At 50.8% G+C, this 143,648-nt stretch overlaps 1 protein-coding gene across 1 annotated transcript; it reads left to right on the plus strand.

Annotated features, from left to right (window-relative positions):
- Positions 1–6,531: 6,531 nt before the first annotated feature.
- LOC133282709 (HAUS augmin-like complex subunit 5) lies at positions 6,532–91,047 on the plus strand. The gene is made up of 15 exons (XM_061478897.1): positions 6,532–6,653; positions 7,071–7,088; positions 7,432–7,456; positions 87,683–87,803; positions 87,897–88,035; positions 88,120–88,159; positions 88,269–88,330; positions 88,434–88,473; positions 88,580–88,635; positions 88,884–88,959; positions 89,050–89,195; positions 90,080–90,224; positions 90,622–90,702; positions 90,785–90,888; positions 90,966–91,047. The coding sequence occupies exons 1-15, from the start codon at positions 6,532–6,534 to the stop codon at positions 91,039–91,041; spliced, it is 1,251 nt and encodes a 416-aa protein (XP_061334881.1). The 3' UTR covers positions 91,042–91,047.
- Positions 91,048–143,648: the final 52,601 nt, after the last annotated feature.

A 143,648-nucleotide genomic window follows, 5' to 3' on the forward strand; every position in this document is an offset into this window, starting at 1 on the left:
CCATAGAGCCCCATTATTGCCTCATTGAGCCCCATTATTGCCTTTTAGACCCCATTGTAGCCTCTTAGAGCCCCATTATTGTCTCATAGAGCCCCATTATTGCCTCACAGAGCCCCATTATTGCCTCATAGAGATCCATTATTGCCTCATAGACCCCATTATAGCCCCTAGAGCCCCATTACTGCATCATACAGCCTATTATAGCCCCATAGAACCTCATTATTCCCTCATAGATCCCCATTATTGCCTCACAGAGCCCATTATAGCCTCATAGAGCCTTACTGTTACTTCATAGACCCCAGTATAGCCTCATAGAGCCCCATTATTATTATTTGATGAGAAAATGAACATGGGCCGGCAGTGTGCGCTCGCAGCCCAGAAAGCAACGATGTCCTGGGCTGCATCAAAAGGAGGATGACCAGCAGGTCGAAGGAGGTGATCCTGCCCCTCTACTCTGCTCTTGTGAGACCTCACCTGGAGCATTGTGTGCAGTTCTGGTGTCCTCAACATGAAAAGGACATGGAACTGCTGGAACAAGTCCAGAGGAGGCCACGAGGATGATCAGGGACTGGAGCACCTCCCGTATGAAGACAGGATGAGAAACTTGGGTCCGTTCAGCCTGGAGAAGGCTGCGTGGAGGCCTCATAGCAGCTTCCAGTATCTGAAGGGGGCCTATAGGGATGCTGGAGAGGGACTCTTCACTGGGGACTGTAGTGATAGGACAAGGGGTAACGGGTTAAAACTGAAACACGGGAAGTTTAGATTGGATATGAGGAGGAAATTCTTTCCTGTGAGGGTGGTGAGGCCCTGGAATGGGTTGTCCAGGGAGGTTGTGAATGCTCCATCCCTGGCAGTGTTCAAGACCAGGTTGGACGAGGCCTTGGGTGATATGGTTTAATGTGAGGTGTCCCTGCCCATGGCAGGGGGTTTGGAACTGGATGATCTTCAGGTCCTTTCCAACCCTAATTATTCTATGATTCTATGATTGATTGAATGATGTCGTTGATTGAAGGATACGGTTGATCGAAGAATGGGGTTGATTGGTGATGGTGGTTGATTGAAGGATGGGGTTGATTAAACAATGGGGTTGATTGAAGATGTTTTGATTGAACAATGGTGTTGATTTGCGACTGGGGTTGATTTAAGGATGGAGTTGATTGAAGAACGGGGTTGACTGAAGGGTGGGGTTGCCTGAAGGATAATGTTGACTGAAGAATGGGTTTGATTGAAGGATGGGGTTGATTTGTGACTGGGGTTGAGTGATGTATGGGGTTGTAAATGATTAACTTCAAGGACGTTAGGCTTTGTTAGCAACTATTATGATGATGGCTTGACTTCATTTGGGAGGGGCTTTACCCACGCTTACTACAAGCGCGCTGATGACTAAAAAGCCAAGGAGCAGTGGGTTTTTTAGGTGAGGCAAAGCATGCGCAGAACTGGCCCCGTCCTTTACGCCTGATGTTTGTCTGCCAGGGCCTAGCGAGCTTGGACGGTGACAGCAAAGTCCTCCGGTCGCAGGCTTGGTTAGAGTGTCCTTTTCTGAGATGGATGGCCTTACAGGGCCCAACGAGCTCCGCCTGCCCGGTTTGAAGTTAGAGCTGTCCTTCTCCTAGGATGGTTGCCCAAGGCTGGTGAGCCCATCCTGCCCATGGACATACTTTGTCTGCCCCTTCAGTTGAGACCGGTCTGGAACGGGAGACCCTACCGGAGGCATGAGCCACCACCAGCATAGCTCCCAACCTCACTGGGGCATGCAGGCTCTTCCTCCACCACAGGGGGGTGTCCATGAAAGAGATAACCCCAGTATACCCCATTATACCCCATGATAACCACATTATAATCCATTATAACCACATCATAACTCCATTATACCCCATTATACCTCGTTATCCCCCAATATACCCCATTATACTCTATCATAACCACATTATAACCGCATTGTAACCCCTTTATACGCCATTATAACACATTATGCCCAATTATAACTTTATTACAACACATTTTAATCTATTATACCCTATTATACAGCCATTATACCCCGTTGTACCCTATTATAACCACATTATACCCCTTTATAACCCCATTATTACCCATTATACCCCATTATAACCCCATTATTACCCATTATACCCCATTGTAACCCCATTATAACCCATTATACCCCATTGTAACCCCATTATACCCTATTATAGGCCATTATAACCCAATATAACCCCATTATACCCCATTGTAACCCCATTATAACACATTATACCCAATTATAACCTTATTACAACCCATCATACCCTCTTATACGGCCATTATACCCCATTATAACCCAATTATAACCCATTATAACCCAGTATATGACCCTAAAAGTGCTGGTTTCACCCCAAAATGATGTTGAAAGCAAAGGAGCCTTTAATGGTGGTGGGGTGGGCTCTCAGCCCCAGCGCCAGCAGCAGCCCCAGGGTGCCGGGTCAGGGCAGGAGCAGCGGAGTTGGGGTGGGTCTGGATGGAGCTGGATTGGGGCTGGATGGAGCCGGGACGGGTCCAGATGGAACCGGATTGGATCCGGATGGAGCCGGATTGGGTCTAAATGGAGCGAGACTGGATCTGGATGGGGCCGGGATGGGTCCGGATGGAGCCATGTTGAACTCCGATGGAGCTGGATTGGGTCTGGGTGGAGGCGGACCGGACCCAGACGGGGCCGAATGGGATCGGGATGGAGCTGAATTGGGTTGGGATAGGGATGAATCATATTGGGATGGAGACGAATGGGATTGGAATTGGACTGCACTGGGTCCAAATGGAGCTGAATGGGGTCAGGATAGGGATGAATGGGATTGGGATGGGACCGAATTGGATCTGAATGGAAACGAATGGGATTGGGATGTGGCTGAACTGGGTCCAAAAGGAGCGGAACTGAATCAGGATGGGACCGAATGGGATCGGGATGCAGCTGAATAGGATTGGGATGGGACTGAACTGGGTCTAAATGGAGGGGAACTGAATTGGGATGGAGCCGAACTGGGTCTGGATGGAGCCGAACTGGGTCTGAATGGAGCCGAATGGGATTAGGATGGGACTGAGCCAGATCAGGATGGAGCCGAATTGGGTCTGAATGGAGCTGAATGGGATTGGGATGGAGCTGAATTGGGTCCAAATGGAGCCGAACAGGATCAGAATGGGACTGAATTGGATCTGAATGGAGCCGAGTGGGATTGGGATGGGACCGAACTGGGTCATTCCGGAGCTGTGGATCATGCCAGAACACTGGATCCTGTTGGAACACGAACGGATCCTGATGGAGCCGAACCGGATCATGCCGGGATATTGGATCATTCCGGAGCATTGCATCACGATGGAGCCAAACTGGATCATCCTGGATTCCTGGATCATTCTGGAGCCATGGATCATTCCAGACCTCTGGATCATTCTGGATCCCTGGATCATTCTGGATCCCTGGATCATTCCGGATCCCTGGATCATCCCAGATCCCCGGATCATGCCGGAGCCGCACCAGGCTCTCTGGGAGCATGGAATCGTTCCGAAGCACCGGCTCATGCTGCAGCTCCCCCTCATTCCAGAGCCCTGGATCATCTGGGAGCACTGGATCCCATTGGTATCGCAGCTCCTGGTGCTTGGGAGCAGATCCTATGGGATCTGGATCCGGATGCTCCACACATGGACACGGATCCAGGTCCGGGTCCAGTTGCGGGGGAGAGCGCTGACACAGACACGAAATTCCATGGGGCTGGAAGAGTGGAACCAGGCTCCAGGAGAGAGGGCTCTGGGGTGGGGGGGAGAGTCACCATTGCCCACCATTGCCCCTCATTGTCTCCATTGACCTTATTACCCATTACCCCCCTTTACCCCCATTGCCTCCCATTACCCCCATTGCCCATTACCCCTAATTACCCCCATTGACCCTGTTACCCCATTACCCCCCATTACGCCATTGCCCCCCATTGCCACCCGTTACCCTCATTCCCAACTCACTTCCCACTGCTCCGCACTGGATCCAAAGATCTGGCTGGGGATGTCCTGGTCCTGCTGCGCATCTGGTTGCGGCTCCCATTGAGGCTCCAGGGGCAGCCGGTTCGAGCCCCGAGCTCTCGGGTTCAGGTCCCTGTGCGCCCGGAGCAGCGGCGAGAGCCGGGGAGGGAAGCCCCGGTGCCCCCCCCCACGGAGCAGCGCCCCCAGCACCGAGCGGCGCCGCTCCCGTAGCAGCACCGGGGCCCGGTGCAACAGCGCCCCCAAGCGGGCGGCCAGGACCCGAGCTATGGGGTGTTGGGGGACGGGCATTGGGACCCCCAAGTTAGGGGGGAACCCCTTTGTGGCCCCCAAGTCATGGGGCGGGGTCTGGGGGTCCCCGCTTGTGCCCTCCCCCAAGTTATGGGGCGCCCCCTTCGTGCCCCCCAAGGTATGGGGCAGGCTCAGGAAGTCCCCTATGAAGCCCCCCAAGTTATGGGGTGCCCCCTTTGTCCCCCCCAAGTTATGGGGCGGGGCCTGCGTCCCCCCTATGGAGCCCCCCATTGTGCCCCCCAAGGTATGGGGCGGGGTGTGGGGGTCCCCCTTTGTGCCCGCCCCCAAGTTATGAGGTGCCCCCTTTGTGCCCCCCAAGCTATGGGGTGGGGTCTGGGTCCCCAGTATGGAGCTCCCGTTTGTGCTCCCCAAGTTATGGGGCGGGGTCTGAGGGTCCCCCTTTGTGCCCTCCCCCAAGTTAGGGGGCTCCTCACCTGTGGAGCCCCCCAAGTTATGGGGCGGGGTCTGGGTCCTCCCTATGGAGCCCCGCCCCACGTGACCCGAGGTGACCTCGCGGGCGAAGAGCCCGCGGGGGTGGAGCAGGAGGCGGTGCTGGGTGATGACCACGTGACGTGGGGGGGGAAGGGGCTGCGGGGGGGCGCGCAGGGGCCAGGATCGGGCCCGGGCCCCCTTCCCCCACCTTGCGCGCCCCAATTTGGTCCCGTCCAGTTCCCGCCGTGTGCGGCGGTGGCGGCGGCGCGGGGGGGGAGGGGAGCGGTGGCGGCTCATGGGAACAGCCTGGGGGGGGGGGGGGGGGGAATGGGGGAGGAAATAGGTGGGAAATGGGGGGAAAAGGAGGGGAAATGGGGAGGAAATGGGAAAAGGGGGGAAATGGTGGGAAATGAGAAATGGGAGGGAAATGGGGGAAATAGGGGTAGGGGGAAATTGGGAGAAAATGGGAGGGAAATGGAGAGGAAATGGAGGGGAAATGAGGGAAAAAGGAGGGGAATTTGGGAGGAAATGGAAGAAATGGTGGGAAAGGGGGGAAATGGAGGGAAAGTGGGGGAAAATAGGGGAGAAATGGGGGAATGGCAGGAAATAGGGAGGAAAGGGTGGGAAATGGGAGGGAAATGGGAAGGAATAGCAGGAATGGGGGGAAATGGCAGGAAATGGGGGAAATGCAGAGGGAATGGGGGAAATGAGGAGAAAAAAGGGAGGAAATGAAGGTGAGGAAATGAAGTTCTGAAGTTTGATCCCCCAAAGGGCCGCAGCTCGCCCCATGGAGACCCCAGGATCCCCATTGCCCCTCCACTTACCCCCCATTGCCCCCCATGCCCCCATTGCCCCCCATTACCCCCACATTGGCCCCATTGCCTCCATTACCCCCACTGCCCCCATAAACCCCACACTGGCCCCACTGCACACCATAGCCCCCGATTGCCCCCATTGCCCCCCATTACTCCCACATAGGCCCCATTGCCCCCCGCCCCACCTCTCCTCGCACCTGCGGCCGTTACAGGGGGCGGAGTCAGCTGAGGGGAGCGGGGAGGCTACTCTCCCGCCCTGCGTTCTGATTGGCTCTGCGGTGCAGTGGGCGGAGCCAGGAGCTGATTGGCTGCTGTGGAAGTAGGCGGGGCGACAGGAACAGAGCGCGCTTTGGCCGGTGGGGGGGGAGAAAGGAGGGAGATGGGGGGCGATGGGATCCCTATGGACCCCTATAGAACCCTATGGGGCAGGGACAGGATCACACCCACTGCTGGCTCCATGGCTTTATATGGAGGCAATGGCAGTAATGGGGCAATGGGAGCAATTTGGGGTAATGGGGGCAATGGGGGTAGAGGGGGGTCTCGGGGTCTCGAGCTCTGCCCCCTGCAGCCCCCCGTGTCCTGGTATTGGCGCAGCTGCTGCTCCCCCCTCCAAGGGACTCGTAAAGAGACCCCCCCCCCTCCATGGTTAGACCCTGCAGGGACCCATAGAGACCATAGAGAGACCCATAGAGACCATGTAGACCCATAGAGGCCCATAAAGACTATAGGGAGACACAGAGACTCATAGAGACCTGTAGAGCCCCTTAGAGACCATAGAGACCCATAGATACCTACAGAGACCCTATAGAGATCCATAGATACCCCATAGACACCCCAGAGAGCCCGAAAGCAACCCAAAGTGAACCATAGAGACCCACAGAGACCCATAGAGACCCATAGCCTACAGGGACTACAACCCTGATCATGCAACGCTGCCCCCATAGAGCCCCATTATGACGATGCTCAGCCAGGACTACAATTCCCATCATGCCCCACGATGGCCATAGAGACCCGTTATGGCTTTGCCCAGGAGAGGACTACAACTCCCATCATGCAACGCGGCACCCAGAGAGCCCTGTCATGGCGTCGCCCAGCCTGGACCACAACTCCCATGATGCAGTGCGACACCCCTACAACACCATTAAGGCGCCGCCCGGCTTGGACTACAACTCCCGTCGTGCCGCGCGGCGCTCCCAGCGCGCCAATTTCGCCCATCATGGCGGAGCTGGAGCTCCCCTCCGATCCCGACCTGCGCAGGTTGGAGCCCGCGGGACCCCCCAGTGGGGGCTTTTGGGGTCCTGGGGGGGTTGGGGTGCTCCTGACCCCCTCTCTTTGTCTTCCCCCCACCTCCAGGCTGTGCACGGGGCCCTGTGCCCCCATCCGGGAGTACATCATGGGCCACGTGCGGCACCCGCGGTGAGGGGGGCACCCCAACATCTGGGGGGGAGGAACTGCAACATCTGGAGGGACCCCAAACCTCGGATCGGTCCCTAAAATACATGGGGGGGGGGGGTGTTCCTGTAGGAATGTGAAGATCAAAGGGAACCTGCTGTGGTATCCGCTGCACCCCAAAGTGGGGGGGGGGGGACGACACCCAAGCTCATTGGGGAGCCTCCAAAACCCCTCAGGACCCCCCGAAACCCCTTTGCGTGTTAGGACCCCCCAAAGTTCCATTGGGATCCCAACAACCCCCCAGCACCCCCCAATTCCCCCTTGAGACCCCCCTCCCCCAACCCCTTCTCCCAGATCCATGCACAGGAGCCCAAATTCCTTTAGGACCCCTCCAAATCCCATTGGGATCCCCAGGAACCCCCAGTTCCCTCCCATGATCCTCCCCAATCTCCCCCAACCCCTCCTTTAACTTCCCCCCAGGTTTCCTCCTTAACTCGGGGCTCAGGTACCAGCACCTCAAGGAGATTCAGGTTTGGGGGGCGGGGTGGGGAGCGTTAGAGGGTTTTGGGGGGGTTCCCACAGGGACCAAAACACCCCCCTGCACCCCAAAACCATCCCCCCTGCATCCGAAAACACCCCCTCTGCATTCCAAAACCATCCCCCCTGCACCCCAAATCTACCCCCACTGCACCCGAAAACAACCCCTCTGCACCCCAAAACCACCCTATGGATTCCCCCATGCACCCAAAACCCTCTCAAGGAACCCCCCCGAATGCATCCTGCAGCCTGGTTTCCCCCCTTGCACCCCAAAACTGCCCTGGGCCCTCCCCCATGATCTTTTCCTCCCCACTCCTGAACCCCAGAACCCTTTAGGGACCCCCTCTATACTTTAAACCCCCCTGGGTTTTCTTCTGAAGTGGGGGCTGGGCTCATAGGGGTCCTTAAAGCCCCCCCAGCTTCTCCCTAAACCCCCGTTTTTGGTTACATGAAGCCCCGAGGGAGGGGAGGGCTCTCCTCTGCACCGGTTACTGCAGGGCTCTCCCTCCTTAAAGAGCCCACGCTCACCGTGGGGGCCCCGTCACAATGGGCAAATCCCCAGCGACCGCCACGGCTTTGGGATGGCGGCAGCATCGTACCCATGGCCACTGGGCACCCAGGGGTGCTCCGGGAGTGGCTGCGGGGGGACCAGCCTCTGCCCAGCCGGCTCGGGGAGGTCCCTCACGGGCTGCTCTTCCTCAGTGCCTTTGGTCCGGAGGTGGAGCATGCGAGGGGTCACAGCTCAACGTGGGCCATGGAACAGGGCGTCACGGCCACCTACGAGGAGTGGAGAGGGACCGACGTTGGCACAGCAGAGAATCATGGAATCCCAGAGTGGGCTGGAAGGGACCTTAAAGCTCACCCAGCTCCAACCCCCAAAGGCACAGGCAGGGACACCTTCCACTAGAGCAGCTTGCTCCACGGCCCTGTGTCTCTGTGCACTCCCAGGGCATCCTGGGGATACCCCTAGAGAATCCCAGAGAATGCCTGCAGCACCTCCAGAGCACCCCATGGACCCAGTCAGAGCTCATGCATCACAATGACCTTGGGGACATGGAGACCACAGGGGTGGCTGATTCTGGAACTCCCCGTGTTCAGGTGTGTGAGGTCACAGAACCCCACAGAACCCTCCAGCAGAGGCACCGGGAGACGACAGCTGCCCCACGGAACACAAGCTACCGGTGGAGGAGGCAAGAGCAGCTCCTCTGGTGGTTCCCGTCTTGGTGTCTCGGAGCCGGTGCCGCCTGTGGACAGAGGAGCGTGGAAGGAGGTGGGTGGCGATGGCGATCTTGGGGTGCTGTAGGAGTTGCCAGAACACCTCAAGAGACTTCCCCAGAGTGGCTGCTTTGGACTCGGTGTGTGAGTTGGGCTGGCTGAGCCGGCAGCGGAGCGCTGCGGCTGCCGAGGGATGATCCTGGGATCTGCCCTCATTTCTTGTGGGGAGAGCAAGGGCCTGTGGGGATGGGCCAAGGGGGAACGATTTTAACGTGACAGAGAGGGGAGATTGAGATGAGATCTTAGAAGTTGTTCCCTGTGAGGGTGGTGGGACAGTGGCACAGGGTGCCCAGAGAAGCTGTGGCTGCCCCATGGCTGGCAGTGTTCAAGACAGAGCTGAAAATACCCTGACTCTTTCCTTGGTACATGATTGAGTTGCAGGTTTTATTCCATTGTTGGCTAAATCTGAACTATTTATGGAAGTTTCTAGCCTATTTTAAGCTTTTCCTAGCTATTTCTTAACTGGTTCAAGCTGTTTTGAACCCTTTTTTCCCCCAATTCTAAAACTTTTTGAACCATTTTGACCTTTTCCAAATGTTTTTTGTCCATTTCTTACTAATTTCTTGCCATTTCTAACCCATTTTTGCTCTTTCCTGACTCGGTTTGAGCCATTTTTGGCCATTCCTAACCCAGTGTTGCCAATTTCTAACCCATTTTAAGTCTGGCTATTTCTAAAAGAATTATGGCCATTTGTATCCTAATTTTGGTCATTTCTTACCAGTTTTAAGCTTTTTTTTTGGCTATTCCTAGTCTATTCTTGCCTGCTTGTCCCATGTTTGAAGCATTTTTCACCACTTCTAAACAATTGATGACCATTTCTACCTTATTTTTGCCCATGTCTTACCAGTTTTAAGCCATTTTTGGCAATTCCTAAAGAATTCATGGCCATTTCTAGCCTGGCTTCAGCTTTTCTTAGCTATTTCTTAACTGGCTTGAGCTATTTCTTGGCCCAATTCTAACTCTTTTTAAGCCATTATGGCCATTTCCAAACTGTTCTTGTCCTGTACTTACCAATTTCTTTCTACCCCTTTTTTTGGCCTTCCCTTACTTGGTTTAACCCATTTTTGGACCTTTCTGACCCACTTTAACTTTTTTTTTGGCTATTTCTAAACAATGGGTGGTCATTCTCACCTTATTTTTGCCCATTTCTTACCTGGTTTATGCCATTTTTGGCTAATGCTTCACTTCTTTATGGAAGTTTCTAGCCTGGTTTAAGCTTTTCTCACCTATTTCTAAACTGGCTTGAGCTATTTCTAACCCTTTTTTGCACAATACTGACTCTTTAACGTCATTTTGGCCATTCCCAAACCATTTCTGTGCAGTTCTTAGCAATTTTTTTTCTGTTCCTAACACAGCTTTTGCCCTTTCCTGACTTGGTTTAAACCATTTTTGGCTTTTTCTAACACATTTTAGGTCTTTTTTGGCTATTTCTAAACAATTGCTGGTCATTCTTATCTTATTTTTGCCCATTTCTTGCCAGTTTTAAGCCATTTTATGGCAATTTCTGAACTATTTATGGAAGTTTCTAGCCTGGCTTAAGCTTTTCTTACCTATTTCTAAACCGGCTTGAGCTATATCTAACCCGTTTTTGCGCAATACTGACTCTTTTTAAGTCATTTGGGCCATTCCCAAACCATTTCTCAACATTTCTTACCAATTTATTTCTATTTCTAACCTGGTTTTGCCCTTTCCTGACTTGGTTTAAACCATTTTTGGCCCTTTCTAACCCATTTTAAGTCTTTTTTGGCTATTTCTAAACAATTGCTGGTCGTTCTTACCTTATTTTTTGCCCATTTTTTGTAGGTTTTGTTCCTTTTTTGGCTAAATCTGAACTATTTATGGAAGTTTCGAGCCTGGTTTAAGTCTTTTTTGGCTATTTCTAAGCTGGCTTGAGCTATATCTAACCATTTTCTTGCGCAATACTGACTCTTTTTAAGCCCTTTTGGCCATTCCCGAACCCTTTCTGTCCAGGTCTTACCAATGTCTTTCTATTTCTAACCTGGTTTTGCCCTTTCCTGACTTGGTTTAAACCATTTTTGGGCCTTTCTAACCCATTTTAAGTCTTTTTTGGCTATTTCTAAGCAATTGCTGATCATTCTTATTTTTGCCAATTTCTTACCAGTTTTATGCCATTTTTGACTAAGTCTGAACAGTTTCTTGCCATTTCTAGTTTGGTTTAAGCTTTTCGTAGCTATTTCTAAACTGGTTTAGACTATTTCTAACCCTTTTTTGCCCACTTCTATCTCTTTTTAAGTCGTTTTGGCCATTTCCAAACCATTTCTGTCCATTTCTTACTAATTTCCTGTCATTTCTAACCCATTTTTGCCCTTTCCTCACTTGGTTTAAACCATTTTTGGCTTTTTCTAACCCATTTTAAATCTTTTTTTTTGGCTATTTCTAAGCAACTGCTGGTCATTCTTATCTTATTTTTCCCCATTTCTTGCAGGTTTTATTCCATTTTTGGCTAAATCTGAACTATTTATGGAAGTTTCTAGCCTTGTTTAAGTCTTCTTTGGCTATTTCTAAACAATTGCTATTCATTCTTACCTTATTTTTGCCCATTTTTTGTAGGTTTTATTCCTTTTTTGGCTAAATGTCAACTATTTATGGAAGTTTCTAGTCTGGTTTAAGCTTTTCTTACCTATTTCTAAACTGGCTTGAGGTATTTCTAACCCTCTTTTTGCACAATACTGCCTCTTTTTAAGCCGTTTTGGCCATTCCCAAACCCTTTCTGTCCAGTTCTTACCAATTTCTATTTCTAACCTGGTTTTGCCCTTTCCTGACTTGGTTTAAACCATTTTTGGCCCTTTCTAACTCCTTTTAATTCTTTTTTGGCTATTTCTAAACAATTGCTGGACATTCTTATCTATTTTTCCTATTTCTTAGTAATTTTATGCATTGTTGACTAAGTCTGAACTGTTTTTTGCCATTTCCAGCCTGGTTTAACCTTTTCCAAGCTATTTCTAAACTAGCTTGAGCTATTTGTAACACTTTTTTGCCCAATTCTAACTCTTCTTAAGTCATTTTGGCCATTTCCAAGCCATTTTTTTCCTGTTCTTACCAATTTCTTTCTGTTTCTATACCATTTTTGCCTATTTCTAACCAGGTTTAAACCATTTTTGGCTCTTTCTGACTCTTTTTAAGTTTTTTTTGGCTATTTCTAAACAATTGCTGGTCATTCTTGTCTTATTTTTGCCCATTTTTTCTTGCAGGTTTTATTCCATTTTTGGCTAAATGTCAACTATTTATGGAAGTTTCTAGTCTGGTTTAAGCTTTTCTTACCTTTTTCTAAACTGGCTTGAGCTATTTCTAACCCTTTTTTGCGCAATACTGCCTCTTTTTAAGCCATTTTGGCCATTTTCAAAGGATTTTTCTCCATTTCTTACAAATTTCTTTCTATTTCTAACCCGTTTTGGCCCTTTCCTGACTTGATTTAACCCATTTTTGCTTCTTTATACCCATTTTAAATCTTTTTTTGGCTGTTTCTAAGCAATTGCTGGTCATTCTTATCTTATTTTTGCTCATTTCTTGCAGGTTTTATTCCATTTTTGGAATTAAATTATTTAATTATTTACACTTTCATGCTTCTTTGTGCAGATGTGAAAGAATAAATACCCATAAAGTCTCAGAAGTGACAATTATCCTGGGCTGAGTCGTGGTAGCGATGTGGTTTTCTCCCCTGACCTGTCCCAGATAACTGGAACTATAGATGCTTGTCACTCCAGGCAATGCATTGTCCCCTCTGGTTTGTGCTCTGTGGAGAGATGAGGTTATCGTGCAGCCATGAAACTCTTGGGCTTCAACCTTTGGGGTCCCACTCAACCTCACATGAGATTCAAACAGCTTGTTTCCTAACATGCCCTGGAGAATGTTACTAAATCACAGAATCACTCAGTGCTTTGGGTTAGAAGGGGCTTTAAAGCTCACCTAGTTCCACCCCACCTACCTTCCACTAGCCCAGGCTGCTTGAAGCTGGTTGCAGTGTTAGTAGAACAAGTCCACCTGGTTCCTGGTGTGGTGTTTTATTTATTTATTTCAGTATATTTTCTGTCTTAAATCTCAAACTGAAAGGTCAGAGTCCGATGGGAAGAGGGGTAAAAAGCAGAATTACGGGAATGCAAGAATTAACGTGTGGACACTTGTGTCAGTTTTAAGCTCAGCAGGTCTGTGGCTGAACTGTGCCACAGCGTTTAAACTGTGATGCTTGGATCTAAATGGTTGTAATTCCTTGTCTTGAAACAGAGAGAATGTGAGGTCGAGGAAGGAGGTGTTGGAATGAGCTTGACTCAAGAGAACGCTGGGAGGAAGGAGGAGGGTGGGAAGTGAGAGATGATAACCCCAGCTCTGAGAGAAGCGCTCACAAATCAAGGTGAGGTTCTGCAAAGAGCAGATGGTGGCCCAGGCTTTGAAGTCTTAGCGGTGGACTTTTAGCAAGCCAAGTGAGAGACGGTGTTCTTTGTTAGAGGTACTGCTGTGGACCCTCAGTCATGGCAGGCTCTGAGCAGGGGCAGGAGAGGGCTTAGGCAGGGGCCGTTGGTAGCTGCTCATTTCAGGGAGGAACCTGCAGCTGGGTAATACACCCGAGTGTGATGCACTCTGAGTGTGGTGAGTGTATCAGAGTTCAAAGGGTTTCATGTAGCTGCTAAGCAGCTTGGGAGAGAAGATGATAGTCCCACATGCCTTTAGCTCCCTTAGGGTGTGTGTTCCTCTAAGACTACTTGAAGATCAGCTTTTCCCCTGCTTTTACTGTTTCAATCTCTGATTTTGTTACTGAAACTTTATTTGCAGAGAAGAAGGTAGTTCAAATGAACTTTACCAATCCACTGCTGATCAGATGAGGGCCTTCCAACAAGCTGTAGAGAACTTAATGGCCTTTTCAAACCAAAGGAGGACAAGCTTGAGAAGAGCTGGACTGAGGGCCCTGCAGTTCAGAAGCCTCAGTTGTGAGTGGCAGAGCCAGGAGAAGGGTGATGGGAGCTTCTGTTCAGTTGGAGACTGAAGGCAGTTTAGTTTAATTGCTTTTATTTCTTAGGATGAGAATGTGTTGAATGGGTGTTTTTGCACTGGCATTAGTAGAGCTATAAAATAAAGAGCCATTCATTACATTCGTAGTGCGAAGGAGCAAAGTGAAGGCTTGGCAAGGAGTGGCAGTGACTTTGGTCTCCTCTTTGTGTGCATCATGGTGCTGCTGGGACCAGTGGAGAGGTTATAGGGGGCTGGTTCAAAACATCTTTTCAGTTTCAACTCTGAAGGCTGCAGTGTGGCAGGGAGCCTGCAGTGTGCTGCAGAGCAGCCGCAGCACTGTGACAACCTTAGATTTCTTGTTTATTCATTTATTTAGTTACTAGTGTCTGTGTTTGATCCAGAAGTCTCATTGTTCTGCCTGCCTGCAGGCCATTGAGGGGACTGGTGGTTCTGGCAGGCGTGGAGTGGGCTGCTGGAGACAGGGCTGTCTAGAAGTGGTCAGTGGGGAGGGAAGTGCTCTTGTCTGCAGCAAGTCCACTGCTTCTTAGGTTGGAGGGGCTGCTGCCTCTATGGAAGGGTGCACCAAGTCCCCCCAGGCAGCTCAGGTGTTGCTTTGCCACAGAGGGGCCTGAGATGGGCTGGTGAGACTGCCCTGGCTGTTCTGTGGTGCAGGGCCTGTGCTGGCTCTGCGTTGTGCTGTGGCAGTCACAGGGGTGTTTCACACTGGTTCACTTTCTGACTGCATCTGTATTGGTTTGGTTTTGGGCGGTGAATGAAACTGTGCTTTTCTTATGGTCTTATTACTTATGGTAATAATTACTTATGGTTTATTACTTTTTCAAGTTCCCTTAGGTGGTTTCATCAGGAAATGTCATCTTTTGTCATGTGGACGCCAGATTTAATTGCTGAAGGGCCAAGTCTCCATTGTGCTTGTATTATTTAGTATTTTCCTTGTGTTAATCTGATGATACATTCTGAAATTGAGTTTCCCCTTTTCCCTCCCCTCCCCCCCCCAATATTTGTCATCCTCTCTGTGTAGTAAGTAACATTTGGGTTAGTTGGCTTTAACTGGGGAGTAAGAAGGAGGCAGGGTTGGAATTGTTTTGAAAGCTATAGATGAGTTTTTGTCTGCCCTATACAAGGGCATCACCTGCTTACTGCTGTAGTGCAGTACTGGATAATTTCAATCAATGAAGCTACAGCATTTCGCAAAGTGATGGATACAGGTATTTTCAAGTCCTCATTTCAGGAGGCCACTTAGTTTTACCAAAGTCATTTGGACATATTCATAGATGTGAGGTTTTCTCCACTTCACCGATTCAGAATGAAATTAATTGTGCTGAAACACTTGACTGAATTTAAATTTTAGAGTAATTCTTGTGCCTCTTCCTTCATTGATGCATCTGTTAAAACTGTGTGGTTTTGTTCTCTTGAATTTGTTTGGGGTTTTGTGTTGGGGTTTTTTTCCCTCCCAGAAAGAGGCATAAGGTCACGGTCACTCACTATTTCATTAGAATTAGCTTATTTTAGGGACTGTGACCTTACCTTGTTGAAGCCACTTTGGCAGCTTTTTACCCGTATGGAAAACAACTTGTGTCATGACATGGCCAAGCCTGGGATTCTTCTTCCTCTTCGTCGTGCGCTTGCAGAACTCTTCCTTGTTACAGAAAACAGAGTTAGTGTAAGCAGTTCCTGTACTTGCACCCCTCCTCTCCCCAGTGCCCAGAATGACACATAGTTCAGTGTTAAATTAAAAGCAGTTTTCCTTTACCTTGGCAAAGTTCATCAGAGCTTTAGAACCATTAAATGTTTCAGAAACATGACAAACTTTCTCTTACGGAGTCTGGCAGCAAATTCTACTAGAGGGGCCATGCTGTTGCCATATCCATTGTGGAGCCTTATATAATAGTCATGACTCCTCCTTATGCACTTCAGGCAGCGAGCCCTACAGCCACTCTTTATTCAGAGAGGAATGCTGCTTTAATAATTAATTTAAAGGTATTTAAATGTGCTTTTCCTTGAGTTGGTTTTGCACACTACGTAGGAACAGTCTGTAAGGAACTGATTTCTGTGTTCACAAACTGTGTTCTAGTCAGAGAGAGTCTTCTGTGTAGTTCAGATACCTTTGGTTCATGGGGACTACTGTAATGATCAGCATTTTAATGCTAATGAGTAGGATGATATCTTTACTAGAAGTGTTGGTGTTCACTGAAGGCTTTGTTGCAGGAGCTTGGATCTCTACAAGAGTATTTGCTTGCCTTAAATACTGAAGATCAACTTCATCGCTGCACAGCACAGGTAATAAGATTGCACAACCTGAGTGATGTGTGGGTTTGCAATATCTTTCTGACAGGCAGAGATAATGAATGGTTTCTGACTGCCCAGTGCAGTTGTATAAAGTAGAGATAAATGTACTTTGACTTCCCAATACCCTGAAAGGCTTCTGAAATACGTGAATGAGCTACGCACAAATGTTCTCCTTTCCTAGACAGCTGATGTGCCACAAAGTGGCTGTTGGGTGTCATCTGGTTTACCAAAGTGACCTCTCAAGTGCCAAAACGTGGGAATGGGGATGGGGGCTGGTCTTTCAGTAGCTGGAAATGCAGTTGACTTGCTGGAACTGCCTGGATACATGACAATTGTTGCACTACTAACTTCTTAGGTTGGAGGGGCTGCTGCCCCTATCGAAGGGTGCACCAAGTCCCCCCAGGCAGCTCAGGTGTTGCTTTGCCACACAGTGGCCCGAGATGTGCTCGTGAGACTGCCCTGGCTGTTCTGTGGTGCAGGGCCTGTGCTGGCTCTGCGTTGTGCCGTGGCAGTCACAGGGGTGTTTCACACTGGTTCACTTTCTGACTGCGTCTGTATTGGTTTGGTTTTGGGCAGTGAATGAAACTGTGCTTTTCTTATGGTCTGTAGAAGTGGCCACTTGGAGAAGGAAAGCAATGCTGGAGGGATGGTCACCTTCCTACCCTATTTTTTTTTGACACAAAGGGCAGCTCCCCAGAGAAGTTGTGATGTTCCAGGGACAGAATTCATTATCCTAAAATCATAGAATCCCAGCCTGCTTTGCCTTGCAAGGGACCATAAAGCTCATCCAGTTCCAGCCCCCTGCCACGGGCAGGGACACCTTCCTCTAGAGGAGCTTACTCCAAGCCCCAACCAACGTGGCCTTGAGCCCTGCCAGGGATGGGGCAGCCGCAGCTTCTCTGGGCACCCTGTGCCAGTGCCTCAGCAGCCTCACAGGGAAGAACTTGTGGCTAAGAGCTCATCTCAGTCTCCTCTCTGGCAGGTTAAAATGGATATTAAAAAAACTTCTAGAATGTCCCTCTGAAAATTCTGGGGGAAAAAACCACCTCACCACAGAAGCTAAATTGAAGCCTGTTTCTAGTTTTCCTAATCTATTGATTTCTCAAGGAAAATATTCATCACCTTGGTCATTGAACAGAATGAGTAGCTGGAAATTTGATAAAAAAAAGCATTTCTGGGCTTTGATCTCCTTAAGAGAAATGGTGCAAAGTGTCTGAAGTCAATGAGCAGCAAAATGAAAAGGAATCCGCATGAATGTGTACGTGAGGCATCATCAGAGCTACTTTTGCATGAGCACAACTTTCACTGTGTGGTGAGCAGCCGGCAGTGCTTAGAGGGCTAAATAATCCTTATTGAGGACGAGCAGTTCTGAAGAGCACGGTTCATGTCTGCCTCAGCTCTCTCTTATCATATAGATAAATCAGTTCTGATGTGATCGCAATTGGAAAGAATCGTGTGCGTTATTTTCAAAATGATGATTCTTGTTTTACATCAACCTCATCTTTATCCAAAATGCTCTGTAAACGGTTGTTTGGGGCTCTTCTCTTCTGCAAGAAACCTTGCAATATAATCTTTTCGGAAAATTGAGGGATAATCTGCTTCATTCAAGAGCTAGGTTTGCTTCAGCGCTCTGTTTTTCTACTTTGCCAGAACCCATGTGTGAATGATTATCGCATGATACTCTAAAGCCTTCTAATGTTGCATGTACACATATATGCTATTAGCTGCAGCAATGACATTTTTATGACCTTTAGGTGAGGTAGTTCATATCTTCACAGATTTGGGAAAACAGTAATGGTGCTTTTCTTTCACTTGGCTTAACTACCTTTTTAACTGTGAGCCGTCAGCACATTCACTGAATTATGGCAGTAGAAAAGTATGCAGAACTTTGATCCTGGACTAGACAGTAATTGAGAAAAGCTAAAAGAGCTCTTCTGCAGTCACAGGGTATTTTTAAGAAAGGATGCATTCATGCCTGTCTTTCCTAGAACCAAGTATGAAGATGAAATAGAGCACTGTGGGCTTTCGGGAAAATAAGCAAGCCTGATGTTTTATCATCTTTCTTGGGTTTAATACATATCTCTACAAAGTCTGAGTCAAACGTTTATTCTGACCTGGGTTTTAAATTCTCTGTTAGTGTAGAAATAGCAGATAGTACACACTAAAGTTCAAGACCTGCTGTTAAGCAGGTTTGATGCTTGAATGCTTCACGTAACCTTCAGGACATAAGTAATGTTTTAACACAAAAGTACTTTTGGGGAATACAAAAGGAAAGAGAAAAAAAAGCTTATGAGTGTTATTTTTGAAGGGTGTTATTTTTTTATCAGTAGACTGTTTTCACTTAAAGGGTTATTTTTCAAAACGCCCAAATAGAAGATGCCTTTTTGTTTGTATCCTGCATTTTTTTGAGTAAGGCTCTAATTACCTTACAATCCAAGGTTTTGAATTTAGTTTCACGTAGCTGAATTTCCATATGTCCCAGATGAATCACAATTTTTATTGTTGAATTTGGTTACTACTCCTATATTTTCCCTTCTAAAGTGTAAGAGATCCTTCTATTCTGAGACGTGTACAAACAATTGAGCTCTTTTTGTTTTAAATAATAATGAACAAATATTTTCTTAATTTTGGTAACATTTATGTTTCATTGTCAGTTGTGTTTAAAGTTAATTCCATTTCCTTTTTTAATGCCATCTCTTATCCGGGCTTCATAAAAAGAAGTGTGGCCAGCAGGTAGGGGTGATTCTTCCTCTACTCTGCTCATGCAAGATCCCATCCAGAGTACTGTGTTCAGCTCTGGAGTCCTCAGTACAGGTCCAGAGCAGAGGGCCACAAAAGTAATCACAGGGATGGAGCACCTCTGTTACGAGAAAAGGCTGCGAGAGTTGGGCTTGCTCAGCCTGGAGAAGAGAAGGCTCTGGGAACACTTTATTGCCCTTTTTCAGTACTTAAAGGGGGCTTATACAAAAGACAGAGGCTTTTTGATGAGCCTGAAGTGACAGGACAAGGGGCAATTTGTTTTTATCTGAAAGAGGGTAGGTTTAGATTGCATATAATGAAGATGGTTTTTACAAGGACCTACGCACACCTTTTCACAAGGTGTTACAAGGTTTTTCCACAAGGTTTTTTTTTACAAGGTTTTACACACACACACCTTTTTACAAGGGTGGTAAAAAACTTGAAAAGTTTTCCCGAAAATCTGTTGATGCCCCATCTTTGGAAGTGTTCAAGGTCAGGTTGGATGAGCTTTGCACAACCTGACCTAGTGAAATGGTAAGCTCGTGGTAAGAAGGTTGGACTAGATGATCTTTAAAAGCCCCTTCAAACACAAATCGTTCTTTGAGTCTACAATTTTGGTTGTTTTTTTTTTTTTAGGTATCTAAATAAGAAAGTGGGCAAAAAAGAACGATTGCACTGCCATGGAGTCTGGTGGAATCCCAGAATCACACAGTGGCTGAGGTCGGACGGGAGCTCTGAAGGAAGTCTTGTCCAATCATAGACTTTGTTTTTATTAATTTTATCTGATTTCACTGAACCATACCCAGCCAGCTTTAGAGGATCCGAGGATGGTTTCCACAACGCCTCTGGGCAACCTGCAGCAGTCCTCAGTCACCCTCACGTTACAGAAGTGTTTCCTTCAAATGGAACCGGTGAGATTATTACCTTGTAAAAATACTCACTTTAAGTAGATCCTGACTAGTGATTGCCTATTTAACACATGAATGTATTCTAGAGTCTTTCATTGTTACAGCAAATATATTGTAATAATTTCTGAAAGATTAAATAACATGCAGAGTTAAAAGCTGAAGTATCACCTTGGCAAAACATTTAAGAAAACTTCAAACGTTACCTGCAGGTTGTTACTTGTTTGGAATTGCATTGGGTTTGTGAAGAATTTGATCAAAATTTAAATATAAAAGCAAGATCACAAAGGTTTACTTTTTAAAGGTTACGTGCACTGGAAATTCATTAGCTTTTTTTTTTTTTAAATCCGGAGTTAAAATAGGTAAGGATGTATTTAAAGTACAGTGTGTGGCTGAAGTTAAACACATACTTCAGGGATCTGCTGGACTTTCACCTAAATCTGTAATCAGATTTGTGAAAAAGAATAGTTAAAAACCAGCTAGTTACAAGTGTCAATTTCAGGGGGCTTTTTTATTACTGTTGTGTAATCTCTTCCTCATACTATTCTCACTATTCTCTTTGCTTAATAAAAACCACGTGTTCATGTTATTAACATTCAAAGCCCTCTTCTGCAGAACTTTTCCCAAACACAACAGCAGACAAATCCTTCTCGACAAAGATATGGACAGCTCTGTAAGAAGCTGAAAAAGTATCCTTATGTCAAATGAGAAATTGTCTGAGAAAAGAGGCTGACAATATTAGTAGTGCCTGTATCTACGTCATCTGGTTCTAGCAATATCGCTTGGTACTCAAGGAACGGAGAGGGAGACAGCCAGTGCCCCCCTTTGTTCCAGCAGCGCAGATATGGGATGTGATACCAGGACGGTCATCTTTTGTCCCATGGTATATCTTTGAGCTTCCTGGATATTTAGGACTATGGCTGCTACGGCCCGTAAGCATCCAGGCCATCCTTTGCTTACTTCATCTAGTTGCTTTGAGAAGTAAGCTAGAGCCCTTTTCTGGGGTCCTGCATTTTGAGCTAGGACTGCGAGGGCTACGCCTTGTCTCTCATGTGAAAATAACCCAAAAAGGGTTTGGTGACATGTGGCAGTCCGAGGGCTGGGGCCCCCTAGTAATTCCTTCTTTAATTCCTTAAATGCCTGTTTTGCTTCCCCAGTCCACTGTAATTCCCTTGTTTGTGCTTGCCGCAATTGGTATAGGGGTTTTCCTACTGTACCCTAATTCTAGATCCAGAGTCGACACAAACGTGTCATGCCGAGAAATGTCCCAAGTTCCTTAGGTGTCTTGGGCTGAGGGGTTTGGCAGATCGTTTCTTTGCGTTCTTGTCCTAATCTCTGCTGCCCCCTGAGACCTCATAGCCCAGGTAGGTGACTTCTTGCTTCATTATTCGTGCCTTCTGCTGAGATACCTTATATCCTTTAAGTCCCAGAACATTTAACAGGCATACTGTCCATTCCTCACAGCTGTTTGAGGTTTCGGTGGCTATCACAGGTCGTCCACATATTGGAGCAAAAGTCCTTCTGCAGTGGGTGCCGTCCAGTCCTCAAGGTCTTTTGCCCATTCATTTCCAAATAAGGTTGGGCTATTTTTGAAGCCTTGGGGTAACACAGTGCAGGTGAGTTGGGGTTTCCGACCTGACTCTGCATTTTCCCATTCAATAGCAAACAATTTTTGGCTCTCTGGCTCCAAGGGCAGGCAGAAGAAGGTATCTTTTAAGTCTAAAACAGTAAACCAAACAAGATTCTCTCTTAGTTTTGTTAACAAAGTATAAGGGTTGGCCACTGCAGGATAAAGGTCTTCTGTTATCTTATTGGTAGCTCTTAGGTCCTGTACTAATCCCTAACTTTTCCCATCCGGTTTGTGGATTGGCAAAACGGGGGTGTTATATTCAGGTTCCCATTCTACTAAAAGGCCAAATTTGAGAAAGGAATCTATTACAGGTTTAATTCCTTTCCGGTCCCCTAGTTTGAGGGGGTATTGTTTGATTCTTACCAGTTGTGCCTGGGGCTTCAGCCTGACTTGGATCGGTTTGGCGTGCTTTGTCTTACCCGGTATTCCGTCGGCCCGCACTCCTGGGTAGACGTGATCCAGGATGTCCAAGGGGACCTGTTTTGTTACCTGTGGCTGGATTAGAGCTAAATATTTCGATGAAGTGATCGTCTCTACTTTGTATTTCACCATTTTTAAACTTGATCTCTGCTTCCAATTTTTCTAATAGATCCCTTCCTAAGAATGATTTTGGGGCATTTGGCATATATAAAAATGCATGCGTTCCTATCATTTTACCCATTTTATACCGGCGAGGTTGCATGTATGGTACCTTCTGTGGCTGGCCTGTCGCCCCAATCCCATTTAAAGATTCGTTATCAATCAAAGCTAATTGTTGATTTAACACAGCAAACGTAGCTCCGGTGTCTACTAGAAATGCTGCTAAGTTTGTGTCTTCTTTCCCCAGCTTCATTATAAGCAGGGGGTTGGCCGGGGTTCGACCCTCTGGTCCCCCCTGTTCTATTTCTGATTCAGCAGGGCGTGGGAGGTGTCCCTCTCCCTTCTCAGTCTGGGACACTGGCTTTTCCAGTGCCCTGCCTGTTTACAAAAAGCAGACTGATTAGGCCGTACCCTATTATTAGGGGCCCTCATTCTACGACCCCAAAAGCAATCTTCCCATGTGCCTTGAGTTTTCCCATTTCCCTGATAGTTTCTTTACCTTAAGGCTGCAGTGGTGGCATGAGTAATTGCTTGACTTAGCTTTTTCCTTTCATTACCGTCTCAGTTGTGGTACACCCTCCGTGCTTCCTCAGTAAGCCTTTCAATATCTTTCTGGTGCTCTGCTCTAAGGTTTTCTAGTTTCTTTCTAATATCATCTGAGGATTGTCCTCGAAAGACGGGTATCAGCTGCTGCCTTGCCAGGGCTCCGGAGGGGTCCAGGGTAGCTCATTTTTGCATTGCCTCCCGTAATCTATCCAGAAATTCCGTAGGAGTTTCACCTGTGTTTTGTTTGACAGCATATAAAGCTCCCCAATTCACGGACGGACTTAGGAATTGCTTGTTCCAATCTAAATGCAATCCGTGTTCGATACCTTGTGAGAAGTTGATAATGGTTGGGGTTATTCTAATCCCACTGTGGTTTAACTGCAGGGTCAGAATCGTCTGCCTTTCCTTGCAATGCCTGTGCAGCGATTAATGCCTGAACATGAGTTCTGGCGGCTTTAAGTATTAGTTCCTTTTCAGTGTCTGTGAGTGCCCTCATGTCATAGGTGTTGGGGATGGTGTCCTCATTGTCTGCCAGCCCTGCCACCGCTGCTGGCTCCTTGGGGCAGCTGCCTTCCACCATGTTCTCTGACACATCAGGGGGAGCACTGAACAAGGCACTCATACCATGGGTGTTGGGGATGATGTCCTTGTTCCCCATCCCTGCCACGGCTGCTGGCCCCTTGGAGCTGTTGCCCTTCACCACTTTCTCAAACCCATCTGGGAGAGCACTGAGCAAGGCGTTCATCCTATGGGTGCTGAGGATGCTGTTCTGACTATTCCCCAGCCCTGCCATGGCCGCTGGCTCCTTGGGGCAGCTGCTCTCCACCGCGTTCTCAGGTCAGGGAGAGCATAGAACAAGGCAGACAAATCGTAGACCGCAGGGACGATGTCCCCATTGTCTGCCAGCCCTGCCACCGCTGCTGGCTCCTTGCGGCAGCCGCCCTCCGCCGCATTCTCAGTCGGGTCAGGGAGTGCACTGAGTAAGTCAGTCAAATCGTAGACATCAGGGACATTGTCCTCGCTGTTCTCCAGCGCCGCCGCCGCTGCTGCTGGCTCCTTGGGGAGCTGCTGGACTTGGGCAGGCTCGGCAGAGACTGGCAGCCCCGGGACAGAGGGCAGCACACAGGCACGCACAGGAGGCGGCATGGCCGGAGCGGTGAAGCTCACGCCGGGTACCTCCGATGCCGTGGGCAGCTGGAGAGGGAGCCTCTCTGTTGGGAGAAGCAGAGAGGTGCTGGGGTGAGAGTTTGGCAGGCAGAGCCGGCTGGGGTTTACCTGTAGGGCAGGAGCACCAGGAGGAGCGGGAGCTGCTGCTGTACCTGCCCCGGCAGTTGGTCAGTGCCGGTTGGGCGGGGGCCAACTGCCCCCTCCCTCGGGTTCCGCCCCAGTTCCACGAGTCCTGGCTGCTTCAGCAGCCTCGCGGGGCTTTGCTTTGTCAGCCCCAGCAGCTGCCCCTCGCAATGCTTTCCTGCCCTGCTGGTGATCTCCTGGCCTAAACGAGGCTTTCCCGTGCCGGCTGTGGTTTGGGGGGAGGTGAATTTCATGTGCGAGGGGAAGGGATGGGGCCGGCACCGCCGGCCCTGGGATGCTGATGTGCGTGTTTCCCAATCTTCCCCAGTGGTGGAAGTGGGAAGGGGGCTTGTGGCACTTCTGGCTTGTTTTTTCCTGCCCGCTCTCAGGAGACTGATCCCCCTGGGATGGCATCTTTGCTGCCTCTCGCCACCCTGTCACTGGCGTTTGGGACCGTGGTTGGTGGGACCCACAAGGCATGTTATGAAAATTCTCTTCCCCCTATCTACTAGATCAACCAGTCTTTAAAGTATTAATCAATAGCTCTTTTATTTATATATGTCTCCATATAGTTCTATGTGCACTGTAATGTGATGAGGTAGTGGATTTTCCCTGGAAGCCTCAGCCCATCCCTGGAACTAGGACTTTTCTTAAGGGTATCTTAGAGCTGTTTGTGAAGGAGAAGAGGTATTGCAGCACAGCAGGAATAATGTCAGAATCCCAGCCCCTCCAGCATGTCTTTGAAACCCTCCCACTGTCCCGCACACCATTCATCAGTATCTCTTGCAAGACTGGCTCCAGGGGCATCTGCATCAATAGACAAGAGCAGGACTGTAGCAGAAGTAGCGTGAGCGCCTGGCAGAGTTGGACTAGGACTGGTCATTGGCAGTGAAGGTGCTAGTGCTTGGTCCAAATGTGTGGTACATGACTGTTTGAAGGGTGTGAGAACCCTGTGTAAAACCACATTTGGGGTTCCCCGTGTGACTGGGACACCCTTGTAATTCTGTGCTTTGCATCCCAGGCTCTGGGCGCAGTGGGCACGGGCCACTTGTGGATTGTGGTGGCAGTTTGTCAAGGCAGATGGGACACAGCCAACTGCCTGAGCCAGCGTCTTCCCAGATCTCTTCTGATCTCATTGCATCTCATCTCATCGCATCTCATTGTATCTCATGGCCGCATCTCATTGCATCTAATCTCATCGCATCCCATTCCATCCCGTCCAATCCCACGCCATCTCCTCTCCTCTCCTCCCCTCATCATATGCTGTAGAATATGATATTGAATCATATAGCATATTATAGCATATCATACCATGTCAAAGCATAGCATATCTTGTATCATATCATATGTTTTATTATGTTATATCATGTTACATCATATCATCATATCATTTCATTTTGTTTCCATTACATTGCAATTAATTTCATTTCATCCTCACCATTTTCTCTCCTCTCCAAAAATATTATGTCATGTTATATCGTATCAGATCATATCGTATCATATCATATTTTATCATACTGTATTTTATCATAGCATAATCTATCATATCATATCTGATCATGTCATGCAGTTGTATACCATACCATCATATCACATATAATACAATAGTATATCATAGCATATCATACCTTATCAAAGCATATCATAGCTTATCTTTGCTATCATAGCGTATCATACATACCATGCTGTACCATACTGTATCATACCATACCATAGAATTTTATTATATTTAATTTCCTTCCATTTTCATTTCCGTTTCCATTTCACGTCCATTTGATGTCATGTCATTTAAATTCGTTTCACGTCCATTTGATGTCATGTCATTTAAATTCGTTTCACCCACATAGCATATATTGTATCATAGTATATACCATATTATGTTTTATCATGTTATGTCATGTTATAGTGTTATATCATATCATATAATTTCATTTCCATTTCATTGCATTTGGTTTCTTTTCACCTCCTCGTCATTTTCTCTCCTCTTCTTCTCTCCAAAAATATACCATTTCCTATCATATCATTTCATTTCATTTTGTTTTTTCACTTTATTTTGTTTCATTTAATTTCATGTCCATTTGATATAATTTCATTGAGTTTCATTTCATCGTCCTCATCCCTTTCTCTTCTCTTCTCTTCTCTTCTCTTCTCTTCTCTTCTCTTCTCTTCTCTTCTCTTCTCTTCTCTTCTCTTCTCTTCTCTTCTCTTCTCTTCTCATTTATCTCTATCTCCTATCCCCTATCTCTTGCCATCCCATGGCATCTCATTGCATCTCAAAGCATCCCATTGCATTGCATCTCATCTCGTCTCATCTTTGCATCCCACCCCACCCAGGCCCACTCCATTCCATCCCACCTCAACCCATCCTAATCCCATTCGATCCCACCCCTTCCCATCCCATGTCAATCCCACCCCATCCCCTTGTGAGTGACTGAACTGGACTGAGCCTGAACTGTCCATGGTTTGACTGATTGCTGTGAGGAGCTGCCCTGGGACTCTGAACTATTAAATTGGACATGATTAAAGAATTTGTGTGTAATAGACTGATTTGTGTTTGGACCCTACAAGGGTTTCATTGGTTCAGTGCTGCTCTTCACGATGGGCTTTCAGCATTACAGATGGGAAAGTAATAGGAGATGAGGCTTACGGAATCTATGTGTATTCATTCATCCATTCATCCGTTATCCATCATCCATCCGTCATCCACCCATCATCCATCTTTCATCATCCATCATCCTTCCACTCATCCGTTCATCCGTTCATCCATCCATCCATCCATCTATCCGTCCATCTGATACAGGGTTAACTAGTGTACAGGGGGGTTGTACAATGGGGTTGTACAAGGGGGTTAGAGGAATTCACTTGCTAAAACAAAAGTATGGTCTGTACCTATCATGCCTACTAAGCAGAACAAAGGCACTAACCATTGATAAGGAGAAGCAGACACCTGGTTTAGGGTGTTTTGGGTCTGTTTTGAATGATTTTGGGTTGCTTTTATCCTGTTTTGCAGCTGTTTTGGGGTTCTGACCATGTATCCCACAGGAGAAGCAGGACAAGGTGGGCTTGGGGTGGTTTTTGGGTTGTTTTTGGCCTGTTTTGGGTCTGTTTTGGGGTTCTGACCCTGTATCCCACAGGATAAGCAGGACAAGGTGGGCTTGGGGGTGGTTTTTGGGTTGTTTTGGGTCTGTTTTGGGGCGCTGACCCTGTATCCCACAGCAGAAGCAGGACAAGGTGGTTTTGGGCTGGTTTTAGGTTGGTTTTGTCCTGTTTTGGGGCTCTGACCTGTGTCCCATAGGAGAAGCAGGACAAGGTGATTTTGGGGTGGTTTTGGGGATTGTTTTGGATGTTTTGGCCTGGTTTTGTCCTGTTTTGGGTCTGGTTTGGGGTTGTTTGGGGGCTGTGAATGTGTACCCCGGAGTAGAAGCAGGACAAGGTAGTTTTGGGGTTGTTTTGCCATATTTTGGTCATGTTTTGTGTCTTTTTGGGGGGCTCTGACCCTGTATCCCATAGGAGAAGCAGGACAAGGTGGTTTTGGGGTGTTCTGGGTCATCTGTGGCCTGTTTTGGGGCTCTGACACTGTATCCCATAGCAGAAGGAGGACAGGGTGGTTTTGTCCTGGTTTTGGGGGTGTTTTGGAGTGTTTCTGGCCTCTTTTCGGTCTGTTTTGAGGCTCTGACCCTGTGTCTCATATGAGAAGCAGGACAAGTTGGTTTTGGGGTGGTTGGGCCTGGTTTTGGCCTGTTTTGGGGCTCTGACCCTGTGTTCCATAGGAGAAGCAGGACAAGGTGGTTTTGGGGTGGTTTGGGGGTTTTGGAGCTGGTTTTGGGGTGATTTGGGTTGTACTTGGCCTGTTTTGGGTCTGTTTCAGGGCTCTGACTGTGTATCCCACAGGAGAAGCAGGACAAGGTGTTTTTGGGGTGGTTTTGTCCTGCTTTGGTGGTTTTTTGGGTCTGTTTCGGGGCTCTGACACTGTATCCCATAGGAGAAGAAGAAGAAGGTGGTTTTGAGGTGTTTTGGGGCTTTTGGGGGGGGTTTGGAATGTTTATGTCCTGTTTTGGGGCTGTTTTGAGGCTCTGACCCTGTATCCTGTAGGAGAAGCAGGACAAGGTGGTTTTGGGGTAGTTTTGTCCTGTTTTGCGGTTTGCTTTGGGTGTTTTGTCCTGGTTTTTGCATGGTTTTGTCTTATTTTGGGGCTGTTTTGGGGTCTGACCCTGTATCCCACAGCAGAAGCAGGACAAGGTGGTTTTGGGCTGGTTTTTGGGGTGTTTTGAGGCTGTTATGGGGCTCTGACCCTGTATCCCGTAGGAGAAGCAGGACAAGGTGGTTTTGGGGTAGTTTTGTCTTGGATCTTGGGGTGTTTAGGGCCTCTGACCCTGTATGCCATAGGAGAAGCAGGGCAAGGTGGTTTTGGGGTGTTTTGGGGGTGTTTTGGGTTGGTTTTGTCCTGTTTTGGGTCTGTTTTGGGCCTCTGACCCTGTATCCCATAGGAGAAGCAGGACGAGGAGGTTTTCACGTGTTGTGGGGCTGTTTTGGGGGTTTTGGAGTGTTTCTGTCTTCTTGTGTGTCTGTTTTGGAGCTCTGACCCTGTATCCCATAGGAGAAGCAGATCAAGGTGGTTTTGGGCTGGTTTTAGGTTGGTTTTGTCCTGTTTTGGGGCACTGACCTATGTCCCATAGGAGAAGCAGGACAAGGTGATTTTGGGGTAGTTTTGGCCTGTTTTAGGGGTTGTTTTGGGTGTTTTGTCCTGTTTTTGTCCTGTTTTTGTCCTGTTTTTTTCTTATTTGGAGGCTCTGACCGTGTACCCCAGTGTAAAAGCAGGACAAGATGCTTTTGGGGGGTTTTTGTCCTATTTTTGTCATCTTTTACGTCTTTTTTGGGGCTCTGCCCCTGTATCCCACAGGAGAAGCAGGACAAGGTGATTCTGGGGGGGGGGTGGCCTGTTTTGTGGTTTGCTTTGGGGTTTTTGGCCTGGTTTTCGCCTTTTTTTGTCCTGTTTTGGGGCTCTGACCCTGTACCTCATAGGAGAAGCAGGACAAGGTGCTTTTGGGGTGGTTTTGTCCTATTTTGCGTTTCTTTTGGGTCTGTTTTGGCGTTGCGTCCCTGTATTCCGTAGCAGAAGCCGGTCAAGGTGGTTTTGGGCTGAGTTTTTGGGTGTTTTGTTTTTTTTTTTGGCCTGTTTTGGGTCTGTTTTGGAGCTCTGACCCTGTATCCCATAGCAGAAGCAGGACAAGGTGGTTTTGGGCTGGGATTTGGAGTGTTTTGGGTTGTTTTTGGCCTGTTTGGGTCTTTTTGGTGCTCTGACACTGTATCCTATAGGAGAAGCAGGGCAAGGTGGTTTTGGGGTGTTTTGGGGGTGTTTTGGTGTTTTTTGACTGTTTTTGGCATGTTTTGGGGCTGTTTGGAGGCTCTGACCCTGTATCCCATAGGAGAAGAGGACAAGGTGATTTTGGGCTGTTTTTTTGTGTTTTGGGTTGTTTTTGTCCTGTTTTGGGTCTGTTTTGGGGCCCTGACGCTGTATTCCATAGCAGAAGCAGGACATGGTGGTTTTGGGCTGGGTTTATGGGTGTTTTGGGTTGTTTTTGTCCTGTTTTGGGTCTGTTTGGGAGCTCTGACCCTGTATCCCATAGCAGAAGCAGGACAAGGTAGTTTTGGGGTGTTTTGGGGCTGTTTTGGTGGTTTTTGACTTTTTTTGGCATATTTTGGGGCTGTTTGGAGGCTCTGATCCTGTATCACATAGGAGAAGCAGGACAAGGTGGTTTTGGGGTGGTGGTTTTTGAGGTGTTTTAGGTTGTTTTTGTCCTGTTTTAGGGCTGTTTTGGGGTTCTGACCATGTGTCCCATAGCAGAAGCAGGACAACGTGGTTTTGAGCTGAGTTTTGGAGTGTTTTGGGTTGGTTTTGGCCTGTTTTGGGTCTTTTTGGGGCTCTGACACTGTATCCTATAGGATAAGCAGGGCAGGGTGGTTTTGGGGTGTTTTGGGGCTGTTTTGGTGTTTTTTGACTGTTTTTGGCATGTTTTGGGGCTGTTTGGAGGCTCTGATCCTGTATCCCATAGGGAGAAGCAGGACAAGATATTTTTTGGGTCTCTTTTGGGCCTGTTTTGGGGGGTTTTGAGTGATTTTGGCCTGTTTTGGAGCTGGTTTTGGGCTCTGTCCCTGTATCCCACAGCAGAAGCAGGTCAAGGTGATTTTGGGGTCGTTTTCGGATTTTTTTGGGGTTGGTTCTGGGCTTTTTTGGGTCTGTTTTGGGGCTCTGACCCTGTATCCCACAGGAGAACCAGGACAAGGTGTTTTTTGAGTGCTTTTGCCGTGGTTTGGGGTGTTATGTGTGTGGTTTTGTGTGTTTTGGGGTGGTTTTGTCCTGTTTTGGGGCTGTGACCCTTTATCTCTTAGGTGAAGCAGGGCAAGGTGGTTTTTGGGTGGTTTGGGCTGTTTTTGTCCTGTTTTGTGGCTCTGACCCTGTATCTCATAGGACAAGCAGAACAAGGTGGTTTTTGGATGGTTTTTGTGGTGGTGTGAGGGTATTTTGGTGTGGTTTTGTCCTGTTTTGGGGCTGTTTTGGGGCTTTGACCCTGTAGCACATAGGAGAAGCAGGACAAGGTGGTTTTGGGATGGTTTTGGGGTGTTTTGGGGCTGTTTTGGGGTGGTTTTTTCCTGTTTTTTTTTTATGGTTTGGGGCTTTAACCCCGTATCCCATAGGAGAATCAAAATAAAGTGGTTATGGGCTGGTTTTGGGGCGATTTTGGGGCTGTTTTGGGTCTGTTTTGGGACTCTGAGCCTGTATCCTACAGAAGAAGCAGGACAAGGTGGTTCTCCAGGTGGAAGTGGCCAAGCTGCACCACAACAACCAGCGCCTGCAGCAGGAATTGCACTCGGCCTCGCGCCATCTCTGCCGCTTCGCCTGCTTCTTCTCCGGTACGGTGGACAAGGAAGAGCTGTGACACCCCCCCCCCCCCCCCCCCCCCCCGGACAATGGCATTCCATAGGGAACACTGTCAATCCATAGAGAATGCTGCCATTCCATAAGGAATCCTGGGATTCCATAGGGAGATGCAGTTCCATAAGGGACACTGAGGATCTCACATCTTCTTCAGCACCATGGACAAGGAGGAGCTGTGACCCTCCCCCAGAACAATGGCATTCCATAGTGAGACAAAGGGGGGGGGGGGACAAAATCACAAAATGGAATATAGAAATCTTTATAATTAGCTTTAAGTAATGTTAAGTTTGATGTCTTTGTAACAGTAGCAATGGAAAATTACTGAGGTGCGTGACACAGGGAGAAAAAGATTTCATAGAGCAGCTAGAGAACATAGAGAACATACTGAGAATTCTCACAAGATAAATTGCTATAGTTGACATAGTTTTAAGGAAAAAACAGTCTAGAAGAACAGGACACAGGTTTAAGGAGTATCTGGGAACCGCAGGTGTCCAGGATGGGCTACAGTTAAACTAACTGATAAGTAGGAGGATAGGAGGATTGTTATGTCTCTGGTGCTAACGAACCAATTAAACTGGTATGAGCATCTACTGTGCGTGCTTCAAAGGCTGCCAGAAGTGATGAAGATCGTTGGAGGAAGTAAACTACCCTCAGAGACCACCCCCACAATTCTGTATGCATGCAGGGAACTCTCTGGAAAAGGATGTAATCCATCCGTAGCCTCATGAATATGTATGTATGCCCAGTGGCTATAAAAGGACGGCTTGTGTGGCAACTGGGGTGATACACGCTACCCGTAGCTATCCCCCGTGTCTCCCGGCGCCGCAGTAAAGAATACCTGCTTGTCAGCTTGAAAACTTTGGTGGTGAGTTTGTTCCTGGAGTTTTCTCCGTATCAGCAGGGAGGTTGTAACTAGATGATCTTGAAGTCCTTTCTTGCCCTAACTATTCTATGACTATTTGCCCACCATTTGCTCTAGACACCTTAGTGATAATAAGTACTACCTTAAAAAATGAGTTTGCATTCCCACCAGCTTCTCCCTTTGTTCTGACAGCAGCAACCACTGCGTCTGTCAGCCTCTAGCATCCTCAGCAGTTGGAGCTGGTAATTTTTCAGTCACTACAGTAAGTCATCAGTGATTATTTTCAGACAACACTCAAATATGCATATTAGGTAATTAAATTTGCAGTAAGTGTCACTCCTCTATGCTAATATTAAACATGCAACTCTTTCCCTGTCCTTCTGTATTAAGCCTTTTCTAAAGTATATGTGAATAACTAATTTTTTCCAGCTGTTCTAGATCAACACTTTCTACATCACAGCTCAGTAAGTAAAAAGCACTTGCCTTATTTATACTCTATACAAAAGAAATGTACCAGCATCTTCAGAAGTCAATTATATTCGGGTGTAGTAGTCCAGTTTCTAAAATCACTTTTCTCCTTTAGTGAGGGGATTTAAGGCACGGAGTCCGATTGCTGGTCGAAGACCTTTTTACTTTAGATTACATGGTTTATGTATCTTTTTGATCATATCCACGCACTTAAAGCTACAATACACTTGGTTAGTTGCTGCTGTCCACGAGCATAATCTAAAATTATAATTGATTAGTCTGCTTTTTTGACACTATCCTTTCGACCTTCTCCTCACTTCTCAGTTCCTTCTTCTACTTCTCATTTTCATCCCCTTTTATTCTGCTTCTTTTGTTCCACTTTTCTTGCTTGATGTTAGTTCCCCACAGAGCTGAAATTGCAGAGTCTGGCTCAAAGTTAATTCCCCAAAGAATTAAGGTCGCTCAGCATCCTCTGACCACGTTCAAATGCCTCTTCTCCTACATCTCCCCTTTTTGTTTTTCTAAAAACATCACTTTCTTTACCATGTTTTCTGACGTTCGCTGTAGGCAACTCAATAAACATGGAACAATCAGTAAGATACAAATAACAATGAATAGCATTATAAGACCTCCTTTGATCAATGAAACAAACCATGTCCCAAGTCCTAGAGAGTTAAGACAATTTCCTAATCCAAAAAATCCATCATTTACCTGTAACTTTGTTACTCCTTTTTTCAGTTCCTGAATAGTTTTATGAATAGATTCCGAAAAGTCTGACAAATTCCTGCAGCACATACCCTCAAAATCTTTACAGCCATGGCCTTGTGCTAATAATAAGAAGTCTATGGCAGCCCTGTTTTGCAAAGAGGCAACTTAGCAAACGTTTCAGGTCTGGTTACAATGTTTTTTGATGGTTGATGTGACAAAAATTGGCACTCGAGAATTTTCAATTTCTCCTTATCAGATTCAACCAATTGCATGATTAATCCTACTGGCTGGAAATCATTACTGACAACCAAAAACTCAATAGGAACTCCGTTCATCACACAATGTGCCTGTCTCTCACTTAATGCAGCTTCTACCATTGCTATTGCTCGTTTTGCTGCTGGTGTTAATTGTCTGGGTGCATTGAAGTCTGTGTCACCCTTCAACAATTCAACAATGGTTCTAAAGTTTTGCTGTCAATTCCCAATAATGTTTGAATCCAACTGATATTCCCTAACAAGACTTGCACATCATTAAGTGTACGGATGTTGACCTTGATGGCTAATTTCCTGAGGTTCAGTGGTATGATCTAAGATTTTCCAACCCAAATATTTCCATGGTGTGGTATCCTGAACCTTTTCAGGGGAAATTTGCAATTTATGTTGTTGCAACACTGAACACAATTCTTGTCTAACAGCTTCTAGGTTACTTTCCCAGCCACCAGTATATCATCCATATAACGATATACAAATAATTGGGGGTGTCTTTCCCGAAATGGACGCAGCTACATCAACATAACCTTGACATATCGTTGGTGAATTTTTCATGCCTAGTGGCAATACCACCCATTGATATCTCTGCATGTGTCCTTGTTTGTTTGTTACAACGTGCTTCCAACTCTTCAAATACCAAAGACGACCGAGAGAATTTCCTCAGACGTATTGACACGAACTGGAGACACGTGGCTGACTTTAAAATTCATCACTGATTGTGAATTATCTAAGTAATTTTAAACTTTCCTTATTTGACAGACTTTAAAAGTAAGAAGATATATTCTTATTTTGAGTCATAAATAAAAAACCGAGTATGGTTTTCACTGTAGGTCAGTTTTTAATTTCATTCATTTTGACAATTCTGGCAGTAGCTGTTCAGAAACATTCCAAACCACAATAAGCAGTGCTGGAGGTCAGGACTGCGGTGCGTTTGCAGAGCTGTGTGTGAAGAGGAGCATCCTGACTGTGCTGTGCGTGACCATGCGCACCGAACGGCATGCTCTCTGCTGGCACTGGGCATTTGGGTAAGTTCATTTGGGAAACTGTTAGCAGGGCATCTGCACTGTAATGCTGATGTTTCGGGATCTTACTTCCTAGCTTTGATTACCCATACCAGTACCATCTAGTTCTCTGGGTTTTCTGCAGAAGCAGAGAAGAGAAGGCTGCGTGGAGACCTCATAGCAGCCTTCCAGTATCTGAAGGGGGCCTATAGGGATGCTGGGGAGGGACTCTTCATTAGGGACTATAGTGACAGGACAAGGGGTGATGGGTTGAAAGTTAAACAGGGGAAGTTTAGATTGGATCTAAGGAGGAAATTCTTTCCTGTGAGGGTGGTGAGGCACTGGAATGGGTTGCCCAGGGAGGTTGTGAATGCGCCATCCCTGGCAGTGTTCAAGACCAGGTTGGACGAAGACTTGGGTGAGATGGTTTAGTGTGAGGTGTCCCTGCCCATGGCAGGGGGGTTGGAACTGGATGATATTAAGGGCCTTTCCAATGATAATGATTCTATGATTCTATGACTATTGCCTCATGGAGCCCCATTATTGCCCCCCAGAGCCCAATTATAACCACATAGAGCGCCATTACTGCCTCATGCACCCCATTGTAGCCTCATAGAGCCCCATTAATGCCTCATAGAGCCCCATTATTGCCCCCCAGACCCCAATTATAACCACATAGAGCCCCATTACTGCCTCATACACCCCATTACTGCCTCATACACCCCATTATAGCCTCATAGAGCCCCATTATTGCCTCATAGAGAGCCATTTTTACCTTATAGAGCCCCATTATTGCCTCATAGACCCCATTATAGCCTCATAGAGCCCCATTAATGCCTCATAGAGCCCCATTATTGTGTCATAGAGCCCCTTTATAACCACATAGAGCCCCAGTATTGCCTCATAGAGCCTGATTATTTCCTCATAGAACCCCATTATTGCCTAATAGAGCCCCATTATTACCTCGTAGAGCCCCGTTATTGCGTTGTAGAGCCCCAGTATTGGCTCATAGAGCCCCATTATTGCATCATAGAGCCTCATTATTGCATCATAGAGCCCCATTATTACCTCATAGACTTCATTATAGCATCATAGAGCCCCATTATAACCACATAGAGCCCCATTATAGCCTCATAGAGCCCCATTATTGCCTCATAGAGCCCCATGATTGCATCATAGAGCCCAATTCTTACCTCATAGAGCACCATGATTGCAACATAGAGCCCCATTATTTACTCGTAGACTCCCATTATTGCTCCATAGAGCCCCAGAATAGCCTCATAGACCCCATTATAGCCTCATAGAGTCCCATTGTTGCTATATAGAGCCCCATTATTCCCTCATAGAGCCCTATTACTGCCTCATAGAGGCCCATTATAACCCCATAGAGCCCCATTATAGCCTCGTAGACCTCATTATAGCCATCATTGAGCCCCAGTATTGCGTCATCTAGCCCCGTTATTGCCTCATAGACCCCCATCATTACCTCGTAGAGCCCCATTATTGCATTATAGAGCCCCATTATTGCTTCATAGTGTTCCATTATTGCATCACAGAGCCCCATTATTGCCTCATAAATCCTATTATAGCGTCATAGAGCCCCGTTATAGCCTCATAGAGCCCCATTATTGCATCTTAGAGCCCCATTATTGCCTCATAGTGCCCCATTATTGCATTATAGCGCCTCATTATTACCTCATAGAGCCCCATTATTGCTTCATAGTGTTCCATTATGGCATCACAGAGCCACATTATTGCCTCATAAATCCTATTATAGCCTCATAGACGCCATTATAACCTCAGAGAGCCCCATTATAGCCTCATAGAGCGCCATTATAGCCTCATAGAGCCCCATTATTGCCTCATAGAGCCCCATTATTGCATTATAGAGCCCTATTATTGCATCATAGCACCCCCATTAGTGCATCATAGAGCCCAACTTATTTCCCCATAGAGCCTATTATTGCCTCATAGAGCCCCATTATTACCTCATAGAGCCCCATTATTGCCTAATAAAGCCCCATTATTACCTCGTAGAGCCCCATTATTGCGTTTTTGAGCTCCATTATTGGCTCAGAGAGCCCCATTATTGCATCATAGAGACCCTTTATAACCACAGAGAACCCCATTATTGCCTCATAGACTTCATTATAGCCTCCTAGAGCTCCATTGTTGCGACATAGAGCTCCATTGTTGCGACATAGAGCCCCATTATTGCCTCATAGAGCCCCATTATTGCCTCATAGAGCCCCATTATTGCGTCATAGAGCCCCTTTATAACGACATAGAGCCCCATTATTGCCTCATAGAGCCCCATTATTTCCTCATAGACTTCATTATAGCATCATAGAGCCCCATTATAACCACATAGAGCCCCATTATAGCCTCATAGAGCCCCATTATTGCCTCATAGAGTCCCATTATTGCATCATAGCGCCCCATTATTGCCTCATAGAGCCCCATTATTACATCATAGAGCCCCAGTATTGCTCACAGAGCCCCATTATTACCTCGTAGAGTCCTCTTATAGCCTCACAGAGCCCCATTATAACCCCATAGACGCCATTATAGCCTCGTAAACCTCATTATAGCCTCTTAGAGCCCCATTATTGCTAATAGAGCGCCGTTATTGCCTCAGAGCCCCATTATTGCCTCATATACCCCTTTATAGCCTCATAGAGCCCCATTATTGCGTCATAGAGCCCTATTAAAACCTCATAGAGCCCCATTATTGCCTCATAGAGCCCCATTATTACCTCATAGAGCCCCATTATGCATCATAGAGCCCCTTTATAACGACATAGAGCCCCATTATTGCCTCATAGAGCCCCATTATTTCTTCATAGACTTCATTATAGCATCATAGAGCCCCATTATAACTACATAGAGCCCCATTATAGCCTCATAGACCCCCATTATTGCCTCATAGAGCCCCATTATTGCATCATAGCGCCCCATTATTGCCTCATAGAGCCCCATTATTACATCATAGAGACCCAGTATTGCTCACAGAGCCCCATTATTACCTCGTAGAGTCCTCTTATAGCCTCACAGAGCCCCATTATAACACCATAGACACCATTATAGCCTCGTAAACCTCATTATAGCCTTTTAGAGCCCCATTATTGCTAATAGAGCGCCGTTATTGCCTCAGAGCCCCATTATTGCCTCATATACCCCATTATAGCCTCATAGAGCCCCATTATTGCGTCATAGAGCCCTATTAAAACCTCATAGAGCCCCATTATTGCCTCATAGAGCCCCATTATTGCATCATAGAGCCCAATTCTTTCTTCATAGAGCACCATGATTGCAACATAGAGCCCCATTATTGCATCATAGAGCCCCATTATTGCATCATAGAACCCCCATTAGTGCATCATAGAGCCCAACTTATTTCGCCATAGAGCCTATTATTGCCTCATAGAGCCCCATTATTACCTCATAGATCCCCATTATTGCCTAATAAAGCCCCGTTATTGCCTCATAGAGCCCCATTATTGCCTCATAAACCCTATTATAGCCTAACACATCCCCATTATGACCTCATAGAGGCCCATTATGGCCTCAAAAACATCATTACAGCCTCATAGAGCCGCTTTATTGTCTCATAGAGCCCCATTATTGCATAATAGAGCCCCAGTACTGACTCACAGAGCTCCATTATTGCCTCATAGAGCCCCATTATTGCCTCATAGACTTCATTATAGCCTCATAGAGCACCATTATAACCTCATAGAGTTCCATTATTGCATCATAGAGCCCCAGTATTGATCACAGAGCCCCATTATTATCTCATAGACTTCATTATAGCATCATAGAGCCCCATTATAACCACATAGAGCCCCATTATAGCCTCATAGAGCCCCATTATAACCTCATAGAGTCCCATTATAGCCTCATAGAACCCCACTATTGCCTCATAGAGCCCCATTATTGCATCATAGCGCCCCGTTATTACCTCATAGAGCCCCATTATAGCCTCATAGAGCCCCATTATTGCCTCATAGAGCCCCATTATTGCATCATAGAACCCCCATTAGTGCATCATCGAGCCCCATGATTGCTTCATAAACCCCATTATAGCCTAGCAGAACCCCATTATAACCCCATTATAACCTCATAGAGCCAAATTATTTCCCCATAGAGCCTATTATTGCCTCATAGAGCCCTATTATTGCCTCATAGAGCCCCATTATTGCCTCATAAACCCCATTATAGCCTAGCAGAACCCCATTATAACCCCATAGAGGCCCATTATAGCCTCAAAGACCTCATTATAGCCTCATAGAGCCGCATTATTGCCTCATTAATCCCCATTATTGCCTCATAGAGCCCCATTATTGCATCATAGAGCCCCAGTATTGCCTCATAAATCCTATTATAGCGTCGTAGACCCCATTATAACCTCATAGAGCCCCATTATAGCCTCATGGAGCCCCATTATTGCATCATAGAGCCCCATTATTGCGTCAGAGAAACCCCATTAGTGCATCATAGAGCCCAACTTATTTCCCCATAGAGCCTATTATTGCCTCATAGAGCCCCATTATTACCTCGTAGAGCCCCATTATTGCGTTTTAGAGCCCTATTATTGGCTCAGAGAGCCCCATTATTGCATCATAGAGACCCTTTATAACCACACAGAGCCCCATTATTGCCTCATAGACTTCATTATAGCATCACAGATCCCCATTATAACCTCATAGAGCCCCATTATAGCCTCGTAGACCTCATTATAGCCATCATTGAGCCCCAGTATTGCGTCATCTAGCCCCGTTATTGCCTCATAGACCCCCATTATTACCTCGTAGAGCCCCATTATTGCATTATAGAGCCCCATTATTGCTTCATAGTGTTCCATTATTGCATCACAGAGCCCCATTATTGCCTCATAAATCCTATTATAGCCTCATAGACCCCATTATAGCCTCATAGATCCCCATTATTGCATCATAGAGCCCCATTATTGCCTCATAGAGCCCCATTATTGCATTATAGCGCGTCATTATTACCTCATAGAGCCCCATTATTGCTTCATAGTGTTCCATTATGGCATCACAGAGCAACATTATTGCCTTATAAATCCTATTATAGCCTCATAGACCCCATTATAACCTCATAGAGCCCCATTATTGCCTCATAGAGCCCCATTAGTGCATCATAGAGCCCAACTTATTTCCCCATAGAGCCTATTATTGCCTCATAGAGCCCCATTATTACCTCATAGAGACCCATTATTGCCTAATAAAGACCCATTATTACTTCGTAGAGCCCCATTATTGCGTTTTAGAGCTCCATTATTGGCTCAGAGAGCCCCATTATTGCATCATAACCCTTTATAACCACAGAGAACACCATTATTGCCTCATAGACTTCATTACAGCCTCCTAGAGCTCCATTGTTGCGACATAGAGCCCCATTATTGCCTCATAGAGCCCCATTATTGCGTCATAGAGCCCCTTTATAACGACATAGAGCCCCATTATTGCCTCATAGAGCCCCATTATTGCATCATAGCGCCCCATTATTGCCTCATAGAGCCCCATTATTACATCATAGAGCCCCAGTATTGCTCACAGAGCCCAATTATTACCTCGTAGAGTCCGCTTATAGCCTCACAGAGCCCCATTATAACACCATAGAAGCCATTATAGCCTCGTAAACCTCATTATAGCCTAGTAGAGCCCCATTATTGCCTAATAGAGCGCCGTTATTGCCTCAGAGCCCCATTATTGCCTCCTATACCCCATTATAGCCTCATAGAGCCCCATTATTGCGTCATAGAGCCCTATTAAAACCTCATAGAGCCCCATTATTGCCTCATAGAGCACCAGTATTGCATCATAGAGCTCCATTATTGCCTCATAAACCCTATTATAGCCTAACACATCCCCATTATAACCTCATAGAGGCCCATTATAGCCTCAAAGACATCATTATAGCCTCACAGAGTCGCATTATTTCCTCATAGAACCCCATTATGCAACATAGAGGCCCATTATAACCTCATAGAGCCTCATTATTGCATCAGAGCCCCATTATTGCCTTATAGAGCCCCATTATTGCATCATAGAGCCCAATTCTTTCTTCATAGAGCACCATGATTGCAACATAGAGCCCTATTATTTACTCGTAGAGTCCTATTATTGCTCCATAGAGCCCCAGAATAGCCTCATAGACCCCATTATAACCTCATAGAGTCCCATTGTTGCTATATAGAGCCTCATTATTCCCTCATAGAGCCCTATTACTGCCTCATCGAGGCCAATTATAAACCCATAGAGCCCCATGATAGCCTCATAGACCTCATTATAGCCATCATTGAGCCCCAGTATTGCATCATCTAGCCCCGTTATTGCCTCATAGACCCCCATTATTACCTCGTAGAGCCCCATTATTGCATCATAGAGCCCCATTATTGCTTTATAATGTTCCATTATTGCATCACAGAGCCCCATTATTGCCTCATAAATCCTATTATAGCCTCATAGAGCCCCGTTATAGCCTCATAGAGCCCCATTATAGCCTTATAGAGCCCCATTATTGCCTCATAGAGCCCCATTATTGAATCATAGCGCCTCATTATTACCTCATAGAGCCCCATTACTGCTTCATAGTGTTCCATTATTGCATCACAGAGCCCCCTTATTGCCTCATAGAGCCCCATTATTGCATCATAGAGCCCCATTATTGCGTCATAGAACCCCCATTAGTGCATCATAGAGCCCAACTTATTTCGCCATAGAGCCTATTATTGCCTCATAGAGCCCCATTATTACCTCATAGATCCCCATTATTGCCTCATAGAGCCCCCTTATTGCCTCATAGAGCCCCATTATTGCCTCATAGACTTCATTATAGCCTCATAGAGCCCCATTATAACCTCATAGAGTTCCATTATTGCATCATAGAGCCCCAGTACTGACTCACAGAGCAGAATTATTGCCTCATAGAGCCCCATTAGTGCGTCATAGAACCCCCATTAGTGCATCATAGAGCCCAAATTATTTCCCCATAAAGCCTATTATTGCCTCCTAGAGCCCGATAATTACCTCGTAGAGCCCCATTATTGTATTTTAGAGCCCCATTATTGGCTCAGAGAGCCTTATTATTGCATCATAGAGACCCTTTATAACCACAGAGAACCCCATTATTGCCAAATAGACTTCATTATAGCCTCCTAGAGACCCGTTGTTGCGACATAGAGCCCCATTATTGCCTCATAGAGCCCCATTATTGCCTCATAGAGCCCCAGTATTGCCTCATAGAGCCCCATTATTGCGTCATAGAGCCCCTTTATAACGACATAGAGCCCCATTATTGCCTTATAGAGCCCCATTATTGCCTCATAGAGCTCCATTATTGCGACTTAGGGCTCCGTTATTGCATCATAGACCCCATTATTGCCTCATAAACCCTATTATAGCCTAACACATTCCCATTATAACCTCATAGAGGCCCATTATAGCCTCAAACACATCATTACAGCCGCATAGAGCCCCATTATTGCATCATAGAGCCCCAGGATTGCTCACAGAGCCCCATTATTACCTCGTAGAGCCACATTATAACCCCATAGACGCCATTATAGCCTCGTAGACCTCATTATAGCCTCATAGAGCCCCATTATTGCCTAATAGAGCCCCGTTATTGCCTCATAGAGCCCCATTATTGCCTCATATACCCCATTATAGCCTCATAGAGCCCCATTATTGCATAATAGAGCCCCAGTACTGACTCACAGAGCCCCATTATTGCCTCATAGAGCCCCATTATTGCCTCATAGACTTCATTATAGCCTCATAGAGCCCCATTAAAACCTCATAGAGCCCCATTATTGCATCATAGAGCCCCATTATTGCCTCATAAACCCTATTATAGCCTAACACATCCCCATTATAACCTCATAGAGGCCCATTATTGCCTCAAGCACATCATTATAGTCTCGTAGAGCCTCATGATTGCCTCATAGAGCCCCATTATTGCATCATAGAGGCCCATTATAACCTCATAGAGCCCCCTTATTGCATCCTAGAGCCCCATTATTGCATCCTAGAGCCCCATTATTGCATCCTAGACCCCATTGTAGCCTCATAGAGTCCCATTGTTGCTATATAGAGCCCCATTATAGCCTCATAGACTTCATTATAGCCATCATTGAGCCCCTGAATTGTGTCATAGGGCCCCGTTATTGCCTCATAGAGCCCCATTATTGCCTCATAGAGCCCCTTTATAACGACATAGAGCCCCATTATTGCATCATAGCGCCCCGTTATTACCTCGTAGAGCGCCATTATTGCGTTTCAGAGCCTGATTATTGGCTCATAGAGCCACATTATTGCATCATAGAGACCCTTTATAACCACATATAGCCCTATTATTGCCTCATAGACTTCATTATAGCCTCCTAGAGCCCCATTGTTGCGACATAGAGCCCCATTATTGCCTCATAGAGCCCCATTATTGCCCCATAGAGCCCCATTACTGCGTCATAGAACCCCCATTATTGCATCATAGAGCCCCATGATTGCTTCATAGAGCCCCATTATAACCTCATAGACCCAAATTATTTCCCCATAGAGCCCCATTATTGCCTCATAGAGCCCCATTATTGCGTCATAGAGCCCCCATTATTGCCTCATAGAGCCCCATGATTGTTTCATAGAGCCCCATTGTAACCTCATAGAGCCAAATTATTTCCCCATAGAGCCTATTATTGCCTCATAGAGCCCCATTATTGCCTCATAAACCCTATTATAGCCTAACAGCGCCCCATTATAACCTCATAGAGCCCCATTATTGCTTCATAAACCCTATTATAGCGTAACAGAGCCCCATTATAACCTCATAGAGCCCCATTATTGCATCAAAGAGTCCCAGTATTGCTCACAGAGCCCATTGTTACCTCGTAGAGCCCCATTATAGCCTCTTAGAGCCACATTGTAACCCCATAGACGCCATTATAGCCTCCTCGACCTCATTATAGCCTCATATACCCCATTATTGCCTAATAGAGCCCCGTTATTGCCCCATAGAGCCCCATTATTGCCTCATATACCCCATTAAAACCTCATAGAGCCCCATTATTGCATCATAGAGCCCCATTGTTGCCTCATAGAACCCGATTATTACCGCATAGAGCCCCATTATTGCCTAATAGAGGCACATTATTGCCTCATAGACACCCATTGTTGCCTCATTGAGCCCCATTATTGCCTCATAGAGCCCCTTTATAACGACATAGAGCCCCAATATTGCCTCCTAGAGCCCCATTGTTGTGACATAGAGTCCCTTTGTAACCACGTAGAGCCCCAGTACTGTCTCATAGAGCCCCATTATTACCTCCTAGAGCCCCATTATTGCCTAATAGAGCCCCATTATTGCCTCATAGACCCCCATTGTTGCCTCATAGATCCCCATTATTGCCTCATAGAGCCCGTTTATACCGACATAGAGCCCCAATGTTGCCTCATAGACCCCCATTTTTGCGACATAGAGCCCCATTATTGCCTCATAGAGCCCCATTATTGTGTCATAGAGCCCCATTATTGCGTCATAGAACCCCCATTAGTGCATCATAGAGCCCCATGATTGCTTCATAGAGCTCCATTATAACCTAATAGAGCCCCATTATATCCTCATAGAGCTCCATTATTGCCTCATAGAGCCCCATTATTGCATCATAGAGCCCCAGTATTGCTCACAGAGCCCCATTATTACCTCGTAGAGGCCCGTTATCGCCTCATAGAGCCACATTATAACCCTGAAGACGCCATTATAGCCTCGTAGACCTCATTATAGCCTCATAGAGCCCCATTATTGCCTAATAGAGCCCCGTTATTGCCTCATAGAGCCCCATTATTGCCTCATATACCCCATTATAGCCTCAGAGAGCCCCATTATTGCGTCATAGAGCCCCATTATTGTCTCATAGAGCCCCATTATTGCCTCATAGAGCCCCAGTATTGCCTCACAGAGACCGATTATTGCTGCATAGAGCCCCATTATTGCCTAATAGAGGCCCATTATTGCGTGATAGAGCCCCATTGTTGCAACTTAGAGCCCCATTATTACCTCATAGAGGCCCATTATTGTCTCATAGAGCCCCATTATTGTCTCATAGAGCCCCATTGTTGCCTCATAGAGCCCCATTATTGCCTCATAGAGCCCCTTTATAACGACATAGAGCCCCAATATTGCCTCATAGACCCCCATTGTTGCGACATAGAGCCCCAGTATTGCTCACAGAGCCCCATTATTACCTCGTAGATCCCCGTTATAGCCTCATAGAGCCCCATTATAACCCCATAGACGCCATTATAGCCTCGTAGACCTCATTATAGCCTCATAGAGCCCCATTATTGCCTAATAGAGCCCCGTTATTGCCTCGTAGAGCCCCATTATTGCCTCATATACCCCCTTATAGCCTCATAGAGCCCCATTATTGTGTCATAGAGCTCCATTAAAACCTCATAGTGCCCAATTATTGCATCATAGAGCCCCAGTATTGCCTCATAGAGGCCGATTATTACCGCATAGAGCCCCATTATTGCCTAATACAGGCCCATTATTGCCTCATGGAGCCCCATTGTTGCGACATAGAGCCCCGCTATTGCCTCTTAGAGCCCCATTATTGTGTCATAGAGCCCCTTTGTAACCACATAGAGCCCCACTATTGCCTCATAGAGCCCCATTATTGCCTAATAGAGCCCCATTATTGCCTCATAGACCCCCATTGTTGCCTCATAGAGCCCCATTATTGCCTCATAGAGCCCCTTTATAACGACATAGAGCCCCAATATTGCCTCATAGACCCCCATTGTTGCGACATAGAGCCCCATTATTGCCTGATAGAGCCCCATTATTGCCTGATAGAACTCCATTATTGCGTAATAGAACCCTTTATAGCTTCATAGAGCTTTATTATAACATCATAGAGCCCTATAATAGCCTCATAGAGCCCCATTATTGCCTCATAGAGCCCCATTATTGCATCATAGAGCTTCAGTATTTACTCATAGAGCCCCATTATTACCTCGTAGAGCCCTATTATTGCATCGTAGAGCCCCATTATTGCCTCATAGAGCCCCATTATTGCCTCATAGAGACCCTTTATAATTACATAGAGCCCCATTATTGCCTCATAGACCTCATTATTGCCTCCTAGAGCCCCATTGTTGCGACATAGAGCCCCATTATTGCCTCATAGAGCTCCATTATTGCGTCATAGAACCCCCATTTGTGCGTCATAGAGCCCCATGATTGCTTCATAGAGCCCCATTAAAACCTCATAGAGCCAAATTATTTCCCCATAGAGGCCATTATTGCCTCATAGAGCCCGATTCTTACGTCATAGAGCCCCATTATTGCCTCATAAACCCTATTATAGCCTAACAGAGCCCCATTATAACCTCGTAGAGCCCCATTATATCCTCATACAGCCCCATTATGGCCTCATAGAGCCCCATTATTGCATCATAGAGCCCCAGTATTGCTCACAGAGCCCCATTATTACCTCGTAGAGCCCCATTATTGCCTCATAGAGCCCCATTATTGCCTCATAGAGCCCCATTATTACCTCGTAGAGCCCTAGTATTGCTTTTTAGAGCCCCATTTTTGCCTCATAGAGCCCCATTAAAGCCTCATAGACCCCATTATTTCCTCATTGAGCCCCATTATTGCCTCATAGGGCCCCATTGTTACGACATAGAGCCCCGTTATTCCTTGTAGATCCCCGTTATAGCCTCATAGAGCCCCATTATGAACCCATAGACACCATTATAGCCTCGTAGACCTTATTTAACCTCATAGAGCCCCATTATTTCCTAATAGAGCCCTGTTATTGCCTCATAGAGTCTCATTATTGCCCCATACAGCTGCATTATAGCCCATAGAGACCCATTACTGCCTCATATACCCCATTATTCTGTCATAGAGCCCCATTAAAACCTCATAGAGCCCGGTTATTCTATTATAGAGCTCCAGTATTGCCTCATAGAGCCCCATTATAACGACATAGAGCCCCATTATTGCCTAATAGAGCCCAATTATTGCTTCATAGAGCCCCATTGTTGCCTCATTGAGCCCCATTATTGCCTCATAGAGCCCCTTTATAACGACATAGAGCCCCATTATTGCCTCATAGACTCCCATTGTTGCGACATAGAGCCCTATTATTGCCTCATAGATCCCCATTATTACCTCATATAGCTCCATTATTGCATCATAGAGCTCGATTGTTGCCTCATAGAGTCCCAGTATTGACTCACAGAGCCCCATTATTACCTCGTAGAGCCCCATTATTGCCACATAGAGCCCCATTATTACCTCGTAGAGCCCCAGTATTGCGTTTTAGAGCCCCATTATTGGCTCATAGAGCCCCATTATTGCATCGTAGAGACCCTTTATAACCGCATAGAGCCCCATTATTGCCTCATAGAGCCCCATTATTGCCTCATAGAGCTCCATTATTGCGTCAAGGTGCTCAATTATTACGTCATAGAACCGCCATAATTGCCTTATAGAGCCCCATTATTGCATCATAGAGCCTTATTATTGTATTATAGAGCCCCGTTATTGCCCATAGAGGCCCATAATAGCCTCATTGACCCCCTTTATAGCCTCATAGAGCCCCATTATTGCCCCATAGAGCTGCATTATAACCCCATAGAGCCCCATTACTTCCTCATATACCCCAATATATCCTCATAGATCCCCATTTTTGCATTATAGAGCCCCATTATTGCCTCAGAGAACCACATTTTTACCTTATAGAGCTCAATTATTGCCGCATTGAGCCTCAGTATTGCCGCATAGAGCCTCAGTATTGCCTCATAGAGTCCCATTATAACCTCATAGAACCGCATTATTGCATCACAGGGCCCCATTATTGTCTAATAGAGCCCCTTTATTGCATCATGGAGCCCCATTATTTCCGCATAGAGCCCCATTATTACCTCATAGAGCCCCATTATTGCCTCATAGAGCCCCATTATTACCTCATAGAGTCCCAATATGGCGTCATAGAGCCGCATTATTACCACGTATAGCCCCATTATTGCGTTATCCAGCACCATTATTGCCTCATAGAGCCCCATTTTTGAGACATAAAGCCCCATTATTGCCTCATAGAGCCCTATTATTGTGTTATAGAGCTCCATTATTGTGTCATAGAACCCCCATAAATGCCTCATAGAGCCCCATTATTGCATCATAGAGCCCCATTATAACCTCATCGAGCACCATTATTGCATCATAGAGCCCCAATATTGCCTCATACAGCCCCATTATTGCGTCATAGAGCTCCATTATTGCCTCATAGAGCCGCCTTATTACATCATACAGCCCCATTATTACCTCATAGATCACCATTATTGCAACATAGAGCCCCATGATTGCCTCACAGAGCCCCGTTATTGCTCCATAGAGCCCCATAGTAGCCTCATAGACCCTATTATTGTCTCATAGAGCCCCAGTATGGCTTCATAGAGCCGCATTATTACCTCGTAGAGCCCCATTATTGCGTTATAGAGCACCATTATTGCCTCATAGAGCCCTATTATTGCAGCATAGAGCCCCATTATTGCCTCATAGAGCCCCATTTTTGCCTCATAGAGCCTTATTATTGCCTCAGAGAGCCCCATTATTGCGTCGTAGAGCCCCATTATTGCCTCATAGGGCCACATTATTACCTTATAGAGCTCAATTATTGCCTCATAGAGCCCCATTATTGCCTCATAGAGCCCCATTATTGCCTCATAGAGTCCCATTATAACCTCATAGAGCTGCATTATTGCATCACAGAGCCCCATTATTGCCTAATAGAGCCCCATTATTGCATCATTGAGCCCCATTATTTCCTCATAGAGCCCCATTATTTCCGCATAGAGCCCCATTATTACCTCATAGAGCCCCATTATTGCCTCATAGAGCCCCATTATTGCCTCATAGAGCCCCAATACGGCTTCATAGAGCCACATTCTTGCGTAGAGCCCCATTATTTCGTTATAGAGCACCATTATTGCATGATAGAGCCCTATTATCCATGATAGAGCTCCATTATTGCGTCATAGAACCCCCATATTTGTCTCATAGAGCCTCATTATTGCATTATAGAGCACCATTAATAACCTCATAGAGCCCCATTATTGCGTCATAGAGCCTCATTATTGCCTCATAGAGCCCCAATATGGCTTCATAGAGCCGCATTCTTACCTTGTAGAGCCCCATTATTGCATTATAGAGCACCATTATATCCTCATAGAGCCCCATTATTGTCTCATAGAGCCCCATTATTGCCTAATAGAGCCCAATTATTACATCATAGTGCCTCATTATTACAACATTGAGCCCCATTATTGCCTCATAGAGCCCCATTATTGTCTCATAGAGCTCCTTTATTGCCTCGTTGAGCCCCATTATTACCTCATAGAGCCCGTTATTTCCTCATAGAGCCCCATTATTGCCTCATAGAGTCCCAATATGGCTACATAGAGCCGCATTATTACCTCGTAGAGCCCCATTATTGGGTAATAGAGCACCATTATTGCATGATAGAGCCCTATTATTGCGTCACAGAGCTCCATTATTGCATCATAGAACCCCCAATAATTGCCTCATAGAGCCCCATTATTGCATTGTAGAGCACCATTATAACCTCATAGAGCCTTATTATTGTCTCATAGAGCCCCACTATTGCCTCATAGAGCCCCATTATTGCCTCATAGAGCCCCTTTATTGCCTCATACAGCCCCATAATAGCCTCATAGACCCCATTAATGCCTCATAAAGCCCCATTATTGCCTGATAGAGCCCTATTATTGCCTCATAGTGCCCCATTATTGCCTCATGGAGCCCCATTGTTTGGATATAGCGCCCCATTATTCCCTCATAGAGCCCCATTACTGCCTCATAGAGCCTCATTGTAACCCCATAAAGCCCCATTATAGCCTCATAAACCTCATTATAGCCATCATAGAGCCCCGGTGTTGCATCATAGAGCCCCATTATTACCTCGTACAGCCCCATTATTGGGTTATAGAGCCCCATTATTGCTTCATAGAGTTCCATTATTGCATCAAAGAGCCCCATTATTGCCTCGTAAACCCTATTATAGCCTCATAGAGCCCCATTATTGCCTCACAGGGCCCCCTTATTGCCTCATAGAGCCCCTTATTGCCTCAAAGAGCCCCTTATAACCTCATAGAGCCCCATTATTGCATCACAGAGCCCCATTATTGCCTTTTAGAGCTCCATTATTGCATCATAGAGCCCCATTATTGCCTCATAGAGCCCCATTATTGCGTCATAGATCTCCATTATTGCATCATAGAACCCCCATTATTGCTTCTTAGAGCCCCATTATTGCTTCATATAGCCCCATTATAACCTCATAGACCTCATTATTGCATCACAGAGCCCCATTATTGCCTCATAGAGCCCTATTATCGCCTCAGAGAGCCCCTTTATAATCACATAGAGCCCCGTTATTGCGTCATAGTCTCCCATTATTGCCTCATAGAGCCCTATTATAGCCTCATAGAGCCCCATTATTACCTCATAGAGCCTCAGTATTGCGTCATAGATCCTTTTTATAACCACATAGAGCCCCATTATTGCATCACAGAGCCCCATTATTGCCCCATAGAGCCCCATTATTTCATCATAGGTACCCATTATTGCCTCATAGATCCCCATTATTCCCTCATAGAGCCCCATTATTGCCTCGTAGAGCCCATTATTTTGTCATAGAGCCGCATTATAGCCTCACAGAGCCCCATTATTGCCTCATAGAGCCCCATTATTGCCTCAGAGAGCCCCATTATTAGTATTTGATGAGAAAATGAACATGAGCCATCAGTGTGCTCGTGCAGCCAAGAAAGCGAATCTTATCCTGGGCTGCATCAAAAGGAGCGTTACCATCAGGTCGAAGGAGGTGATCCTGCCCCTCTACTCTTCTGTCGCGAGACCTCACCTGGAGCATTGTGTGCAGTTCTGGTGTCCTCAACATAAAAAGGACATGGAACTGTTGGAACAAGTCCAGAGGAGGGAAAGAGGGTGATCAGGGTGTGAAGCACCTCCCGTATGAAGACAGGCTGAGGTAGCTGGGGCTGTTCAGTCTGGAGAAGAGAAGGCTGCGTGGAGACCTCATAGCAGCCTTGCAGTATCTGAAAGGGGGCTATGGGGTTGCTGTGGAGGGACTCTTCATTAGGGACTGTAGTGGCAGTACAAGGGGTAACAGGTTAAAACTGAAACCGGGGAAGATTAGATTGGATCTAAGGAGGAAATTCTTTCCTGTTAGGGTGGTGAGGCACTGGAATGGGTTGCCCAGGGAGGTTGTGAATGCTCCATCCCTGGCAGTGTTCAAGAACTGGTTGGACGAGGCCTTGGGTGATATGGTTTAGTGTGAGGTGTCCCTGCTCATGGCAGGGGGTTTGGAACTGGATGATCTTAAGGTCCTTTCCAACCCGAACCATTCTATGATTCTATGATTTTTCCATGACTCCACTATCACTCCTTATTGACTCCTCTATGACTACTCTATGACTCCTCTGACTACTCTATGACTCCTGTATGACTTCGCTATGACACTTCTATGACTCTATGACTTTATGACTCCTCTCCAACTCCTATATGACTCCTGTATGAATACTCTTAGACTCCTCTATGACTCCTCTAAGACTCTATGACTCCTCTATGACAGTATAACTCCTCTCTGACTCCTCTATGTATCCTCTATGACCCCTCAGTGACCCCTCTTTGAATCCTCTATGACCCGTCTATGACTTCTCTATGAGTTCTCTATGACTCCCCTAAGACTCTTTTCGGACTCCTCTCTGACACATCTCAGACTCCTCTATGACTCCTCTATGACCCCTAATTGACTGCTCTTTAATCCTCTATGACTTCTCTATGACACTATAACACCTCTATGACTCCTCTATGACTCTTCTTTGACTTCTCTATGACTCCTCTATGACTCTTCTATGACTGCTCTGACTGCTGTATGACTCCTCTATGACTCCTCTATGAGTTCTCTATGACTGCTGTTACTGCTCTGACTCCTCTATGACTCCGCTATGACTCCTCTGACTCCTCTATGACTGCTCTGACTGCTCTGTGACTTCACCATGACTCCTCTATGACTCTTCTATGACTCCAATATGACTCTCCTATGACTCCTCTATAACTCTATGACTCCTCTATTACTCTCTATGACTCCTCCATGACACCTCTCTGATGTTTCTATGATGCCTTTATGACAGCTCTATGCTACCTCTGTGACTCTGCTATGATTCCTATGACCCTTCTATGACCCCTCTATGGCCCCTTCTATGACTCTTCTATGACTGATACTTGACTGCTCTATGACTCCTCTAGGTCACCTCTATGACTCTATGACACTATGACTCCTCTCCAACTCCTCTATGACTCTAGGACACTATGAGTACTCTATGAATATTCTATGACTCCTATATGAGTCCTCTAAGACTCCCCTATGGCTCCTCTGTGACTCTTCTATGACACCTCTATGAGTTCTGTATGACTCTTCTTTGTCTCCACTATGACTCCTCTGACTCCTCTATGACTCCTCTCACTCCTCTATGACTCCTCTTTGACTCTTCTATGACACCTCTATGATGCCTCTATGACACCTCTATGATGCCTCTAAGACTCCTCTATGACGCCTCTATGACCCCTATGACTCCTATGACTCCTCTAGGAGCCCTCTAGGAGCCCTCTATGACTCTTCCAATATGACACCTCTATGACGCATCTATGACGCTTCTATGATGACTCTGTGCCCTGTCTATGACTCCGGTATGAGTGCTGTACGTCCCCACTATGATTCATCTATGACTCCTCTATGACCTCACTATGAACCCTCTATGACTCCTCTAAGACTTTTCTATGACTCCTCTATGATACCCCTATGACTCCTACATGACTCCTCCATGACGCCTCCATGATTCTTCTATGAATTCTCTATGACTCCTCTAGACTTTATGACACAATTGCTCCTCTATGACTCCCCTACGACTTGCCTAGGACTCCTCTATGACTCCTCTATGACTCAGCTATGACTCTTTTATCAATCCTCCATGACTCCTCCATGACTCCTCTATGACCGCTCTATGACCCCTCTATGACTGGTCTATGAACTCTATATGACTCCTCTATGACTTCTCTATGACTCCTCTAGGTCTCCACTATGATTCCTCTGACTCCTCTATGACACCTCAGACTCCTCTATGATTCCTCTATGACTTTTCTATGACTCCTCTATGACTCCTCTATGACTCCTCTATGACTCCTCTATGACTATATGACACCAGAGTAACTCGATGACTTCTATATGACTCCTCCATGACTCCTCCATGACTCTTCCAGGAATCCACCATGACAGCTATACCACTCCTCTATGACTCCACTATGACTCCTCCATGAGTCCTCCATGAATCCTTCAGGACTCCTCCATGACTCCTGCATGACTCCTTGTCCTTGGGTTCAGCAGTAGCAGTCATTTTTCTCCTTCTTGGTAGCTGGTGCAGTGCAGTGTTTTGACTTTCGGCTTGGGAACAGAGCTGATAACAAGGATGTTTTGGTTTGGCCAAGGACTTTGTGAGCCTCATGCTCTGCCAGGGAGGAGGGGAAGCCAGGAGGAAGCAGAGACAGGACACCTGACCCAAACTGACCAAAGAGGTATTCCATACCACAGCACATCATGCCCAGGATGTAACTGGGAGTTAGCCGGAAGGGCTGGGAGACTGCAGGGTTGGAGGAGGTATCGGTCGGTGCTTGGTCGGGCTGGGGGGGCGAGTTATCAGTTGGCTGGTGGTGAGGTGATGTATTCTCTTCCCTTGTTATTTCCTTTATCATTATTATCATTGGTGGTAGCAGTAGTGATTTGTGTTATACCTTAGTTACTAAACTGTTCATATCTCAACCTGTGCGAGTTGTATTCTTTTCGATTCTCCTCTCCGTCCCTCCGGGAGTAGGGGGAGGGAAAGAAGGGGGGGAAGTGAGTGAACGAGTTACCTGACTGGGTTTAAACCACGACACCAGTCATTGGGAACTTCCCCTGACTGCCAGGATTTCTCAAATATGACGGCCAGCGACTTCGCAACTTCATTCGCCAGCTCCTTCAGGACCCGCGGGTGGATCTCACATGGACTTGTGCACATTCAGATTTTTAAGATGGTCTCGAACCAGTCCCTCTCCTACAAGACAAAACCAGCCCAAAACGACCTTGTAATGCTTCTGCTATGGGATACAGGGTCAGAGCCTCAAAACAGCCCCTAACCACGCCAAAAACACGCAAAAAACCAGGTCAAAACACGCAAAGTAAAGCCCAAAACACGCCAAAACCACCCCAAAATCACCTTGTCCTGCTTCTGCTGTGGGATACAGGGTCAGAGCCCAAAAAGAAACACAAAACAGGCCAAAAAAACCTCACAAAACACCCCAAACCCACCTTGTTCTGCTTCTGCTATGGGATACAGGGTCAGAGCCCCGAAACAGCCCCAAAACAGGAGAAAAACAGAAGAAAATCACCCATAACCAGCCCCAAAACACCCCCAAACCAACCCAAAGCCACCTTGTTTTGCTTCTCCTATGGGATACAGGGTCAGAGCCCCCAAAATGGCCAAAACCAAACCAAAACACCCAAAAAATAGCCCAAAACCAACTTCTCCTGCTTCTGCTAAGAGATACAGGGTCAGAGCCCCAAAACAGACCTAAAACAGGACAAAAAAAAAACCAAACCCCTCAAAACAGCCCCAAAACGCCTCAAAACCAACTTGTCCCTCTTCTCCTATGGGATACAGGGTCAGAGAGCCAAAACAGATTCAAAAGAGGCCAAAAACAACCCAAAACACCCCAAAACCAGACCAAACCCACCTTGTCTTGCTTCTGCTATGGGATACAGGGTCAGAGCCCCAAAACAAACCCCAAACCAACCCAAAACACCCCAAAAAAATGCCAAAAACCACCTTGTCCTGCTTCTGCTATGAGATACAGGGTCAGAGCCCCAAAACAGACCCAAAACCACCTTGTCCTGCTTCTCCTGTGGGATACAGGGTCAGAGCCTCAAAATAGCCCCAAAACTGGCCAAAACCAGGTGAAAACCAGGCCTAAAACCCCCAAGTAAACCCCAAAACAGGCCAAAACCACCCCAAAATCTCGTCCTGCTTCTTCTGTGGGATATAGGGTCAGAGCCCCAGAACAGGCCAAAACCAGGCCAAAAACATTCCAAAACCCCCAAAACAGGCCCAAAACACCTCAAAACCACAATGTCCTGCTTCTCCTATGGGATACAGGGTCAGAGCCCCAAAACAGACCCAAAACCGGCCAAACACAACCCCCAAAACAGCCGAAAAAACAGCCCAAAACCGCCTTCTCCTGCTTCTGCTATTGGATAGAAGGTCAGAGCCCCAGAACAGCCCCAAAACACCCAAAAAACAGGACAAAACCAGCCCAGAATCACCTTGTCCTGCTTCTCCTGTGGGATACAGGGTCAGAGCCCCAAAACAGACCCAAAACAGGCTAAAAACACACCCCAAATCACACAAAAACACCCCTAAAACGGCCCAAACCTACCCCAAAACCACCTTCTCCTGCTTCTGCTATATGATACAGGGTCAGAGCCCCAAAACAGCCCCAAAACATGCCAAAAACAGTCAAAAACCCCCAAAACAGCCCCAAAACACCCCAAGCCACGTTGTCCTGCTTCTGCTATGGCATACAGGGTCAGAGCCGCAAAACAGATCCAAAACAGCTCCAAAACAGACCAAAAACAGGTGAAAAACAGGCCAAAACAGACCAAAGCAAACTGGAAACTGACCAAAACCACCCCAAAAAACCTTGTACTGCTTTTCCTATGGGACACATTTCAGAGCCCCAAAACAGTCCAAAAACAGGCCAGAAACAACCCAAAACCCAGCCCAAAACCACCTTGCCCTGCTTCTCCTATGGGATACAAGGTCAGAGCCGCAAAACAGATCCAAAACAGCCCCAAAACAGACCAAAACCAGGCGAAAAACAGGCCAAAACACCCAAAGCAAACCGGAAACTGACCAAAACCACCCCAAAGTAACCTTGTCATGCTTCTCCTATGGGACACAGGTCAGAGCCCCAAAACAGACCAAAAACAGACCAAAACCACCCCAAAACCACCTTGTCCTGCTTCTCCTATGGGATACAGGGTCAGAGCCCCCAAACACCCCAAAACCAGCCCCAAAACACCCCAAAAGCAGACCAAAACCACCCCAAAACCACCTTGTCCTGCTTCTCCTATGGGATACAGGGTCAGAGCCCCCAAACACCCCAAAACCAGCCCCAAAACACCCCAAAAGCAGCCCAAAACCACCTTGTCCTGCTTCTCCTGTGGGATACAGGGTCAGAGCCCCAAAACAGACCCAACACAGTACAAAAACACCCCAAAACACCCCAAAACCACCTTGCCCTGCTTCTCCTAAGGGATACAGGGTCAGACTCTGAGAACAGCACCAAAACAGGCCAAAACCAGGCCAAAACCAAATAAAACACGCACAAAACAGTCCCAAAACAACACAAACCCAGCCCAAAACCACCTTGTCCAGCTTCTCCTTTGGGATACAGGGTCAGAGCCCAAAAAAAGACGCAAAACAGGCCAAAAGCAGCACAGAACACCCCAAAACCCACCCCAAAAATTACCTTGTTCTGCTTCTCCTATAGGATACAGGGTCAGAGACCCAAAACAGACCAAAACCAGCCCCAAAACAGGCCAAAAACAGGTGAAAACCAGCCCAAAACACGCAAAGCAAAGCCCAAAACAGGCCAAAACCACCCCAAAATCACCTTGTCCTGCTTCTCCTGTGGGATACAGAGTCAGAGCCCCAAAACAGACCCAAAAGAGGCCAAAAACATCCCAAAACACCCCAAAACCCACCCCAAAAATAACCTTGTCCTGCTTCTCCTGTGGGATACAGGGTCAGAGCCCCAAAGCACCTTAAAAACAGGAGAAAACCCACCCCAAAACCACCTTGTCCTGCTTCTCCTGTGGGATACAGGGTCAGAGTCCCCAAACAGACCCAAAACTGGCCAAAAACAACCTAAAACACCCCCAAAACAGCCCCAAACCATCTTGTCCTGCTTCTCCTAAGGGACACGGGGTCAGAGCCCCAAAAGAGCCTTAAAACAGCCAAAAACCACCCCAAAACCCCAAAAACTACCCCCAAACCACCTTGTCCTGCCTCTCCTATGGGTGGCACCCAGTGAGTACCCAAAACATCCCCAAATCACCCCAACCCCCCCCAAAATGGAACCTTCTGGAGGTCGCTGTGGAGCTGCTTTAGCCTGGCCTCGAGCTGCGACAACTTTTGGGGTAGGTCCAAGGCTGGGAGGGAGCTGGGGGGGGGGGTGGGGGGGTGGGGGGGTGGAGGGCAATGGGAGGGGGGGAATGGGGTGTCCGCATATTGGAGGGGTATCCCAGACCCACATGTGGGGGTCCCAGCTCCACATACAAGGGGGACAGGGGGGATCTCCATATGGGGGGGTCCCTGTACCTGATGGCGGGGGGGGCAGCGGCCTCTCCAGGGGTGGGGGCTCAGCACCGGCTCCTTGAGGGAGAACAGGGACACGGCCCTTTGCACTGGGGGGGTGCCACGTCAGCACCCCAAAACCAGCCCAAACCAGCCTAAAATACCCCAAAACCAGACCAAAACAACCGTAATACCCCAAAACCAGTCCAAAACAACCAAAGTACCCAAAAACCAGCCCAAACCAGCCCAAAATACCCCCAAAGCCAGCCCCAAATCCCCCAAACCACCCCAAAACAGCCAAAATACCCCCAAACCAGCCCAAAATACCCCAAAACCAGCTCAAAACACCCCAAAATACCCCCAAAATAGCCCAAGACAGCCAAAATACCCCAAAACCAGCCCAAAACACCCCCAAATACCCCAAAACCAGCCCAAAACAGCCCAAAACACTCCGAAGCACCCCTACAACACCCCAAAACACCTCCAAACCAGCCCAAAATACCTGCAAAACACCCCAAAACATCCCAAAACATCTCAAAACACCCACAAAGCAAACATCCCAAACCCAACCCAAAACCACCCCAAAACACCCCCGAAACAGCTCAAAACACCCCAAAACCACCCCAACCCCACTCCACAACAGGTTAACACCCCCAAAACACCCTGAAACAACCCCAAACTCCTTCAAAACACCATTAATCACCCAAAAACACCCCTAAAAGAACCCAAACCACCCAAAGCAGCCCAAAGCACCCTGAAAACCAGGCAATCCCCATCCCTGCATGCTGCAGCTGCTCCCCCATTAACAGTGTCCATCAAAGAATGGGGCTTCCCATGGCAAAGGGGCTGGAGGCTCCTCCGCTGCCAAGGTCCACCTGGAAATGCACAAGAGCAAGCTCTGGGGCTGCTTGCGGGGATGGATCCATCAAAGCACAGGAAATGCAGGAAGATGCTCAACCTCTCCTGCTCACATTCCCGCTTTAGGGCAACGCAGCTCCCAAAGCTGCCTTGCTGTGACATCACCCATCACGTATGACGTCACAAAGCACCGGCGCTTACGTAACGCAGCCGGGTATAAAAGCAGGCCCTTCGCTGTGTCTGGGTCAGGAGGGAAGAGCTCTGCGAGCGGTTGGGTGTCATGTCCATTTGATGTCATTTTGTGCCGTACGGTGCCGTACTGTTGCGTACCGTACCGTGCCCTACCGTGCTGCGCCATTCCGTACCCTGCCCTACCGTTTCGTGCCGTGCCGTACCATTCCGTGCCGTACCGTACCATGTAATTTCATTTCATTTCATTTCATTTCATTTCATTTCATTTCATTTCATTTCATGTCCATTTGATGTCATTTTGTGCCATACAGTGCCGTTCTGTACCGTACTGTGCCGTACCGTGCCGCGCCATACCGTACCATGCCCTACCGTTTTGTATTGTGGCGTGCCGTTCCGTACTGTACCGTACCATATAATTTAATTATATGTAATTTCCTTTCCTTTCCTTTCCTTTCATTTCCATTTGATGTCATTTTGTGCCGCACGGTGCAGTACCGTTGCGTACCGTACTGTGCTGTTCAGTGCCGCGCGATACCGTACCCTGCCCTACTGTTTTGTACCGTGCCGTACCGTTCCGTGCCGTACCGTACCATGTCATTTCATTTCAGTTAATTTCATTTCATTTCATTTCCATTTCATGTCATTTTGTGCCGTACGGTGCCGTACCGTTGCGTACTGTACTGTGCCGTACCGTGCCGTGCCATACCGTACCATGCCCTACCGTTTCGTACCATGTCGTACCGTTCCGTACTGTACCGTACCATATAATTTAATTATATGTAATTTCCTTTCCTTTCCTTTCCTGTCCATTTGATGTCATTTTGTGCCGTACGGTGCAGTACCGTTGCGTACTGTACTGTGCCGTTCCGTGCCGCGCGATACCATACCATGCCCTACTGTTTCGTGCTGTGCCGTAACGTTCCGTGCGGTACCGTACCGTACCATGTCATTTCATTTCATTTCATTTCATTTCATTTCATTTCATTTCATTTCATTTCATGCAGTACCGTTGCGTACTGTACTGTGCCGTACCGTGCCGCGCGATACTGTACCATGCCCTACCGCTTCGTACCATGCTGTACCGTTCCATACCGTACCGTACCATACCATATAATTTAATTATATGTAATTTCATTTCATTTCATTTCATTTCATTTCATGTCCATTTCATGTCATTTTGTGCCGTATGGTGCCGTACCGTTCCGTGCCGTACCGTACCATGTCATTTCATTTCATTTCATTTCATTTCATTTCATTTCATTTCATTTCATTTCATTTCATGTCCATTTGATTTCTTTTTCTGCCATACCGTGCCGTACCGTTGCGTACCAGACCATGCTCTACCGTGCCGCGCGAAACCGTACCATGCCCTACCGTTTCGTACCGTGCCGTGCCGTTCCGTGCCGTGCCGTACCGTACCATGTCATTTCCTTTCATTTCATTTCCTTTCCTTTCCTTTCATTTCATTTCATTTCATTTCGTGCCGTACCGTTCTGTAGTGTACTGTGCGGTACCGTGTCACGCGATACCGTACCATGCCCTACCGTTTCGTACCATGCCATACCGTTCCGTACGGTACTGTACCATATCATTTAATTATATGTAATTTCATTTCCTTTCATTTCATTTCATTTCACTTCATTTCATTTCATTTCCATTTGAAGCCATTTTGTGTTGTACGGTGCCGTACCGTTACGTACCGTACCGTGCCCTACTGTGCCGCACCATTCCGTACCCTGCCCTACCGTTTCATACCTTGCCGTACCATTCCGTGCCGTACTGTACCATGACATTTCATTTCCTTTCATTTCGTTTCATTTCATGTCCAATTGATGTCATTTTGTGCCATACAGTGCCGTTCTGTACCGTACTGTGCCGTACCGTTCCACGCCATACTGTACCATGCCCTACCGTTTTGTATTCTATCGTGCCGTTCCGTACTGTACCGCTCCATATAATTTAATTATTTGTAATTTCATTTCCTTTCGTTTCCTTTCCTTTCATTTCCATTTGATGTCATTTTGTGCCGTACGGTGCCGTACCGTTGCGTACCGTACTGTGCTGTTCCATGCCGTGCGATACCATACCCTGCCCTACCGTTTTGTACCGTGCCGTACTGTTCCGTGCTGTACTGTACCATGTCATTTAATTTCATGTCATTTTGTGCCGTACGGTGCAGTACCGTTGCGTAGTGTACTGTGCTGTTCCGTGCTGCGCGATACTGTACCATGCCCTACTGTTTCGTGCCGTGCCGTACCGTTCCGTGCTGTACTGTACCATGTCATTTCATTTCATTTCATGCCGTACCGTTGTGTACTGTACTGTGCCGTACCGTGCCGGGTGATACCATACCATGCCCTACCGTTTCGTACCATGCTGTACCGTTCCGTACCATACCATACCATATAATTTAATTATATGTAATTTCATTTCATTTCATTTCATGTCCATTTGATATCATTTTGTGCCATACGGTGCCGTACCGTTGCGTGCTGTACCGTGCCCTACCATGCCGCGCCTTACCGTACCATGCCCTACCGTTTCATATGGTGCCGTACCGTTCCGTGCCGTACCGTAACATATAATTTAATTATATGTAATTTCATTTCATTTCATTTAATTTCATTTCATGTCCATTTGATTTCTTTTTGTGCCATACCGTGCCGTACCGTTGCGTACCAGACCATGCTCTACCGTGCCGTGCGATACCGTACCATGCCCTACCGTTTTGTGCCATTCTGTGCCGTGCTGTACCGTATCATGTCATTTCATTTCATTTCATTTCATTTCATTTCATTTCATTTCATGTCATTTCATGTCATTTCATGTCATTTTGTGCCGTACCATTCTGTAGTGTACTGTGCCGTACCGTGCCGCTCGATACCGTACCATGCCCTACCATTTCGTACCATGCCATACCGTTCCGTACGGTACCGTACCATATAATTTAATTATATGTAATTTCCTTTCCTTTCCTTTCCTTTCCTTTCCTTTCCTTTCCTTTCATTTCATTTCATTTCATATCCATTTGATGCTATTTTGTGTTGTACGGTGCCGTACCGTTACGTACCGTACCGTGCCCTACTGTGCCGCACCATTCCGTACCCTGCCCTACAATTTCATACTGTGCCATACTGTTCCGTGCCGTGCTGTACCATGACATTTCATTTCATTTCATTTCATGTCCATTTGATGTCATTTTGTGCCGTACTGTGCCGTACCGTTGCGTACTGTACTGTGCCGTACCGTGCCGCGCCATACCGCACCATGCCTTACCGTTCCGTACCGTACCATACCATATAATTTATTTATATGTAATTTCCTTTCCTTTCCTTTCCTTTCCTTTCCTTTCCTTTCCTTTCCTTTCCTTTCCTGTCCGTTTGATGTCATTTTGTGCCGTATGGTGAAGTACCGTTGCGTACTGTACTGTGCCGTTCCGTGCCGCGCGATACCGTAGCATGCCCTACTGTTTCGTACTGTGCTGTACCGTTCCGTGCCGTACCGTACCATGTCATATCATTTCATTTCATTTCATTTCATTTCATTTCATGTCGTACCGTTGCGTACTTTACTGTGCCGTACTGGGCCGTGCGATACTGTACCATGCCCTACCGTTTCGTACCATGCTGTACCGTTCCGTACCGTACCATACCATATAATTTAATTATATGTAATTTCATTTCATTTCATTTCATTTCATTTCATTTCATTTCATTTCATTTCATGTCATTTTGTGCCGTACGGTGCCGTACCGTTGCATACTGTACTGTGCCGTACCGTGCCGTGCCATACCGTACCATGCCCTACCGTTTCGTACCATGTTGTACCGTTCCGTACTGTACCGTACCATATAATTTAATTATATGTAATTTCCTTTCCTTTCTTTTCCTTTCCTTTCCTTTCCTTTCCTTTCCTTTCCTTTCCTTTCCTTTCCTTTCCTTTCCTTTCCTTTCCTTTCCTTTCCTTTCATTTCCATTTAGTGTCATTTTGTGCCGTACGGTGCAGTACCGTTGTGTAGTGTACTGTGCCGTTCCGTGCCGCGCGATACCGTACCATGCCCTACTGTTTCGTACTGTGCCATACCGTTCCGTGCCGTACCGTACCATGTCATTTCATTTCGTTTCATTTCATTTCATTTCATTTCATTTCATTTCATTTCATTTCATGCCGTACCGTTGCGTACTGTACTGTGCCCTACCGTGCCGCGCGATACCGTACCATGCCCTACTGTTTCGTACTGTGCCATACCGTTCCGTGCCGTACCGTACCATATAATTTCATTTCATTTCATTTCATTTCATTTCATGTCCATTTGATGTCATTTTGTGCCGTACCGTTCTGTAGTGTCCTGTGGTGTACCATGCCGCGCGATACCGTACCATGCCCTACTGTTTCGTACCATACCATACCGTTCCGTGCGGTACCCTACCTTATAATTTAATAATATGTAATTTCATTTCATTTCATTTCATTTCCATTTGATGCCATTTTGTGTTGTACGGTGCCGTAACGTTACGTACCGTACCGTGCCCTACTGTGCCGCACCATTCCGTACCCTGCCGTACCTTTTCATACCTTGCCATACCGTTCCGTGCCATACTGTACTATGACATTTCATTTCATTTCATTTCATTTCATTTCATTTCATTTCATTTCATTTCATGTCCATTTGATGTCATTTTGTGCCATACAGTGCCGTTCTGTACCGTCCTGTGCCGTACTGTGACGCGCCATACCGTACCATGCCCTACCGTTTTGTATCGTGTCGTCCATTCCGTACTGTACCGTACCATATGATTTAATTATATGTAATTTCATTTCTTTTCCTTTCCTTTCATTTCCATTTGATGTCATTTTGTGCCGTACGGTGCCGTATCGTTGTGTACCGTACTGTGCTGTTCAGTGCCGCGTGACACCGTACCCTGCCCTACCGTTTTGTACCGTGCCATACAGTTCCGTGCTGAACCGTACCATGTCATTTCATTTCATTTCGTTTCATTTCATTTCATTTCATTTCATTTCATTTCATTTCATTTCATTTCATTTCCATTTGATGTCATTTTGTGCCGTACGGTGCAGTACCGTTGTGTAGTGTACTGTGCCGTTCCGTACCGCGCGATACCGTACCATGCCCTACTGTTTCGTACCGTGCCGTACCGTTCCGTGCTGTGCTGTACCATGTCATTTCATTTCATTTCATTTTATGCCGTACCATTGCGTACTCTACTGTGCCGTACCGTGCCGCGCGATACCGTACCATGCCCTAGTGTTTCGTACTGTGCCGTACCGTTCCGTGCTGTACCGTACCATATCATTTCATTTCATTTCATTTCATGCCATACCGTTGCGTACTGTACTGTTCCGTACCGTGCCGTGCGATACTGTACCATGCCCTACTGTTTCGTACCATGCCATACCGTTCCGTACGGTACCGTACCATATAATTTAATTATATGTAATTTCCTTTCATTTCATTTCTATTTGATGCCATTTTGTGCTGTATGGTGCCATACCATTACGTACCGTACCGTGCCGTACCATGCCGCGCGATATCGTACCATGCCCTAGTGTTTCGTACTGTGCCGTACCGTTCCGTGCCGTACCGTACCATGTCATTTCATTTCATTTCATTTCATTTCATTTCATGCCATACCGTTGCGTACTGTACTGTGCCGTACCGTGCCGTGCTATACTGTACCATGCCCTACCGTTTAGTACCATGCCATACCGTTCCGTACGGTACCGTACCATATAATTTAATTATATGTAATTTCCTTTCCTTTCCTTTCATTTCCATTTGATGCCATTTTGTGTTGTACGGTGCCGTACCGTTACGTACCATACCGTGCCCTACTGTGCCGCACCATTCCGTACCCTGCCCTACCCTTTCATACCATGCCGTACCGTTCCGTGCCCTACTGTACCATGACATTTCGTTTCATTTCATTTCATTTCATGTCCATTTGATGTCATTTTGTGCGGTACGGTGCCGTACCGTTGCGTACTGTACTGTGCCGTACCGTGCCGCGCCATACTGCACCATGCCCTACCGTTTCGTACCGTGTCATACCGTTCCGTACCGTACCATATAATTTAATTATATGTAATTTCCTTTCCTTTTCTTTCCTTTCATTTCATTTCATTTCATTTCATGTCCATTTGATGTCATTTTGTGCCGTACGGTGCAGTACCGTTGCATAGTGTACTGTGCTGTTTCATGCCGCGCGATACCGTACCATGCCCTACTGTTTCATACTGTGCCGTACCGTTCCGTGCCGTACGTACCATGTCATTTCATTTCATTTCATGCCGTACCGTTCGTACTCTACTGTGCCGTACCGTGCCGTGCGATACTGTACCATGCCCTACCGTTTCGTACCATGCTGTACCGTTCCGTACCATACCATACCATAAAATTTAATTATATGTAATTTCATTTCATTTCATTTCATTTCATGTCCATTTGATGTCATTTTGTGCCGTACGGTGCCGTACCGTTGCGTGCCGTGCCGTACCATGTAATTTCATTTCATTTCATTTTATTTCATTTAATTTCATGTCCATTTGATTTCTTTTTGTGCCATACCGTGCCGTACCGTTGCGTACCAGACCATGCTCTACCGTGCCGCGCGATACCGTACCATGCCCTACCGTTTCGTACCGTGCCGTGCCGTGCCGTGCCATACCGTACCATGTCATTTCATTTCATTTCATTTCATTTCATTTCATTTCATTTCATTTCCATTTGATGTCATTTTGTGCCGTACTGTTCCGTAGTGTACTGTGCCGTACCGTGCCGCGCGATACCGTACCATGCCCTAGCATTTTGTATCGTGTCGTGCCGTTCCGTTCTGTACCGTACCATATAATTTAATTATTTGTAATTTCCTTTCCTTTCCTTTCATTTCATTTTCATTTGATGTCATTTTGTGCCGTATGGTGCCGTACCGTTTCATACCGTACTGTGCTGTTCCGTGCCGCGCAATACCGTACCCTGCCCTACCGTTTTGTACCGTGCCGTACCGCTCCATGCCGTACCGTACCATGTCATTTCATTTCATTTCATTTCATTTCATTTCATTTCATGTCATTTTGTGCCGTACGGTGCCGTACCGTTGCATACTGTACTGTGCCGTACCGTGCCGTGCCATACCGTACCATGCCCTACCGTTTCGTACCATGTCGTACCGTTCCGTACTGTACCGTACCATATAATTTAATTATATGTAATTTCCTTTCCTTTCCTTTCCTTTCCTTTCCTTTCCTTTCCTTTCCTTTCCTTTCCTTTTCATTTAGTGTCATTTTGTGCCGCACGGTGCAGTACCGTTGTGTAGTGTACTGTGCTGTTCAGTGCCGTGCAATACCGTACCATGCCCTACTGTTTCGTACTGTGCCATACCGTTCCGTGCCGTACCGTACCATGTCATTTCATTTCATTTCGTTTCATTTCATTTCATTTCATTTCGTTTCATTTCATTTCATGCCGTACCGTTGCATACTGTACTGTGCCCTACCGTGCCGCGCGATACCGTACCATGCCCGACTGTTTCGTACTGTGCCATACCGTTCCGTGCCGTACCATACCATATAATTTCATTTCATTTCATTTCATTTCATTTCATTTCATTTCATTTCATTTCATTTCATGTCCATTTGATGTCATTTTGTGCCGTACCGTTCCGTAGTGTCCTGTGGTGTACCATGACACGCGATACCGTACCATGCCCTACCGTTTCGTACAATGCCGTACCATTCCGTACGGTACCCTACCTTATAATTTAATAATATGTAATTTCATTTCATTTCATTTCATTTCCATTTGATGCCATTTTGTGTTGTACGGTGCCGTAACGTTAGGTACCGTACCGTGCCCTACTGTGCCGCACCATTCCGTACCCTGCCGTACCTTTTCATACCTTGCCATACCGTTCCGTGCCATACTGTACTATGACATTTCATTTCATTTCATTTCATTTCATTTCATGTCCATTTGATGTCATTTTGTGCCATACAGTGCCGTTCTGTACCGTCCTGTGCCGTACTGTGCCGCGCCATACCGTACCATGCCCTACCCTTTCATACCGTGCCGTACCGTTCCGTGCTGAACTGTACCATGCCATTTCATTTCATTTCATTTCATTTCATTTCATTTCATTTCATGTCATTTTGTGCTGTACGGTGCGTTACCGTTGCGTACTGTACTGTGCCGTACCGTGCCGCGCCATACCGCACAATGCCCTACCGTTTCGTACCGTGTCGTACCGTTCCGTACCGTACCATACCATATAATTTAATTATATGTAATTTCCTTTCCTTTCCTTTCATTTCATTTCATTTCCATTTGATGTCATTTTGTGTCGTACGGTGCCCTACCGTTGCATAGTGTACTGTGCCATTCCATGCCGCGCGATACCGTACCATGCCCTACTGTTTCGTACTGTGCCATACCGTTCCGTGCCGTACCGTAACATGTCATTTCATTTCATTTCATGCCGTACCGTTGCGTACTGTACTGTGCCGTACCGTGCCATGCGATACTGTACCATGCCCTACCATTTCGTACCATGCTGTACTGTTCCGTACCGTACCATACCATATAATTTAACTATATGTAATTTCATTTCATTTCATTTCATTTCATTTCATTTCCATTTGATGTCATTTTGTGCCGTATGGTGCCATACCGTTGCGTGCCGTGCCATACCATGTAATTAAATTTAATTTCATTTTATTTCATTTCACTTCATGTCCATTTGATTTCTTTTTGTGCCATACCGTGCCGTACCTTTGCGTACCAGACCATGCTCTACCGTGCCGTGCAATACTGTACCATGCCCTACCGTTTCGTACCATGCCATACCGTTCCGTACGGTACCGTACCATATAATTTAATTATATGTAATTTCCTTTCATTTCATTTCATTTCATTTCCATTTGATGCCATTTTGTGTTGTACGGTGCTGTACCGTTACGTACCGTACCGTGCCGTACCATGCCGCGCGATACCGTACCATGCCCTAGTGTTTCGTACTGTGCTGTACCGTTCCGTGCCGTACCGTACCATGTCATTTCATTTCATTTCATTTCATTTCATGCCATACCGTTGCGTACTGTACTGTGCCGTACCGTGCCGTGCGATACTGTACCATGCCCTACCGTTTCGTACAATGCCATACCGTTCCGTACGGTACCGTACCATATAATTTAATTATATGTAATTTCCTTTCCTTTCATTTCATTTCATTTCATTTCATTTCATTTCATTTCATTTCCGTTTGATGCCATTTTGTGTTGTACGGTGCCGTACCGTTACGTACCGTACCGTGCCCTACTGTGCCGCACCATTCCGTACCCTGCCCTACCCTTTCATACCGTGCCGTACCATTCCGTGCAGTACTGTACCATGACATTTCATTTCATTTCATTTCATTTCATTTCATTTCATTTCATTTCATGTCCATTTGATGTCATTTTGTGCTGTACGGTGCGTTACCGTTGCGTACTGTACTGTGCCGTACCGTGCCACGCCATACTGCACCATGCCCTACCGTTTCGTACCGTGTCGTACCGTTCCGTACCGTACCATATAATTTAATTATATGTAATTTCCTTTCCTTTCATTTCATTTCATTTCATGTCCATTTGATGTCATTTTGTGCCATACGGTGCAGTACCGTTGCATAGTGTACTGTGCTGTTCCACGCCGCGCGATACCGTACCATGCCCTTGTGTTTCGTACTGTGCCGTACCGTTCCGTGCCGTACCGTACCATGTCATTTCATATCATTTCATTTCATGCCCTACCGTTGCATACTGTACTGTGCCCTACCGTGCCGTGCAATACTGTACCATGCCCTACCGTTTCGTACCATGCCATACCGTTCCGTACGGTACCTTGCCATATAATTTAATTATATGTAATTTCATTTCATGTCCATTTGATGTCATTTTGTGCCGTACGGTGCCGTACCGTTGCGTACCAGACCATGCTCTACCGTGCCAAGCGATACCGTGCCATGCCCTACCGTTTCGTACCGTGCCGTGCCGTACCGTACCATGTCATTTCATTTCATTTCATTTCATTTCATTTCATTTTATTTTATTTCATTTCATTTCCATTTGATGTCATTTTGTGCCGTACTGTTCCGTAGTGTACTGTGCCGTACCGTGCCGCGCGATACCGTACCATGCCCTACCATTTCGTACCGTGCCATACCGTTCCGTACGGTACCTTACCATATCATTTAATTATATGCAATTTCATTTCCTTTCCTTTCATTTCGTTTCATTTCATTTCCATTTGATGCCATTTTGTGTTGTACGGTGCCGTACCGTTACGTACCGTACCGTGCCCTACTGTGCCGCACCATTCCGTACCCTGCCCTACCGTTTCATACAGTGCCGTACCGTTCCGTGCCATACTGTACCATGACATTTCATTTCATTTCATTTCATTTCATGTCCATTTGATGTCATTTTGTGCCATACAGTGCCGTTCTGTACCGTATTGTGCCGTACTGTGCCGCACCATGCCGTACCATGCCCTACCGTTTTGTATCGTGTCGTGCCGGTCTGTACTGTACCGCACCATATAATTTAATTATTTGTAATTTCCTTTCCATTTGATGTCATTTTGTGCCGTACGGTGCCGTACCGTTGCATACCGTACTGTGCTGTTCCGTGCCGCGCGATACCGTACCCTGCCCTACCGTTTTGTACCGTGCCGTACCGTTCCATGCCGTACCGTACCATGTCATTTCATTTCATTTCATTTCATTTCATTTCATTTCATTTCATTTCATGTCCATTTGATGTCATTTTGTGCCGTACGGTGCCGTAACGTTGTGTACTGTACTGTGCTGTACCGTGCCGCGCCATACTTCACCATGCCCTACCGTTTCATACCGTGTCGTACCGTTCCGTACCGTACCATACCATATAATTTAATTACATGTAATTTCCTTTCCTTTTCTTTCATTTCATTTCATTTCATTTCATGTCCATCTGATGTCATTTTGTGCCGTACGGTGCCGTACCGTTGCGTACTGTACTGTGCCGTACCGTGTCGCGCCATACTGCACCATGCCTTACTGTTTCGTACCGTGTCGTACCGTTCCGTACCATACCGTAATATATAATTTAATTATATGTAATTTCCTTTCATTTCATTTCATTTCATTTCATGTCCATTTGATGTAAATTTGTGCCGTACGGTGCAGTACCGTTGCGTAGTGTACTGTGCCGTTCCGTGCCGTGCGATACCATACCATGCCATACTGTTTCATACTGTGCCGTACTGTTCCGTGCCGTACCGTAACATGTCATTTAATTTCATTTCATTTCATTTCATTTCATGCCGTACCGTTGCGTACTGTACTGTGCCGTACCATGCCGTGCGATACGGTACCATGCCCTACCGTTTTGTACCATGCTGTACCGTTCCATACCGTACCATACCATATAATTTAATTATATGTAATTTCATTTCATTTCATGTCCATTTGATGTCATTTTGTGCTATACGGTGCCGAACCGTTCCGTGCTGTACCGTACCATGTCATTTCATTTCATTTCATTTCATGCCGTACCGTTGCGTACTGTACTGTGCCGTACCGTGCCGTGCGATACTGTACCATGCCCTACCATTTCGTACCATGCTGTACCGTTCCGTACCGTACCATACCATATAATTTAATTATATGTAATTTCATTTCATTTCATTTCATTTCATTTCATTTCATTTGATGCCATTTTGTGTTGTACGGTGCCGTACCGTTACGTACCACCCCGTGCCCTACTGTGCCGCACCATTCCGTACCCAGCCCTACCGTTTCATACAGTGCCGTACCGTTCCGTGCCATACTGTACCATGACATTTCATTTCATTTCATTTCATTTCATGTCCATTTGATGTCATTTTGTGCCATACAGTGCCATTCTGTACCGTACTGTGCCGTACTGTGCTGCGCTATACCGTACCATGCCCTACCATTTCGTACCATGCCGTACCGTTCCGTGCCGTTCTGTACCGTACCGTACCATATAATTTAATTATATGTAATTTCCTTTCCTTTCCTTTCATTTCATTTCATTTCATGTCCATTTGATGTCATTTTGTGCCGTACGGTGCCGTACCGTTGCGTACTGTACTGTGCCGTACCGTGCCGCGCTATACTTTACCATGCCCTACCGTTTCGTACCGTTTCGTACCGTTCCGTACCGTACCATATAATTTAATTATACGTAATTTCCTTTCCTTTCATTTCTTTTCATTTCATTTTGTGCCGTGCCGTGCCGTACTGTTGCGTACCGTACCCTGCCCTACCATTTCGTACCGTGCCGTACCATTTCATTTCATTTCATTTCAGTTCAGTTCAGTTCATTTCATTTCATGTCCAGTTGATGTCCAGTTGATGTCATTTTGTGCCATACAGTGCTATTCTGTACCGTACTGTGCCGCGCCATACCGTACCATGCTCTACCGTTTCGTACCGTGTCGTACCATGTCGTACCGTTCCGTACCATATAATTTAAATGTCATTTCATTTCATTTCCTTTCATTTCATTTCATGTCCATTTGATGTCATTTTGTTTAATTTTATTTCATCCTCCTCATCTCATTGCATATCTCGTATCATATCACGTTACATATTATGTTTTGTCGTGTTATACCATGTTACATCATGTTACGGCGTCATATCAGATCATATAATTTTATTTCATTTCATTTCCATTTCATTGCATTTGTTTTCATTTCTCCTCCTTCTCATTTTCTTTCCTCCTGTCCTCTCCGAAAAATTGTATCATGTAATGCCATATCAAATTATATATCATATATATCATGTCATAATCTATCATATAATAACCATCGTATCATTTTATTTCATTTCATTTACCTTTCATGTCGTATCATTTTACGTTATATCATAATTTACTTTAATTTACTTTGATTTAATTTCCATTTCCATTTCCTTTCCATTCACATCATGTCTTCTCACGCTATATCAAATCATGTTATGTTATAGCATCATATCAGTTCGCGTCATTTCTTCCTTCTCATTTCATCTCATCTCAACTCCTCTAAACTCGTCTCATCCTGCATCCTCCCATTTCATCTCATTCATCTCCTCTCTTCTCCTCTCTGAAAATATATCATTTCATATCATATTATATTGTATGATATAGTTTCATTTCCATTTCATTTCATTTCATCCTTCTCCTCTCCTCTCATCTGATCTCATCACATCGCATCGAATTGCATCACATCTCAACTTCTCTCACCTCATTGAATCTCACATCACCTCATCTTGTCTCATCTCGTATCCTCTCCAAAAATATACCATTTTGTATCATATCATATAATTTCATTTTCCTTTCTTTTCTTTTTATTTTATTTCATTTCATGTTCATCTGATGTAATCTCATTGAATTTCATTTCATCCTCCTCATCCCTTCCTTTCTCTTCTCTTCTCTTCTCTTCTCTTCTCTTCTCTTCTCTTCTCTTCTCTTCTCTTCTCTTCTCTTCTCTTCTCTTCTCTTTTCTCTTCTCTTCTCCTCTCCAGACCCACATGTGGGGGTCCCAGCCCCACATACAAGGGGGACATAGGGGGGGGGTCCCTGTACCTGATGGGGGGTGCCCCTCCGCAGCCTCTCCAGGGGTAGGGGGGAGTCGGGGTTCAGCACCAGCTCCGTGAGGGAGTATAGGGACATGGCCCTTTGCACTGGGGGGGGTGGCACTTCAGCCCCCCAAAACCAGCCCAAACCAGCCTAAAATACCCCAAAACCAGCCCAAAATCCCCCAAAACAGCCCAAAACAGCCAAAATACTCCCAAACCAGCCCAAACCAGCCCAAAATACCCAAAAACCAGCCCAAAACAGGTAAAATACCCCCAAACCAGCTCAAAATACCCCTAAACAAGCCCAAACCAGCCCCAAATACCCCAAAACCAGCCCAAACCAGCCTAAAGTACCCCAAAAGCAGCCCAAAACAGCCCATAAAATACACCCAAACCAGCCCAAAATACCCCCAAACTAGCTCTAAACACCGCAGAACACTCCAAAACACCCACAAAGCAGTCTGAAACACTCCAAACCCAGCCCCAAAACACCCCAAAACATCCCTGAAACAGCTCAAAAAAAAACAAAACCAGCCCAAACCCCCTCCACAACAGTTTAACACCCCCAAAACAACCTGAAACAATCCTAAACGCCCTCAAAACACCACGAATCACCCCAAAACACCCCTAAAAGAGCCCAAACTACCCAAAGCAGCCCAAAGCACCCTGAAAAACAGGCCAAAACAGCCCCAAAACTGATGAAAGAACCTGTTTGTAATAGATTGATTTGGGTTTGGACCATTGCAAGGTAAGGCAAGGACAGTCTAGGACAGGTAATGCAAGGCCAGGTAAGGCCTGGTAAGTAAGGCAATGCGAGGCGAGGCAAGGCAATGCAAGGCCTCTCCAGGACAGGCAATGCTAGGCCAGGTAATGCACTGCAAGGCAAGGCAAGGCCAGTCCAGGACAGTCAACGGAAGGCCAGGTAAGGCAAGGCAAGGAAAGGCCAGGCCAGGGGAGGCCAGTCAAGGCAAGTCAGTCCAAGGCAAGTCCCAGGACAGGCAATGCAAGGCCAGGTAAGGCCAGGGAAGGCAAGGCAAGGCAAGGCCAGGCCAGGCAAGGCAAGGCCAGGCCAGGCAAGGCAAGGAAAGGCTAGGCAAGGCAAGGCCTGTCCAGGACAGGAAATGCAAGGCCTGGTAAGGCCAGGTAAGCCAAGGCCAGGCCAGGCCATGAAGGCAGGGCCAGGCAAGGCAAGGCAAGGCAAGGCAAGGCAAGGCAAGGCAAGGCAAGGCTAGGCTACGCTAGGGAAGGGAAGGGAAGGGAAGGGAAGGGAAGGGAAGGGAAGGGAAGGGAAGGGAAGGGAAGGGAAGGGAAGGGAAGGGAAGGGAAGGGAAGGGAAGGGAAGGGAAGGGAAGGGAAGGGAAGGACAGACAATCAAGGCAAGACAAGGCAAAGCAAGGCAATGCAAGGCAAGGCAAGGGCAGGCCAGGCCAGGCAAGTCAAGGCAAGGCAAGGATTGACAAGGCAAGACTACACAAGGCAAGGCAAGGCAAGTTTAGGCAAGTCCAGGACCAGCAAGGGTAGGCTTGGAAAGTCCAGGAAAGTCCAGGCCAGGCCAGTTCAGGTCATACAAAACCAGGGCAGGCCAGGCAAATCCCGGCAAGGCAAAGTAATACAAGGCAAGGCAAGGCAAGACCAGGCCAGGTGAGGCATGGCCAGGCAAGGAAAGGCAAGCCATGAAAGGACAGGCAAGGCAAGGAAAGGTAAGCCAAGGCCAGGACAGGCCATGTAGGCAGGGCCAGGGCAGGCCAGGGCAGGCCAGGCCAGGCCACGCAAGGCCAGGCAAGGTAAGGCTAGGCAAGGCAAGGCAAGGCAAGGCCAAGCCAGGCAAGGCAAGGCAAGGCAAGGCAAACTTAGGCCAGGCCAGGCAAGGCAATGCCAAGTAATATAAGGCCAGGACAGGCAAGGCAATGCCAAGTAATATAAGGCCAGGACAGGCAAGGGAAGGCTTGGTAAGGCCAGGCCAGGCAAGGCCAGGCAAGGCCATTAAAGACAAGGCAAGGCAAGGCAAAGCAAGGCCAAGCAAGGCCAGGCCATGCCAGGCCAGGCTAGGCCAGAGAAGGAAAGCAAAGGCAGGGCAAGTCAGTGCAAGTCAAGGCAAGGCATGGCTAGGCAAGGCAAGGCCAGGCCAAGCCATGCAAGCCAAATCCAGACCAGGACAAGCAAAGCAAGACAATGCAAGGCAAGGCCAGGCCAGGCCAGGCAAAGCCAGTGACAGCCTGGCAAGGCCAGGCCAGGCCAGCTCAGGCCAATAAAGGCAAGGCAAGGAAAGGTAAGGCAAATGAAGGCCAGGCCAGGCCAGGCAAGTCAAGGCCAGGCCAGGCCAGGACAATCAAGGCAAGGCAAGGCAAGTCCAGGCCAGGCAAGGTCAGGCCAGGCAAGGCAAGCCAAGGCCAGGTAAGGCAAGCCAAGGCAATGCAAGGGAAGGCTAGGCAAGGCAAAGTAAGACAAGGCAAGGCAAGGCAAGGAAAGGATAGGGTAGGGAATGCCAGGCAAGGCCAGGCCAATCAACGCTAGGCAAGGCCAGGCAATGCAAGGCCAGGCAAGGCAAGGCAAGACAAGGCAAAGCCAGGCCAGGCCAGGCCAGGCAAGGCAAGTCAGTGCAAGTCAAGGCAAGGGAAGGTAAGGCAACGCAAGGCTAGGAAAGCCAGGCCAGGCCTGGCAAGGCAAGGCAAGTCATGGCAAGGCCAGGCAAGGCAAGACAAGGCAATGAAAGGCAAGACCAAGACAGGCAATGCCAGGCCAGGTAATTCCAGGTAATTCAAGGACAAGGCCAGGTGAGTCCAGGCCAGGCAATCCAATTCAGAGCAAGGCAAGAGAGGGGAAGGGAATGCAAGGCCAGGCCATGCCAAGGCATGCCAGGCAATGCAAGGCCAGGTAAGGAAAGGCCAGGCTATGACATGCCAGGAAAAGCCAGGCCAGGCAAGGCTAGACAAGAGCAGGGAAGGCCAGGCCAGACCAGGCAATAAAAGGCCAGGCCAGATGAGACCAGAGAAGGTCAGGAAAGACAAGGCCAGGCCAGGTCAGGCACGGCAGGACAGGCAATCTCAGGGCAGGCCAGGCCAGGGCAGGCAGGGAGATGTAAGGGCAGACCAGGGATTGCCAGGCAAGACAAGGTCAGGCCAGGCCAATCTAGGCAAGGCCTGGCCAGGCAAGGCACGGCAAGGCCAGGCCAGGGCAGGCCAGTCCAGGCAAGGGCTGGCCAGGCAAGGCATGGCAAGGCCAGGCCTAGGCAGGACAGGACAGGACAGGCAATTCAGTGCAATGCAAGTCAAGGGAAGGGAAGGCAAGGCCAGGTCAGGCCAGGCCATGACAGGCAATGCAAGGCCAGGCAAGGCAAGGCCAAACCAGGCCAGGCCTGGCAAGGCCAGGGAAGGCAATGCAAGGCAAGACAAGGTAAGGCAAGGAAAGCCAGGCCAAACCTGGCAAGGCAAGTCATGGTAAGGCCAGGCAAGGCAAAACACGGATACGCAATGAAAGGCAAGACCAAGACCAGGTAATTCAAGGACAGGTGAGGCCAGGCCAGGCAATCCAATTCAGAGCAATGCAAGGGAAGGGAAGGGAATGCAAGGCCAGGCCGTGCCAGGCAATGAAAGGCCAGGTAAGGAAAGGCCAGGCTATGACATGCCAGGAAGGACCAGGACAGGCAAGGCCAGACAAGAGCAGGGAAGGCCAGGCCAGACCAGGCAATAAAAGGCCAGGTAAGAAAAGGCCAGAGAAGGTCAGGAAAGACAAGGCCAGGCCAGGTCAGGCCACGGCAGGACAGGCAATCTCAGGGCAGGCCAGGCCAGGGCAGGCAGGGAGATGTAAGGGCAGGCCAGGGACTGATAGGCAAGGGAAGGTCAGGTCAGGCCAGGCCGGGCCAGGCCAGGCCAATACAGGCAAGGCCTGGCCAGGCAAGGCACGGCAAGGGCAGGCCAGGGCAGGCCAGGCCAGGCAATTCTGTGCAATGCAAGTCAAGGGAAGGGAAGGCAAGGCCAGGCCAGGCCAGGCCATGACAGGCAATGCAAGGCCAGGCAAGGCAAGGCCAAACCAGGCAAGGCCTGCCAAGGCCAGGGAAGGCAATGCAAGGCAGGACAAGGTAAGGCAAGTCCACAACAGGCAATGGAAGGCCTGGTAATGCAAGGCAAGGCCAGGCTAGGAAAGGCCAGGCCAGGTTATACAAAACCAGGGCACGCCAGGCAAGGCCAGCCAAGGCAAGGCAAGGCAAAGCAAGGCAAGGCAAGGGAAGGTAATGCAAGGCAACGCAAAGCAAGACTAGGCCAGGCAAGGCCAGTCAAGGCAAGGCAAGCGAAGACAAGGTAAGGCCAGGCCAGGCAAGGCAAGGCAAGGCAAGGCAAGGGAAGGTAATGCAAGGCAATGCAAAGCAAGACTAGGCCAGGCAAGGCCAGTAAAGGCAAGGCAAGCGAAGACAAGGTCAGGCCAGGCCAGGCAAGACAAGGCAAGGCAAGGCTACACAAGGCGAGGAAAGGCAAGGTAAGGCATGTCCAGGACAGGCAATGGAAGGCCTGGTAAGACAAAGCCTTCCCAGGAAAGGCCAGGCCAGGCCAGGCCAGGTCATAAAAATGAGGGCAGCCCAGGCAAGGCCAGGCCAGGCCAGGCCACGAAAGGCAAGGCAAGGCAAGGCAAGACAAGGACAGTCCAAGACAGGCAATGCAAGACGATGTAAGGCCAGCTAAGCCAAGTCCAGGCCAGGCCATAAGGGCAAGGCCAGGCCTGGCCAGGCAAGGCAAGGCAAGGCCAGGCAAGCCAAGGTAAGGCTAGGCAAGGGAAGGCCTGTCCAGGACTGGCCAGGCAAGGCCAGGCAAGGCCAGGCCAGGCCAGGCCAGGCCAGGCAAGTGAAGTAAAGTAAAGTCAAGGCCAGGCAAGGCCAGGCAAGGCAAGGAAATGACAGGCAATGCAAGGCAAGGCAAGTCCAGGACAGGCAGTGCAAATCCAGGACAGTCCAGGCAAGGCCAGGCAAGGCAAGGCCAGTCAATGCCAGGAAAGGCAAGGGTAGACCAGGCAAGGCCAGGAAGGGACAGGAAAGGCCAGGCAAGGCAAGTCAAAGAAGGCTAGGCCAGGCAAGGGCAGGCAAGCTCAGGCCAATCAAGGCCAGCCATGGCAAGGCCAGTCCAGGCTAGTCCATGCAAGGAAAGGCTAGGCACAGAAAGGCAAGGCAAGGCAAGGCCAAGCAAGGCAAGGCAAGGCAAGGCAAGGCCAGGCCAGGCCAGGCAAGGCAAGGCAAGGCCAGGCAAGGCCAGGCAAGGCAAGGCAAGGCAAGGCAAGGCAAGGCAAGGCCAGGCAAGGCAAGGCAAGGCCAGGCAAGGCAAGGCAAGGCCAGGCCAGGGAAGGCCAGGGAAGGCCAGGGAAGGCCAGGCCAGGCAAGGCAAGGCAAGGCAAGGCAAGGCAAGGGCAGGCTAGGCAATTCAAAGCAAGGCAAGGCTAGGCAAGGCAATGCAATGCAAGGCAAGGCAAGTCCACGACAGGCAATGCTAGGCCAGGTAAGGCCAGGTAAGTTAATGCAAGGCAATACAAGTCCAGGACAGGCAATGCAAGGCCTGGTAAGGCCAGGTAAGGCAAGGCAAGGAAAGGCCAGGCAAAGAAAGGCAAGCTAAGGCAAGGAAAGGGAAGGCAAGGCCAGACCGGGCCAATCAAGACAAGGCAAGGCCAGGAAAGGACACGGAAGGCAAGGCCAGGCCAGGCCAAACCTGGCCAGGCTTGGCAAGGCCAGGCAAGACAAGGCAAGGCAAGGCAAGTTCAGGCCAGGCAAGGCCACGCCAGGCAAGGCTAGGCAAGGCAGGGCAAAGCAAGGCAAAAAAGTCAAGGCAATACAGGTTAAGGCAAGGCCAGGCAAGGCCAGGTAAGGCAAGGTAAGCCCAAGCCAGGCCAGGCCATGAAGGCAAGGTCAGGACAGGCAAGGCAAGGCAAGGCTAGGCAAGGCCAGGCCCGGCAAGGCAATACCATGCAAGGCAAGGTAAGGCTAGGCAAGGCAAGGCCAGTCCAGGCCTGGCCAGTGCATGCAAGGTCAGGGAAGGCGAGGCAAGGCAGGTAAGGCCATGTAAGGCCAGGTCAGGCAAGGAAAGGAAAGGCCAGCAAGGCAAGGCAAGGCAAGGCCAGTCAGGACTGGACAGTATATGCAAGGCCAGGTAAGGCCAGGCCAGACCAGGTAAGGCCAGGTCAGGCAAGGCCACAGAAGGGCAGCAGGGCAAGGCAAGGCAAAGCAAGGCAATGCAAGTCAGGACCATGCAAGGCAAGGTAAGGGTAGGCAAGGCAAGGCAAGGCAAGTCAATGCAAGGCAAGTCCAGGACAGTGAATGCAAGGCCAGGTAAGGCCAGGCAAGGCCAGACCAACCAGGCCTGCCCAGTTCATATACAACCAGGCCAGGCCAGGGAAGGCCAGGCAAGGCAATGCAATACAAAGGAAGGCAAAGAAAGGCTTGGCCAGACAAGGCAAGGTATGGCCAGGAGAAGCAATGCCAGGCAAGGCAAGGCAAGTCCAGGCAAGGCCTGGCCAGGCAAGGTAAGGCTAGGGAAGGCAAGGCAAAGCAAGGCAAGGCTAGACAAGGCAACACAAGGTAAAGCAAGTCCAGGACAGGCAATGGAAGGCCTGGTAAGGCCAGGCTGGGCCAGGTCATACAAAATCAGGGCAATGCAAGGCCAGGCAAGGCAAGGCAGTACAAGGCAAGTACAAACCAGGCCAGACCAGGCCAGGCAAGCCCAAGAAAAGCAAGGCAAAGCAAAGCAAGGCAAGGCAAGGCCAGTCCAGGACAGGCAAGGCAAGGCCAGGTAAAGCCAGACAAGGCAAGACAAGGCAAGGCAAGGCAAGGGCAGGTAAAGCAAGGCAAAAAAAAAAAAAACAGGAAAGGCAAGGCAAGACAAGTCAATGCAAGGCAAGGCAAGGCCAGGCCAGGCCAGGCTATGAAGGCATGGCCCGGCCAGGCCAGGCAAGGCAAGGGAAGGCCAGGCACGGCAAGGTAAGTCTAGGCAAGGCAAGGCCAGTCCAGGACTGGCCAGTCCATGCAAGGCCAGGTAAAGGCCATGTAAGGCAAGGTAAGGCAAGGCAAGGCCCATACAGTAGTTGCAATTCAGGACAGGTAAGGCCATGTAAGGCAAGCCCAGGACAGGTAAAGCCAAGTAAGGCAAGGCCTGGCCAGCCAAGGCCAGGCAAGGGCAAACAAGCTCAGGCTAATCAAGGCCAGCCAGGGCAAGGCCAGGCCAGGCTAGGCCAGGCAAGGCAATTGAAAGCCAGGCAAGGCTAGGCAAGGCAAGGCAAGGCCAGGCAATACAAGGCAATTTAAAACAAGGCAAGGGAAGGCCAACAGAGGCAATGCCAGGTCAGGCAAGGCAAGGGCAGACCAGGCCAGGCCTGACAAGGCAAGCAAGACAAGGCAAGGCAAGGCAAGGCCAGGCAAAGGAAGGCAAGGGCAGTCCAGGACAGGCAATGCAAGGCCAGGTAAGGCCTGGTACGGCAAAGCAAGGACAGGCAAGGCAAGGCCAGCCAAGGCAAGGCAAGGCAAGGCCCGGCTGGCAAGGAAAGGAAAGGCAAGGCAAGGCACGGCTGGCAAGGAAAGGAAAGGCAAGGCACGTCTAGCAAGGGAAGGCAAGGCAAGGCAAGGAGACCACAGGACAGGCGATGCTAGGCCAGGTAAGGCCAGGCAAGGGAATGCAAGGCACGGCCAGGCCAGGCCAGGCCAGGCAAGGCAAGGCCAGATTAGGGCAGGTAAGTCAAGGCAAGGAAAGGCCAGGCAAGGCAAGGCAAGACAAGGCAAGGCAAGGCAAGGGAAGGCAAGGCCAGGCCAGGCAAGGCAAGGGCAGGCAAGGCAAGTCAGTGCAAGGCAAAGCAAGGGAATGCAAGGAAAGGCAAGTGAAGGTAAGGTCAGGCCAAGCTATGCAAGGGAAGTCCAGATCAGGCCAGGCAAGGCAAGGCCAGTACAAGACTGCCCAGTCCATGCAGGGCAAGGTAAGGCCAGGTAAGGCCAGGTCAGGCAAGGCCAAGGAAGGCAAGCAAGGCAAGGCAAGGGAAGACAAGGCAAGGCTAGGCAAGGCAAGGGAAGGCTAGGCAAGGCAAGGCCAGTCCAGGACTGGCCAGTCCATGCAAGGCCAGGTAAAGACCATGTAAGGCAAGGTAAGGCAAGGCAAGGCAAGGCAAGGCCCATACAGTAGTAGCAGTGCAGGACAGGTAAGGGCAGGTAAGGCAAGGCCAGGACAGGTAAGGCCAGGCAAGGGCAGGTAAGGTCAGCCCAATCAAGGCCAGCCAGGGCAAGGCTAGGCCCGGCTAGGCCATGCAAGGCAAGGCTAGGCAAGGAAAGGCAAGGCCAGGCCATGCCAGTCTTGGTCAGGCTATACCAGGCATGGCCCGGCAAGGCATGGCCAGGCAAGGCCAAGCAGGTCAAGGCCAGGCCAGGCCAGGCTAGGCAAGTCCAGACCAGGAGAGGCCAGGCCTTGCCAATCAAGGCAATGCAAGGACAGGAAAGGACAGGGAAGGCAAGGCCAGGCCAGGCCAGGCCAGGCAAGGCTAGGCAAGGCAACGCCAAGCCAGGCCAGGCCAGTCAAAGCAATTCAAAGCAAGGCAAGGCTAGGCAAGGCAAGGGAGTGCAAGGCATAGCAAGTCCAGGACAGGCAATGGAAGGCCAGCTAAGGCTAGGCAAGACTAGGCAAGCAAGGCAATACAAGGCAAGGCAAGTTAAAACAAGGCGAGGCAAGGCCAGGCCAGGCCAGGCAAGACACGGCAAGGCGAAGAAAAGCAAGGCAAGGCAAGGCAAGGCCAGGCAAAGGAAGGCAAGGCAAGGCGAGGGCAGTCCAGGACAGGCAATGCAAGGCCAGGTAAGGCCTGGTAAGGCAAAGCAAGGCAAGGCAAGGCAAGGCAAGAACAGGACAGGGAATGAAAGGCCAGGTAATGCAATGCCAGGCAAGGCAAGGCTAGGCAATTCAAGGAAAGGGAAGGCCAGGCAAGGCCAGGCAAGGCAAGGCCATGATGTCAAGGCCAGGTCAGGCAAGGGAAGGCAAGGCAAGGCCATGCAAGGCAAGGTAAGGCTAGGCAAGGCAAGGCAAGTCAAGTCAATGCAAGGCAATGCAAGGCTAGTCAAGGCAAGGCAAGGCAAGGTAATACAAGGCAAGTCCAGGACAGTCAATGCAATGCCAGGTAAGGCCAGGCAAGGCCAGACCAACCAGGCCTGCCCAGTTCATATAAAACCAGGCCAGGCCAGGCCAGGCCAGGCAAGGCAAGGCAATGCCAGACAAGGCAAGGGAAGGCTAGGGAAGGACAGGCCAGGCAACCAAGGCAAGGCGAGGCAAGGCTAGAGAAAGCAAGGCTGTTAGCGGCGAGGAGAAGCAAGACACGCCAACCCAATATGGGTGATAAGCAAGCTTCTACTTTAGTCGTGGCGCACATCGCTTATATCCGTGTGGTGCTAGCCACGCCTACTAGTCACAACAGTATTGGTTAGTTCTACATGGTTTCCTTTACATTCTCCTCCCACGTCTGGTTTCCGGTTACCTGTGAGGCCTACACTTTCCTTTGCTCGCACAAGGCCTCTAAGGATGCATGGCCTTGCTCTTGGAGCCATTCTGCAACACCTGACCTGGCCTTCCCTGGCCTTACCTAGCCTTACCTGGCCTTCCCTGGCCTTACCTAGCCTTACCTGGCCTTGCATGGACTGGCAAGTCCTGGACTGGTCTTGCCTTGCCTAGCCTTACCTTGCCTTGTCTGGTTTTTTCTTCTCTTTCTTCTACATTGCCTAGCCTGCCCTTTCCTTCCCTTACTTTGCCTGGCCTGGCCTGGCCTGGCCTTGCATTGCCTGGTGTGGCCTGGCAGCGCCTGGCTTGCCTGGCCTTTCATTTTCTTGCCTTGCTTTTTCTGGCCTTGCCTTGCCTTGCCCTGCCCTGCCCTGCCTTGCCTTGCCTTGCCTTGCCTTCCTTGCCTTGCCTTGCCCTGCCCTGCCCTGCCTTGCCTTGCCTTGCCTTGCCTTCCTTGCCTTGCCTTGCCCTGCCCTGCCCTGCCTTGCCTTGCCTTGCCTTGCCTTGCCCTGCCTTACCTGGCCTTACCTGGCCCTTCCCTGGCCTTGCATGGACTGGCCAGTCCTGGACTGGCCTTGCCTTGCTTGGCCTTGCCTTTCCTGGCCTGGTCTGGTCTTCCCTTGCATGGCTTGGCCTGGCCTGACCTGGCCTTGCCTTGTCTTGTCTTCCCTTGCCTTGCCTGGCCTGGCCTGGCCTGGCCTGGCCTTGCTTTGCCTTACCTGGCCTAACCTGGCCTTGGGTTGCCTGCCCTTGACTGGCCGTGCTTTGCATTGCTTTACCCTGCCTTACCTGGCCTAGCATTGCCTGTCCTGGAGTGGCCTTGCCTTGCCTTGCCTCGCCTTGGCTGGCATGGCATGGCCTGGCCTGGCCTTGCCTTCCCTGTGATTTTCTGGCCTTGCATTGCCTTTATTAGCCTGGCCTGGCCTGGCCTTTCCCTGACCTGCTTGGCCTTGCCTGGCCTTTCCTTACCTGGCCTTACCTGGCCTTACATGGCCTGTCTAGACCTGGACTAGCCTTGCCTTGCCTAGCCTTACCTTGCCTTAACTGGCCTTTCCTTTCCTTGCCTGACCTGGCCTAGCCTTCCCTTCATGGGCCTTGCCTTCCCTTGCCTTGTCTTGCCTTGCCTCTCCTGGCCTGGTCTCGACTGTCTTGCCTGGCCTTGCCTTGCCTTGCCTTGCCTTGCCTTGCCTTGCTGTCCTGGTTTAAACCCAGCCAGACAGCTTGTTCACTCACTTCCCCCCAGGGGACTTGAGGATATCACGGAAGCACACAATGGTTTGGACTGGGAGGGACCTTAAAGCTCCTCCAGCTCCAACCCCTGCCACTGCCAGAGACAACTTCCACTAGAGCAGCTTGCTCCAAGCTCCATTCAACCTGGTCTTGAACACTGCCAGCCATGGGGCAGCCACAGCTTCTCTGGGCACCGTGTGCCACTGTCCCACCACCCTCACAGGGAACAACTTCTAAGATCTCATCTCAATCTCCCCTCTCTGTCACGTTAAATTCGTTCCCCCTTCTCCCATCCCCACAGGCCCTTGTTTTCCCCACAAGAAATGAGGGCAGATCCCAGGATCATCCCTCGGCAGCTGCAGCGCTCCGCTGCCGGCTCAGCCAGCCCAACTCACACACCGAGTCCAAAGCAGCCACTCTGGGGAAGTCTCTTGAGGTGTTCTGGCAACTCCTACAGCACCCCAAGATCGCCATCGCCACCCACCTCCTTCCACGCTCCTCTGTCCACAGGCGGCACCGGCTCCGAGACACCAAGACGGGAACCACCAGAGGAGCTGCTCTTGCCTCCTCCACCGGTAGCCTGTGTTCCGTGCTGCAGCTGTTGTTTCCCGGTGCCTCCTCTGAAGAGTTCCATGGGGTTCTGTGACCTCACACACCTGAACACGGGGAGTTCCAGAATCAGCCACCCCTGTGGTCTCCATGTCCCCAAGGTCATTGTGATGCAGGAGCTCTGACTGGGTCCATGGGGTGCTCTGGAGGTGCTGCAGGCATTCTCTGGGATTCTCTAGGGGTATCCCCAGGATGCCCTGGGAGTGCACAGAGACACAGGGCCGTGGAGCAAGCTGCTCTAGTGGAAGGTGTCCCTGCCCGTGCCTTTGGGGGCTGGAGCTGGCTGAGCTTTAAGGTCCCTTCCAGCCCACTCTGGGATTCCATGATTCTCTGCTGTGCCAATGTCGGTCCCTCTCCACTCCTCGTAGGTGGCCGTGACGCCCTGTTCCATGGCCCACGTTGAGCTGTGACCCCTCGCATGCTCCACCTCCGGACCAAAGGCACTGAGAAAGAGCAGCCCGTGAGGGACCTCCCCGAGCCGGCTGGGCAGAGGCTGGTCCCCCTGCAGCGACTCCCGGAGCACCCCTGGGTGCCCAGAGGTCATGGGCACGATGCTGCCGCCATCCCAAAGCCCCAGTGATCTGTGGGGTGGTCTCTGGTGGCTGTAGCCCCTGTTTGAGGCCTCCATTTGTCCCCTGCAGAGCTTGGGTGCATTCCCATGAACCTCCAAATCCTCCTAAACCTCCAGTTCCCTTCCGAACCCCAAATCCCTTCCATTTACTGCCATGGGCCAACAGGGGCACTAAAGACTCAGGGTACTCTGGGTCAAATGTAACCCCTAGCTTTGGGACACTGGCTGTTCCCCAAATCCCTGCACCACCCCAGGGAGCTTTGGGGATCTCCCCCAATGCCGAAATCCCCTCTGAACCCCCAAATTCTTCCCCTCAACACATCTCCATGCTGGGGGAATGTTGCTCACTCAAAAGCGACTGAGGGGGCCCTGGGACCCAGGTACATGGGGATCTCCCAATATAATGTGCCCCCTACAGCACATTTTGGGGATCCCCCCCTGAACCTCAAAATGTTCCTTGAACCCTCAAATCCCTCTGAACACCCAAATTCCTCCCGCTTCTGTCAACGGGGCTCCCTAGGGCATCCAATGTGATTCGGCTGCCCTGGGATTGATGGACACCCCCAGTCTCGGTAGACAGGGAGTCCCCCAAATAAATGAGCCACCCCAAAGAGTTTTGTGGACCAGCCTGAATCCCCAAATCCCCCCAAACCCAAAGCCCACAGCGCCAAAGCCGCCCCGGCTCAGCACAGTGGCACAGACTTGCTAAAAAAGGGGTGTTCCGAAAAGTGGTGTTCCCCCAACACCTGCCCTGGGGATCCATCAAGATGCTCTGGAACCCCGAACACACTGGGGGGACCCCAACATTGCTTTCGGTTCAGTAGTGAATTAGGTGGGCCTAAGGGGGTGGATCCCCAAAAGGGTCACCCCAATAAAGGGGCAAACCAAAACCACACTGCACCCCAAAGGGCCCTGGAGGCACCCAAAGCAATCGTGGTGCCCCTAAATCCTAGCGTAACCCCAAATCTCCCTGAAGCAGCACAAAAGCAGGCAGGACCCCCAAGTGGGGGCCTGGGGCAGCACAATGTCACCCACACCCTTCCATCACCCCGGGCCCCCCCAGATGAACCCAGGGACCCAAAAACCTGGAGGAGCCCCACTAAACACCCGCCCCCAACTGAGGGTACCCCAGAAAAGCTGCTCCCCCCCTCCAATGCCACCCAGCCCCAAATTGCTCCTCGTTGCCCCCAAACCACACCCCATGGGGCACCCCAGCTCCCCCATCCCTGGTATCAGGGAGTTGGGGGGGCCAGCCCCAGAGTGGGGGTTGCCTAATTTGGGATATCCCACCAAAAGACCAGGGAGGTGTGGTGGGGGATGGAGGGTAGGAAGCTCTGCAGAGGGATCTGGGCAGGCTGGATCCACGGGCTGTGGCCAATGTGTTGAGGGTCAAGAAGGCAAAGTGCAGGGTCCTGCACTTGGGCCACAACAACCCCCTGCAATGCTCCAGGTTTGGGGAAGAGGGGCTGAAAACTGCTCATGGGAAAGGAGCTGGGGGTGCTGATTGATGGAGCTGAACATGAGCAGCTTGTGCCCAGGCAGCCAGGAAGCCACCAGCATCCTGGCCTGGATCAGCACCAGTGCGGCAGCAGGGCCAGGGCAGTGGTTGTGCCCCTGCACTGAGCACTGCTGAGGCCGCACCTCGAATCCTGGGTTCACCTCTGGGCCCCTCACTACAAGAGAGACATTGAGGTGCTGGAGGGGGGCCAGAGAAGGGCAGTGGAGCTGGTGCAGGGCCTGGAGCACAAATGTGATAGGGAAGGGCTGAGGAACCTGGGGGGGACCTGATCACTGCCTACAACTGCCTGAGAGGAGGATGGAGCCAGGAGGGGCTGGGCTCTGCTCCCAAGGAACAAGGGATGGGACAAGAGGAAATGGCCTCAAGCTGCACCAGGGCAGGTTTAGATGGAGCTGAGGAAGAATTTCTCCGGGAAGCTAGGGACCAGGTTAGGAAAGCTGAGACCCAGTTAGAATTCAGATAGGCTCGGGATGTTAAGGATAACAGGAAGGGATTCTTCAGGTATGTAGCAAATAAAAAACAGACTAGGGACAACATAGCCGCCTTCCGGAAGCTCTCGGGAGAACTGGCTACACGGGATTTGGAGAAGGCTGAGGTTCTGAATGACTTCTTTGCCTTGCTCTTCACTGGCAAAGGCTCTGACCACACCACCCAAGTCTTGGAAGGCAGATGCAGGGACTGTGAGAATGAAGACCTTGGGCCCACTGTAGGAGAGGAGCTGGCTCGAGACCATCTTAAAAACCTGAACATGCACAAGTCCATGGGGCCTAATGAAATCCATGCACGAGTCCTGAAGGAGCGGGCGAATGAAGTTGCTAAGCCACTGGTCTTCATATTTGAAAAAACATGGAAGTCAGGTGAAGTTCCCGATGACTGGAAAAAGGGAAATATAACCCCCATTTTCAAGAAGGGGAAAATGGATGACCTGGGGAATGACAGAGCAGTCAGTCTCACCTCTGTGCCTGGCAAAAGCTTGGAGCAGATTCTCCTGGAAGGCATGCTAAGGCACATGAAAATCAACAAGGTGCTTGGTGACAGCCAGCAGGGCTTCACTGAGGGGAAATCCTGCCTGACCAATTTGGTGGCCTTCTATGATGGGGCTACAGAACTGATGGACAGGGGTAGAGCAGTTGATGGCATCTACCTGGACTTGTGCAAAGCGTTCGACACTGTCCCACACAACATCCTTGTCTCTAAATTGGAGAGACATCAATTTGATGGACGGACCACTGGGTGGATAAAGAACTGGCTGGATGGCTGCACACAAAGAGTTGTGGTCAATGGCTCAATGTCCGGCTGGAGACCAGTAACGAGTGGCGTCCCTCAGGGATCGGTGTTGGGACCGGTCTTGTTCAACAGCCTGCGGCCGTTACAGGGGGCGGAGTCAGCTGAGGGGAGTTGAGGGGGTTACTCTCCCACCCTGCACTCTGATTGGCTCCGCTGTGCAGTGGGCGGAGCCAGGCGCTGATTGGCTGCCGTGGAAGTGGGCAGGGCGACAAGAACAGAGCGCGCGTTGGCTGGGGGGGGAAAGGAGGGAGATGGGGGGCGATGGGACCCCTATGGACCCCTATAGAACCCTATGGGGCAGGGGCAGGTTCACACCCACTGCTGGCTCCATGGCTTTATATGGGGGCAATGGCTGTAATGGGGCAATGGGAGCAATTTGGGGTCACGGGGGGTAATGGGGGTAAAGGGGGGGTCTCGGGGTCTCGAGCTCTGCCCACTGCATCCTGGTACTGGAGCTGCTGCTGCTTCCCCCTCCAAGGGACTCGTAAAGAGATCCCCCCCTCCATGGTCAGACCCTGCAGGGACCCAAAGAGACCCCATAGAGAGACCCATAGACACCATATAGACCCACAGCCCACAGAGACTCATAGAGGCCCATAGACACCGCAGAGAGCCAGAAAGCGACCCAAAGTGAACCATAGAGACCCCCACAGAGACCCCATAGAGACCCCATAGAGAGCCATAGACTACAGGGACTACAACCCTTATCATGCAACGCGGCACCCATAGAGTCCCTTTACGGTGGCGTCCAGCCGGGACTACTACTCCCATCATGCAGCGCGGCACCCATAGAGCCCCATTATGGCGGCGCCCAGTTATGACTACAACTCCCATCATACCCCGCGGCTCCCATAGAACACCATTATACAGCCGCCAGGTGGTAGTACGACTCCCATCATGCCGCGCGGCAACCAGAGAGCACCAGGAGGGCGGTGCCCAGCCTGGACTACAACTCCCATGATGCAGTGCGACACTCCTACAGCACCACTAAGGCGGTGCCCGGCTTGGACTACAACTCCCATCGTGCCGCGCGGCGCTCCCAGCGCGCCAATTTCGGCCATGATACATCATGGGCCACGTGCGGCACCCGGGGTGAGGGGGGCACCCCAACATCTGGGGGGGAGGAACTGCAACATCTGGAGGGACACCAAACCTCGGATCAGTCCCTAAAATACCCGGGGGGGGGGGGGTTGTTCCTATAGGAATGTGAAGAAGATCAAAGGGAACCTGCTGTGGTATCCGCTGCACCGCAAAAAGGGGGGGGGACCCCGAAAATGCCCCCTCTGGGGACCCCCAAGCTCATTGGGGAGCCTCCAAAATCCCTCAGGACCCCCCCAAACCCCTTTTGCCTGTTAGGATCCCCCCCCAAAATTGCATTGGGATCCCATGACCCCCCCCAACACCCCCCAATTCCCCCCTGTGGCCCCCCCCCCAACCCCTTTTATTCTCCTAAATCCATGCACAGGAGCCCCTAATTTCTTTAGGACCCCTCCAAATCCCATTGGGATCCCCAGGAACCCCCAATTCCTTCCCATGATCCCCCCCCCAACCTCTCCTTAACACCCCCCCCCCCCCGTTTCTTCCTTAACTCGGGGCTCAGGTACTGGCACCTCGAGGAGATTCAGGTTTGGGGGGGGAGGGTTTGGGGGGGTCTGTATGGGGTTTTGGGGGGTCCCAGAGGGATAGGGGGGGGGGTGGGGGGTTTGGGGGAGGCAAATATGGGGGGGGCAAGATTTGGGCCAGGGGTGGGCCAATTTGAGGGGTGGTGGAGGGAGAAAAAATGGTGCTTAAGGATGGGGGTGGTGGTGTCCTCAGGTGACCTTTGGTGTCTCTCCCCAGCGAGGGGCGGGGTCAAGCACGCCTTATATGGAAGTGCGCGAGGCCTTGGAGCAGGTGAGGGCGGAGCTTAAAGTGATGGGCGGGGCCGTGGGCGAGGCCGGAGCAGCGGTGCTGAAGCTGGGTGAGTTCATTGGGGGGGCGGTGGGGTGGGGGGTAAAGGGGCGGGGCTACCGGTCACCTGACCTGAGGCTCTGCCCCCTTTGTTCCCTTATAGAAGAGGCACTGGGGGCGGAGCTTCACCGCCAGGGGGCGGAGCGTCGCCGAGGGGCGGAGCTTCGGGCCCTGGGGGCGGAGGCAGCGCAGGAGGGGTGGAGGCTGCGGAGGGAGGGGGCCCAGATAAGCTCCGCCCACCGGTGAGCGAGGAGGGGGCGGGGCTTCCCCATGGGTATCCCAATGGGAGCGGGGGGCAGCATTCCCATGATGCTCTGCGCTTGCAGGGAGCCGGGGCCAAAGGTGGGACTAACGTCGAAATTGGCGGTAAGAAGGGGCGGGGCTTATTGGGAAGAAGGAGGGGCTTATGGACGGGGCAGGGGTCTGAGCGTGGCCACGTCCCCATTGCCCCGCCCCCTCCCCTTCCCTCCCCCAGGCCGTGTGCAAGCTGCGGGAGGAGGCCCTGGAGGAGCTGCTGGGGCTCCGCCCCTTGTCGAGGTAAGCCCCGCCCCCTTCGGGGCAAGCCCCGCCCATTGCTGCCATAAACCCCTCCCTGTCCATCACCCCCCCAACCCCCCTGCCCTTCCCATTGCCCCCCCAGGCCGCAGGACCTCACCTTGCTCTGGCTGCAGGAGGCCAAGGTGGGTGCCCAAGGGGGGAGGGTGGGGGGGGAGGTGACTGATCCTAACGGTCATGTGACCCCCCCCCCCCCATGTGACCTGACACCCCCTTCACCCCCCCCACCAGGCACTGCTGAACCAACACAGCCCAGAGGAGGTGCTGGAGGCCCTGCAGACACTGCGGTGAGGGGAGGGGCTTAGGAGAAGGGAGGGGCTTAGGAGGGGTGGGGCTTTGGGAGGGGGTGGAGCTTAGGGAAGGGGCAGAGCCAGTGGGCAGCTGGGGGTGCGGCTTAAAGGGGGCAGGACTTCCCTTATAAGGTTCTGAGGGTGTGGCCCCAGGGCACTAGGGAAGGGGTGGGGCTACCGGTTGGTGAAGCCAACAGAGGGGCGGGGATTGCATCCTCCCCCCCTCCCCCCTTGTTCCATTGCAGGAAGGGGTACCCCAAAATCAGCCCTGACCTTGACCCTGACCCTGATGCTCAGCCCCCTATGAAGACCCTCATCCAGGTAAATGGGGGGACTTGAGGGGCACATTTGGGGGTGCTTTAGGGCTCAGAGCTCCCCACTGATGTGGGGTCCCCCTTTTGCACCCCCCAGGACTGCTGGGAGGATGTGGGGGGACTCTGGGACCTCATCCACTCCTCGGCCTCCCGCCTGTCCCCCCTGAGGCTCCGGCTCCTCCAGCTGCAGGAGGAGATCCAGCAGCGCCTGGAGGGGGACCCCAAAGCCCAGCAGGCTGCCAGGTAAAACCCTGCACCCCAAAACACCTCCCTGAACCTCAAAACCACATGTGCACCCCAAAACACTCCCCCTGCATCTCAAAACACCCCGCTGCACCCTAAAACCATCCCCCTGCACCCCAAAACACAGCCCCTGCATCCCAAAACAACCCCTCCACATTCCAAAACCATCCCCTCTGCACCCCAAAACACCTCCCTGCACCCAAAAACCACATGGTGCACCCCAAAACACTCCCCTGCATCGCAAAACCCCCCTGCACCCCAAAACCATCCCTGCTGCACCCCAAAACACACCCCCTGCATACCAAAACAAACCCCTACACACCGAAACTATTCTCCCTGCACTCCAAAACAATCCCCTGCATCACAAAACTCCCCCCTGTACACCGAAACCACCCTCCTGTACCCCAAAACACACCTGCACCCCAAATGTACCCTCCCTGCACCCCAAAACAACCCCCGTGAAGCCCAAAACGGCCCCTCTCTGCATACCAAAACACCCCCTCTGCACCCCAAAACCCTCTCAAGGACCCTCCCAAATGCATCCTGCAGCCCAGTTTCACCCCCTGCACCACAAAACTGCCCCTGGGCCCTCCCCCGTGACCTTTTCCTCCCCACTCCTGAACCTCAAAACCCTTTAGGGGCCCCCTCTATACTTTAAACGCCCCTGGGTTTCCTTCTGAAGTGGGTGCTGAGCTCATAGGGGTCCTTAAAGCCCCCCCAGATTCTCCCTAAACCCAGTGCTGAGACCCTTTGGGGTGCCCTCAACCCCTCCATGTTCCCTGCAGCCCTTTTAGGGTGTCCCCCCCCCAAAAAAGTGTTCTGGAACCCTTTGGGTCCCCCAAGCTCCCCTCAGCGTTTGGCTTTGGGGTCCCGTTGCCCCCCAGGTTGATGCTGGAGGCCGTGGGGCTCTCAGTGGCTCGGGAGGCCCTGATCCAGCAGGTCCAGGATCTACGGGGCAGCCCCATGGACTCCCCAGAAGCTGCCCTGGGGCCACTGAGGAGGCAGCTACAGGAGGGGAAGCAGCGGCTGGTGGGTGCCAACGGGGGAATATGGGGATTTGAGGGGGGTCCTGATGGGCTTGGGGGGGGGGTCTGGGAAGTGGAATTTGATGGTTATGGGGAGGGGTTGGGGTCCCTAAAGGGTCCCAGCGCTGCTTTTTGTGAGGGTTCGGGATATTTGGGGGTCCTGGAGGGGGATTTTGGGTCTATAAGGGATGATATGGAGGAGTCTGGGGCTTTAGGGGGGATTTTGGGGGTTCAGCAGTGCTGGGAGGGGTATCTGGGGCTTATGGATGGGTTTGGGGTGAAGGGAGAGGTTTTGGGGAGAAATATGGGGCGATATTTAAGGTGTTTGGGGGGTATTTGGGTCCCTCCCATGGCTTTGGGGTCCCTCATTTCCTTGTGTCCCCCCCCTCCATCCCTTCCAGTCCCGCCGCTGGATCCAGCTCCGGGCTCTGGCCGCATCCAATGGGAAGCTCCGGGCGCAGCTGCGCCTCCTGCAGGCCCAGGTGAGCAAAGAGGGGGAGGAAAGTGGGGCGGAGCTTAATGTGAGTGGGCGAGGCCTCAGAGCTTTGGCCACGCCCCTTTCAGGCCCGAGGAGCTGTGCGGCTCCCCCCAGGGCTGCAGGGGGAAGGGCAGCGGCTGCAGGAAGCGCTGAGCATGCTGGGAAAGGAGAGGGTGCCCCTCCCCCCGAGGTGAGTGAATTGGGGGGGGGAAGGTTTGTGGGGGAGGGGGGGGAAGGGCTGTGCTGACCCCTCCATTCTCCCTTTAGCCCCGCCCACAGCCCACTGCAGCCAATCAGACGCGCCCTAGGAATGGCAGAGAGTGAGGTGGGGGAGGGGCCATAAAGGGGGAGGAAAATGGGGGGAGGGGCCATAAAGGGGGAGGGGAATTTGAAGGAGGGGCCATAGAGGGGGCAGGGGTCATAAATGGGGGAGGGCCATAAACGGGGAGGGGCAATGAAAGGAGGGGCCATAAAGGGGGGAGGGGCAATGGGGCCGTTGCTCAGGGGTGTTTGTGCCTCAGCCCCCACAAGGGGCGCTGTTGTGGCATCAGAGCTGCAGGGGAGCTGGAACAGCTGCAGGGGGCGTGGTCAGCGGAAGGGGAGTGGTCAGCTGAAGGGGCGGACCCCTGAAGCCCCGCCCACCCCGCGGTGAGTGAAGGAGATGGGGGGGTGAGCGTGTGGCCTGCGCTGACCCCGCCCCTTTGCAGCCTGGTCCCAGGCCACCCATGCTCTGAACTTGCACCGCCCCCTCCCCTTAGCCCCGCCCACCAGCGACGAGGAAGGGTGTGACCAGAGCAAGCCCCACCCCTGAGCCTCGGTTTCATCAGATGCTCCTATTGGATGGGGTGCAGGAGGCGGGGCTTGGAGGAGTGCGGGGCCACAAGGCTGAGGTCCTGGAAGCGGAATAGAGTAGGTCCTATAGAAATAAAGCAGTAAATAAAGCAGGTCCTGTGTTAATTATATGTAAATGAGGTTGCACCCATGTTAATGAGATGCAAAGCATGTCTCCTGTTAATAAACTCGTCCTGCCTACAATAACAGCATGTCAACAAAGCAGAGCCTCCAATAACAATGCACAGATAATGTGTGGCCTACAGTAAAACATAAATAAAGCAGGTCCTACAGTAACGAAAGTGTTAAACAAAGCAGGTCCTGACATAATAAATTCCCTAATCAAGCAGGACCTACAATAACAGCCTGGGAATAAAGTAGGACCTACAGGAATATGTAAATTAGACAGGCTCTATATTAATAACAGGTACATAAAAGTAGATCCTACATTAAGAACTTGTAAATAAGTTACTTAGTAAAGCGGGTCCTGACATAACAACCACCCCCGATACAGTAGGTCCTACAGTAATGAAACTGTAAATACAACATATGAATAAAGTAAGCCCTACATTAATAACTCCCTCAACAAATTGGGTCTTACAATAATACCTCCCCGATAAAGTAGGACCTACAATAAGGGCCCATAAATGAAGTAGGTCCTGCCCCAATACCCTGTCAATAGAGCAGATCCGACAGCAACTGTACATAAAATAGGTCCTACATTAATAAGTGAGTAAATACAGGAGGTCCTGGCACAGCACCATGTAAATACAGGAGGTCCTACAGTAAGAACGTGCAAATACGAGTGGCTCCATGTTAATGACATGTAAATAAAGCAGGTCCTCCACTAAAAGGACACAAATTAAGTAGGCCCTCCATTAATAACATGTAAATAAGGAAGTGTCTGTGTTAGTAACATTTAAATAAGGTCAACCCTACATGAACTGCGTGTGAGTAAAGCAGGTCCTAGGCTAATTGCATGTAAATAAGGGGGGGGGTAACGGTGGGATGAGAAATGGAGAGGGATGGAGGGAGAGGGGGAGAAATGGCAGGAATGTGGGGAATGGGGGTGGGAAAAAGGGGGAGGGGGAATGGGGGGGCATAAGGGGGGGAGGGGAAGAGGGGACAAATGGGGGGGCAGGGGCAAGGAAAAGCCCCATATTCAGCCCCATGGGGGGCAGCCGGGACGGGGTTAAATGGGGACACGAGTTGGGGAGCTCAGAGCTCATTGGCTGTTGCCTGGGCAAGGGTCGCCAGATCGAGGCTGGAGGGGGGGGGGCAAGGTTGCCTGGCAACGCGCAGCACGGTGGAAGCTCACTGGCCGTCGCCTGGCAACATGCAGGAAGCGGTACGCGGAGACCCCGTTGCCTAGCAACCAACCCGGAAGTGCGGCGAGCATCACCGAACGGGGGGTAGGGGGGAGAAGAGGCCTCGATTTCCTGTGAAATCTTTATTTATTGGTTAATTTTCCTTTTTATACAGTCTTAAGGTGACGCCTCCTGCCTTCCCTCCCCTCCCCACCCCCCCGGGCTATTTACATCGGTGTCAATAAGGCTTCGGATCGACCCCCCCATCCCCCCTTTATCCTCCCCTCTCCCATCCCGGGTATAAAGAGGGGGGAGATCCCCACCCCTGACACCCCCGGGTGGGGGATGGGAGGTTGTGTTCATTGGGGACCCTCCCCCCCATCGTTTTGGAAGCTGAGGGCACCCAGAGGTGCTCCAGGAGTGGCTGCGGGGGGACCAGCCTCTGCCCAGCCGGCTCGGGGAGGTCCCTCACGGGCTGCTCTTCCTCAGTGCCTTTGGTCCGGAGGTGGAGCATGCGAGGGGTCACAGCTCAACGTGGGCCATGGAACAGGGCGTCACGGCCACCTACGAGGAGTGGAGAGGGACCGACATTGGCACAGCAGAGAATCATGGAATCCCAGAGTGGGCTGGAAGGGACCTTAAAGCTCAGCCAGCTCCAACCCCCAAAGGCACGGGCAGGGAGACCTTCCACTAGAGCAGCTTGCTCCACGGCCCTGTGTCTCTGTGCACTCCCAGGGCATCCTGGGGATACCCCTAGAGAATCCCAGAGAATGCCTGCAGCACCTCCAGAGCTCCCCATGGACCCAGTCAGAGCTCCTGCGTCACAATGACCTTGGGGACATGGAGACCACAGGGGTGGCTGATTCTGGAACTCCCCGTGTTCAGGTGTGTGAGGCCGCAGAATCCCATGGAACCCTCCAGCAGAGGCACCGGGAGACGAGAGCTGCCCCACGGAACACAAGCTACCGGTGGAGGAGGCAAGAGCAGCTTCTCTGGTGGTTCCCGTCTTGGTGTCTCGGAGCCGGTGCCGCCTGTGGACACAGGAGCGTGGAAGGAGGTGGGTGGCGATGGCGATCTTGGGGTGCTGTAGGAGTTGCCAGAACACCTCAAGAGACTTCCCCAGAGTGGCTGCTTTGGACTCGGTGTGTGAGTTGGGCTGGCTGAGCCGGCAGCGGAGCGCTGCGGCTGCCGAGGGATGATCCTGGGATCTGCCCTCATTTCTTGTGGGGAGAGCAAGGGCCTGTGGGGATGGGAGAAGGGGGAACGATTTTAACGTGACAGAGAGGGGAGATTGAGATGAGATCTTAGAAGTTGTTCCCTGTGAGGGTGGTGGAACAGTGGCACAGGGTGCCCAGAGAAGCTGTGGCTGCCCCATGGCTGGCAGTGTTCAAGACCAGGTTGAATGGAGCTTGGAGCAAGCTGCTCTAGTGGAAGTTGTCTCTGGCAGTGGCAGGGGTTGGAGCTGGAGGAGCTTTAAGGTCCCTCCCAGTCCAAACCATTGTGTGCTTCCGTGATATCCTCAAGTCCCCTGGGGGGAAGTGAGTGAACAAGCTGTCTGGCTGGGTTTAAACCAGGACAGCAAGGCAAGGCAAGGCAAGGGAAGACAAGGTAACGCCAGGCAAGACAGTCAAGTCCAGGCCAGGAGAGGCAAGACAAGGCAAGGGAAGGGAAGGCAAGGCCCATGAAGGGAAGGCCAGGCCAGGTCAGGCAAGGAAAGGAAAGGAAAGGCAAGACTAGGCAAGGCAAGGCTAGTCCAGGTCTAGACAGGCCATGCAAAGCCAGGTAAGGACAGGTAAGGAAAGGCCAGGCAAGGCCAAGCAGGTCAGGTCCAGGCCAGGCCAGGCCAGGCCAGGCTAATAAAGGCAATGCAAGGCCAGGAAATCACAGGGAAGGCAAAGCCAGGCCAGGCCAGAAAAGGACAGGCCACACAAGGCCATGCCAGGCAAAACCAGGGACAGCAGAGCCCCGGCCAGGCAAGGGCAGGCAAGGTCAGGCAAATCAAGGCCAGCCAGGGCAAGGCCAGGCCAGGCAAGGCCAGGCAAGGCAAGGTAAGGGAAGGCAAGGCAAACTTAGGCCAGGCCAGGCCAGGCAACGCAATGCCAGGTAATATAAGGCCAGGACAGGCAAGGGAAGGCTTGGTAAGGCCAGGCCAGGCAAGGCCAGTCAAGGCCATTAAAGACAAGGCAAGGCCAGGCCAGGAGATGCAAGGCCAGGCAAGGCCAGGCAAGGCAAGGCCATTAAAGACAAGGCAAGACAAGGCAAGGCAAAGAAAGGCCAAGCATGGCCAGGCCATGCCAGGCCAGGCTAGGTCAGAGAAGACAAGGACAGGCAGGGCAAGTCAGTGCAAGGCAAGGCAAGGCGTGGCTAGGCAAGGCAAGGATAGGCCAAGCCATGCAAGGCAAATCCAGACCAGGACAAGCAAGGCAAGACAATGCAAGGCAAGGCCAGGCCAGGCCAGGATAGGAGATGCAAGGCCAGGCAAGGCACAGCAAGGCCAGGCCAGGATAGGAGATGCAAGGCCAGGCAAGGCACAGCAAGGCCAGGCCAGGCCAGGCCAGGCCAGGCAATTCAGTGCAATGCAAGTCAAGGGAAGGGAAGGCAAGGCTGGGCCAGGTAAGGCCATGACAGGCAAGGCAAGGCCAGGCAAGGCAAGGCCAAACCAAGCCAGGCCTGGCAAGGCCAGGTAAGCCAATGCAAGGCAAGACAAGGTAAGGCAAGTCCACGACAGGCAATAGAAGGCCTGGTAATGTAAGGCAAGACCAGGCCAGGAAAGGCCAGGCCAGGAAAGGCCAGGCCAGACCAGGCCAGGCCAGGACCGGTCATACAAAACCAAGGCATGCCAGGCAAGGCCAGCCAAGGCAAGGCAAGGGAAGTAAGGCAAGGCAAGGGAAGGTAATGCAAGGCAATGCAAAGCAAGACTAGGCCAGGCAAGGCCAGTCAACGCAAGGCAAGCAAAGACAAGGCCAGGCCAGGCGAGGCGAGGCGAGGCAAGGCAAGGCAAGGCGAGGAAAGGCTACACAAGGTGAGGAAAGGCTACACAAGGCGAGGAAAGGCAAGGTAAGGCATGTCCAGGACAGGCAATGGAAGGCCTGGTAAGGCAAGACAAGGCCAGCCTAGGAAAGGCCAGGCCAGGCCAGGTCATACAAAAGGAGGGCAGGCCAGGCAAGGCCAGGAAAAGCAAGTCAAGGCAAGACAAGGCCAGTCCAAGACAGGCAATGCAAGATCATGTAAGGCCAGCTAAGCCAAGGCCAGGCCAGGCCATAAAGGTAAGGCAAGGCCTGGCCATGCAAGGCAAGGGAAGGCCAGGCCAGGCAAGGCAAGGCTAGGCAAGGGAAGGCCAGGACAGGCAGTGTAAATCCAGGACAGGCCAGGCAAGGCCAGGTAAGGCAAGGCCAGGAGAGGCCATGCCAGGCAAGGCAAGGCCAGGCCAGGCCAGGAGAGGCAAGGCCAGGCAAGGCAAGGCAAGGCAAGGCAAGGAGAGGCAAGGCAAGGCAAGGACAGTCTAGGACAGCTAATGGAAGGCCAGTTAAGGCCTGGTAAGGCAATGTAAGGCCAGGCAAGGCATGGCAAGGCTAGGCAAGGCAAGGCAAGGACTGTCTAGGAGAGGTAATGCAAGGCCAGGTAAGGCCTGGTAAGTAAGGCAAGGCAAGGCAAGGCAAGGCAATGCAAGGCAAGGCAAGGCAATGCAAGGCCAGTCCAGGACAGCGACTGCTAGGCCAGGTAGGGCCAGGTAAGGCAATGCAAGGCAAGGCCAGTCCAGGACAGGCAACACAAGGCCAGATAAGGCGAGGTAGGGCAAGGCAGGAAAAAAGCTAGCCAAGGCAAGGCCAGTCGAGGCAAGGACAAGCAAGTCAAGGCCAGCCTAGGCCAGGCCAGGTAAGGCAAGTTAAGGCCAGGCAAGGCAAGGAAAGTCTGGGCAAGGCAAGGCAAGGCCAGTCCAGGACTGTCCAGTCTATGCAAGGCCAGGTAAAGGCCATGTAAGGCAAGGTAAGGCAAGGCAAGGCCCATAAAGTAGTTGCACTTCAGGCCAGGTAAAGCAAGCCCAGGACAGGTAAGGCCAAGTAAGGCAAGGCCTGGCCAGCCAAGGCCAGGCAAGGGCAGGCAAGCTCAGGCCAATCAAGGCCAGCCAGGGCAAGGCCAGTCCAGGCTAGGCCAGGCAAGGAAAGGCTAGGCAGGGAAAAGCAAGGCAAGGCAAGGCAAGGCAACAGTAGGCCAGGCAAGGCCAGTTCCAGCAAGGCCAAGCAGGTCAAGGCCAGGCCAGGCCAGGCGAGGCAATTCAAAGCAAGGCAAGGCTAGGCAAGGCAAGGCAAGTCCAGGACAGGCAATGCTAGGCCAGGTAAGGCCAGGTAAGTTAATGCAAGGCCATACAAGTCCAGGACAGGCAATGCAAGGCCTGGTAAGGCCAGGTAAGGCAAGGCAAGGAAAGGCCAGGCAAGGAAAAGCAAGACAAGGCAAGGGCAGGCAAGGGCAGGCCAGGCCAGGCCATGAAGGCAAGGCCAGGCCAGGCCGGGCAAGGCGAGGAAAGGCAATGTGAGGCTAGGCAAGGCAAGGCCAGTCTAGGCAAGGCCAAGCAGGTCAAGGCCAGGCCAGGCCAATCAAGGCAATGCAAGACCAGGAAAGGACACGGAAGGCAAGGCCAGGCCTGGCCAGGCAAGTCCAGCAAGACAAGGAGAGGCAAAGCAAGGCAAGGGAAGGACAGGCCAGACAATCAAGGCAAGGCAAGGTGAAGAAAGGCAAAGCAAGGCAAGGCAACGGCAGGCCAGGCCAGGCAAGTCAAGGCAAGGAAAGGATAGACAAGGCAAGTCTATTCAAGGCAAGGCAAGTTTAGGCAAGTCCATGACCGGCAAGGGTAGGCTCAGTAAGGCCAGGCAAGTCCAGGCCAGGAAAGCGCAGGCCAGGCAAGTCCAGGCCAGGCCAGTCCAGGTCATACAAAACCAGGGCAGGCCAGGCAAATCCAGGCAAGGCAAAGTAATACAATGCAAGGCAAGGCAAGACAAGGCCAGGCGAGGCAAGACAAGGCCAGGCGAGGCATGGCCAGGCAAGGAAAGGCCAGGCCATGCAAGGCCAGGCAAGGCAAGGCAAGGTAAGGCTAGGCAAGGCAAGGCCTGTCCAGGACAGGAAATGCAAGGCCTGGTAAGGCCAGGTAAGACAAGGCCAGGCCAGGCCATGCAAGGCCAGGCAAGGCAAGGCCAGGCAAGGCACGGCCAGGCAAGACAAGGCAAGGCGAGGCCAGGCAAGATAAGGCAAGGCAAGGTAAGGCTAGGCAAGGCAAGGCAAGGCCAAGCCAGACAAGGCAAGGCAAGGCAAGGCAAGACAAGGCAAACTTAGGCCAGGCCAGGCCAGGCCAGGCCAGGCAATGCAATGCCAAGTAATATAAGGCCAGGACAGGCAACGGAAGGCTTGGTAAGGCCAGGCCAGGCAAAGCCAGTCAAGGCTATTAAAGACAAGGCAAGGCAAGGCAAGGCAAAGCAAGGCCAAGCAAGGCCAGGCCATGCCAGGCCAGTCTAGGCCAGAGAAGGCAAGGACAGGCAGGGCAAGTCAATGCAATGCAAGGCAAGGCGTGGCTAGGCAAGGCAAGGCCAGGCCAAGCCATGCAAGGCAAATCCAGACCAGGACATGCAAGGCAAGACAATGCAAGGCAAGGCCAGGCCAGGCCAGGCTAGGAGATGCAAGGCCCGGCAAGGCAAGGCAAGGCCAGGCTAGGCCAGGCCAGGCCAATAAATACAAGGCAAGGAAAGGTAAGGCAAATGAAGGCCAGGCCTGGCAAGTCAAGGCCAGGCCAGGCAAGGACAATCAAGGCAAGGCAAGGAAAGGCAAGGCAAATGAAGGCCAGGCCAGGCAAGGCAAATCAACGCCAGGCCAGGCAAGGACAGTCAAGGCAAGGCAAGGCAAGTCCAGGCCAGGCAAGGTCAGGACAGGCAAGGCAAGCCAAGGCCAGGCAAGGCAAGGCAAGCCAAGGCCAGGCAAGGCAAGGCAAGGCAATGCAAGGGAAGGCTAGGCAAGGCAAGGTAAGACAAGGCAAGGCAAGGAGAGGAAACGATAGGTTAGGGAAGTCCAGGCAAGGCCAGGCCAATCAATGCTAGGCAAGGCCATGCAATGCAAGGCCAGGCAAAGCAAGGCAAGACAAGGCAAAACCAGGCCATGCCAGGCCAGGCAAGGCAAGTCAGTGCAAGTCAAGGCAAGGGAAGGCAAGGCAATGCAAGGCAAGGAAAGCCAGGCCAGGCCTGGCAAGGCAGGCAAGGCCAGTCAAGGCAGGGCAAGGCAAGGCAAAACAAGGCAAGGCAATAAGGGGAAGGCAAGTCATGGCAAGGCCAGGCAAGGCAAGACAAGGCAATGAAAGGCAAGACCAAGACAGGCAATGCAAGGCCAGGTAATTCAAGGACAGGTGAGGCCAGGCCAGGCAATCCAATTCAGAGCAATGCAAGGGAAGGGAAGGGAATGCAAGGCCAGGCCATGCCAGGCAATGCAAGGCCAGGTAAGGAAACGCCAGGCTATGACATGCCAGGAAAAGCCAGGCCAGGCATGGCCAGGCAAGAGCAGGGAAGGCCAGGCCAGACCAGGCAATAGAAGGCCAGGTAAGAAAAGGCCAGGCCAGACGAGGCCAGAGAAGGTCAGGAAAGACAAGGCCAGGCCAGGTCAGGCCACGGCAGGACAGGCAATCTCAGGGCAGGCCAGGCCAGGGCAGGCAGGGAGATGCAAGGCCAGGCCAGGGATTGCCAGGCAAGACAAGGTCAGGCCAGGCTAGGCCAGGCCAGGCCAGGCCAGTCCAGGCAAGGGCTGGCCAGGCAAGGCATGGCAAGGACAGGCCTAGGCAGGATAGGACAGGCAATTCAGTGCAAGTCAAGGGAAGAGAAGGCAAGGCCGGGCCAGGTGAGGCCATGACAGGCAATACAAGGCCAGGCAAGGCAAGGCCAAACCAGGCCAGGCCTGCCAAGGCCAGGGAAGGCAATGCAAGGCAAGACAAGGTAAGGCAAGTCCACGACATGCAATGGAAGGCCTGGTAACGCAAAGCAAGGCCAGGCTAGGAAAGGCCAGGCTAGGAAAGGCCAGGCCAGGAAAGGCCAGACCAGGTCATACAAAACCAGGGCATGCCAGGCAAGGCCAGCCGAGGCGAGGCAAGGCAAGGCAAAGCAAGGCAATGCAAGGGAATGTAATGCAAGGCAATGATAGGCAAGACTAGGCCAGGCAAGGCCAGTCAAGGCAAGGCAAGCAAAGACAAGGTAAGGCCAGGAAAGGCAAGGCAAGGCAAGGCAAGGCTACACAAGGCGAGGAAAGGCAAGGTAGGGCATGTCCAGGACAGGCAATGGAAGGCCTGGTAAGGCAAGACAAGGCCAGCCCAGGAAAGGCCAGGCCAGGTCATACAAAAGGAGGGCGGGCCAGGCAAGGCCAGGAAAGGCAAGGCAAGAAAAGGCCAGTCCAAGACAGGAAATGCAAGACCATGTAAGGCCAGCTAAGCCAAATCAAGGACATGCCATAAAGGCAAGGCCAGGCAAGGGAAGGCTAGGCAAGGGAAGGCCTTTCCAGGACTGGCCAGGCAAGGCCAGGCAAGGTCAGGCCAGGCCAGGCCAGGCCTGTAAAGTCAAGCAGGCAAGGCCAGGCAAGGCAGGGAAATGACAGGCAAGGAAAGGCAAGGCAAGGCACGGCAAAGCAAGGCAAGGCAAGTCCAGGACAGGCAGTGCAAATCCAGGACAGGCCAGGCAAGGCCAGGTAAGCCCAGGCCAGGCCAAACCATGAAGGCAAGGACAGGCCAGGCAAGGCAAGGCCATGCAAGGCAAGGTAAGGCTAGGCAAGGCAAGGCAAGGCCAGTCCAGGACTAGCTAATGCATGCAAGGTCAGGGAAGGCCAGGCAAGGCATGTAAGGCCATGTAAGCCAGGTCAGGAAAGGAAAGGAACGGCCGGCAAGGCAAGGCAAGGCAAGGCCAGTCCAGGACTGGACAGTATATGCAAGGCCAGGTAAGACCAGGTAAGGCCAGGCCAGACCAGGTAAGGCCAGGTCAGACAAGGCCAGAGAAGAGCAGCGGGGCAAGGCAAGGCAAAGCAAGGCAATGCAATTCAAGGCCATGCAAGGCAAGGCAAGGACAGGCGAGGCAAGGCAAGTCAAGTCAATGCAAGGCAAGGGAAGGAAGGCAAGTCATGTCAATGGAAGGCAAGGCAAGGCTAGTCAAGTCAATGCAAGGCAAGGCAAGGCAAGGTAATAGAAGGCAAGTCCAGGACAGTCAATGCAAGGCCAGGTAAGGCCAGGCAAGGCCAGACCAACCAGGCCTGCCCTGTTCAGGTACAACCAGGCCAGGCCAGGCAAGGCCAGGCAAGGCAATGCAATACAAGGGAAGGCAAAGAAAGGCTTGGCCAGGTGTCCTGGGTTCAGCAGTAGCAGTCATGTTTTTTTTTTTCCTTTGTGCTAGCTGGTGCAGTGCTGTGTTTTGACTTCCAGCCTGAGAACAGTGTTGGTGAAGTCGATGTTTTCAGTTGTTGCTAAGTGATGTTTACCCTGACCAAGGACTTTGTGAGGCTTATGCTCTGCCAGGGAGGAGGGGAAGCCGGGAGGAAGCAGAGATGGGGCGCCTGACTCGGGCTAGCCAGGGAGGTATTCCATACCACAGCACGTCATGGCCGGGTGGGGGGTGACTGGGAGTTACCCGGAAGGACACGGGCTTCCGGGTGGAACTCGTCTTCCCTGCCGGTGGTATCGTATTCTCTTCCCTTGTTATTTTCCCTTATCATTGTTGTAGTTGATAGTAGCGGTGGTGATTTGTGTACATTGGTTGCTGGACTGTTCTTGTCTCAACCCGTGGGAGTTGCACTCTTTCGATCCTCATCCCCGTTCCTCCGGAAGTGGGGGAGAACCCCGGTGGGGGGGGGACACGGACCTCGATTGTTGTCAGCTCGGCACCACTCACTGGGAGTGAGTGAACAAGTTACCTGACTGGGTTTAAACCACGACACCAGGCCAGGCCAGACAAGGCAAGGCATGGCCAGGAGAAGCAATGCCAGGCAAGGCAAGGCAAGTCCATGCCATGCCAGGCCAGGCAGGCAAGGCCAGGCAAGGCAGGGCAAGGCAAGGCAAAACAAGGCAAGGCAATACTGGGGAAGGCAAGGCCTGGCAAGGCAAGCCTAGGCTAGGCCAGGCCATGAAAGCAAGGCCAGGCCAGGCCAGGCAAGGCTAGGCAAGGCAATGCCAGGCAAGCAAGGCAAGGCGAGGCAAGGCAAGGCAAGGCTAGACAAGGCAGTGCAACAAAAGGTAAAGCAAGTCCAGGACAGGTAATAGAAGGCCTGGTAGAGGCCAGGCTGGGCCAGGTCATACAAAATCAGGGCAGGCCAGGCAAGTCCAGGTAAGGCAAGGCAAGGCGAGGCAAGGCAAGGCAAGGCTAGACAAGGCAAGGTAAGGCAAGGGAAGGGAAGGGAAGGGAAAGACAGGCCAGACAATCAAGGCAAGACAAGGAGAAGCAAGGCAACACAAGGCAAGGCAAGGCCAGTCAAGGCAGGGCAAGGCAAGGCAAAACAAGGCAAGGCAATAAGGGGAAGGCAAAGCTAGGCAAGGCAAGGCATGCCCAGGCTAGGCCAGGCCATGAAGGCAAGGCCAGGCCAGGCCAGGCAAGGCTAGGCAAGGCAAGGTAAGGCTAGGGAAGGACAGGCCAGGCAACCGAGGCAAGGCGAGGCAAGGCGAGGCAAGGCAAGGCAAGGCAAGGCAAGGCAAGGCAAGGCAACACAAGGTAAAGCAAGTCCAAGACAGGCAATAGAAGGCCTGGTAAGGCCAGGCCGGGCCAGGTCATACAAAATCAGGGCAATGCAAGGCCAGGCCAGGCAAGGCAAGGCCAGGCCAGGCAAGCTAGAACAGTCCAGTTAAGGGCATGCCAGGCCAGGCCAGGGAAGGCCAGGTGAGTCTAGGCAAATCAAAGCAAGGTCAGGAAAGGCACGGCAATGCAAGGCAGTGCAAGGCCACTCTGGGACATGCCAGGACAGGCACTGCAATGCCAGATAAGACCAGGTAAGGCCAGGTAAGGATAGCTAATATCAGGACAGACAAGGCCAGCCAACGCCAGACCAGGCCAGGCCAGTAAAGGAAATTCAAGGCAAGGCAAGGCCAGGCAAGACAAGGCCAGGAAAGGCAAGCCAAGGAAATGAGAGGCAAGGCAAGGCCACGAAAGGCAAGGTAGGGCAAGGCAAGGCAAGGCAAGGCCAGGAAAGGCAAGGTAGGGCAAGGCAAGGAAAGGATGGGCAAGGCAAAGCAGGGGAGGGCAAGGCAAGGCAGGGCAAGGCAAGGCAAGGCAGAGCAGGGCAGGGGAAGGCAAGGCAAGGCAAGGCAGGGCAAGGCAAGGCAAAGCAGGGCAAGGCAAGGCAAGGCAGGGCAAGGCAGGGCAGGGCAAGGCAAGGCAGGGCAGGGCAGGGCAAGGCAAGGCAGGGCAGGGCAAGGCAGGGCAGGGCAAGGCAAGGCAAGGCAAGGCAAGGCCAGAAAAAGCAAGGCAAGAAAATGAAAGGCCAGGCAAGCCAGGCGCTGCCAGGCCACACCAAGCAATGCAAGGTCAGGCCAGGAAAGGTAAGGGAAGGAAAGGGCTGGCTTGGCAATGTAAGACTAGACAAGAAAAAGCCAGACAAGGCAAGGTAAGACTAGGCAAGGCAAGACCAGTCCAGGACTTGCCAGTCCAAGCAAGGCCAGGTAAGGCTAGGTAAGGCCAGGCAAGGCCAGAGCCCTGAAACAGACCCAAAATAGGCCAAGTACAACCCAAATCACCCCAAAACCAGCTCCAAAACCCCCAAAACAACCCAAAACCGCCTTGTCCTGCTTCTCCTGTGGAACACAGGGTCAGAGCCCCGAAACAGGACAAAACCAGGACAAACCACCCCAAAACCAACTTGTCCTGCTTCTCCTATGGGACACAGGGTCAGAGCCTCAAAACAGACCCAAAACAGGACAAAACCACCCAAAAACACCCCCAAAACCAGGACAAAACCACCTTGTCCTCCTTCTGCTATGGGATACAGTGCCGGGGCCCCAAGAAAGACTTATAACAGAACAAAACCACACCAAAACCATCTTGTTTTGCTTCTATGGGATACAGGGTCAGAGCCCCAAAAAAGACACAAAACATGACAAGAACACACCAAAACCCCCAAAACAGCCCCCAAACACCTCAAAACCTCCTCCTCCTGATTCCCCTATGAGATACAGGGTCAGAGCCCCAAAAAAGACACAAAACATGACAAAAATAGGACAAAACCACCCCAAAACCACCTTGCCCTGCTTCTCCTGTGGGATACATGGTCAGAGCCCTGAAACAGACCCAAAACAAGCCAAGTACAACCCAAATCACCCCAAAACCAGCTCCAAAGCCCCCAAACCAACCCAAAACCACCTTGTCCTGCTTCTCCTGTGGGATACATGGTCAGAGGCCTGAAACAGACCCAAAACAGGCCAAGTATGTCCCAAATCACCCCAAAACCAGGTCCAAAGCCCCCAAACCAACCCAAAACCACCTTGTCCTGCTTCTCCTATGGAACAGAGGGTCAGAGCCCCAAAAAAGACACAAAACATGACAAAGATAGGACAAAACCACCCCAAAACCACCTTGTCCTGCTTCTCCTATGGCATACAGGGTCAGTGCCCCAAAACTGACCCCCAAAAAAAACAAAACAGGACAAAACCACCCCAAAACCCCCTTGTCCTGTTTCTCCTGTGGAACACAGGGTCAGAGCCCCAAAAAAGACACAAAACATGACAAAAATAGGACAAAACCACCCCAAAACCACCTTGTCCTGCTTCTCCTGTGGGATACACGGTCAGAGCCCTGAAACAGACCCAAAACAGGCCAAATACAACCCAAATCACCCCAAAAACATCTCCAAAACCCCCAAACCAACCCCAAACCTCCTTGTCCTGCTTCTCCTATGGAACACAAGGTCAGAGCCCCAAAAAAGACATAAAACATGACAAAAATAGGACAAAACCACCCCAAAAACACCTTGTCCTGCTTCTCCTGTAGGATACAGGGTCAGAGGCCTGAAACAGACCCAAAACAGGCCAAAAACACCCCAAAACACCCCAAAAAGCAGGACTAAACCTCCTTGTCCTCCTTCTGCTATGAGATACAGTGTCAGGGCCCCAAAACAGACCTAAAACAGAACAAAAAAGCCCCCAAACCATCTTCCCCTGCTTCTCCTATGACATACAGGGTCAGAGCCTCAAAAAAGACAAAAAACATGACAAAAATAGGACAAAACCACCCCAAAAACACCTTGTCCTGCTTCTCCTATGGAACACAGGGTCAGAGCCCCAAAACAGACCCCCAAAAAAAACAAAACAGGACAAAACCACTGTCCTGGGTTCAGTAGTAGCAGTACACATTCACAGCTCCGAAACAGCCATAAAGAGGACAAAAAAAGGACAAAACCCATCGAAATCCAAGCCAAAACACCCAGAACAACCCCCAAAACACCCCAAAAACACCCCAAAACCACCTTGTCCTGCTTCTCCTATGGGATACGGGGTCAGAGCCCCAAAAAAGACACAAAATGTGACAAAAATAGGACAAAACCCCCAAAAGAGCCCCAAAACACCTCAAAACCTCCTTCTCCTGCTTCTCCTAGGGGATACAGGGTCAGAGCCCAAAAAAAAAGGGCAGGGCCCAAAAAAAAGACCCAAAGGAGGTCAAAAACAACCCCAAACACCCCCAAAACACCCCAAAACCACCTTGTCCTGTGTCTCCTATGAGATACAGGGTCAGAGCCCCAAAACACCCCCAAAACAGGAGAAAACCAGGCAAAAAACAGGCCAAAACACCTAAAGCAAACCCCAAAACCACCCCAAAATCACCTCCTGCTTCTCCTCCAAAACCCCCCAAAAGGCCCAGAACACCTCAAAACCACCTTCTTCTGCTTCTGCTATGGGATACAGGGTCAGAGCCTCAAACCAGCCCCAAAACAGGACAAAAATACTCCAAAACCCTCCGAATGGCCCAAAACACCTCAAAACCACCTTCTGCTTCTCCTATGGGATACAGGGTCAGAGCCTCAAAATGATGCGTGGATAAACTCCACAACTCGTTAAAAGTTGTAAAGTAGGTATGCTTTTTTATTCAGCGCTGAGACGCATAGGGATAATTCCTCAAAGATATGCGTATCTCAGTGTTGTTTCCCTCTACATTTATTCTCTAAAGTTACATATATTCATGAGGTTACACAACACGCCTATACATATTCATGTCCTATCCCCGCTTCATATTATAATGAGCCAGAAGGTCCTCTGCGCCTGCGCATCGCCCCCTCCGGTCGTGGGCAGGGGTCTCAAGATGAAGTAACTGAGTCTTCCTCCTGTGGGTAGGGGTCTTCAAGATGAAGTAAATGAGTCTTCCTCTTCTTGCACTTTTCACCTTTTCTAGTCATTACATGTGGCCTTCGAGTTTGGTCATTATCCCAGCCGTAAATTCTCTGCTTCTCCCCTTTATCAGTAGAGTTTGGTCAGTTTCCCAGCCATAAATTCTCTGCTCCTTCCCCTTATCAGTAGAGTTTGATCAGTGTTCCAGCCGTAAACCTTCTGCTTTTCCCTTTATCAGTAGATTCAGGCATCTGCTCATTAACAGGACCGGAGGTTTCAGGCATCTGCTCATTAACAGGACCGGAGGCCTCTGTTTTGCTTAGCAGGCATTTACAACAGGTAGTCTATTTCTTTAAACAGATTCCTCTAGCAAACAAATTCCTCTAACCCCCTTGCACAATTCCCCGTTCAACCCCCCTGTACCACAACCCCTGTACTACCCCCCCTGCACTACCCCCCTGTACATTGGTCCACCCTTTGCATCAATACCCCCCTGTACATTGGTCAACCCTTTGCATCAATCCCCCCTTTTCTTTTAAAAGTTAGTAAATTCTTTTACTATATTATTCATGACAGAGCTATCCATGTTCCTTTTATCGACTTATGAAATGATTCTGATATACACTGTATTATACAAGGTACAATCGTTAAAATGAGTAATTCCATAACCAAAATTAAAAGGCCTTGTTTCAGTATGTCCCTGAACCATCCAGTAACTCCTAAGTTATTTAACCACTCATCCAATCCGCCTCCAACAATTCTAAGCTCTTGCATATTTTCCTGCAATTTTCGCAGCTTAGCATGAATTGATTCAGAATGGTCAGATAAGTTCATGCAACACATGCCTTCGAAATCCTCACAACCATGTCCATGAGCCAATAATAAAAAGTCAGTTGCTGCTTGGTTTTGTAAAGATGCATGTCTTAAGTTATATTTAATTGCTTAGCCGCCCAACATGCCAAATGATGTATATCTGCCAATGCTTTCCCCGCATCTACATTTGGTACAAATAATGCCACCAAAAATCTTGCTGTGTGATTCCAGATTAAAGTGGAATCGCAATTCGGGCCTAATTGCCCAATGGATTGTTTGTTTCTGCGGAGGTTGTCCTTCATGTCCTGGACTAAATGCCTTTTGGAGGCTGCAAACAGGGACAATTTACCTAGATAACATGGTCCTCCAAAGGGTTTGGTAGGAATCCCTGGCCATGCAGGGTCTCCACATATCAAGAAATATCCTGGGGGTAGAGCTTTAGGTATTGTATCGTACCATGTCTTCCCACTAGTTACCTTGGTCTTAGGGACTTTGCTTGACCATGTATTAAGTTATACAGCTCTGAGTAGTCTTGTCAGATCCCAAGAGTTGGAGTAATTTAAGTTTCTTCCATTTGCACTGATGCAACTGTCCAGTCGGTTCCATGAGCTCTCTGGACCATTTTGATCACTGTGCTAGGATTTAGAATAGAGTCATTCCTAACCCATCCCCGAAAATCAAAGGGGTTCAATTATGGTATACCAATTAGGCACGTTTGAAAGGGATTTTCCACCTGTGCCAAGGTCGGACAAAAATCAGTAATCCCAGTCTTGTTTGCCCATGTGAGCCAGATATTCGTATTTGAACCCAGTACTGAAGTTTCTTTTTTCTATGGCTTGGACCATGGTACAGGTATAGGGGATTAATATCAATAATCACTCCGTTTTAACTATTCTACTTAACTATATATGTTGATTACAATTGCAACATCGTATTGACACCCATGAATCACTCTATTTTTTTTGTTTGTTTTCCCAGATTGACCAGAAATTTTAGGAGATAAACTTCTCCCACTTCCAGAAGACTTTCTCCTTTAAACTGGGACCGATATGGTCTTCCCCATAAAATTTTTACATAGGATAGCCTCTGGTACTCCAAAACCTACAAGGGAATGCTTCTGGCCACCCAAAAAAAGTATTCGTTAACACCCTTCAATTTGTTCATATGTATAAAGACTTGCTATCTCAATGAGTTTTATTATGTTCCTCCTGAACTACCATCCAGAGTTGGTTACAGGGGATTATAATTCACCCATCAGGTATCTGAACCCAATCTTCTTTGTTTTCCTCTCCTCCTCTGAGATCTTCAATAAATTTTCTATCCTACTTTGATTTTCTAGGTTTAGATTTCTCAATTGTTAGTTTGCCGTCAGGGATTGAGTTTAGATTGTTAAAATCAGCCAAATTTCATCTTGTTGATATCCTTGACAACACATAATAGCTACTTCCTCAGGTAGCTGAACAGCTCTCAGTAGTCGTAGCACGTTTATTCTGTTTCTCCTGTGTGTTCAAAGGTCCTCGTTCTTTCCAGATGGCACCATGTGCATGGACCACACCAAATGCATATTTAGAACCAGTGGGCTTCTTTCTGTTCCAGGAATGCTGATACAACACAGGACACTAGTACAGTAAGCGGGCCTCTTCAATATTCATGACAACTGCTGTCACAGCTCATAAGCATCCGGGCCATCCTTTGCTCACTTCATTCAGCTGTTTTGAAAAATACACCACTGTTCTCTTACAGGGTCCTAGTTTCTGAGTAAGGACCACCAAAGCTATTCCCTGTTCTTCATAGGAATATAGCCAAAAGGGTTTAGTCACATCCAGAAGTCAGAGCTGCAGCTCTCATTAGCTCTGCTTTTAAATTTCTAAAGCCCTCCTCTGCTGAATCAGTCCATTCCAAAGAGAGAGGGGTTTCTTTTAACAGTTCACATAGGGGTCTTACCAGAACACCATAATCATGCATCCAAAGTCTGCATCATCCAGTTATTTCCAGGAACGTCTGGAGCTCCTTGATGGTTGTTGACAAATGGCTTCTTTTCTAGCAGTTCCAAGTTTTCTCTGTCATCCTAGGTAGAAAACTCGGGTTTGGATTAGTTGGGCCTCTTGTCTGGTTACCCAATAACCATTCAGTCCCAGAAAATTCAATAATCCCACCGTCCACTGGATACATTCTTCCTTTGTTTCAGTAGCAATTAATAAGTCATCCACATATTGTAACAGAGTCCCCGTCTGAGTGGGTGGTTTCCATGACTCTAATTCCCGTGCTAACTGGTTTCCAAAAATTGTTGGACTGTTTTAAACCCTTGAGGTAATACTGTCCAAGTTAATTGGGTTTTCCTTACTGTGTCAGGATGTTCCCATTCAAAAGCAAATAAATTCTGGTTTTCTTTGGCCAATGGTAAGCAAAAGAAAGAGTCCTTTAAATCCAAGATGGCAAATAATTTTTGATTTGGTTTAGTCAATACGGATTAGCTATTACTGAATATCATCTACAAATTTGTTGATTCCTGAGATCTCCTGCAACTTTTCTTTACTGGCAAGATAGGAGTATTGTATTCCAATTCACATTCAATTAAGAATTTATATTTTAAAATTTATTAATGAGTTTTTAATTCCCTTTCCTGCAACTTTAGGGGCTATTGTTTTATTCTAATTGGGCAGGCCCCCTTTTTTATTTCTACTTTAACAGGCAAAGCATTTTTCGCTTTACCTGGAACTTCAGATGTCCATATTCCCAGGAATACCTGGATTAAGGATTTCTTCTATTTCAGGGAGGTCCTCCTGTTTGCTTTTTCTGTTGAATTAAAGATAAACTCAAAACTGCAATTAATTGATTTTTAACTCTTTAATTCCATTTTGCCTTCTTTAAATGTTGCTTTTTCCAATTTGTCTTTTTTTTTTTTTTTTTTTTTCTTTTTTTCCTTGGTGGCCAGTAGCTCCCACATCTGTAACAAATTCTTTTCCCTCTGAATGAACGCCGAATAAGTTGCTCCTGTATCCACTAAAATTCCACTTTATTTCCTCTGGTCTCTAGTTTTAATTTAATCAGTGGATCTACTAGGGCAGATTCCCCAGGTCCTTTGTCCATGGCATTCTTCCCCCAGGGCAAAAACTCTCCACAGCACCCGGTCCCATAGGAGAAAAACCCACTTCCCCCACCTTTGCCCGACATTCCTCCTCCACCAGTTTCAAAACATTCAACAACCCCTCAGTCCCGTCTATCAACATGTCTGTTCCCACTTGTTTGCCTGCCCCAGCACTCATTCCGTGCTCAAACACAGGAGCTGCTCGAGCTCCCCTCCTTTCCCCTTTGGTTTTCCCTTTTTTTTTGTTTTTTTTTTTCTTCTCACAGCTGCTCACCCTGCTCTGCAGGGGTTACAGATGCCTGCCTCTGCAACAGCACTTCTGGTTTTGTTGCTTGTTGCGAGTGACAGAATCTCCTCCTCCTTATCAATATCTGATAGGACAGGTATAGAGGATGCTCCTCTCAGAGGTATCTGTGATATATATAATTTTTCTATTATTTATTTTCCTGATTCAACTTTTAAACATCATTCTCCCAATATCACAGGCTGAACAACATCTCTTCAGCTTAGCTTTCTGGTTTTCTCTGTCCTTTTCCAAAGCCAAAATTAGGTTTTTCACTTTAAGAAACCACCCGGAGTGGCAGACAGGATGTGAAATTAGCTCTGCCAGATCCCTATCTGTATATAGTACTTCATCCCATTTTCCTGGCCACCTCAAAACCAACATTAATTGTAGCAATGTATTATAATTTAAAGTTCCATTTTTAGGCCATTTCTCTTGATCACAGAATTGTAGAATTAACCCGGTTGGAAAAGACCTTTAAGATCATAAAGTCCAACCATTACCCCAGGACTGCCTAAACCACCACTAAGCCATGCCATTAAAGGCCTCATCTCAATGTTTTGGTTTTTTTTGAACGCTTCCAGGGACACATATTCCACCACTTCCCTGGGCCACCTGTTCCAATGCTTGATCACATTTTGGTGAAGAAATTTTTCCTAATACCCAGACTAAGCCTCCCCATGCCCAGCTTGAGACATGAGATTAAAATGTGATTTTTTTTATTTTTTTTTTTTTTTTAACCTCTCTCCTATAATTCAACCGTTTTCATTGCTTTATATAATTAAATTCACTAAGATTTACCAGACAGACAATGGGAGCTGTAGCCCCATTTTCTGATCTGATAAATTTAAAATAAATAAATTATACATGTACACACTGCCAGAGGATCCTCTGCCTTAGGCATCAAACATCCTTAAAGAACTGCTATCAAACCCTAACACACGACAGACAGAAGGAGGAATCCAAGTCAGGGAAAATTCCATATCAAATAGGAAAAATGCTTAGCAGTCTCCAGAGCAATCCAAGTCTGGAAAGGCAAATCAAACACATACAGATGATGACCATGGGAAAGAGTCATTTCATTGACACACTGTTCTCTTTCCATATCATTCCTGAATGTCTTATGGGTGTTTTTTTTTTTACGGATAAGCATATAATAAATAGGGGCTAATACTTGTCCTCTGGTACTCAACTTCAGAGACTTCACACCAAAATCCCAATTAATACTTTCCCAATCTCATAAACAATCACAAGCTTGGCAATGAATTTTTCAAAAGTAAGCTTTTTACACTCACAATATTTTTACAGATAGGAACATCACAGTCTTCATAAAATTATATACCTGCACACAAGACCTGATATTCCATACGTATGCATCAAGTACTCAATTTTATCCAGAGAAGTTTCCTATCAAATTTTACAAGTTAAAAATAACAGGGGTGTACATCATGCAAAATTACAGGAATGGAGAATTTTACAATATTTTATCAACGTTTTCTTGTTTACCGAACCCCCAGAAGACCCTCCCAGTTCTTTCCAATGTGCCAAAATGTAACCCAATGGGCTTTTCTTCAGAATTCCCTTATTTCGACCGGCTCCCATTTCAAACAATCTTTTACAAATCTATAGCTTCTCTTTCCTAGTGCTCTGCAAATGCACTTAAAAATGAGAGCACCTACACACAAGTTTTATGATATTCTCAGGGGTTCAGTAAAATGATATCTCTGGGTTCTGCAGATCAGTTCCCCTGTTGTTAGATCATAGTTTCGGTTCCAGCAAAATTTACACTAGTATCCACGGCAGGTTCCGCTGTTCAGAAGTTAATATGCACCCATATGTGAGGCTACAAGCCTCCGGTACTGAGTGTAAAGTCCAGATCTCAAGAATAGGACTACAGATATTAGAGGTTATACTTTTCTTATACAGCCACTGGGGCGCAGAGAGGGAACTCTTCTTAAACCCCCATCAGCCACAGTTTACTTTTGTCTACTCCTCCCCCACCGCTTAAACGCTGATCTTTAACACTAACGACAGACATACACACACACAAAGCACTTAGGCACAACACAAAACAAAGACACTTCGTCCGTCTCCGGCCGCTCTCCTCGCGGAGAACACGGAACCGCGGATCAGGACTCCACACTCGCTTCGTAGCTGTGCTACGTCTCAGTCACACAGAAACACAAACGCACATGGGATCCCGCACACTCACACCATGGTTCCGCCTTACCCTTCTCCTGCTTCCTACGGTAGCAGGTCTGTAATTTGAGATGCAGCGGAGACCTGGTGGGTTCGCCTACCGGTTCATCTGCTTCCACTACGGTCATTAGCAGATCCTTCCTGGCTCCCAAAACTTGGGATGCAGCGAAAACCCGAACTCACCCGATCCACCCTCAGGATCACTAGCGGCCGCTCTACCGGTCGGCGAGTCCCCTGCTTGCAAGCCCTACCTGCCAAGGGGAACTACGCTGTGCGCCAGACATCTCTGCGCGCCTTACCAGCAGCCCCGGGCCACGCGTACGCCTTACAGGCCCCCTGAGTTTCAAGCATACCGTTTCTCCGCAGCCGGCACAGGTTGTTGTCTGTCCTCGCAGTGAGCGGGCGAGGAGGGGAGCTCCTCCAGGCAAGCGGCCTGGGGCGCCTAGGATGTCCGCCCCTCAGCCGATCCTGCAGCCGAACAGAGACCTCCTGCCTGGCTCACCAAATTGATGCGCGGATTGACTCCACAACTCGTTAAAAGTTGTAAAGTAGGTATGCTTTTTATTCAGCGCTGAGACGCACAGGGATAATTCCTCAAAGTCATGCGTATCTCAGTGTTGTTTCCCTCTACATTTATTCTCTAAAGTTATATATATTCATGAGGTTACACAACACGCCTATACATATTCATGTCCTATCCCCGCTTCGTATTATAATGAGCCAGAAGGTCCTCTGCGCCTGCTCAGTGCCCCCCTCCGGTCGTGGGCAGGGGTCTCAAGATGAAGTAAATGAGTCTTCCTCCTCTGGGCAGGGGTCTTCAAGATGAAGTAAATGAGTCTTCCTCTTCTTGCACTTTTCACCTTTTCTAGTCATTACATGTGGCCTTCGAGTTTGGTCATTATCCCAGCCGTAAATTCTCTGCTTCTCCCCTTTATCAGTAGAGTTGGGTCAGTTTCCCAGCCATAAATTCTCTGCTCCTTCCCCTTATCAGTAGAGTTTGATCAGTGTTCCAGCCGTAAACCTTCTGCTTTTCCCTTTATCAGTAGATTCAGGCATCTGCTCATTAACAGGACCGGAGGCCTCTGTTTTGCTTAGCAGGCATTTACAACAGGTAGTCTATTTCTTTAAACAGATTCCTCTAGCAAACAAATTCCTCTAACCCCCTTGCACAATTCCCCGTTCAAACCCCTGTACCACAACCCCTGTACTACCCCCCCTGCACTACCCCCCCGTACATTGGTCCACCCTTTGCATCAATACCTGCCTGTACATTGGTCAACCCTTTGCATCATTGCGAATATTTTAGGCTGGTTTGAGGGTGTTTCAGAGTGTTTTGGGGTGTTGTAGGGGTGTTTCAGAGTGTTTTGGGGTGTTTTGGGCTGGTTTTCGGATGTTTTGGGGTGTTTTGAGCTGGTTTTGGGATGATTTGGGCTGGTTTGGGGGTATTTTGGTTGTTTTGGGCTGGTTTTGTGGTATTTTGGTTGTTTTGGTCTGGTTTTGGGGTGCTGACGTGCCACCCCCCAGTGCAAAGGGCCGTGTCCCTGCTCTCCCTCATGGAGCCGGTGCTGAGCCCTGACACCCCCCCCCCGGAGAGGCCGCGGGTGGGCGCCCCCCCATCAGGTACAGGGACCCCACCCCCATATGGAGACCCCCCCCATGTCCCCTTGTATGTGGGGCTGGGACCCCCACATGTGGGTCTGGGATCCTCCCCCCATATTGAGGGCACCCCAGTGCCCAACCCCCCCCCCCCCCCCCCCCCAGCCTTGGACCTACCCCAGAAGGTGTCGCAGCTCGAGGCCAGGCTAAAGCAGCTCCACAGCGACCTCCAGAAGGTTCCATTTTGGGGGGGTTGGGGTGATTTGGGGCTGTTTTGGGTTCTCACTGGGTGCCACCCATAGGAGAAACAGGACAAGGTGGTTTGGGGTGGTTTTGGGGTGTTTTGGGGCAGCTTTGTGTCTCTTTTGGGGCTCTGACCCTGTATCCCGTAGGAGAAGCAGGACAAGGTGATTTTGGGCTGGGTTGGTTTTGCCCTGTTTTAAGGCTGTTTTGGAGTTCAGACCCTGTATGCTATAGGAGAAGGAGGACAAGGTGGTTTTGGGGTGTTTTGGGGGGTTTGGGTTGTTTTTGTCCGGTTTTGGGGCTGTTTGGGGGCTCTGAACCTGTATCCCGCAGGAAAAGTTGATTTTGGGGTGGTTTTAGGGTGGTTTACGGGAGGTTTTGAATGGTTTTGGTTTATTTTTTGTCCTGTTTTAGGGCTGTTTTGGAGTTCTGACCCTGTGTCCTATAGGAGGAAAATGTGACCTTAGGGTAGTTTTGGAGTTTTTTGGGGTTGTTTTTGTTCTGTTTTATGTCTTCTTCAGGGCTCTTTGTATCCCTCAGGAGAAGCAGGAGAAGGTGATTTTGGGGTGGTTTTGGCCTGTTTTGGAGTTTGCTTTGTGTGTTTTGGTCTGGTTTTCGTCTGGTTTTGGCCTGTTTTGGGGCTGTTTTGGGTCTGTTTTGGGGCTCTGGCCCTGTATCCCATAGCAGAAGCAGGACAAGGTGGTTTTGGGCTGGGTTTTGGGGTGTTTTGGGTTTTTTGGCCGTTTTGGGGGCTGTTTTGGGGCTCTGACCCTGTATTCTTCATGAGAAGCAAGAGAAGGTGGTTTAGAGATGTTTTTGTCCTTTTTTGGTTCTGTTTTGTTGCTCTGACCCTGTGTCCAATACAAGAAGCAGGACAAGGTGGGTTTGAGGCTGTTTTGGGGGCTGTTTTGGGGTTTTTTGACTGATTTTGTCCTGTTTTGGGGCTGTTTGGGGGCTCTGACACTGTATCCCATAGCAGAAGCAGGACAAGGTGGTTTTGGGCTGGGTTTTGGGGTGTTTTGGGTTGGTTTTGGCCTGTTTTGGGTCTGGTTTTGGGCTCTGATGCTGTATCCCACAGGAGAAGCAGGAGAAGGTGATTTTGGGGTGGTTTTAGGGTGGTTTCGGGGTGGTTTTGAATGGTTTTGGGTTGGTTTTGTCCTCTTTTAGGGCTGTTTTGGGGTTCTGACGTCCCATAGGAGAAGCAGATCAAGGTAGCCTTGGGGTGGTTTTTGGGGTGTTTTGAGACTGTTTTGGGTCTCTTCTGGAGCTCTGATCCTGTATCTCATCGAAGAAGCAGGACAAGGTGGTTTTGGGGTGTCTTGGGGTTGTTTTGGTGGGTTTTGACTGGTTTTAGTCTGTTTTGGGGCTGTTTTGAGGCTTTGACCCTGTATCCCATAGGAGAAGCGAGACAAGGTGGTTTTGGGGTGTTTTTGGGGTCTGACACTGTATCCCATAGGAGAAGCAGGACAGGGTGGTTTTGCGCTGTTTTGGTGGTTTTTGACTGGTTTTGGCCTGTTTTGGAGCTGTTTGGGGGCTCTTACCATGTATACCATAGGAGAAGCAAAACAAGGTGGGTTTGGGATGTTTTGCGGTGTTTGGGTTATTTTTGGTCTGTTTTGGGTCTCTTTTGGGGATCTGACCATGTATCCCATAGGAGAATCAGGACAAGGTGGTTTTTGGTTGTTTTTGGGCGTGTTTTGGCTTTTTTTTTCCAGTTTTGGGGCTGTTTTGGGTCTCTGACACAGTATCCTACAGGAGAAGCAGGAGAAGGTGATTTTGGTGTGGTTTTAGCGTGGTTTGGGGGTGGTTTTGAATCGTTTTGGGTTGCTTTTGTCCTGTTTTAATGCTGTTTTGGGGTTCTGACCCTGTGTTCCATAGGAGAATCAAGACAAGTTGCCCTTAGGGTGGCTTTTGGGGTGTTTTGGGTTGGTTTTGGTTTGTTTTGGGTCTGTTTTGTGGCTCTGACCCTGTATCCTGCAAGAGAGGTGATTTTGGGGTGATTTTAGCGTGGTTTCGTTGTGATTTTGAAGGTTTGGGGTTTTTTTTGTCCTCTTTTAGGGCTTTTTTGGGGTTCTGACCCTGTGTGCCATAGGAGAAGCAGGAAAATGTGACCTTGGGGTCGTTTTGGGGGTGTTTTGGCTTGTTTTTGGTCTGTTTTGGGTCTTTTTTAGGGCTCTGACCCTGTATCCCATTGGACAAGCAGGAGAAGGTGGGTTTGGGGTGGTTTTGGGGTGTTTGGAGGGGTTTTGGAGTGTTTTTGACCTGTTCTGGGTCTGTTTTCGGGCTCTGACCCTGAATCCCACAGCAGAAGTAGGACAAGGTGGTTTGGGCTGGTTTTAGGTTGGTTTTGTCCTGTTTTGGGGCTCTGACCTGTGTTCCATAGAAGACAAGGTGATTTTGGGGTGCTTTTGGCCTGTTTTGGGGGTTTGTTTTGTGGGTTTTTGCTTGGTTTTGGCCTCTTTTTTTTTTCTATTTTGGGTTGTTTTGGGGGCTCTGACCTTGTATCCCATAGGAGAAGCAGGACAAGGTGGTTTTGGGGCACTTTTGGCCTGTTTTGGGGTTTGTTTTGGGGTTTTTTGCTTGGATTTGGCCTCTTCCTGTCCTGCTTTGGAGCTGTTTTGGGACTCTGACCTTGTATTCCATAGGAGAAGCAGGACAAGGTGTTTTTTTAATGGTTTTGGTGTGTTTTTGTCCTGTTTTGGGGCTCTGACCCTGTATCGCATAGGAGAAGCAGGACAAGGTGTTTTTTGGGTCTATTTTGGGGGTGTTTTGGGGATTTTTGAGTGATTTTGGCCTGTTTTGGAGATGTTTTAGGCCTCTGACCCTGAATCCCACAGCAGAAGCATGTGAAGGTTGTTTTGGGGTTGTTTTCGGCTGTTTTTTGTGGTGTTTTTGGGCTTTTTGGGGTCTGTTTTGGGGCTCTGAGTTTGTATCCCACAGGAGAACCAGGACAAAATGGATTTCGGGTGGTTTTGGGGTGGTTTAGGGGTGTTTTGGGAGTGGTTTTGTGATGTTTTTGTCCTGTTTTGGGGCTGCAACTCTGTATCCCATAGGACAAGCAGGACAAGGTGTTTTTGGGATGGTTTTTGGGGTGTTCTGGGTTGTTTTTGTCCTGTTTTGGGTCTGTTTTGGAACTCTGACCCTGTATCCCAGAGGAGAAGCAGGACAAGTTGGTTTTGGGGTACTTTTGTCCTGTTTTGGGGGTGTTTAGGGCCTCTGACCCTGTATCCCATAGGAGAAGCAGGACAAGGTGGTTTTGGGGATGTTTTGGGTTTTTTTGTGCCTGTTTTGGGTCTGTTTTCAGGCTCTGAACCTGTATCCCATAGGAGAAGCAGGAGAAGGAGATTTTGAGATGTTTTGGAGCTGTTTTGGGGGTTTTGGCATGTTTTTTTCCTGTTTTGGGTCTGTTTTGGGGCTCTGACCCTGTGTCCCATAGGAGAAGCAGGACAAGGTGGTTTCGGGGGGGTTTGGCCTGGTTTTGGCCTGTTCTGGGGCTCTGACCCTGTGTTCCATAGCAGAAGGAGGACAAGGAGGTTTTGTCCTGGTTTTGGGGGTGTTGTGGGCTGTTTTTTGGCCTGGTTTGGGTCTGTTTTGAGGCTCTGACCCTGTATGCGATAGGAGAAGCAGGACAGGGTGGGTTTGGGGTGTTTAGGGGGTGTTTTGGGTTGTTTTTTTCCTGTTTTGGGTCTGTTTTGGGGCTCTGACCCTGTGTCCCACAGGAGAAGCAAAAGAAGGTGGTTTTGGGGTAGTTTTTGGTGTGTTTTGGGTCGTCTTTGTCCTGTTTTGAGTCAGTTTCAGGGCTCTGACTTTGTATCCCACAGCCGAAGCACGACAAGGTGGTTTTGGCGTGTTTTTTGGCGTGTTTTGGGTTGTTTTTGTCCTGTATTGAGTCAGTTTTGGGGCTCTGACTTTGTACCCCACAGAAGAAGCGGGACAAGGTGGTTTTGGCGTGCTTTTGGCCTGTTTTGGGGTTTGCTTTGGGTGTTTTGGCCTGTTTTTTTCCAGTTTTTGGCCTGTTTTGAGTCTGTTTTGATGCTCCGACCCTGTATCCCACAGGAGAAGCAGGACAATGTGGTTTTGGGGTGGTTTTGTCCTATTTTGTCATGTTTTGTGTCTGTTTTGGTGCTCTGACCCTGTATCCCATAGGAGAAGCAGGACAAGGTGGTTTTGGGGTTGTTTTGGGGTGGTTTTGTTCTGTTTTAGGTCTTTTTTGGGGCCCTGACACTGTATCCCATAGCAGGAGGACAAGGTGGTTTTGTCCTGGTTTTTGGGGTGTTTGGGGCTTTTTTTGGCCTGTTTTGGGTCTGTTTTGAGGCTCTGACCCTGTGCTGACCCTGTGTCCCATAGAAGAAGCAGGACAAGTTGGTTTTGGGGTGGTTTGGCCTGGTTTTGGCCTGTTTTAGGGCTCTGACCCTGTGTTCCATAGGAGAAGCAGGACAAGTTGGTTTTGGGTTTGTTTGGGGGTTTTGGAGATGGTTTTGGGGTGGTTTGGGTCTGACCTTGTATCCCATAGGAGAAGCAGGACAGGGTGGTTTTGAGGTGTTTTGGGGCTGTTTTAGGGTTTTGGGGTATTTTTTTCTCTTTTTGGTGGATGTTATGGGGCTCTGACCCTGTATCCCACAGCAGAAGCAGGACAAGGTGGTTTTGGGCTGGGTTTTGGGGTGTTTAGGGTTGTTTTTGTCCTGTTTTTGTTCTGTTTTGATGCTCTGACCCTGTATCCCATTGGAGAAGTAGGATAAGGAGGTTTTGGACTGTTTTGGGTCTCTTTTGGTGGGTTTTGAGTGTTTTTGGCCTGTTTTGGGTCTGTTTGGGGGCTCTGACCCTGTATCCCATAGGAGAAGCAAGACAAGGTGATTTTGGTGTGGTTTTGGCCTGTTTTGGAGTTTGCTATGTGTGTTTTGGGCTGGTTTTTTGCCTGGTTTTTGTCATGTTTTGTGGCTGTTTTGGGTCTGCTTTGTGGCTCTGACCCCGTATCTACAGGAGAAGCAGGACACGGTGGTTTTGGGGTGGTTTTGTCCTGTTTTGGGACTGTTTTGAGGCTCTGACCCTCTATCTCCTCGGAGAAGCAGGACAAGTTAGTTTTGGGGTGTTTTGGGGCTGATTTTAGAATCACAGAAGCATAGAATAGTTAGGGTTTGAAAGAACCTTAAGATCATCCAGTTCCAACCCCCCTGCCATGGGCAGGGACACCTCACATTAAACCATGGCACCCAAGGCCTCGTCCAACCTGGTCTTGAACACTGCCAGGGATGGAGCATTCACAACCTCCCTGGACAACCCATTCCAGTGCCTCACCACCCTCACAGGAAAGAATTTCCTCCTTAGATCCAATCTAAACTTCCCCTGTTTAACTTTTAACCCGTTACCCCTTGTCCTGTCACTACAGTCCCTACTGAAGAGTCCCTCCCCAGCATCCCTATAGGCCCCCTTCAGATACTGGAAGGCTGCTATGAGGTCTCCACGCAGCCTTCTCTTCTCCAGGCTGAACAGCCCAAACTTCCTCAGCCTGTCTTCATACGGGAGGTGCTCCAGTCCCCTGATCATCCTCGTGGCCTCCTCTGGTCTTGTTCCAACAGTTCCATGTCCTTTTTATGTTGAGGACACCAGAACTGCACACAATGCTCCAGGTGAGGTCTCACAAGAGCAGAGTAGAGGGGGCAGGATCACCTCCTTCGACCTGCTGGTCACACTCCTTTTGATGCAGCCCAGGATACAGTTGGCTTTGTGGGCTGCAAGCGCATACTGAAGCTGGCTCATGTTCATTTTCTCATCAACCAACACCCCCAAGTCCTTCTCCGCAGGGCTGCTCTGAATCTCTTCTCTGCCCAACCCGTAGCTGTGCCTGGGATTGCTCCGACCCAGGTGTAGGACCTTGCCCTTGGCATGGTTAAACTCCATGAGGTTGGCATCAGCCCACCTCACAAGCGTGTCGAGGTCCCTCTGGATGGCATTCCTTCCCTCCAGGGTATCAACCGAACCACACAACTCGGTGTCATCGGCAAACTTGCTGAGGGCGCGCTCAATCCCACTGTCCATGGCAGCGACGAAGATGTTGAACAAGACCGGTCCCGACACCGATCCCTGAGGGACGCCACTCGTTACTGGTCTCCAGCCGAACATTGAGCCATTGACCACAACTCTTTGTGTGCGGCCATCCAGCCAGTTCTTTATCCACCCAGTGGTCCGTCCATCAAATTGATGTCTCTCCAATTTAAGAGACAAGGGTGTCATGTGGGACAGTGTCGAACGCTTTGCACAAGTCCAGGTAGATGCCATCAACTGCTCTACCCCTGTCCATCAGTTCTGTAGCCCCATCATAGAAGGCCACCAAATTGGTCAGGCAGGATTTCCCCTCAGTGAAGCCCTGCTGGCTGTCACCAAGCACCTTGTTGACTTTCATGTGCCTTAGCATGCCTTCCAGGAGAATCTGCTCCAAGATGTTGCCAGGCTCAGGGGTGAGACTGACTGCTCTGTAATTCCCCGGGTCATCCATTTTCCCCTTCTTGAAAATGGGGGTTATATTTCCCTTTTTCCAGTCATCGGGAACTTCACCTGACTGCCATGATTTCTCAAATACGATGGCCAGCGGCTTCGCAACTTCATTCTCCAGCTCCTTCAGGACCCGCGGATGGATCTCATCAGGACCCACGGACTTGTGCACGTTCAGATTTTTAGGATGGTCTCAAACCAGTTCCTCTCCTACAGTGGGCGCAAGGTCTTCATTCTCACAGTCCCTGCGTCTGCCTTCCAAGACTCGGGTGGTGCGGTCAGAGCCTTGGCCAGTGAAGACTGAGGCAAAGAAGTCATTCAGAACCTCAGCCTTCTCCAAATCCTGTGTAGCCAGTTCTCCTGAGAGCTTCCTGAGTCTGTTTTTTATTTGCTACGTACTTGAAGAATTCCTTCCAGTTTTCCTTAACTTCCCTAGCTTATTTTAATTCTAACTGGGCCTCAGCTTTTCTAACCTGGTCCCTAGCTTCCTGGACAAATTGTTCCTCAGCTCCATCTAAACCTCCTCTGGTGCAGCTTGAGGCCGTCTCCTCTTGTCCCATCCCTTTTTCCTTGGGAGCAGAGCCCAGCCCCTCTTGGCTCCATCCTACTGTCAGGCAGTTGTAGGGAGCAATCAGGTCCCCCCTGAGCCTTCTCTTCTCCAGACTGAACCCCTCAGGTTCCTCAGCCCTTCCCCATCACCCCTGTGCTCCAGGCCCTGCACCAGCTCCGCTGCCCTTCTCTGGCCCCCCTCCAGCACCTCAATGTCTCTCTTGTAGTGAAGGACCCAGAATTGAACCCAGGATTCGAGGTGCGGCCTCAGTGCTCAGTGCAGGGGCACAACCACTGCCCCGGCCCTGCTGCCGCACTGGTGCTGATCCAGGCCAGGATGCTGGGAGCTTCCTGGCTGCCTGGGCACAAGCTGCTCATGTTCAGCTCCATCAATCAGCACCCCTAGCTCCTTTCCCATGAGCAGTTTTCAGCCCCTCTTCCCCAAACCTGGAGCGTTGCAGGGGGTTGTTGTGGCCCAAGCGCAGGACCCTGCACTTTGCCTTCTTGACCCTCAACACATTGGCCACAGCCCATGGATCCAGCCTGCCCAGATCCCTCTGCAGAGCTTCCTACCCTCCATCCCCCACCACACCTCCTTGGTCTTTTGGTGGGACATCCCAAATTAGGCAGCCCCCACTCTGGGGCTGGCCCCCCCAACTCCCTGATACCAGAGATGGGGGAGCTGGGGTGCCCCATGAGGTGTGGTTTGGGAGCAACAAGAAGCAATTTGGGGCTGGGTGGCATTGGAGGAGGGGAGCAGCTTTTCTGGGGTACCCTCAGTTGGGGGTGGGTGTTTGGTGGAGCCCCTCCAGGATTTTGGGTCCCTGGGTTCATCTGGGGGGGCCAGGGTGATGGAAGGGTGTGGGTGACTTTTGTGCTGCCCCAGGCCCCCACTTGGGGGTCCTGCCTGCTTTTGTGCTGCTTCAGGGAGATTTGGGGTTACCCTAGGATTTAGGGGGCACCACGATTGCTTTGGGTGCTTCCAGGGCCCTTTGGGGTGCAGAGTGGTTTTGGTTTGCCCCTTCATTGGGGTGCCCCTTTTGGGGGATCCACCCCCTCTGGCCCACTTCATTCACTACTGAACCAAAGGCAATGTTGGGGTCCCCCCTGTGTGTTCACATCTTGATGGGCCCCCAGGGCAGGTGTTGGGGGAACACCACTTGTTGGGACACCCCTTTTTTAGCAAGTCTGTGCCACTGTGCTGAGCCGGGGCGGCTTTGGAGCTGTGGGCTTTGGGTCTGGGGGGATGCAGGGAGGATTTTGGGATTCAGGCTGGTCCCCAGAACTCTTCAGGATGGCTCAGTTTTCTGAGGGACTCCCCGTCTACCAAGAATGGGGGGTCCATCAATCCCAGGGCAGCCGATTCTCTCTGAATGCATTGTAACCTTAAATCTTACACTAACAACAGTGTGTGCGCCTCTAGCATAGGAGAATAGGCCAAATTGTTCTACCTTACTAACATGTAGAGAGAAAGGAAGGTTTGGCTGATGGGGGAAGGAACATCATGGGACTGGTAACACCTAAGGAGACAGTAAATAAGACCACGGATGCCAGCCTTCAAGACAGCAGAGCGGTGCCCAGCGTGGGGCGAGACTGGAACAGAGCAGAAGCAAGGACATAGCAACTGCTAACTGGGCACTAGGACCTTGCGAGCTTGAGCAAGCACTGAGGTCATTCAGTAAACACAGTGAGGAAGACTATCGGTGCCCACCAAAGACCCCACTCAGCAAGAAAGCGCATGCGTAATTAGGATGCAAATATTAGAACCAGTTGTTGGAAAAGCTGTGAATATGCATGAGTATGTTAAATATAGAGCTGCTGTCGGCAAGTACCAGGTGTGCTCACCCTTGTGAAAGGATTCGTGTGTGCGCCCAGCGCTGCAATAAAGAATGCTGCTTTCTGAAAGTCCAAATTGAGCCTTAGAGAGTTTCTCTGACCGACTTTTAGGGTAACAATTTGGCGCCTGAACAGGGACACTCAGCCGTGTTTCCCATGGATCCGGGGAGTCCCTGGGACCTTCACGCTGGCATCGGGGGAGTTTGCCTGAAGGACCAACGCGGGACCTCGGGGAGACCCCCATTTAATGTCTTTAAAAAGGCATTCTTTTTGGCCCCTTTCCACGTAAGGCAGAGAGGGACGCCCTGCGCGGTGGGTAAAAGGCAGTTTAGTTTTGGTTGTCTGGACTTTGGTATTTGGTGGAGGTCAGGATCATGGGTACCACTGCCTCCAAAGGGGGCTTTGAAGAAATCCCCACTGGGTTGCATTTCACAACACTGGAAACAAATCGGTGAACCCCTGCGTAGTTCAGTCACTCGGGAGACCGGAACAAAGCGGTGGAGCCCCGAGGGGTTTGGTTACTCAGGAGACTCTGGTAAAATCCTGTCACATGTCATTCTTGAGACGAGAAGGAAAGTGGGATGAAGTAGCTTATGCAGAAATGTTTTCTACTTTGAGATATCATCTGGAACAGCAAAAGGATTGCAGTTTTCATTTTGCGCTCCAGGACCTGTCAGTATTGTCCTTGGAGAAAGACAGTAAAATTTGCTTAGATGCTATTGGTCTTTGTGCACCACAGGGCAGTTATGCACTAAACATCTGAGGAATGTGGAGGAGGATTTGGATTTGATGGTAGGCCCCTGGAGAAGGGGTATTGTGAATTGGGGCTGAAGGTGCTGACAATGAGGATCAAGCACAAGCACCAGCACAGGCACCTGAGATATAGGGGGGTCGGGCTGAAGGATTTTGCCTTACAGCAAGGCAAACTAGGGGAAAATGAGGCGAAACTGTGACTGCACCTTTAAGACAAGCTGTGCGTAATGATGGTCTGCTCATGATGAAGATTCCCTTTACCATTGTAGATTTGAAGAGTTGGAAACAAGTGGCTGGTAATTACACATCATGCTTTCGAGAGTGTTGACAGAAATACGATTATTCGTACGGCTCGGACCGCAGTAGAGCAACAAATAACAGCAGGCACAGCGATAGGTACAGTGAATCTTCACATTCCTAACCCCAATCCTAACTGGGACAGGCAAGCTTTGAAACAATATCGGAGGTAGATTTTAGTCAGTACTAGGAATGCGGTCCCCAAGGCAGTGAGCTGGTCTAAGCTATATGAAATAAAGCAAGATGTAAATGAATCAACTGCTGGATTCATGGGAAGATTAAAAGAGGTGATGTCTAAATATACTAATATTGATCCCGAATCAGAGGAAGGAAGGAAAGAGTTAGGCCAGTTAACAAAAAGTCAATCCATGGAAAACATAAGGAAAAAGGTACAAAAGCTTAAGGGGGAGGACCAATGTGATCTGGTAAAAATAATGGATGTGGCTTTGGAGACTTATCACAATCGGACCAATATTGCTCTGGTGCAAGTTCTCTGCAATGGTTCAAATGGTTCAATGGTACTGGGGAGGGCTTTCAGTCCCTGATTATTAATATATATATTATTGATAGAATTAATATAATTATTAATATAATACAATATTGCGTTTTGTGGGTTATAGTGTGTCAGGTTTCAACTAGGAATCTGTTAATATATATGCGGGAGCATAAGATAAGCTCCAGAGTAAAACTGGAATCTTTAGGGGAAAGAAGAGAGAGAAAAATTGCTGCCTGTAGCTATCCCCCAAGAAAGGGAAGGGAGGAAACAAGGATTACATGGAAAGGTTTGTGAACAGACTCCACAGGTTGCACTCAAAGGGAAAATGCCCTCAGAATCAAAATAAACACCGGAGATTTAGTGGAACGTCAGGACAGGCAGAGAGAATTATCACTTTAGAGGAAGACTGAGGAGGAGCGGGGGAAGATTTGAATCCCAGCCCAGCAGAGCCCCTGGCTACAGTTAGGTTGGGGAATGAGAAGGTAAAAGTTCTTGTAGAAACAGAAACTACTTATTCTGTTATAAATACTTTTAAAGGGCAATTAAGCAAACAAACAGCTTCAGGCACTGGTGCCACAGGTGGACAGGAACCCGGCCTTCCTTTACATTTGAGAAACTGGCAAACAGATGTTGACCCATAAATTCCTTTGCATGCCTGAGTGCCCTGTGCTGCTATTGGATAACAGCACACTGAGTAAATTACATGCAGCAATTAGGGTTAAAGAAAGAAAATTCAGGTACATGTTCCTGATGAAAAGGCTGTGGAGGCCCGAGTTTTTATGTTACAGAAACCAGGTACTGAGCCGGGTATCCCAGAGGAAGCGGGTGTATCTGCAAATATGGGCTGCCAGAGCACCAGGACAATCACGAGATGCAGCAGCAGTAACTATTCTTCTAAAACCAAACATCACACTGCTAAGACAGAAACAGTATCCTATAAAACTGGAAGCAAGAAAAGAACTAGAGCCTCTAACAGAAAAATGTATTGAATACATTGGGACAAAAATGGTCTGTATTTGTACTTCACATGCTAATAACCATTCTGGAACAGAAAAGTAGTCAGTGGCTTTCCCCAGGCAGGCTGCGCTTCTATGACAAGAGGACGTAGAGTTGAAAGCATCAAACCTTTAGAACCAGCAGTGGTTTTGACAACAGATCCAGAAGCAGGAGAGCTGACTCACAACTGTTTACAGACCATAACATAATAGAGCTAAACCAAACATAAGAGACACTAAAGCCCTGCATTCCTCCTCCCCCAACACATCAGCACAGAAAGCTGAGCTGGTGGTGCTACTGAGACTTCTGAAATTGTCAGAAAGTCAAAATTTGCTTTTAAGGCACATCAGTTTGATAACACTCCAGTGAATATCGGTAATCACATTGCTGACAAAGCAGCCAAAGAAGCTGTGGGTGGGGACCTTTCATTAATATTGCCTCATCAGTATCAGAGCTTGGATAATGAAGTTCCAAGTTATCAAACAGAGGATGGAAAATTACCTAGTCTTAGGAGCCAAGAAACACGATGAAGGATGGTGGGTTACACCAAACAGGCAAGTAATAGCTGCCCAACCTCTTATGAGAAGAAAACCACCAGGCAACACAAGGGGGAACAAAATCAATGACTGAGGCTTTAAAGCTCCAAGTTCTGAGTATGCAAATGACTGGAATTATAAAAGTGTTATAAAGAAGTGTGAACCTCGTTTACAATGCTAAGAGGCCCCCCACCTGGAACAACAAAGGCAATTGTCCACAAGACTGCTGGCAAGTGGACTTTACAGAACTGCCACAGCGTTACAGGCTCAGACATATATATGTGTGTGTGTGTGTGTGTGTATGTGTGTTAGTTTTTCTGAACGACTTTAACGGTAACATATGTATTATCATTACAAATTATACACACTAATATAAATGCTTTTAAGCCCGGTGGGCCCTGACACCTTCTCATCTCCTCTGACACCAGCAGCTCCTGCACACAGACGGCTCCTGCTTTGCACCCACAATGTGTTTGAGGCCAACACTAAAACAGGATTGCAAAGTCAAAGAACACGGACCTGGATGCGCAGGGCAGCCACGGGAGATGCAGCCTCCTGAGAGAGGGGTCTCTTCTGCAAGGCTCTCGCTCCTTAAAGAGCCCACGCTCACCGTGGAGGCCCCGTCACAACGGGCAAATCCACAGCGACCGCCACGGCTTGGTGATGGCGGCAGCATCGTGCCCATGGCCACTGGGCACCCAGGGGTTGGGACTGGGTGAGCTTTAAGGTCCCTTCCACCCCAAACCAGGCTGTGACCGCATGACTGCAAAACACGATCCCCATTTGGCTGCAGAAGAGCTCTCAGCACCGAGTCAGGCCCAGGATCAGGGGCAGACATTTGTGCAGAACATCCTGTCTCTGCTGCTGGCCTCGGCAGAGGCCCCTGCAGCCCCCTGAGGGCAGGTCAGGCCTGGAGAACAGCCAGGATGGAGGGCAGCACCGCCACCTCCTCTGAAGGAAGCCCAAGGGCTGAGGCTCTGCAGTCTTTTTCCTTTCCTCTCCTCTCCTCTCCTCTCCTCTCCTTTCCCTTCCTTTCCTTTCCCTGCAGCACCCTTGGCTTTCAGCCCCACAGCAGAGCCCTTCTGCAGCCGCTTCTCAGCTCTCGTTGCTCGCTGGCAGCTTCCCGAGGCAGTTGTGCCTCTGCCGGAGCCAGAGCAACGGCCCAGCCCGTGCTGCGCTGTGTGGGGCGCTCCGATGGCACCATCGAGTGAGTGCAGGGCTCGGCAGCGCTGGCAGGAGCAGAGCTGTGGGGCCTGACCCTGCTCCCGGGGCAGACGCGGGTGAGCTCCAGCCCTCGACAGGATCCTCCGCCTGCACCGCCGCCATGACAGCGGGCGGCGCGGGGGGATGACGTCAGAGCCGGCGCCACGGAGGGGATGGCGGGAAGGGGCCGGGCGCGCCGACACTGGGGGGGGGGAATGTGGAAAGGAAAACGTGGGATGGGAGCGGGATGGGAACGGGATGGGAACGGGATGGGAACGGGATGGGAGAGGGATGGGAACGGGATGGGAGAGGGATGGGAGAGGGATGGTGATGCGCGGATAAACTCCACAACTTGTTAGAAGTTGTAAAGTAGGAATGCTTTTATTCAGCGCTGAGACGCATGGGGATAATTCCTCAAAGTCATGCGTACCTCAGTGTTGTTTCCCTCTACATTTATCCTCTAAAGTTATACATATTCATAAGGTTGCACAACACGCCTATACATATTCATATCCTATCCCCGCTTCGTATTATAATGAGCCAGAAGGTCCTCCACGCCTGCGCATCGCCCCCTCTGGTCATGGGCAGGGGTCTCAAGATGAAGTAACTGAGTCTTCCTCCTGTGGGTAGGGGTCTTCAAGATGAAGTAAATGAGTCTTCCTCTCCTTGCACTTTTCACCTTTCAGTCTTCACATACGGCCTCAGGGTTTGGCCCGGTATCCCAGCCATAAACCATCTGCTTCTCCCCTTGTTAGTAGATTCAGGCGTCTGCTTTTGCTTATCAATAGCTGCTTACCAATAGGACCAGGTGTCTGCTTTTGCTTATCAATAGGACCAGGTGCCTTTGTTCTGCTCAGCAGGCATTTACAACAGACAATACTTTTGTTTAAGCAAGCAAATTCCTCTAACCCCCTTGTACAACCCCCCTGTACAACCCCCTTGTACAATATCCCTGTACTACCCCCCTGTACATTGGTCAACACTCTGTATCAATGGGAACGGGATGGGAGCGGGATGGGAACGGGATGGGAACGGGATGGGAGCGGGATGGGAGCGGGATGGGAACGGGATGGGAACGAGATGGAGCGGGATGGGAGCGGGATGGGAACGGGACGGAGTCGGGATGGGAAAGGGATGGGAGCCGAGATGGGAGCGGGATGGGAACAAGATGCGAGCAGGATGGGAGTGGGATGGGAACGGGATGGAGCCGGGATGGGAGCAGGATAGGAAAGGGATGGGGCCGGAATGGGAACGGGATGGAGCGGGATGGGAACGGGATGGGAGCGGGATGGGAGCGGGATGGGAACGGGATGGAGCGGGATGGGAGCGAGATGGAGCCGGGATGGGAGCCGGGATGGGAACGGGATGGGAGCGGGATGGGAGGGGGATGGGAGCGGGATGGGGCCGGGATGGAGCAGGATGGGAACGGGATGGGAGCGGGATGGGGCCGGGATGGGAACGGGATGGAGCGGGATGGGAGCGGGATGGGAAGGGGATGGGAGCGGGACGGGGCCGGGATGGAGCAGGATGGGAACGGGATGGGAGCAGGATGGGAGCGGGATGGGGCCGGGATGGAGCGGGATGGGAGCGGGATGGAGCCGGGATGGGAGCGGGATGGGAACGGGACGGGAGCGGGATGGGAGGGGGACGGGAGCGGGATGGGGCCGGGATGGAGCGGGATGGGAATGGGATGGGAGCGGGATGGAGCGGGATGGGAGCGGGGTGGGAGCGGGATGGGAACGGGATGGGAGCGGGATGGGAGCGGGATGGGAACGGGATGGGAGCGGGATGGGAACGACATGGAGTGGGATGGGAACGAGATGGGAGCGGGATGGGAGTGGGATGGGAATGGGATGGGAGCGGGATGGTAACAGGATGGAGCCGGGATGGGAGCAGGATGGGAATGGGATGGGGCCGGGATGGGAACGGGATGGAGCGGGATGGGAACGGGATGGGAGCGGGATGGCAGCGGGATGGGAACGGGATGGAGCGGGATGGGAGCGAGATGGAGCCAGGATGGGAGCGGGATGGGAACGAGATGGGAGGGGGATGGGAGCGGGATGGGAACGGGATGGAGCGGGATGGGAGCGAGATGGAGCCGGGATGGGAGCGGGATGGGAACGGGATGGGAGCGGGATGGGAACGGGATGGAGCGGGATGGGAGTGAGATGGAGCCGGGATGGGAGCGGGATGGGAACGGGATGGGAACGGGATGGGAGGGGGATGGGAGTGGGATGGGGCCGGGATGGAGCAGGATGGGAACGGGATGGGAGCGGGATGGGTCCGGGATGGGAACGGGATGGAGCGGGATGGGAGCGGGATGGGAGGGGGATGGGAGCGGGATGGGGCCGGGATGGAGCAGGATGGGAACGGGATGGGAGCAGGATGGGAGCGGGATGGGGCCGGGACGGGAACGGGATGGGAACGGGACGGGAGCGGGATGGGAGGGGGACGGGAGCGGGATGGGGCCGGGATGGAGCGGCATGGGGCCGGGATGGAGCGGGATGGGAGCGGGGTGGGAACGGGGTGGGAGCGGGATGGGAACGGGACGGGAGCGGGATGGGAACGAGATGGGAGTGGGATGGGAGTGGGATGAGAATGGGATGGGAGCGGGATGGGAACAGGATGGAGCCGGGATGGGAGCAGGATGGGAAAGGGATGGGGCCGGGATGGGAACGGGATGGAGCGGGATGGGAACGAGATGGGAGCGGGATGTCAGTGGGATGGGAACGGGATGGAGCGGGATGGGAGCGAGATGGAGCCAGGATGGGAGCGGGATGGGAACGGGATGGGAGCGGGATGGGAGGGGGATGGGAGCGGGATGGGGCCGGGATGGAGCGGGATGGGAACGGGATGGGAGCGGGATGGGAGCGGGATGGGGCCGGGACGGGATGGAGCAGGATGGGAGCGGGATGGAACCGGGATGGGAACGGGATGGGAGGGGGATGGGAGCGGGATGGAGCGGGATGGGAACGGGATGGGAGCGGGATGGAGCGGGATGGGAGCGGGGTGGGAACGGGATGGGAATGGGATGGGAACGGGATGGGAGCGGGATGGGACCGGGATGGAGCGGGATGGGAACGGGATGGGAGGGCGATGGGAGCGGGATGGGGCCGGGATGGAGCGGGATGGGAACGGGATGGGAGCGGAATGGAGCGGGATGGGAGCGGGGTGGGAACGGGGTGGGAGTGGGATGGGAATGGGATGGGAACGGGATGGGAGCGGGGTGGGAGCGGCATGGGAGCGGGGTGGGAGTGGGATGGAGCCAGGATGGGAGCGGGATGGGAACGGGATGGGAGCGGGATGAGAACGGGATGGAGCCGGGATGGGAGCAGGATTGGAACGGGATGGCAGCGGGATGGGAGCGGTGTGGGAACGGGTCGGAGTCGGGATGGGAACGGGATGGGAGCCGAGATGGGAGCGGGATGGCAGCGGGATGGGAGCGGGGTGGGAACGGGACGGAGTCGGGATGGGAACGGGATGGGAGCCAAGATGGGAGCGGGATGGGAACGGGATGGAGCGGGATGGGAAGGAGATGGGAGCGGGATGGGAGTGGGATGGGAACGGGACGGGAGCGGGATTGGAACGGGATGGAGCCGGGATGGGAGCAGGATGGGAACGCGATGGGGCCGGGATTGGAACGGGATGGAGCGGGATGGGAGCGGGAAGGAGCCGGGATGGGAGCGGGATGGGAACGGGATGGGAGCGGGATGGGAGGGGGATGGGAGTGGGATGGGGCCGGGATGGAGCGGGATGGGAACGGGATGGGAGCAGGATGGGAGCGGGGTGGGAACGGGGTGGGAGCGGGATGGGTACGGGATGGGAACAGGATGGGAGCGGGATGGGAGCGGGATGGGAGCGGGATGGGAGCGGGATGGAGCCGGGATGGGAGAGGGGTGGGAGTGGGATGGAGCCAGGATGGGAGCGGGATGGGAATGGGATGGGAGCGGGATGAGAACGGGATGGAGCCGGGATGGGAGCAGGATGGGAACGGGATAGAGCCGGGATGGGAATGGGATGGGAGCGGGATGGGGCCGGGATGGGAACGGGATGGAGCGGGATATGAGCGGGATGGAGCCGGGATGGGAGCGTGATGGGAACGGGATGGGAGCAGGATGGGAGGGGGATGGGAGCGGGATGAGGCTGGGATGGGAACGGGATGGAGCGGGATGGGAGCGGGGTGGGAAGGGGGTGGGAGAGGGGTAGGAGCGGGATGGGAACGGGATGGGAGCGGGATGGGAACGGGATGGGAGCGGGATGGAGCTGGGATGGGAACGGGATGGAGCGGGATGGAGCCGGATGGGAGAGGGATGGAGCTGGGATGGCAGCGGGATGGAGCCAGGATGGGAACAGGATGGGAACGAGATGGAGTGGGATGGGAATGGGATGGGAGCAGGACGGGAATAGGATGGGAACGGGATGGAGCGGGACGGGAATGGGATGGGAGCGGGATGGAGTTGGGATGGGAACGGGATAGCAATGGGATGGCAACGGGACGGGAGCGGGGTGGGAACGGGATGGGAGCGGGATAGGAGTGGGATTGCAACGGGATGGGAGCAGGATGGGAACGGGATGGGAAAGGGATGGAGCGGGATGGAGCGGCGGGATGGGAACGGGATGGGAGCGGCATGGAAGCGGGATGGGAGCTGGATGGGAGTGGGATGGGAACAGGATGGAGCCGGGATGGGACCGGGATGGGAACGGGATGGAGGCGGGATGGGAGCGGGATGGGAACAGGATGGGAATGGGATGGAGCCGGGATGGGAGAGGGATGGGAACAGGATGGAGCTGGGATGGGAGCGGGATGGGAACGGGATGGGAGCGGGATGGGAACAGGATGGGAGCAAGATGGAGCGGGATGGGAGCGGGGTGGGAATGGGATGGGAACGGGATGGGAGGGGGCAGTGAAGGGCAGTTGTGGGTGTTGGGGATCACTTGGGGAGCACATGGGGCAGTTGTGGGTCTGGGGCTGACTGGGGTGTCAGCTGGGAAACAGTTGTAGGTCAGGGAGATCTCTTGTGGGGACGTTGTGGGTCTGGGGAGTCATTTGGGGGTCACTTGGGAGGCAGGTGTGGGTCTGGGGAGTCACTTGGGGGTCACTTGGGAGGCAGGTGTGGGTCTGGGGAGTCACTTGGGGGTCACTTGGGAGGCAGTTTTGGGTCTGAGGAATCACTGGGGGGTCATTTGGGAGGCAGTTGTGGGTCCGGGAGGCCACTAGGGGGGCAATTTTAGGGCTGAGGGGATCATTTGGGGGCAGTTATGGCTCTGGGGGTCACTGGGTAAACACTTGGGGGGCAGAGGTAGGTCTGCGAGCTCTCTTGGCGGGCAGGTGTGTGTCTGGGGGGTCACTTGGGGACAGTTGTGTGTGTGGGCGGTCACTTGGGGGCAGTTGTGGGTCTGGGGGGTCACTTGGGGGCAGTTGTGGGTCTGGGGGGTCACTTGGGGGCAGTTGTGGGTCTGAGTGGTCACTCGGGGGGCAGTTGTGGGGCTGTTGTAGGTCTGGGAGATGACTGGAGGGCAGCTCTGGGTCTTTGGGGGCACTTGGAGGGCACTTGTGGGTCTGGGATTTCATTTGGGGGACACTTGGGGAACTGTTTTTGGTCTGGGGGTCACTAGGGGGTCACTTGGGAGCAGTTTTGGGTGTAGAAGGTTACTTGAGGGTCACCTGGGGGCAGTTGTGGGTATGGGGAGTACCCACAGAGCATGAGGCTTGGTTTAGAGAAGCCTCACTGCTCATCAATGAGGTTGCAGTAGAAGCAGTGTCTGTCTCAGGCATTGGAGTAGCCCCGTTGCTGTGGCTGGCACTGCAGCAGCTGCTGTGCTTGTTGCAGTGGCTGGAATAGCTGCAGTGTTTATGCCTGTTGTTGCCATGTAGTAGCCACTCTCCCATTCACTGGGGTTGCAGTAGCTGCAGGGCTTGTGGATGGCAATGAGAAGACGCAGGTCTTGTGCTTGGCAGTGAGAAGCCACAGTGCTTGTGGCTCGCACTGGAGAAGCCTCACTGCTTGTTGATGTGGTTGGAATACCTGCAGTACCCATCACTGGAGTTGTAGCAGCTGCAGCACCTGTCCTTGTCATTGGAGTAACCCATGTGCCTGCTGCCATAATTGCAGTAGGCACAGTTCTTAGGGCTTGGGTTGGAGAAGCCTCACTGCTTGTCGATGGCGTTGGAGGAGCAGCAGTGTTTGTCAGTGGCGTTGGAGAAGGCACAGTGCTTCTGGGTAGGGTTGATCTAGGCACTGCGTATGTTGCAGGCCTTAGAGTAGCCCCATTGCTCCTTCCTAGAGTTGGAATAGCTGCAGAGCTTAAAACTGGTGGTGGAGCAACTGCAGTGCTTGTGCCTGGGGTTGGATTAGTCACAGTGCCTGTTGATGGGGCTGGAGTAGCCACAGTGCCTGTCCTTTGCATTCGAGTGGCTGATGTGTCTGTCACAGTACTTTGAGTACCCGCAGAGCATGAGGCTTGGTTTGGAGAATCCTCACTGCTCGTCAATGAGGTTGCAGTAGCGGCAGTGTCTGTCTCAGGCATTGGAGTAGCCCCATTGTTCTGGCTGGCACTGCAGCAGCTGCTGTGCTTGTTGCAGTGGCTGGAATAGCTGCAGTGTTTATGCCTATCGTTACCACGTAGTAGCCGCTGTCCCAGTCACTGGGGTTGCAGTAGCCGCAGGGCTTGTGGATGGCAGTGAGAAGCCGCAGTGCTTGTGGCTCGCACTGGAGAAGCCTCACTGCTTGTTGATGGGTCTCCAGGAGCAGCAGTGTGTTTCACTGGCGTTGGAGAGGCTGCAGTGGTTGTGGCTTGCACTGGAGTAGCTGCAGTGTTTGTGGCTGGGGTTGACGTAGCCACTGTATACATAGCAGGCCTTACAGTAGCGCCATTGCTCCTTCCCAGAGATAGAGTAGCTGCAGAGCTTAAAACTGGTGGTGGAGTAACTGCAGTCCTTGTGCCTGGGGCTGGATTAACTGCAGGGCATGTTGAATTGGGTTGCACCAGCCACAGTGCCTGTCCTCGGCGTTTGAGTGCCTGATGTGTCTGTCGCTGTACTTGTAGTACCTGCAGTGCTTGTGGCTTGGGTTTGAGAAGCCTCACTGCTTGTTGATGGGTCACTGGTGTTGGAGAGGCTGCAGTGGTTGTGGCTGGCACTGGAGTAGCTGTAGTGCTTCTGGTAGGATTTGCAGTAGCCACAGTGTTTGTGCCTGGGGTTGATCTAGCCACTGCAAACGTTGCACGCCTGAAGAGCAGCGGCAGTGCTCCCTCCTAGAGTTGGAATAGCTGCATACCTGGAAACTGGTGGTGGAGCAACTGCAGTGCTTGTGCCTGGGGTTGGATTAGTCACAGTGCTTCTTGATGGGGCTGGAGTAGCCACAGTGCCTGTCCTTTGCATTTGAGTGGCTGATGTGTCTGTCACGGTACTTTGAGTACCCGCAGTGCGTGTGGCTTGGTTTGGAGAAGCCTCACTGCTCGTCAATGAGGTTGCAGTAGCGTCAGTGTCTGTCTCAGGCATTGGAGTAGCCCCGTTGCTGTGGCTGGCACTGCAGCAGCTGCTGTTCTTGTTGCAGTGGCTGGAATAGCTGCAGTGTTTATGCCTATTGTTGCCATGTAGTAGCCACTGTCCCACTCACTGGGGTTGCAGCAGCCGCAGGGCTTCTGGCTGGCAATGAGAAGCTGCAGTGCTTGTGCTCGCACTGGAGAAGCCTCACTGTTGATGTGGCTGGAATACCTGCAGTGCCTGTCTTTGGAGTTGTAGCAGGCACAGCACCTGTCCTTGGCATTGGAGTAACCCATGTGCCTGCTGCCATGGTTGCAGTAGGCACAGTTCTTAGGGCTTGGGTTGGAGAAGCCTCACTGCTTGTCGATGGCATTGGAGGAGCAGCAGTGTTTGTCAGTGGCGCTGGAGAAGCCACAGTGTTTGTGCCTGGCGTTGATCTAGCCACTGCAAACGTTGCAGGCCTTAAGAGTAGCGGCAGTGCTCCCTCCTAGAGTTGGAATAGCTGCATACCTGGAAACTGGTGGTGGAGCAGCTGCAGTGCTTGTGCCTGGGGTTGGATTGTCCAAAGTGCTTCTTGACAAGGCTGGAGTAGCCACAGTGCCTGTCCTTTGCATTCGAGTGGCTGATGTGTCTGTCACAGTACTTTGAGTACCCGCCGTGCATGAGGCTTGGTTTGGAGAATCCTCACTGCTCGTCAATGAGGTTGCAGTAGCACAAGTGTCTGTGTCAGGCATTAGAGTAGCCCCGTTGCTGTGGCTGGCACTGCAGCAGCTGCTGTGCTTGTTGCAGTGGCTGGAATAGCTGCAGTGTTTATGCCTGTTGTTGCCATGTAGTAGCCACTGTCCCAGTCACTGGGGTTGCAGTAGCCGCAGGGCTTGTGGATGGCAGTGAGAAGCCGCAGTGCTTGTGGCTCACACTGGAGAAGCCTCACTGCTTGTTGATGTGGTTGGAATACCTGCAGTGCCCATCACTGGAGTTGTAGCAGCCACAGCATCTGTCTATGGCATTGGAGTAGCCCATGTGCCTGCTGCCATGGTTGCAGTAGGCACAATTCTTAGGGCTTGGGTTGGAGAAGCCTCACTGCTTGTTGATGGTGCTGCAGGAGCAGCAGTGTGTGTCACTGGTGTTGGAGAGGCTGCAGTGGTTGTGGCTTGCACTGGAGTAGCTGCAGTGTTTGTGGCTGGGGTTGACGTAGCCACTGTATACATAGCAGGCCTTAGAGTAGTGCCATTGCTCCTTCCCAGAGGTAGAGTAGCTGCAGAGCTTAAAACTGGTGGTGGAGTAACTGCAGTCCTTGTGCCTGGGGCTGGATTAACTGCAGGGCATGTTGAATTGGGTCGCACCAGCCACAGTGCCTGTCCTCGGCGTTTGAGTGGCCGATGTGTCTGTCGCTGTATTTGTAGTACCTGCAGTGCTTGTGGCTTGGGTTTCAGAAGCCTCACTGCTTGTCACTGAGTTTGGAGTAGCCACACTCTTTTTTTTGCCCTGGTTGGAATAGCAGCAGTGCATGTTGCTGGAGTTGTAGCTGTAGTGACAGTCCTTGCCATTGGAGTAGCCACGGTGCCTGTTGCCATTGTTGGTGTCACCGCAGTGGTTGTGGCTGGTGTTGGAGTAGCTGCAGTGCTCGTGGCGGGTGTTGGAGTAGCCGCTTTGTCTGTTGCTTTGCTGTCAGATCTTGTCTCTCCTCACTGCAGAGCGTGAGAGACTGAATCAGCCTTGCTCAGGGTAAGTGCTAATCAGAAACCACTATACAATCGGTGTGTTACCAGCGTTATCCTCAGACTAAAGCCCAACCTCACCACTGCCCCAGCTACAAGGAGGAGATATAACTCTTATGAGGTGTCCCTCTGACACCTATTGCTCTCCAAAGAACCCAGAAACCAATCCCCACAAGCCCCCCAATAACTGCAAAAGTCCCCCCAAAACACCCAACCTCACCAAACTCCCAAAACCCCCAAACACCCAAAACCACCCGCTCTCCGCAAAACCCAACCTGCCAAAACCCCCAAACCCCACACTCCCCCCAAGAGGCACCCCCAGCTTACTTGCCCAGCTGCTGGTTCAGGCTGTGAGGGTGGAGGGCGGCTGTCTCCTGGGGCAGTGGATGTTTGCAGCCAAGGGTGGTTGAACACATCGTCCAGGGATGGCCTGTCGCGAGCTCTCATGGACAAGCACCACCTGATGAGGTGCTGGCATTCTGGGGAGAATCCGGGAACTGCCGCTCAGTTGCAGGAGGCTCCTGCCTACCTTGTGCCACCGTCCGCAGCGCCCAGGCCTGGATGCGCTCAGAGCTGCACCCAGACCTCCTGATCCATGACTCGGTTTGGAGGAGAGCAGGATGGCAGGACATGGGCCACCTCCTCCAGCTGACCAAGGGAGATCAGCTGCCACCCCTAAACCCCGACCTTCCCCTGCTGCTGCGAAGCCAGGTACCTACCGACAGAGATCCGGCGCTGGAAGAAGAGCTGCCCGCTGACGATGTCCTCGCAGCACCAGAAGGGGAGGACCCCGCACACCATCTCATACAGCAGCACGCCCAGGGACCAGATCGCCGCCGGACGGCCGTGGTAGCAGTGCCAGCGGAACCACTCCGGCGGGTAGTACAAAGGTGTTCCTACAACAGGATACGGGCGCACCTCATTAGGCAGATGCCGCCTGCTCCTGGATTCTTGCCCGCGGATCCCCAGGGATGCAGGGGCTGCACCGGTGGCGCCACGGACGTGGGGACGCACACTCGGTGTGACCCGCCACCTCGTCATCAGCACGTGACTCTTGTTCACAAACTGCCCGGTACGGGAAGCACCCTGGGCTGTGGGCTCACCGCTAAATTTGGTGTAGACCGTGTCCCTGAGGAGGGTGCTGCAACCAAAGTCAATTAGCTTGACCTCTCTGGTGGCCAAGTTGATGATGATGTTCTGGGGCTTGATATCCCTGTGCAGGACAGCCACCAGCACCTGGAGGAAAATGCCCCGCGCCAGATCCTCGGGCAGGAACCTCCATTTTTTGATGAAGTCGGAGAGGTCCTGCGATGGCTCCGGACGCTCCAGAACCAGCACAAAGGAGTGGGGCAGCTCAAACCAATGGAGGAGCTGGATGATGGCACTGCAGCCGGAGCGCACCTTCCTCAACATGGCTATCTCCAAGGGAATGCGAGTGCCGCTGGGCTGCAGGGGGACCACGGCACTGTCAGCAGGGCCGATGCTGGCCCGGGGCTCCTGTGCCTCCCTGCCTGGGATGCTCTGATGCCCTCCTGCAGGTGCCCCCCACAATCCCCGGGGATGCTCTGGTGCACCCCTACCCGGCCCGTGTCCCCTGGTGACTCCACACCCACTCCCCTCTCGCCGTCCCACTTTCCCCCCCGCCGGCCCCACCGGCTCACCCCCACCCGCTCTGCCCCGCACTGTCCCGGTGGCCCCGCGCACTCACCCGCTCGCCCCACGAGGAGATGCGCTCCCGAGCCACTTGTTTGATCGCCACCTGCGAGCCAAGGGCAGCGCTGGGCTGAGCTGAGCTGAGCCGAGCCCCGCCGCCTCCCCGGCCCGCCGCCGGGCCCGCCCTTACCGGGCTGTTGTCACACAGGCGGAGCCCCGAGTACACGGACGCGAAGCCGCCTCTCCCCAGCAGCGGTCCCACGCGGTAAAGCCGCTCGAAGCTCTCCTTGTCGTGCCCCGTGCGACAGACACGGCCGCTGTCGCTGCGCGCGGGGTCCCCGCCGGCCCCCACCGGGCGCTCCGGGCCGAGCGGAGCCGCATCATTCCCGGCCTTTCCCGGCCGAGGCTCCGCGGCGCGCCGCTCCCCGCCGGTCCCGGAGCGCAGATAGGCCGACGGGTCAATGCGGGTCAGGAGGAGCACGGGCACCTTGCCCGACCGCGCTGCCGGTGACGGCACCCCCGCAGCAGCACCGCGCTCCGGGGTCTCGGGGGTCGCGGCTGCCGGGAGGCTGCGGGGCGGGGAGGGAGCGGGCGCTCCGCCGCCGGTCCGCGCTCCGCCGCCGGTCCGCGCTCCGCCGCCGGTCCGCGCTCCGCCGCCGGTCCGCGCTCCGCCGCCGGTCCGCGCTCCGCCGCCGGTCCGCGCTCCGCCGGGCACCTGTGGGTGGCGGCGGCCCCCGGCCGGCCCCAGGCGGGGCGGGGCCTGGGGGCGGGCCGGGGAGCGCCAGGGGCCGGCGCTGCCTCGCCAGACCCAGACCCAGCGGCGGCGGCTCGCCCAGCGCCGCCACTGCCAGTACCGGGAGAGGGGAGCGGTGCCGCGAGCCCCTGCGGGGGGACGGGGGAGGCACCATCGCGGGGAGCGGCGGAGGGCGGGCTCCGGACCGCCGAGAGCTGCCGCCGCCGCCTCACCTGGTGCTGCTGCCGCTGCTCCTGCCCAAGCCGCTGCCGCTCAGAAGCCGCTGCCGAAGTCGCTGCCGCTCAAAAGCCGCTCAGAAGCCGCTCAAAAGCCGCTGCTGCCGCCGCCGCCGCAGCCTCGCTGTCAACGGCTCTGTCCACGCGCGCCCCGGGCGCCCGCTGCCACCGGGCGGAGCGGCCGGCGGGGGGGGTCTCGCGGCCGCGGGAGCCCGGGGAACGGCGGAGCGGGCCCTGCCCAGCCCCGCGGCCGGGCTCGTGCGCCCCCCGCCCGGCAGCAGCATCCCCGCGGCCGAGCCTTTGGAAACTGAACCTGAGCCTTGGGACCCTGCGAACGAGGCTTTAGAACTGAAACCGGAGGCTTTGGGAAGTCACAAGGAGGCTGCGATTTACTGCTTATTTTATCCCCTTTTTCCTTTCCACAGAGGTGGATTGAGGTGAGATTGTGATGAACACGTAAATGTATTGGCTTTCTCAAATCATAGGTGTGCTCACGTGCTGGATGTAACTGTACGAGTTTACAATAACAGAAACAAAACACGCTAAAGATACCAGACCAGACAGCAAGTTAAAAAGGTTCAGATCTTTTGATCTAAATGGAGTCACATAGCAAAGGAATTTGTAAAGGTAAAAGAAGTTGGGGGGTGAAGCTTGGTGTAAGGAAAGCTAGTGCCTGGAAAACATAGGGTTAAAGTACTTTTTAGCTTAACTTAGGCTGTAGGAAGAGAACAATGTTTATGTTGTAAGTCTGTGGGATGTCGTGGCCCCACTTAAACATGAGTTAATTGTTTCACGCTAGTCTTCTAAAGTTGTTTTAAAGAGCGTTGTTTGTGTTGTAAGTCTGTGGTGAGATAACAGGCTTTAGTGGCCCCACTAAATATGAATGAGTTATTTCACACCATCCTTATCAGTTAGTTTGGAGACAGAGCCTCCCAAGGCTCTGCTAGCTTGGGATACTCCTTGTCTGCCCATCCTGCAACAAATTTTGCAGGAAGGTCACACTGTTTTAAATCCTTGCTAGTTATCAGAATAATTACAGATATAGCTGGTTGTGTGGTTGCTGGGGGGTCCAGCTGTGCCAGAGGTGAAAAGTACACCGTGAGGAAGACTGCTTACTTCATCTTGAAGGCCCCTGCTCACAAGAGGAAGACTGTTTACTTCATCCTCAGGCCCCCTGCTCACAATCACCACAGAGCAGTGCGCAGACGCCAAGAGGAAGAGACTTGTGATAATAAATTCTTGAAGCTAGTTATAATATCCCCCGCCTATATGCGGGAATTATGAATATGCATGTAACTAATGTAATACTGAAAGTATATAAACCTGTACCAAATGCTAATCCCTTGCGCCTCTGGCTGCGGTCAGGCGCCCAGCGCTGTCGCTTTTGCTTTCTTGACTTTGTCCCTCACTAAACCCTCGTTACCTCGTTTAGAGGAGTGAGTTCGTATTTCACAAGCTCTCAGGAAGCTCTTCCCTGTGAGGGTGCTGAGGCGCTGGCGCAGGGTGCCCAGAGGAGCTGTGGCTGCCCCATCCCTGGCAGCGTTGGAGGCCGGGGTGGACACAGGGGCTCGGAGCAAGCTGCTCCTTCCATGTGGAAGGTGTCCCTGCCCGTGGCAGGGCTTGGAGCTGGAGGAGCTTTAAGGTCCCTTCACCCCAGCCCATCCGGTGCCTCTGGGATCCCATGGGGGGCGGCTCCTCCATGAGGAAAGGCCCCGCCCCTCACGGGGGTCCCGCTGCCCCCCCCTCCGCCGCCCACTGCCCCGTGCGCATGTGCCGGAGGCCGGACTACAGGTCCCAGCGTGCCCCGCGCGGGGGAGCCGTGCGCTGATTGGCTGCGGCGGAGGCGGGCCCAGGGCGTGAGGCGGAGCTGCAGTCGGCAATGGCGGCGGCAGAGCGGGAGGAGGTGAGGGTGAGCGGGCGCGGCGCGGGTCTGGGGGGCGCTGCAGAGCCCGGGGAGCGGGGCTGGGGGTCTGCGGCCCCCCGAGGCTCTGGGCAGTGGGGCCGGGCGCTGCGGGGGAATGCGGGGGGCGGGTGCGAGCGCTGGGCAGTGGGGCTGCGAGATGGCTGGGAGTGTGGGGTGCTGCGAAGCCGGGGCATGGGGGGCTGGGAGCTGTGGGGGTCCCGCAGCTTTCCGGCCCTGGGGATGGAGCGGGGCTGTTGTGGGGGGCCCTGGGGGCTGTTTCCCCCCGGGGGGGGAGGTGCTGCTGGGGCAGCCGATCCCCGGCCCCCGGGGGGGGATGAGGCAGAGGTGTTGGTGACTCTGAGCCGGGTTTTGGCTCTTGGAGCGGGATGGGGATCAGGAAGGGAAGGATGAAAAACCCGAGGGTGGAGATAAGAACAGTTTAATAACCGAAGCACAATGTACTAGTGCTGCTAATAGTGATAATAATTGCAAGGGATATAACAAGAAGAGAGAAAAAAAAAAAAAGGAAATGGAAAAAAAACCCCAAGCCAATAAACACAAGTGATGCCCAATACAATTGCTCAGCACCCGCTGAGTGATACCCAGCCGGACCCGAGCAGTGATCCTTCCCTTCCAGATAACTATCCCCAGTTTATGTACAAGTAAAACGTCAGTGTGTTGTCAGCATTGCTCTCGGAATAAAGCCAAAACACAGCAGAGCACCAGGTGCTAGAAAGCAAACGAGCACTGTTCCAGCCACAACCAGGACAGTATCCACCCCTTATTCCATACCATTCATGTCATGCCAGGCCTCACACTTCCCACTGTCATGACTTGGGGCTCCATCTGCCATAGCAGTGTCTCCAGGCAGGAAAGATGGATGGTGTGTGGTGCTGGGTTGTTGGATGCTGAAGCCATTTCCGATTCCATCACTGCGACACTTGTCCGGTTTGATCAAAGTCCATTCTTCATTAATGGTGATCCAGGCAGTCAGGTTCAGATCCTCAGACCCACAGCGGTGGGGACAGGGGCTGCAAGGTGTCCCGCGCAATGATGGGTGTTCAGCCGCCATGGAAGCGATCATGGAATTCAGTATTACACGGCATCATAAAGTTCAATTCACTGGCTCTTTTCACCCCAAATCAGATCTCCTTCAGGTACACGCCGGACTTCCCCACCCTCCCGCAATACCCACCAAATGCCCCCAGCTCTTTGAGCAAAAGCAATCCCACGAGCGGGTTTTCTTTTGCCTGAATTAGCAAGAACCCGGACTGGTTGCCCCAGCACATCCTTTATGTGCACCCCAGGAACTTCATCTCCCTTTATGGTATGTAAAATCTGTAATTGGGCTGGGTCAGCTCTGTTGGCAGATCCTCTGGTGTTGAGCAAGCAGGTGGCCTTTGCTAAGTGTATCCCAGTGTTTGAAAGTCCCACCACCCGTTGCTCTCAGTGTGGTTTTCAGCAGCCCATTGTACCATTTCCATTTCAAGTCTCAGTGTGTTGAGAAGGGCCAGAACCTTTCTTTGCCCTGCTGCTGATTTCCCCTGGTCATCGAGCTGAAGGCTTTAGATGTGGGAGCAGTTGATCTAGGGCTTGTTCATGTAATTTTATGCCATCTAAAAACTAAACGGAGTTTCTCTCATTAAAGCTCTACAAATGCCCTTTAAATCCTAGTGCTTTTAATGTATGAGATAGCTGTGGATGGCCCGGTACACAGGCTACGCGTACAGCACCCTACAGTACAAAATATGTATGACCTTCCTGGTCCCTGCGTGCGGCTGAAAACGAGTGTGGTGTCACAGGAGGTTATTTGAGGATGAACTGAAAATGTTCCAGGCCTTGTTTCTGGGGAAGTCTCTCGTTCCCAGGTTGTCCTGGTGCTCTGTGGACAGGCTCCTGGCCATGTGTTGTCTGTGCAGGTGTCCAGGAGGCTCCGTGCTTCGTCACGGAGTCGCGTCCTGCACTGAGGTGACTCTTAGTTACTGCCGTAGCTCAAGCACAGGCCCTCGCCAACGGCTGCAGTCGCTGTGAGTGCTGGTTTTTGTAAACACGTTTTTTTTGCAGGGGATTGTCTCTTCTGTGAAACGTTTGCATGGGATTTCTGTAGTTAAAAATATACACAACTGCTTTGTTTTCCCCCTCTGCTTGCCTGTAGTGAGTAGGAAGGAGAAGGAGAATGCCTGGCAGAGACGGGTAAAGAAGAGAAAGGGGAAGAAACGAGCCCAGAAAAGCAGTGCGGAAGATGCCAGTGAAGAGCAGGGAGAGGAGAAGCAGCAGCCTCCAGCAGGTCAGGCGAGAAAGTGCCCCTCCCAGAGCAGCGTCCCAGAAAAAGGAAGGCGGCGAGAAGTTGGAGTCTCAGGTGAGCCTCCTGCTGAGGGAATGGGTCGTGGGTTTTGG

Source organism: Pezoporus flaviventris, unplaced genomic scaffold (genome assembly GCF_033815535.1).
Source record: "Pezoporus flaviventris isolate CSIRO_AGI_PZ_B2104156 unplaced genomic scaffold, CSIRO_AGI_Pfla_v1 ptg000135l, whole genome shotgun sequence".
NCBI classification, from domain to species: Eukaryota; Metazoa; Chordata; class Aves; order Psittaciformes; family Psittacidae; genus Pezoporus; species Pezoporus flaviventris.

Excerpts from the sequence above, each read along its gene's own strand:
- LOC133282709 (XM_061478897.1), top strand. The coding sequence starts at position 6,532 with ATGGCCATAGAGACCCGTTATGGCTTTGCCCAGGAGAGGACTACAACT. Across the intron at positions 88,160-88,268 it reads GACTAACGTCGAAATTGGCG|GCCGTGTGCAAGCTGCGGGA; the intron begins GTAAGAAGGGGC and ends TCCCTCCCCCAG. Across the intron at positions 88,636-88,883 it reads GAGGCCCTGCAGACACTGCG|GAAGGGGTACCCCAAAATCA; the intron begins GTGAGGGGAGGG and ends GTTCCATTGCAG.